General features: G+C 39.8%; 1 protein-coding gene across 1 annotated transcript; it reads left to right on the forward strand.

The window, feature by feature from the left end:
- The first annotated feature begins 9,116 nt into the window (after positions 1-9,116).
- ARFGEF3 (ARFGEF family member 3) lies at positions 9,117-101,752 on the forward strand. The gene is made up of 35 exons (XM_061990781.1): positions 9,117-9,309; positions 10,374-10,425; positions 25,166-25,247; positions 28,846-28,977; positions 44,702-44,770; positions 47,461-47,592; positions 50,042-50,164; positions 51,760-51,802; positions 52,792-52,870; positions 54,269-54,373; positions 57,077-57,401; positions 58,782-58,894; positions 59,536-60,446; positions 65,149-65,315; positions 66,579-66,744; positions 67,896-68,003; positions 68,256-68,471; positions 69,588-69,698; positions 71,076-71,226; positions 72,948-73,262; positions 74,388-74,521; positions 76,019-76,164; positions 77,721-77,900; positions 78,271-78,415; positions 79,430-79,552; positions 81,775-81,878; positions 83,426-83,570; positions 85,540-85,668; positions 86,054-86,230; positions 86,776-86,890; positions 87,500-87,602; positions 88,436-88,567; positions 90,088-90,218; positions 93,716-94,946; positions 95,686-101,752. The coding sequence occupies exons 1-35, from the start codon at positions 9,225-9,227 to the stop codon at positions 95,875-95,877; spliced, it is 6,672 nt and encodes a 2,223-aa protein (XP_061846765.1). The 5' UTR covers positions 9,117-9,224; the 3' UTR covers positions 95,878-101,752.
- Positions 101,753-104,004: the final 2,252 nt, after the last annotated feature.

Below are 104,004 nucleotides of genomic sequence, written 5' to 3' on the forward strand. Positions count from 1 at the left end.
CATAAGAGGGTTCAACTGTGCTTATGTGAAATTATATGAGCTTTATGTAAAAACTGTCCTTAAATATTTTTCTGGTGTTTGCAGCTCAGGCAGTAAGGCACAATGGGGTGTGAATTATTTAAGGACTAATATCCATGGTGGAGGAATGTGTGAGGGAATAAATGGCACTTGTAGGTAATTAAACACCACAGCAAGGCTGTGAGATATCTGAGAAGCACAGAAGGCATGCATTGAAATCATGTCCCAGTGCCATGTACAACCAGGAAAAGGTTAAACAAACACAAATGTGAAGATTGTGATTTTCAGGCCATGTGAGAATTTGGGAAGTCTATGCAGCTAGTTTGCTGGAGAACAACCATCAGAAAGCACTGAGGTGAATAGATTAATGAGGCAAATAATTAGGAAGGGGAAAAAAAGTGATGAGATTCAGCATACAGAGGTGTCAATAAAGATGCACTAACTGTGGAAAATTACATTTTGCAGTGATAAATACTTGTATCAAAGTGCAGCTTCTCATATGGTATTCTTGCTGCACTGTTAAGCACAAAGACAAAAGACAAGCCATCCAGACAACATATCATAAATCACTGTAATGCCCATTTAAAGAGTTTCCCTTAAGGAATGAAATTATAATCTAATGTGTTAGATTCATCTGTGGAATGCAAATTCCTGTAGAACTGGATTAATTCTGACCCTAATGGGGAAAGATCATTAACAAAAAGATTAACAAGCAATATATCTATTCCTTGAATTTATCTTTAAATTAATTAGGTTAATAAAATTACTTACCATCCAGATGTTGGGTTTTCTCTTTGGATTATGAAACTAGAAACATTGTGGTATAGATATATATGCTTCAGCATAAAAAATATAGGCCTACCTTTTCTGCTGGTATAACTCTGCTGGACCATCTTCTGTGACACTGAAGGACCTATATCACCTTTCAAAATAAAAAACCCTCTAGAGCAATAGCCTTTGAGAATGAAGGCAGAGAACACAGGAATTGCTGCTGCCTTCCTCAGAGGACAAAGTGTATGCACATACACTGAAAAATATGTGAGGTATGCTAACTGGTGTTATTGGGAAGGACTGTGGTAGCTACAGGACTTGCTTCCACTTCCAAAGGGAAATCCTGTAACAGTGATCGACCCTTGCTGCAGGAAGGTGTCTTCATTCAATGGCCAGTAACAATAAATTAGTTTACATCATTTTGTACAAGGTCAAATGGAAACAAATGGAACTTAAGAGCTTAATTAAAAAAAAAAAAAAGCAAATGATTTCCATTTCATATACTTTGTATTTATATATCCTCAGGCAACATGACTAAATCCTCTTATACTGACATCTACATCACTATTTGTTCATGAGTCAATGATGCTCTGTTCTTCTGCACCATAAAGATCAGCTTACCTTTGACATAAGCAACTTCTGCACTAATTTTTTCCCAATTAGGAAATTATTTAAGTTACACTCCTGTTATTTAAGAAGATAATGTTTTCATCTTCGACACAGATCAGAAAAGGCACAGTAAATTAAATGAACAATATTCTCATTACTAATGACATCTGCCTGCATGAAATAAATATTTTATCTGTAATATATATGCCATTTATAAAGTTGGCTGACATTATAGTGGGAGGGACTACCTTAAGGTTACCTGGCAACTGCCACAGTATGATCTCATTTTCACTCACATTGACAAACACTAACTGGGGCTGAAATCTTCCATCTGGATGGGAGCAGGGGTGATTGTTTTGCATTTTGATTAGATTAGTTTCACTATTGCTGCACACAAGAGAGAAGATAATGTTTTGCCAGTGTTAATACAATCTGATAACCTTTCTTTGAAAATATGTACTGTCCCTGTTGTCATGAAGAATTAAAACAAAATATATGAGAGGTGGCTTATGTATCAGGGTTATATTTTTTGCACATGGTTGAAAACTTGTCCAAATCTGTCAAAATTTCAGAAAATCAGTCTATACATGTTCAGTAAGGTCACTAATTTTTCACTAGCTTTTATCAGCTAAACTCTCTTGAAGGTGTTTTTATCATTATTCTGGGGCCCTCAGTTCAAGGACAGAGAGCTGCTGGAGAGAGATCAGCGCACGGCTACAAAGATGATAGAGTGGAGCATCTCCCTGCTGATGAAAGGCTGAGGGAGCTGGGGCTCTTTAGCTTAAAGAAGAGGAGACTGAGGGGTGACCTCATTAATGTTTACAAGTATATAAAGTGCAGGTGTCAGGAGGATGGAGCCAGGCTCTTCTCAATGAGGTCCAATAATAGGACAAGATGCAATGGGTACAAGCTGGAACATAAGAGGTTCCAAAGAAACACAAGGAAAAACTTCTTCACTGTGAGGGTGACGGAGCACTGGAACAGGCTGCCCAGATGAGTTGTGGAATCTCCTTCTCTGGGGCCATTCAAAATCCACATGGATGAGTTCCTCCTACTCTAGGAGGTCTTGCTCTGGCAGAGGAGTTGGACTAGATGATCTTTCGAGATCCCTTCCAACCCTTAAGATTCTGTGATTCTGTGATTAGATGCTACACTATAAGGGGCTAAACACAAGCTTTCCCATCTTTGTAAACCTGCACACCTCTAGGCAGTCATTAGCATGTAGCGCAGGAGCTGAGAGCAAGCAGAACCTACTTACCTTGTACCATAATGGTGTTTGTGAGACTTAGTAGTACCCAGCCTAGACATAAATTGGTTACTCATGCCCTAAACAGAGAGTACTGCAGTGACACATAGCTATATCCAAATTACTGATTTAATTTAAACTAGAACTGTCCCACCTACAGGAATATGTCACCTAACTCTAAAGACCCATGATGGGATAGCTTTCTTTTTCCTTTTATTTTATTTTTTTTTAAGAAAAAAGCCATAGATAGAAGGGCTGACTGAAGTTAGGTGTTGGCATGGGGCAAGGCAGGCTGATGCCCATACAAGGCGAACTGGCCTGGCAAGACGTTTGGGATGGAAAGCAAGAGAGAACAACAGAAAGCACCTGCAGAGAGAAAAGAGAAATGATGAAGCACGGGACCTAAGGCAGAGCGAACAAGGAGGCTGGGACTGTGAGGAGATGTGAAGCTGGAGGAGCATCTAAGCTTTGTCGTAATGCACAGGTGCACCTCAATGTTCTTTTAATAGCTGTACTTTTGTATGTACATTCTAAAGAAATATGGAAATATCTGAGACAAAATAGCAAAGATAGATTAAAAAGAAAAGAGGATAGTCATCAGCTCTTGTAAACTAGCTGTCAGGAAATCCTAGGAACACTAATTCAGAGAATCTGAACGTTCATTGGTGTTTAAATTTTACACAGAAGAACATCTCTGTACAAGATCTAATATGTTTTTATAAAATGTGCCACATACACACAATTACTCTGAGAAATGAAGCAGCTGAAAAGGCAAAAAGATCCTTTATCCTCCAATAAAAGAACAATCCTCTTCAATCCAGTGCTCTAGATTCTTGTTATTCCTATCTCCCTATTCCTTACAGGTCCAGAAGGGAAATAAATAAATAAATAAATAAATAAATACAAGGCAAACTGGTGCAGCTACTGTGCAGCAACCTGAGCTCTTACAGATCAAAGAAGAGAGACAACACATTGTAAAAGTAAAGGGCTATGGTAGAAAAGCCACTCTCTTTTCTTAGCAGTGGGACCTGAAATCACACAGTTCTGCTGGTTGCAATTATGGCAATAAAACATGAGAGAAAAGAGTTGCATAGGTCCAGTCATGTACTGCTGAAATCAGAGAGGCTTTCAGTGGTGCTGAAAGCAAGACTGCTGCTAGGGATGTTTACGATCAAGCCAATGAAACATGTTCATACTGTATCCCTATAAATAGTCATTGCTCTTTAAAGGACTATCATTTTAATAATCTCCCAGATATTTTCATCTGGTTTTCTTTCTGTTTAACCTATAGTATACTGTAGATAACAAGTTTGACTGCTAGAGACCAGATGAATCTGTAGCCTCAGTTATCAGATCCCTTTTTCCCTAAGGTTTTTCATTTATAGACTGAGTATATTTGATCTGGAAGCTACTGAAATCCAAACACAGAACTCTGCAATGCCATTCTTTGAAATCCCTCTGCAAAATACATGTTGGGAAACACTGTGTCTTTCTACTAGATTTTCCATTTAATGTAAGAGCAATTTCCAAAAGCTTTAACAATTATATATTTAAATAATGACGCTCTCCCTCAAGCTTACAAGGCTGTGTGCTTGTGTGACTGTTGCTGTAATAAGAGCTTTCGTGTGGTTCAATATCCACTTAATATCGGATTTTCAGATCATGACTTACAGGCAATTACTGACAACTGAAGCTGAATGCTATATTCCCTCTGACTATATCTCCAGAAAGTATATGCCAATAACAATCTGAGCATTGATTTCACATTGATTAATAATAGTAGTGAAATACAAAAGAGCATCACTCAATGTGCAAGTTCATCAGTCCGTTTATAGCAAACTACTCTCCTGAAGAACATTCAAACAAACTCTCCAAGCATGTGACTACAACACAGGACTACTTACAGGCCGACTTCACTGTTAATTTGCAATTTATGTGACAAATTCAGGAACTCAGTCCCGCACCCAGTCAGATGGCAGAGAGAAATGTATAACCAATTGATGGTCTTCTAATTCATGTTGGAACTACTGAACATGCTCTGCCTTTGAGATCATGAGAAGTAGTGTCTGCAGACACAAGATTATACAGGGAGTAAGAGCTCCTTATGCCCTTTGGAAGAGCTTTTGGAGTTTCAGGGCTTACCTTCCTTTAACTAAATTCCTGCTTATTGTAAAGAAAAAATATGCTAAATAGGAATCGAACTATGTTCTAGAGCTAATTTATTCTCTTAATTTGGAAGATTTTCTCTTTTAAACCTTCTAAGTTGGTCTTTAAAGTTGGCAAAATAAGCACCATTGACTAACAGAGTCAAAGCACATCTCAAGGGAGTTTGGGGGCAGCATGGAGAAGAAAGAAAGTTTCCATGTTTAGTGACTATTACATGAATGCATAAAAAGAAGGCTGTGCCTTTAATTTTGCCACTATTGGATTGTAAAACTGACAACATTCTCCCAAAACTAGGGAATTCATTTCAGATTGATCTGTCTGTGACAGAACAGAATCTGCAAATCAACACTGTCAAATAAACTTCTCTTTAACCTGCCCATTTGTGCTTCTCTTTAGTTTTCACTATATTTAAAAATTTAGGGATCTGTCAGAGAAACCATACATTAACATTTGAAATAGTGTCATGAACATCTATTTATCCATTTTAAAAAGAGCATATTAGGTTGAAAACTTAATGTTATTTTAGCTTTTCTAGGAGTATTTCTAGTACTTCAACTCATTTATTTATATGCTTAACACCAAACAGGGTATGAAAATCACAATCCATTTCCTGGACAGCAGAGATAGATTTAGTTAAGTCTTGCTAAGCTTTCTTGACTTAGCATCACAAGCATCTGACAGCTATAGATGCCACGGCCATCCTTGTTTCCTCATGACAGACATCTTTTTCTCAGTCAAAGGCCGCAATACATTTCAAAGCAGTTTCTGGACCCAAATATGTATGATGCATTTGTAACTTTGAGTGATCTACATTTCATACAGCAATCTCTGTATCTTAAGACTATGGGAATCCCCTGGACTACAGGGAGAAAAGTGGGACAGAAGGAGTCCTCTGACATTTAGCTTTCTGGCCAACTTAGAACTCTTGTGATATTAAGCTTAACTCCACAGTTACTCCTAATTTCTCTTCTCATTGAAGCCTTTTCAGTAGAATCTGATGGAAGAAAGGGAGCTTTTACAGTTCAAATCTTCGTGCTGCCTTTTCCCATGTATTCACTCTTCTTCTCAAATTCTTGTACTTGAGGGTAGAACAAAACTGGAATTGGTACATAAACAAGGCCATTGGTATGACCCAAGATTGCATAGGGATAAAGATTAAATAGAATAGGCCACTCTAGACTGGAATAAAAACAGATGAGAGAGAACACACTCAATGCATAAGGAATCCTGAATGGTGGGGAGAAAATAGAGAATGCTTATGTGGTGTTTCTCACTGTAAAAAAGATAAGCAACACAAAAAAAACATAAGCAAAAAGAAGGTAAAACTGTAGGGGAAAAAGTATTTTGTGTGCAACTCAGCTGTGGAACTTGCTGCTACAGGATAGTTGTGAAGGTCCAAAGCATGAAAAGGTTCAGAAAAAATTAGATACATTCACAGAAGAATCATAGAATGGTAGGGGTTGGAAGGGACCTTTAGAGATCCTCTAGTCCAACCTGCCTGCAGAAGCAGGTTCGCCTAGATCAGGTCACATAGGAACATGTCCAGGTGAGTCTTGAAGACCTCCAAGGAAGGAGTCTCAGCAACCCCTCTGGACAGTCTGAAACATCTGTCAGGTATTACTGAATACATAAAGATAAAACCACTATCTCAGGAAGTACCTAGTTTGCAAATTAATAGAAACTGGGAGAGTTTACCAGAGGAAGGGACACCACATGCTTTCGAGCATTTCTTTAACAATCTGCAACTAACTGGATGTCATGGTTTAGCAAGGAGCAGCTTTTGCTTGGTAACAGGGGGAGCGGGTTGCAGTGAAGACCCGGTAAAGAGTTTTTGGACTCTCCCCTGGCTCCCGGGTTCACACCCACATGCACACATACAATAACTGACTTCCAGTGGCACATGATCACTGTGTATTTATGTGTTTCCTATAGATAACAGAGACAAGGATTGATGGACTGCTCTTCATTTGCAGATGGAGGGCCTCACATGAAAAGTGTCAACAAGCTGACTTATGGTCCTCTGACATACATTTGCTTGGGAAGATTCATCATGGCTTACTAGTTTTTCCATCTGCATAATCTTATAGGCTGACCTTAAGATGCTCTAGACCTTTGTTTCACTCTGCTGATACAATCACTGGGAAAAAGCGTTTAGCAGCATGGAATCCATTTTGCTTGAAAACATGGGACAGTGAGTGAAACAAATAAATGCAAGTCTTGATTCAGTGACATCAGCAGCTATGAAAACACTGTAGCTCTGGTGAAGATTTCAGCTATAAAGCACTTCTGTAGAGATCACAGAGAAATTAACCAGTGAGTTGATGATGCATATAGCTAGGAAATAATCTAAAACTAAAAATTAATTCAGTTTCATCAGTGGCCTCCTGAAAATAAGCAATTAATTATTTACTATGAACAAATATATATTTATCTTTTAGCACTTCACAGGTCCAAATGACCTCTGGTACATTGTTTTTACATTAAAAAATACCTCAAACACCATCACAGCCCTTTTTGTTGCTTCCCCCCTCTGCAGGAAAAATAAAACAAAATAAACACTTGAAAAAGCCAGAAACCAACCTCCGTGCTCATTTCCAAGAAGTGCATCACAGAATAAAGAGGAAGCACACAGGTGGGGAACAACTCATCATCACTTCAACCTGACCCTTGACTTCTAGCATCAGGGTTCACTGGCGTTTTTTTTTCATTCCAAGGAAGGTGGTGGAACAGTCAAACATAAGAAACTTTGGGAAATGACTTCCAGTTTCTCAGGGGATGGTTTACATCTTGTAATCTGAAGCTAAATGATCTTTCTGTTAGAGCTTGAGAGGTTTTTTTAATCCTTGGTATTGTAGCTCTAAGCATTCCCTATCCATTTCCAGACCTTTCTGGTGCCATCCTAAATCCTTTTCTTCAGGCATGAGTTTACACTCTGGCCTTAAAATGCAACTATGGATTATGCATTTTTTATGCTTCCAAACAAATGCAAGATCAGCCCTTTTAAGTATTTGAATAAGAGATAGCCACTGAAAGCCCACATCCTATGGGAAATGCTGTGGCTGATTCACCAGGTGCCAATATTCTGTCTGGTAATTTGCAACTGGTACTCTTTAAATTAGCAGTAGAAGACATAACTGCTAATACTACCAGCTGCTACCTCGACTGCCTTTCTTATCTGCTGTCTTTTTTCTAGTCTGTTTGACTTCTTGTGTCTTTTGAGGGATTCTCCAACAAGAGAACAGCACTAAAACACGCAACATTAACTGATGCAGTCACACAAAAGGGCAAGTAGCATATCCTAGAGGTAAGGGAGGGAAACAAGAAAGTGAAGAAGACAGGAGATTTGCTGGACGGAAAGCATTCAGATAACGAGGAGGAAGGTCTGTTCCTGCTCCTGGGAGCTGGCTTTTTGGGGGGGACACAGGGGTGCACCTTCTCGTGGCACAAGCGAGTAGGTTGAGTCGTGATCTTCTGCACCTGCCAGCTGGGGAGAAAGGTGTTACATCCTGCAGGGCTTATTGCCATTTACTTGGTCCCCTGATTTCAGAGGATAACCAGTGCCCTGCACCCATCTTGGTGCTCAGCCCTGACTCCCGGTGTCCCTCCCCGAGTAGCTCCGCACCAGGGCAGCCCTGCGGCAGGGCTGCTGGGCGAGCAGCGCGGGCCTGCCGGGATGTGGGACAGGAATCCAGCCCTGCAGTCTCAAGTCGCGACCTACGCTGGGACGGCCGGCATGGCCCAGGAGCGGGCTCCCGCCTCATTCCTGCAAAGCCCGGAAAGCACCTGCGAAACCCCAGAGGCGGACATACCGCCCGAGCCTGGCTGGAGCCGCTGAGCCTAAATCGCAGGCAGACATCCAGCCCGCCTCTCCCGCCTATCTTGGGGCAGGCAGGGAGGGTCGCCATGGCAACCAGCCAGGCTGCATCCCGCCTGCCCGCGCTGTGTTTCTCCCTCGGGGGCGACTGCCGCCGTAGGGTCCAGGTCCGGTGGCGCCGGGCCCTGCCTCGCTCCCGTCTTCGGGCCCTCTACGGCCGGCGGCACCCCCACCACCGCCTCTCCCCACCGCGCAGGGAAGGGACTCCCCGCATATGCCGGGGCGGGAGGAGGCCGCAGGTGCCCGCGGCGAACAGGGCCAGGCCCAGCCCGGCTGCGCCAGCGGAGCCTCCCCGGGGTGGGAGAGGAGGAGGAGGGGGAGGGACTCCGCAGCGGCAACAACTGACGTGTCCCCGCCATGGAGCTCGGAGTGATTCATCAGCGGCAGCGGGGCGGCAGCGGGGTGCCGCGCACCGTCCCCGCGTAGGCACAGCCGTGGCGGGGGCAGCCTCGCACCGCTCTGCCGCCCGTACCGCCATCCTCCTCCCCGCTGCTTGCTCGTCTTTCCCCGCGGCAACGCAAGGATCCCGGGGGAGGCAAGATGGAAGAAATCCTGCGAAAGCTGCAGAAGGAGGCGTCGGGGAGCAAGCACAAGGCCATCAAGGAGAGCTGCACCTGGGCGATTGGTAAGAGGTGGGGGATGCGGAGCAGCGGGGCAGGAGCCTCCGATGGAGAGGTTTTGTAGCGGCGGGGGAGGGACACCTCAACAAACTTGTTCCGCGCTGGCCGCTGAGCCCCCAGGGGCGGACCGGAGCGCCTCGGGTGGTTCAAAACGCCCGGGAGCTCTGCGCTCCTGGAAGGGGCTGTGGCACCTGCCGGCGGTCCCGGAGCCCACCTCCCGGGTCTGCGTCCTCGGGCTGTAGGGAGAGGCAGCGTCGGGTACCAATAACAGTTACTTTCTGTGTGTATGTAGAGAGGGATGTCTTTCCACTAAAAGCTGCCCCCCCCTCCCCCCCCCGCCTCCTCCCTAAGTCATGGTAAATAAATCTCAAGTGAGTTGTCACTGCTGGCTTTTTAAAGTCGGATTTTTTTTCTTTTTTACTGGATTTTATGATCTCTTTTATCCTTGCTGTATAACGGAAATAATGATCAATAAAATGAGTTGTTCTTTGAAGAGAATATGAGCCTGGGTACATTTCAGCATCCACCCATTTTCAGAGGTTGGCTGTAACTTGAAGTGCTTTTGATACTAACTAGCAGCAACACTAGTCATCAAGACCCTTAATTTATGTCAGCACGACTGTGATACTTTTAATTGCTTTACATTTTTGTTTTCCAGCCATACATAGGTACAGCAATCTGTGGTAGTTGATACCTGTTGCTGTCTTATTACTGGGCCTTCAGCTTCATGCTCAGTGAGTTGCTTCATTAATTGAGTGTTATCCTTGCACAGCAGCCATACCAATATCGTCTATACTGTTAGTTTTAGTATACATGCTGCTGAGGTGCTGATATGTGAGAGGGAATTCACTGAAGAAAAGATGGTACTCAATGCCTTTACGTTGGACACCCAGTATTCTGACAGATTCATGCAAAGCTTTGGTGACTTGAAGCAGTAGTGATATTCTGTCAGCTGAAGTATAAGCTTTAGGATCTTTGGTTCCGAGATCGTAGCCAGATGTATTGCTGTGGTTGAACTCAAAAATTAATTTTATAAAGCCCTATTGTTTCCTTTTGTTTGGTTATACAGAAACCTTGGATTCTCCTGATGCTGCTGTCAAGGTACCTCCGTATCAGCTAAGGTAAGGTCATTTTATATTGAATTCTGCAGAGCTTGTGAGTATTTGTAAGATCAAAGTAAAAATTGTAGTTGGGCATAAGTATGTGTAATGGTAACACTTGGTTAGAAAGGAGGACCGTCTTATGGTCTAAAGAGTTTTCTTTCTAAATTACAGCCTTCAGTATAAGTGCTGATGATCAGTCTTCTCAATGTGTTTGTTTTCATTTAAGTCAGGTTGTTTTTTCTTTACTGAAAATAAATATTCTAGAAACTGAATGACTATATCATCACATGTCTAAGACATTGGGTAGGAACGAAAATAATACAGCTTCTGTGCCTACTTCTTCCTTTTGCTTGCTTGATTTTCTTGAGTAAGCCTTCTTCCTGCTTCCATTTGTACACCTGTAAAATGAAGTAGGTGGCACTGCCCTCATTTGTAGAGCTATTTAAGACCTCATTTTGGAAATTCTGGTTGCTATGGAGAACGTAAATAAGCAAGATTATTCACTATCCCTTGTGACAGGACCATCAAAAAAAACTAGCTAGAGCACTGTTCAAAGCAGGAGGGCACTGTTTCACACAGCTTATAGTTAAGATGACAGATGCTTTGGCTTGCCTTTATAGGGAATGTAATAAGTGCTAAAAGTTTACATGGATTCAACAAAGCACCTCAACAAATTAGTGGAAGAAACTGATTAAAGTCTATCAGTTGCAAATGTACCCCTTCTTGTTCAGAAGTGCTTTAGTCAGAGGTGGCTGAGTTTATAAGAATATGTAGGAGCATTGCTATAGGTTTGGCCTGCCCTATAGTCCTCCTAGATATCTGCTATTAGCTGCTGACAGAGGTGCCACTTTTTTTACCACAATAGTACTCTCCTGGGAATATTTTTATCACGTCATTATTCCTCTCTGCTGCTTTCAAGTATGCTTGATGCAGCTTTGTGCAAGGAAAATTGAGGATTGAAGAGCTAGTTATTCCACATAGGGGAGGAAAAAAAGCAGTTCTTTTGCCACTTTAAAACCCTGTCAACTGGAATCCACAAGGAGCCTCAGGTCAATGGGGGATGAATGTTGCACAGGTCTGACCTAACCGCTGCCTGGTGTATGCGTTTCCAACACAGATTGGGCAGTTCAGAACAGCTGAATGACTAATTTCCAGTAGCTCCATCAGAATTAGATTATATTTACTTAGCATTATGGTTGGAGAAAACTTGACCCTTTATCTTCCTATTTATCACACTTCATCTTTAATACAATGTATCGTCCCTCTTAAGTATTATTCTCATTCTATGTGAATTAATTACTTGTTACCACCTTTCTTCTTTTTTCCCTTGCTTACTATCTCTTTACAGATAGGCCTACCTAATCCTCTTCCTCCTCCAATGTTCTTAATGTTGTAGTTGTTTAGTTGGGTTTTTTTTTCCCCACTGTAAATCCTAATCTTCTTAAATAAAGCTAATACATTCACAGGTGTAGCTGTGATGAAGTAAGCTCTTAACATTAGAATTGTCAGTAACAATGTACTCTATTAGTGGATGTTTTACAAAATGAAAAGTGCACTAGAGAATTTGAATAAAAGCTTTGATTGTGCAGTCCTTGGTATGGTTCTGCCACACAACCTCAGATGGTGTAAGAGACGTTGCTGTCACCAGTACTCTGAGCTTACTCTTCATTCTCTGCCAACAAGCTACCGCCAGACTCCAGGTCAGCACACCAGGGGCAACATCTTGGGTTGGAGTTTGCCTGCATGATGTGCAGATTACATAAAAGTTCATCCTTGTTTGCTGTTTGTTAAAGAACAGTACTGTGATGGCTTGGTTCCTAACACTGTAAAAAAACAAATAGCCTTGAAAACAGAGCAGTGTGTAGTATCAGCTACATATTTATGTCTATGCCCACAGTACTGTTGAGGCAGATTACTTCCGTGTTCTGGCTTGGTCCCGACCTGTCCGTAGCTTTCTCTCTTGTGTTACTGAATACCAGGGCAGGCCACATTGTATTCCCTTGAAGTCTGTGCGGTTAGTTAGGACAGTTCTGCTGTGGCATTTGTGTAGGAGCTGTTTCCAGCACTTGTCTGGTAGCAGCTTAGTTAACGCGTGCATGCTGTGTTTGGGAGCACCTGAGGTACTTTTGCCCCAAAGAAGTACAGTGACTGGACATTTTGCCTGGAATGTAATTCTTTAATTAGTTTGATAGATATTCCTTCAGGGACCTAAATGACACCGTTTTGCTGTTTGGCTTACTTTGATGTTAATTGGACTTAGGAATTCAAATCCTAGTTAATGACCTTGCATGTTAATTCTAGTGAAGGGCATTATTTAAATGTCACACTTCTTAAAGAAACACAAATCTCCAACAAATCTGGAGTTTCCCACAGGGTCCTGTCAGCCCTGTCATGATTTAGGAATATGTATTTGCTTTTTCAGTACTTTAACTTTTGATCAGAGTATTGAGCAAGGTATGAAATAGTAAAGAAAATTCGAGTGGACCAGTGTGGAAATGAAGTTAGTTCAAGGCTTTGCCACAGAAATCCTGTGAATTCTTGAGAAGGGAAAGTCATGCAAGATGTTGGTAACTGGTCTGTTTCCTGCCTAGTACGATAATGTTTGTCTCTGAGCCCATGTTGTGAATACTGGATATATACTAAGTGCTGAAGGAGGCTGAATGAATGAATTATAAATACTGAATAAGATAAAAGGAATTGATGTGCTGGTGTTTCAACTGGTGAATTGATCACACGGAAAATAGCTTAAGATGCCTTAACTTTGTCTATCAGCAACCAGTTGTTTGCTACTAAGTTGGGCTGCTTTCCAATATTTTCAAGATGAGAAATTCTGCCCTGAGGCCAACAATCTGCATTGAACATGTCTTTCTTCTTGGCTAATTCCTTTCTGGTTTATTCGTTGTGATTTTAGAGGATGAAATGTGATCCTTAAAAAGTAACTGAACAGACACAAGAAAATGAACCTTGAAAAAGAGTATTTGATCAGAGCAGTTTAATACTCATGAGGATTATCTGCATATGAGAAAATAAGAGTCTAGACAACGCTTGCCAGTTACATACTACTTTGAAAAAACTTGGATTTGCCAGAGTTTCTTGGAATGCTTTATCTAATTAAGTCATGCTTTATAGGCTATGTGAAACTTAGTGGATTCTATCGGCATAGACTTGGTGCTGCAAAGAGGAGGTTAGTTGGGGCTTCTGAGACAGGCTGTGGCTTGGCTGGGTAGTTTAGCTGTTGTGTTTTGGTGTTGCTCTCCTTGCTGGAACCTGGAATCTTCTATACAGAATTTCTTACCATGTCCCTGCCATTCTTCATTAGGATATTTTTATCCATCCTAAAGAGATTTTTCTCTTAGTTTTAAGACATTTCCTGATATTTCCAAATTTTACTACTGTTCTCTCATTACTTTTCTTCTGACCAGAACAATGGCAAATATGTTTTTGCCCATTTGTCGGTGTAGCAGAAACATCACTGTGGACTTGAGATTGAACTGTTCTGTGAACCTTGTGTGGATGTTGTCTCTTTACTTCCAGAGAAATGTGGCTGAGTGCAGAAGATACAAGACTCTCTATAAGTTGATGTTCATACTAGATTAAAATTTTCCCTGTGGAATTCAAAGTAATGACCATGAGACATCTTGATGAGTGAGGCATTCTGGCATAGTAACTGATGTAATTTGCATTTGTTCCAAGAACCAGAAAGGCTTTCTAAATGCTTACTAATCCCTTTAGCATATCTGTATACTGCATGTCTCTGTACCTAAAAATTTCAGACAGTAATTGAAATCGAATGGAGGTACAATCTGATGCCTTCAGGGCACCAATTCTGGGTGCCTAATCAAAGAGGTACAGGTCCTGGCTTTCAGAGGTTCTGAGCATTTCCAAGTCCTGTTTGTGTTGGTAACAGTTCCAATGTTCATTGTTGCAAAAATTTGCATCCCTCTGTTGTTTCACACTGGCCTTTTGAAAATGGCCAATATTTCTGGAGATTACAGCTGCAAAGTCAGAAGTCGGTGGTTAGCAGGGTTCTGTGTAATAATGAGCTTATGTCCAGTTCAGTCACTCCTGTTCATGTCCCAGTCCTCTTCATCTTGATGCTAGTTTTTGAGGCCATTTTGTGAATTTTGAGAAGCCAGTGCAATGAAGAGCAGTAGGAACAGAAGTAAGCCTTAAACTTAGCTGAATTCTGAAATACCTATCCTTGTGTTTTGGTGGTTTTTTCCCCCATAGTCATGAGAATCTGGGGATGAAATTGATAGTTCTACTCTACCATTTATTTTTGCATCTCTAGCTTTGACATACTTCTTGAAGTAGACGTAGCTTACAAAGAAATAAAACATGTTCACTCAGCTTCCATGTGCACAACAAATAATAAAAGCAATAGATGTGATGTGATCATCACAAAATATACAAAGTTGTAGAGACTTCCAATCCACTTAGCTTTGCCGATAATTTATCTGCTTAAATAATCTTGAGGCTAGTGAGGTGTTTTGGCTTCTCTGTTTTGAAGAAATATTTGTGATTCCATAATTTCATTATTCTCCCATCTCTCTTTTTTTGGTTCAAAATTTCTATTTCTTTTTACTGGGAGAGAGTGGATAGGGAAGCTGATGTATTGTGTGTGTGTGTGTGTGTATATATATATATATATGTGTGTGTGTATATATATATATATATATATATATATGTATGTATAGTAGATCCCTTGACCAGAAGAATGGAGCTGGGGAGGGAGGAATTATTGTTTCTAAGGATTTTTTGGGGGGCATTTTAAGCATACATCTCTCTATTTTACTTTTCATTTTTAAAACACTTTGCTTCCTACTTTTTCTGGCACAAACACCTGGCATTAAGTATTCCTGTGCTTTCCTCCTGAACGTGACTGCTGGGTATGTGACTGGTGCTGCTCAACTGTTACACAGTTGCTATCGGGCATTCAGCAAGTGGATGATGAGTTCCCTGGTAAGCATCTGGCCAAGAAGATATTCTAGTGAATGGTGTGGATTGCTGAGCTGCATCTCCCATGTTGATAGTTTACAGGCTGGATCCAGACTTTCGTGGGCATTTATGTAGCTCATTTGGTGTTTTGAGTGGTGCAGATGCTCTAGTCTTGATTTAAAATGTTATATTCCTAGTTCTAATGTTGGGGCATGGGCAAAGGGAGGAGATTATTCTTTTGAAAAGGCAATGTGTCACTGTCTGATAGAGTATTTGGATCAACCTGCATTTCTGATCTGGGATATTTAACTGGCCCTATTTATTGTCTGGGATCCGAAGAGACAGCAGTTTTGGAGAGTAAAAGAGTGGATAGGGTCAATTTCCATCACATATGTCTGAACTCTTGCTGTCAAGACTAGATTCCAAAAGTATTGGAAGGCCTCTAGGTCTAGGAGTCTCAAAAAACCTGTCAGCTAGGGTTATGGCTCTTGGAGGTATCAAAGAAGGTTTGGTATTGTCATGGGAAAGGTTGCTGGTTTCTGAAAGATGATTTTTGTCGCTCATGTTTGTGGATTTGTGTGTGTTCGTTTTGGGTTTTGGGTTTTTGTTTGATTTCAGAAAAGGGTAGTACTTGCTGTTTCTGAAGCTAACTTTCCGTCTGTCCTGGCATTTTTTTGTAGTAGTGAACCATAGTACTCACCACTGCTTTGAGTCATTGTTCCTTTGTTTCTTGTATGGATCCTTCTGAAAGTTCGTTCTAGATTTGTGACAGAATCCCACCGTGTACTACTGGTTTTGGCTGTGCTGGAATTGGTTTCCTTCATAGGAGCTGGTAGGTTGGGAGTGTGAAGGATCTATGTGAGGCTGAGCTGCCTATTAGGGTTAACCCCCAACATTCAGTTGCTGTGAGATGTACAAAGTACATTCATTACAGTAATAGCACTAATAAAAGATGAGGCCAGACATAGTTTTAAGTGTTTGTTTAGCTTCAAACAACAAATGGAACCAAAATATTGACCTAAGGATGATAATGGGATAGCAGTGTCTGTGTTTTAAACATCCAATTGCTTTTAGCCCTTGCAAAGGAGAAGAAAAGGAAAACATTGTGAGGCTGTTGATAACTGCCTTAGAGAATGAAATAGGGTGGAGGGGTGGAAGTAGGAGATGGAAAAGAAGTGGTGCTGAAACTGAGAGGACTGTTTTCCTACCAAATGAAACTTGACTCTGCTTGTGGTCTTTATGTGATGCTATACAAACCAGGACTTTACTTTGTTTTGAAAATTAAGGGGTGAGTGGAAATAATAAACATGTTTTCTCAGTTTTTTTGTTACTTTTCACAGAATGTAAACACAAGCTGCAGGAAATACACTACCTTTGGTTTCCTTGAATGTTTGTTTGCTTAAGAAATTGAGTTTGCTAAGGTGCAGTGAGTATAAAATTACACAATGCATTGCAAATGTGGGGATATTTTTAACAATCATCCTTTAGGTCTGTCAAGATTTAGAATTGGACTGCTGTGAAAGTTGAACGGAATTGTAGATTGCAGCATTAATCATAGAATCATTTTGGTTGGAAAAGACCTTTAAGATCATCAAGCCCAACCATTAACCTAACACTGTCAAGCAGTGTTATCTTAACTTTCAAAATATAACCATTACTGACTAGAAATATACCTCATCCTCCCATTTCTTCTGTCAAACATCTGTAGTGAAGTTCAGCCATCCAGCTGTAATGGAGCAAATAAAGAAATTTGCAAAATGTTTGTCCTATAGTACCTCTGTGTATCTTTTCTGTCTCCTCGGTCCTACCTAGTCCCAGCGTTGTAAAACTTCTCCTCATGGAGGCTTAATTCTCATAAGAATTTGTTGCTTTCAGTGTACTGAAATTTTGAAACAAAAATGTTGTCATGGAAAAATCCTTTAGTTTCTCTTTCAGGTTTATGAAATATAGGACAGAGACGTTTCATGGAAGACTTTGATAATCTTTCAGAATTGTAGATTGAGCAAGTCCAATGTGTGCTCTACCTAAGGACAGGAGGTATACAGTAAGGATGAATACTCTGCTCCTGCTGCGCTGAAAGTGATAATCAGTAAAAGCACCTAAAGGATATAGATTGCTTTACAGGTTTACATGTGTCATCAAATTCCTTAAAAGCAAAGTTAGTAAGTGATAGTTGCACCTTATGCATAAAGGGCAAAGTTTTCCTGGAGTGGCTGTGCTAGGGAGAGTGATGATAACGTGTCACAGAGAGATCGCACTGCAGCTTTGGAAGCTGGAAGCGCTCTGATTATTATTTTGGCCTTGTCCACTTTAATATTGTGCAGATATTTTGTTATCTGTCTTTCTCTCCTCTCAAGCAAAGGTACATTGTGTGCTGATGTTTTGGAGTTTGCTATGGGTTGGTTTCATCTTGATAGCAGCATCAGGCTCCTATCTAGGAACTTTGTGTTGAGATCAAGATGTTATTAATGAGTATAGCGAGGAAGCAAATGATCTTAGAAGAGCTCTCCAGCTGAGTGACTGTGCTGAGCTATTTAATTATGATTGTATGTACTCTCTAGTCTTGGCTGCATTAGGCTGGATGGAAGATTAAATTGTTTACGTTTGTCTTTCCCATGAGCAGAGCTGTACTTCTGCTGTTATGGTAAATCTATTTTTCTTGGAAAGTGCATGAATAACAAATACAGTATTAAATTGCAATTTCATTCAGCCTTCCAGGTTGAAAAGTTGAAGTTTTAGCTAACAAACTTTTATTAACTTACATTTAGATGTTATTCCTCACTTCCTTTTCCCTCTGCCATTAAGTTTTCTCTGTTAAGCAACTCATAGGCTTCCCTCCAGAGACAGGTTCATTTAAGTCTTAGGTGAAGTGATTACTTTGTATCTTGATTTGAAAACCAAAAGGACTGAAGGGAAGAAGGAATACATAAAGCAAAGAGGAAGGAAAAAAAATCAAAACCTGAGCTGGAGGAGAGACCCAGACGGAACTCCAAGAGAGAGCCGATGTCAGCAGCTGGAGGGAGAAACAATTAAATACAGAAAGAAAAGAAGCGTTAAACATCAAGCCAGATGAAAAGAAGCCTTTCCATTGTAACTGGTTAAATGTGAAGAGTTTTGTACTGTGTAGGGAGAAAAAGAAGCTTGGGTTTTTTGTGAGTTTTTTTGGTTTTTTTTTTTTAAGTAAAAGCTATAGGCAATGAGGAAGAAAAAATGCTTTCAGACAAATTATGAAGTTATTAGTAAAGTGGAACCAGGTGGAACCCTCACTTGGTTATGCAAGAGACAAATCTCTTGACATGGGAAGCATGCACACAAGTGTCATTGTGCTTGTGGCTAACTAGAGTAAAATCCTGGCCTTGCTGAAGCGAGTCAGAACATTGTATCAGCATAGTGTGACAGCAGTCTCTCAATTGGTTGTTTTCAGGACCTATAAACTGCAACACTGACTGCTTGTTCAGTCTTATGGTCATCTTGTGCAGCATCATAATTTATTGCTTTCTTTTTTCTTGAAAAGGAAGGTTCTACCTGGAAGGCATCCAGTTTTGTCTTTATCCTATTGCTGTAAGAAGTTTCTAGGTACTATTAACAAACTTGTGTTTGTATAGAGATACAAATCTTAATGCTGGAGGAGCCTGTTATAGTCCTCTGTTCTGACTTCCTGAATTGCAGAGGCACGAGAACTTGCTCTGTCATTATACACAGCAAACTCCAAACTTTTGTCTGAGCTCAGCTTTGTAAGTGGGATGGTCAGATTTCTGCTACAGATAAAATAAATAACTTATTTAGAATGTGAGCAAGGACTTGAAACCTCCTTTTTTCTTGAAGAGCTTTTACTTGAAAAAGGATGTATTTATTTCATGTTCCTCCTCCAGGTTTTAAGTACTTTTGTTACAAACCGTTAAGTTGTTGGTGGAGTCTTTTACCAACCTTCTCCAAGTTAGCACAAGAAAATAAGAGTTATGGGTATTTCTACTTTTATATGTATATGTGTTCATGTATACATCAGTGGATTTTTTTACACAAATTGAATCATCCTTCTTTGCATAGGGACAGTGTTTGCTTCTGTTTGGTTTATTTAAGGGTAACAGCTGAGAGTACCTCCAGAATTTTGAGACTTCATCATTACCATTTATTTTCTCATGGTGGGCCAACATTTCTGCTTAAGTGAGGCTAATGGAGTTGTTAATTTTAAGCAGCCAAGACTGACAAGCTTTTCTCAGCTGTCAGTGTTAGCCTGAGCGAAAAATGTTAGGTTCTGTCTGTGACTGTTGTTCTGACTAACAAACAGTATATCAGAAAATGGCAACAGCTGTGAATCAAATTCTTATCTGTTCTTTGACTGAGCTGTGAATTATGCTGTAGAATAAAATTACATGCTGATAAGGCCTTGAGGTTCTGAATTTTCCTTTTCCTATGTAATTTTCAGGGGGAAGATTATTAATACAGATGTGTTATTTTTAATATTTGTTTTTAATTCTGTTTTTGCAAGTCAATGTGGTTATTGTGATTGGTATGAAAGGTGGTGACAAATACTTCATTTATAGTGTCCCCTTCCCTAAGTCAATGCAGTGGAGGTGAATGTGAGCCGTGAGACCATGTTCCAGGCACTTGCAAGGAGGAGTTAAGATTGGTCCATTTCCTATCTTCATTAAAATTTTCATCACGAGAGTGAACTAATGAGCCATTATTTTCTTCCCACTAAGGCCTTTTCCACTACGATGAGGACAGAAAGTTTTTTATGATCTCTTTACTTAACAATAGTAATCTGTCTTGTTCTGACCTTTTTGGCAGTCTGTTCTGACTGACCTGTCATAGCATCCCTTGTGACAGATCTGCAAGGAAAGAGGTAAGTTGATGAGCAACAGCAAACTCAGACAACTAGAAAGGTCGATGCAACCTGGTGTGCTGAATATAAAGGCTATTTATGTTCTCATGACTCATTCTGCAGTTTATGAAGCTGACAATAGTGGAGTAGCTCAGAAAGGACAATCTGTGCTTCTGACGCTACTGGTCTTGGGTTATGCACTTGTTTCTCTGTTTGACCTTTCTGCTTGACGTTTTGAAGGTCACTTGGGAGTCAGTCCAGATGCCATGAAGGTCTAGTGACAAAACTCCAGGTAGCCTCAGTAGGAACAGGACTTAGTCTTTGTCCTTGGTGCACTCTGCTTACAACGTTTTTGCATGTAACAAGGTCCACACTTATCATGTGCAGTTTCTGTAATGGAGTGCTCATTAGTGCAAATGTCTACTGGTTTCTAGTGACTTTAGAATATATATGTACTACATTTTTTTTTTAATTGGTCTTCTGAGGCAGGACAGGAAGGTGGTTGACACCCTTTGTTTTAAAGGGAGGGGGCTGCCATCACGTTATACTTGTTTGTTCGGTATGTATGTGTTATATGAGATTTGAATAGAAACACCATGTTTAGGAAAGCTGTTTTATGTCTCTGCAATTACCTTCTGTGCTGTAAAATAATTCTTCCAGACCCTTGTTCTTCAGTGGCTCTCACTGTATCCTTTGCACAGGTGACCTGAGACAACAGCAGCAGGTAAAAAGTGGTCACTCTCTTCTCTTCCACTTTTAGGGAAAGAACACTACAGCCAGGATCCATTATTGCTGCCTCTTTCTTCTACTTTTTTTTTTTTTCCCTTTTACTTCCCTTCATCTCCACCTTCTCTTTTGGGGAATGTGTGTGTTTAGGTTGTTTTTGAAACTGAGCCGTCTTTGCAGAGTACTGCTGTGTAGACATTTGCAAACAATGCAATTAGTATGGGTTTCAACTTAGTACACCACTTATTCTGACTACATCTTTTTTTTTTTTTCACTACACCATCTCAGCTTCCTTTTCCTCTAGCTTCTGTTTTGATTGCTTTGTTTCACCTCTCAATGCCCAGTATACCTTACTGTGAATCTTTTGGTAGCTTCCTCTCCTCCAAGTCAAAGGTGCTCTCTTCCTTTCATGTCCCTTTTGTGTTGTACCTGACTTGTTGGTATTTGTGCCTAAACCTGTATGTGTGTATATCTCCACACCTGCACATGTCAGTATAGAAACTTGGGAGTTACAGTCTGAAACTAGTTTCTGTACACTAGTGTAAATGGAATATGTTCTTAAACATGTTTTGATATATATGGATGTATACCAGCTTATTCTGAGAACTTGATATATGTAAAATGCCTTACATGTGTAGCACAGAAAACCTGAATGGTCACTTGGCAGTGTAGAGCTGCAGACAGTGGAGTAAGCAAAGAGATCCCCTGGTGCAGGACCTCACAAACCTGGATGGAATTATAAAAGGACTGTCAGGCATAAGAAGAAACCTCAATGCCTTTCTTCATTGCACTCCAGACTGAATTCTGGTCTGCATTATCTCTTGTGCAACCTTATTGAACACAGTTCTTAAATGGTAGACCTTAGTTAATTTACATCATCCTCTCCCATTCTGCCTGAGGTGTATCTGCCATGTCCTTCTGTGTTCTCATACTAGCAGATGATGCATTTCAGTGCAGGCCAAATTGAAGTGTGGAAGATGGTAAAGCTAATCCAACATTCTGAGGTATCTCTCCAGGTGTTTTATAGCTGTAGCATGGAAGTGCTAAAGATTTAATTGACTGAATGTATAACAAGAACAGGAAATGACACAAGGGCAATTCATTTTCTTGGAGAATACAGTGGGAACACAGGCAGCAGCAACCTTAATTAGATTTTCAGTTAAACATTTCTAGTATGGATAGGAAATTCAGCTAATTGAATCTATTCTAATTTCCATCCTCCTGTTTGCCAGTTTTTGCTCTTCATTTTGCGAGATATCTCAAGAAACAACTCTCATTGTTCTCTGCTCATTGCAGTGTGTTATGACAGATGGTAGGCAACATGCTGATGTGCAGGGTAGCTACATATAAGCTGTAGGAGCTCCCACCTGTCTTCATTGTAATGAAACTGAACTGAATCCACTCCCAATGGCTTGTGACTGTCTTCCCTTTCCCCTTTCCTCCCAGTCTCCATCCACTTTAATATGAGAATAAGCTTGTTTTGTATTAATGATGCCCCAAATATTTATAAGCTGTTGCAATGAACTGTAGAAAGGCTAAGAGAAATGTGATGTTCTGCCCTGAAGAGGTACAGGTCTAAATAATCATCGGTTTTTAGCATCCCTGCAGTTAGTCAGACACATTATTGTGGATTTTTTTTTTCTATTACTTTCTTCTCCTCGGTGTGTCAGGCTGATTGAGTACCAGTTAATACAGAGGTACCTTGTTTTGGCACCTGTTGATCTACTAATTTTAAATGTGAGTTCTGACCCGCTGGGTGATAGTGACAACTTTTTAAAGAGAGAGTGTGTAAAAATCACAATGTGAAAGTTGGCACCAAAAGATTCTTTATGGGCTAGAGCTATATTGCTGTGGCAAGTTGTATCACAATTTGCCTGGATACTACATATGTTCCAAGGTCCAGGCAAAACTGGCAGTAAATACATAGGTGGTAGCTAGCTTTGTCCTGGCTAAAGGATTACTGTCTGAACCCTGGAGGAGATGTTTTAGCAGTTTCTGTAGATCAGGATGATATGACACAGAGGAGATGTTTCCTAGATGTTCTGTAGCTCAAGCTGTTTTTGAAACCAAACTCACAGGTTTTAAGAATCCTTCCAGTTAAGTAGATTCCAGAAACTTTCAAGAAAGAGCTTCTGAGAAAACTGGGCTTTGTGCCTGCCTGATTCTCAGAATATCCTAAATGAAGCAAATGGTTTAGCTTTTAGTTAGAAACCTATTTTGAGATACACATGTAATGTGCTTAAAATTCTTTAGAAACTGGCATATTTAATGTTTCTTTTCGCAAGGTTCCTGTGGTATTATGTTAAATGGCCTTTTACAAAGTATCATAACCAGGGAATTAAGTACTAGTATGAAAAGACCTGGATATTCTCAAGAGGTCTTTGCCAAGCATGGAATCTTGCTAGATTGCTTAATTGAGCCATGTTCATGACTCTCAAGTCTTTAACTTCTCATTTAAGGAAGGAGTTGCATTTCAAAGAGCAAGTAGCAGATTTGTGGTTCATGGGGTAGCTTGTGGTTTGCGCTCTTTTGGGAAAGGTAGAAAGAAGTGAACACCAACTGGACACACCCAAAATAGAGTTGACTTTTCAGAGTGGACATTCAGTCACCTTTGCAGGCAGGGTCTACTGGATTTACAAGCCAGATTCCCCAAAGCCAAGATGGGCAGTGTTTGGTAATCTCCATTTAAAAGTTTTTGAAAAAAAAAAGTTCAGGTTGTAGACTGCCAACTTTGGAGGGAGGTTGGTAGATTGTGGGCAGACTGTGGCACAGCATGACTTCAGATATTTTGTCAAAGCTATCTAAAACTTCAGTAATTACTTTTGCTCTAACCTAGAGCTAGTTATGAAGGAGAGATTTTGTGAGAGGAGCAGAATATGCATGCTAGTCTACTGCATGTGTTTCATTTGTGTCAGAACTTGACCCTTAGCCAGTGCTTTTATTTTTATATACTTTTGGGCAAAAAACTTACTTATCACTGGGTCAACTGAAACTAAGTGAATTCAGGTCAAAGGCAGCTGACAGGAGCAGAAGAAGGAAAAGTCTTCATTTTTGGTATTTTTTAGAAATTAAGCACCTTTGAGTCTGCTTTGAAAAGACAGGGATTTTGGGTGTGTATTTGGATTCACTGAGACTTGACAAAGAACACTCCAAATGGAAGAAGTTAGTACTCCTTGGTTTCTAATTGGTTAAGAAGAGACTCAACTAGTTGTTTTCTGTTCCTTCTTACCTTGCACCCTATGGAGTCACATTAATTTTCTCTGCATTGAGAGAGATGTGTGCAATGCAGACAGTTGGAGAACTATGACTCTTAAGGGCTGGCACAGAATGGTTTACCATAAGCAAATATGTCTATACAAATACAAAATTGACTGTATGTACAGATAAGTGCCTTTTTATGATATGTGACCTAATGATGTGTTGCAGACCTTCAGGGAGCCTGCAGCTGGACATGGGCTGAGGATCTTTGATCAGGAATGAGTTTCCTGCCAACCTGCAGGATTTGCTTAAGGGACTTGTGGTTACTAGGTGTTCATCAGATGCTGCAAACTGTCTCTGATAAGGAGCAAGGAGTACAGTGAGAAGTCATAGCTTCAGGCACTGTTTGATTTGGTCATCAAATTAAAAAAAAAATCAATATCTGAGCATTGAATCAAAAGCATCCAAAATACTATCCTAATTAGTGCTTTATTGTCTATATTAAATAATAGTGTTATTCTGTAACCAAAGTACAGCTTAGTCATAGTTTTCGCACATGCCAATTCAGGCATAAACCAAAGTCATTAGTGTGTGTCTACATCATGTACAGTTGGAGGCAGCTAACATGACAGGGCATACTGCACTGTAGAGGAGGCCATAGACCAAAACTTGACTAATAGAAAATGGATTAGGATCTCGCTTTTCTAGCAACTTGAATGTTTAACAGAAGCTAAGTGACTGAAGTGTAATGCCTATCATACTGAGTTGAAGGACCACCAGTGATCTGTGAATCCCTTCTTCAGTCTTTGCACATTCATGTCTGTACACAGAGGGGTAACAGTTGTGAAGTATTTTGTGAAATTTCAAATAAAAGGCCATTCTTAACTGTATGAGAAGAAATATGCCAGCTTTCTTTAGAGGGTAAAAGTGCTTCACAGAGTTGTGAAATTTTGCTTAGTTGCTGTGTGTGTTATCTTACTGAAAGTGATACAGACCTTCTGGAATATTACTCCTTTGAATACCAATTTTAATTACATCATTCCCTCTCACTTTATTTTTTATTTTGCCCAGAGAGAAGTGTCTCCTTCCTCTCCAACTGGCTCTGGAATCGAAGAGTGTGAAGCTAGCCCAACAGGCTCTAGCAGGGATGCAGGTATGGCTTTAGAGTGGGCATGTGTTAGCAGGTAATGGGTGTCAAGGAAATTAGGCTTTTCTTTTGTAAAATACTGGAAAAAAAGTATCTATCCTTGAATGGACATAACAATATTGTTTATGTTTCTGTAACAATTTTCAGAAGTTAGGATGCAAGTAAAGGCTGGTGAATCTGTAGAAACTAAAAATGTTCTGCAGGTAGGTGGAATTTCTGGCTTTTGATGTTGAAATGAAGATGTACTCTTCTTTGTGTGGCACTGTACTACTCTCTGTAAGCCTTGCCACTGTTAAACGTCTTAGAAACTGAGTCAAGTCTTGTTGTTTTCTTTGATTGGAAGAAAGGATTGCAATATGTAGAAGATGGAAAGGTTAATAGAGGGTCTGGGAGCTGCATTCTCTATATAGGCACTTTCCCAGGGCTTTTTTGTACACCAAAACCAGTAGGGGTAACATCTGATTTGGAAGTTTATGAACTTGCAAACTAAAAAAGCAGTGCAGCACAAGCAACAAAAAGATTCTCTTGGATTTGACAGTAAAAAAAAATAAAGCACTTTAACTTTCTTTTAGTTGGACAAAAATTTATGTATCAGTAAATACCTGTCACTAGGGGATGCCAGTTATGGAAGAGGCTGGTACACTGCTGAGGTGTAAAAATTCATACCACCATTTTCCAAAAAGAAATTCCTTTCTAGAAGGGCAAACATTAAGTTGAGGAGTATAAGGATGTAAGTGGATCTACCATTCTGTGATTCAAATTCACTTAATTCAGCATATGTGGTCTCAGACATTTGCTTAGAGAGTGCCCCATACTTGATGCAACACATGATTGTAGGATGTTTTGGCCAAGGGAAGAAGGTACTTTCTGAAGTACCTGTTACTATTGGATCCTGCCAGACAATATATATTGCCTTCTTGCGGTGTAGTACTCTGGTCCTACTCTCCAGTGCCTTGCATTACAAATAGATGAGAGATGGACGAGGATTGCTTTTAAAGAGAAAGCAACTTGAGCATACATCTGCTTTTGGTACAGGTATGCCTGATAGAAGAATGTTGTAGTGTGATCATCAACCAAGAACAGTGGGTGAATTAGGAATGACTCGCTCTCCACTGTAGGATAACTTCCTCGGGAATATTCAATAATGATAAATTTTCTAACTTGCTGCTCATAAACTTGAGTTCTATCAGGACTGTAATTGCAAAGTTGTGGATTTGCAGCATGATACTCTAACTAAGAGTATTATCTTCTATCTAGAAGTCTAAAAGGCAACAGTACAGTCCTTCACGTGCACTTGCTTTATGTCAAGTTTTATAAAGGACAGAAAAGCAAACAACACAACTGATGTCGTTGGAGATAGGTTAGAAAACAGGATAGAAGACAAAAATGGAGTGCAATACAACTTTAATTTACCACAAGTAGATCACAGGATGGTGGAGGTTAACAGGAACCTCTGTCCCAGGACCATATCCAGATAATATTTAAATATCTTCAGGGATGAAGACTCCACGACCTTCCTGGGAAACCTATGCCAGTACTTGGTCACTGTCACAGTAAAGTGTTCCCTGATGTTCAGAGAGACTTCCTTGTGTTTCAGTTTGTGCCTGTTGCTTCTTGTCCTGTCATTTGGCACCACTGAAAAGAGCCTGGCTTTTTTTCTCTTTGCAGCTTCCATTCAGATATTTATATACCTTTATGAGATCCCCCATGAGACTTCTCTTCTCCAGGCTAAACAGTCCCAGCTCTCTCAGCCTTTCCAGATAAGAGACATGCTTCAGTCCCTTCATCATCTTAGCAGCCTTTCCCTGGACTTTCTCCAGTAGCTCCATATTCTCATACCAAACTAAACATTCTCCTTTGTATAGAAAAAGGTATTATTTTACTTGTAGATTGAGTTAAATCTCATCAGTCTGTACCATGCTAAAATACTTAATACACTGATGTGTGGGAAGTTCTTTAAAATGTTGTTGTGGGTTAATGCTGGCCAGCAGCTCAGCCTTACCCAGCCACTCACTCCCTCTCAGTGGAAAAGGGAGAGAATTGGAAGGGTAAAAGTGAGAAAACTCGTGGGTTATGACAAAGTTTAATAGGGAGAGCAAAGCTGTGTGTGCAAGCAAAAGAGTATAGAAAATTCATTCACTATTTCCCATTTATGGGCAAGTGTTGAGCCATCTCCAGGAAAGCAGGGCTCCATTCTGTCTAATGGCTTCTTTTGAAGGCAGATAACTCTTAACTCTGAATGTTCCCATCCCTCCCTTCCTACTTTCCCTGGCTTTTTTGTCACTTGGGGTCAGCTGTCCCAGCTATGTCCCCTGCCAACATCTTGTGTACCCGTAGCCTGTTTGCTGGGGGCCAGTGTGAGAAACAGAAGGCCTTGATGCTCTGCTCAGCAGTAATCAAAACAAGGGTGTGTTATCAATAGTGTTTTGGTCACAAATCCAAACCACAGCACTCTGTGAGCTCCTATGAAGAAAATTAACTATCTCAGCCAAAATCAGTACAAGCATGGAAGATAAGAATTAGGAATGAACTGGTGAATGTGCTTATGAGCAGAAGCTGTGAAGGAAAATCAGTACAAAAGTGATGCAGAATGTACAGAGTGAAGCAAACTGCTCTCAGTTTGCACTCAGACAGCAAGATTGTGTTTTTGGCAACTAAGACAAGGTAGTTTTGCTCTGTCATGGAAGCTTCGAAGAAGACTGGAGCTTTGAAAAGACATGAGTGGGTACATCTATTGCAGGATGCCTGCCATTGATAAGAGACATCCATGAAGATGGTTACAGACTAAATGGAAGAGGCATTTCTAGTAGAATTGTAAGGTAATAGTGCAACTGGCCACACTGGGAGATACTGGCTTGGATACTGGCTTTTCCCAGGCAAAGGAAATCTGATTGGTGTAAAATAGTTAATCTGAAGTTCAGTCAATCTGTACTGAACACACTTCTGTGTATGTTTGTGGTCCTCATGACAGTCACTTACTAACAGTACTTTTCCTTTTGAGGACTTGATTATGTCCACTATTAGTCAGCTTCTGAATGAAACAAAACACATCTTGTCAGTGATTAGAAGTGCCACCTCCACAGTGCTTGTGCTCTGTGGCCAGTTGGAGCGAGTAGGATGACAGCTGTCTCTGTCTCCTGCTGGATAGGCTATCTGATAGCACTGGTCTGAGGCCAGGATACTAGCCTGATTGAGGGGTAGTTGTTGTTGTTTTGGGGGATTGAGGGGGTGGGGGTCAAGGGTTCTACCCTCTCTTTTAAATTGTTGAGAGGTTTTGCTGAGGCATTACTTGGAGTGGTTTATGATCTCATGTCAATTGCTAATGCCTGCTTTCTTTTGGACACTGGAAAAGTGGGATGGGGGAAAGATGGTACTGGAATGGTAGATGATTCAAAAGGTATTAACTGTCCTCTCAGTGTGGCACAAATCTCCCAGTTTTCATGTACTTCTTTATTTTATGTTATTGAATCAATTTGAAATTTGTACATAGAAAGCCAAGCCACCATAGTATCACAGACTGATAGGTTTAGGTGTAGTAGTTTACAGCAGAATCAGGCAGACGTAGTTTTGTCTCAACATTTGCATTGCCATTTTCTCTCTGCAGAAGCTGCTGTCTGATGAGAGGTTTGTATCCGTGGAAACAGACTCAGATGAGAAACAGTTGCTTAATCAGATGCTGAATGCCGTCAAAGTGACTCCTTCCCTCAATGAGGACCTGCAGGTTGAAGTCATGAAGGTTAGTGTTTTACACACGTCAGTGCTTGCAATAGAAGCTGTATAAATGAATGCTGGGGTTAACAAACAAATCAGCTGTTGCCTTGGAAATCTTCATCTTAGGATGATATTTGATTCCCTCCTTCCTGCTGGCAGATGTCAGGTGTTTTCATTTCTGTTTCCCTGGATTGAGTAAGACCTAGTTTATATTAAGAGTCAGTGTACTGGTGGTCTCAGTTTTAGCAAACTTAAACAGAACAGTGAACTCACTCCATGGGAGTTCACAGATAAATGACTTGTAGATTTGGAAGTTTGTATCTGGTGTTGAGCTTTAGGGCTCATGAGGTGGGCTGTGCAGGTTTGTAACTTTGAATTGTGTGTGCATAGGTGTTTTCTACTTTGTTAGCTATACATTCTCTTTGTAAAATGCTGATGATCAAGCACAATTTGTTTAGGCTCCTGGACTAGTGTACAAGGGAAGTTATTGTTTTCTATACTCAGAGGAAACTTCAATTTCTGTAAATGTTTTAACATTCTCCTGTATATGTTAGGAGGCTCAGTTACCATGAAGTACTGTTTTGGAAGGGAGATGCTGTTCTTGCCCTGTCATTGAGTTGGTTGTATGACTTGCCAGTACTGCCATAAAAAAGTGACTTCCAATACCTGTATCATTTGTGTGAAGCAATACAGTGGTGGATAGTTCTCAGATGTTTGGGTGCAAACTTTGTACTAGGGGGATGGTTGTCCTCTAGCTGGTCTTTGTTCCAAAATGGTTTTGACCAAACCCAGTAGTCTTTTTTGCATGTTTACTGTATCCAGTACTGATTGATATATTTGTATCTACCATGTAACAGTCTTTTACTTCTAAATGCATGGATCAAATATTTTATTTCTTTTTTACATGTACCATTCCTGTTCTAATGGATATATGTTATCCACTCTGAAACTGCTCTGTACTAGCTGTAGTCTTTGCCACTGACAGTCATTGCCCGGGTAAAATATGCACTCGATGTCAGAACAGGCAGATGGGTGAGTCTAGCAGGAGGAAAAAGGGAGGAGTATTTGTGTGAACCTGGTTTATGGGAGCAGACATATGCCCGGGTACAGGTTTAACTGGTGACACCCAGATATACGTTCCTAACCCAGCATGCTGCTTTCCTGCCTCTTTTGTCTCTGCAGTGAGAAAGGGGAAGGGTTAAGAGATAGCACTACTGAACCAGCAAGTCTATCTTGGTATGCAGAATTTTTTTGCAAGTTGCTTTTTTAACCTTCTTAAGTGTTGCAGATTTAAAGTCTACATGCACACTGTTTCTTTGAAAGCCATGACATACCTGTGACACATTGCCTTCACACTGAGAAGAATGTGAACACTGTATTTTACTACAGTTATGAGTTAGTATCTTCTCCAGTTGTCTTGATATGTGAGAAGTAAAAAAACCCAACCAAACAATCAAGCCAAAAACCCTAAAATTCATGTATGCTTTTTAAAGAAAAACAAAACAACACATGTTCAGTTCCAGTTTAAGTGCAAAAGAGGAACATAATCTTCTTTCCACTGAGTGAAATGTTGATGTACAAATCCTTTTCTGGCTAAAAGCATAGCAAATGCATGTGTGGTAAAGATCAGACTACATCTTTACATCCTGAGAACAAAGCAAAAGTTCTATTTTGATTTTAAACATTCCAGAAGACTAGAGGGCAAAAATATTGTAATCAGAGCAGGTAAAACTCAAAAGCTTTAAGTCTGAGCCTTGCCTAAAAGTCAAATCAAGTACAGAGATTTTTGCATTGTAACCTGAAGGTGTACAGATGCCATTGCAACACTTGAAAAGGTAGCTAACCCAGGCCTGACTGAATGGCTAAAGCCTTCAAGGGGGATTTTCAAGCAGCCGGTCTCAGCAATGCATGTGGATGCTTGAATGTGCTAAAATGTGTCCTCAAGGTAGCATATGATTGTATGTTAAATTGTGTTATTCCATCTGGAGGAGATTAAATAAATTTTTATCTAGTGCAGTTATTAGACACTCCTCAGCGTGAGCAGGTTTGCGTGAAACTAGGTCAGCAGTGATACTGGCCTGGTTCTTCATGACTTGCTGCAGGGTTGCATCAGTCTTGCAGGTATTAAGAATGCAACCATCAAAGATTACACAAAAACTTTCAGTCATGCAAAACAGATGTGAAAATAGAGGTGCAGGAGTACAGACTTCATTGCAAGCTGCTGTCATGTAAGCTCATAAATCACTTAAATGTGTTTGGGTGTTTTCAAATTTTGTCCAAAATATCTCCTGTTGTTCCAACTAAGTGTACACCAGAAATCCACACTTCATATATTATCCAAACCAAATATTTGAATATTTATTTCAATGATTTTTTTTTGTCATTCACCTATATTACAGATGCAAGTGTGAAGAGATTTGATTAGCTAAGGAGTGCACGTTGTAAAGCTTTTTACATTCCGATGACTGCAAATTTGAGTTGGCAGTGAAAGGATGAACATAGGAGAGAGGCATAAGTGCAGTTAGTTGCCTTGCTTGGTACCCTTTTGGAACCTGTCACGTATTGTTGTAAAGAGGCAGCATTACACAGGAATGGAATAGAGTAACTGTAATGGTTGCTGTAAATAAACAGGAGTACTAGCTGGACCTCTTCTGACACTGAAAAAACCAAGCAGTTGGGACCACTGTTGTAAAGTGCAATGATACTTACTATTTTATGGCTAGGTAACAAATCCTCCATATTCTTAAGGATAAGTGTCATGATATCTACAGATTGCCAGACTGGAGGGTCACAAAACTAGCACATTGACAGTCAGACTTAAGGATCAGGGCTGGGAACTGTGCTGGAATGCATGCTGGGCAGTTACGGAAGACTTCTACTGGCCAAGTGTAGCTGTCAAGATGAACTCAAATCCTTTCTCTCTCTCAGTATCTCTCTCCTCTGCACTAGGTGTGGTACCTCTTATCCTCTTTATAAACTTTTATTTTAAAATGGAATTTTACTTTTTGTAAAAGTAAACTTTTTTTACTAAACCCTAGGTTAGGAATTACTGCTAGTATGTCTAGTTCTTCTCAATACCAGTTGTGGATTGGACATTTATTTTAGATGTTTCATGGAGAGTGATTATGTGGGGAATTTACCCCCTTGAATTTCTAGAATAGAAGTGATACTCTGAAGTCCTTGTTGATCTTTTTGTAGGATGCCTTATTTTTACTAAGCAATTATTAATTGTTATGTCAACAGCAGTTTTGTACCCAAAAGAAGTCAGTGAGTTCCTCTTTTCAGTGAGGAAGGGGAAAAGACTATGGTTTCTCTGTGATATGAATGGGCAGTTATAACAAACATAGGTGTACTAACTGCATTTGATTTCCCACATAGTAAAGCAAGCTGTCTGAGGTGTATAAATTTTGCATGCAGACTTGCATGTTAACTGCTGAACCTAGTATTTCTTTGAACTACCTCAATGAATGTGCTGTCTGTGTGTTCTTTGTACTTCTGATACATTTTATGACAGAGATTTATTAGTGTTTTCACACTGGGGACTAAACTGAGGTTATTTAGGTGCTTTAAATAATATTAAAAGATACTGAGAAACCAAGAAATTTGGACAGTGTGACCAGAGGGAGTGGTGTATCTGACAGTTTAGCATTTACCTTTGCTGTTGCCATCATATTTTGGTATCACACCTTTGCCTCTGATTTCTGTATCATCACATTTTTACTAAGCTCTGCTGGCCATATCAAGGGAATGGGAAATCATACAGTGCCTTGTTGATCTTCTTGTATTTACATCAGTAGCTTAATTGCAATTTCAAACAGAAAGATCTAAATATTTTTACTTGTATATTTTCTTTGCAGTATTAATGAGAGTCAGCAAGGATGAGATATATTGATCTGTAATGAAATTCAGTGTTTTACCTGTGAGACACCAAAGCGACTCACTGCTCTATTTATACAGTTACAGATTTGTAGAAAAAAATAGGAGGTGTTGTAATTCAACATTTAATCTTAAATGAACACAATCAAGCAATATGGCTGGCCCAGTTATAATTGAGTGAAATGGAAGGGTGTATTGCTGTTGATGAGTAGTGGCATTTTGTTGACCTGAAGTGCTAGACTAACAAGCAGATAGTCTGCAGCAGAAAGGGGACATGTTTTAGATTGAGGAAGAGTATCTATCATGGGTTTGGTTGTGGAGTAGGAAGGGTCATGATTTCCCCCCCCCATTTTAATGCTTTTAAATCCTATCTTCAGGTGGTTTTAAAATGGCTGGAGTACTTCTGCTCCATGCAATTAAGACCTTTGATTGCAGGAACACATTATAGTATTGACAAAAGCACTATCAGATATGGTCAGGTCAGCAGTGGAAAAGGAAACTAATCTATAGCTGAGCCTCTGGAATGACGTCACTTCCAGCGTTGATGATTCTATGGATTTGTTTTGTTTTATTTTACTTTCTCTATTTGATTTTTTTTGGTAACTTTTTATCTGTAGCCTTGACCTTAAAATCCAGTTCCTCTGGGAAAGCATTCTGAAAATCTGGAATTCAGCTTTGAATGTAACTGTGGTGTTGAGGCAGGTGAAAACAAATATGAAGGGAGTGGATAGAACGGAAGGAATCCAAAAGAAGCAAGGATTTTTAATTTTTTTTCTTCTCCTTCCTTCTCACTAATACTATAGTGACTTTCATTTTTAAGGTGACAACCTTCTTAATAATACAATACTGTTCTCTCTTTATCTGTGATAACATTATTCTCAAATAAAAGTAAAAAAAAAAAAAAGGATTTAATAGATTTACTGAATAATTGCAAAGTAGTATATGAGTCCTCACCCAGTAATAAGCTTTTCAGATCAACTGGATACACTGTAATGTAGTGGGTATTGACAGTAACCAAGTTGCTTTTAAAGAGAAAGACATGACTGATTATTTAATATTTCCCTTTCTGCTGCTGACTTATTTTCTTCAGTACAGATAAAACTGTCATGTAATCCAGTGCACATCAGTTCAAGCTGTACCCAGATGTCCCAAGAAATTTACAGCTAGCAAGACAGAAATTGTCAGGCAAGAATGAGAATAATTATCTTTTATGAAGGAAACTTCAGTTTCCCGATTTGATATATTTTAAAATATTTGGTCTTTATTCTCCTGTTCTAAATAAGTGTTATGCTATGCTGGCCATGTTACAAATACTCATTATTCTTCTGCCAGTGAAACTTCCAAGCTTTGTTTTTTATTAGTCAGAGAAGACTTCACACAGTAATTGTGACTACTTTACTTGTGGTGTGTTTTGAAGTAGATTTGAAAATTTTCTGGAACAACAAAAAAAATATTATTCTGCAGTAACTTGAGAGAGAGAAGTCTCTTATAATTTCCATTATTTACCTATTGTCCATGGGTTACAGCTATTTCATTTAAAAAGGTTAATTTATTCCCAGTGAGTCCAGCTTGCATTTATTAGTGGATTAGGTGTTCTGCTTTCTGCTGAGCAAGAAATGGTTTTCTTTAGGCTTTCAGTGAGGAGTCAGCCAGAAGTCTTTTTAATCTGTGAATGAGATTTAATGAACCCTTGCTAAATCTGCTGTGTGAAGGCAATCTCTTTGTCTCCTCACTGATCCATTAATATAGCATTTGGGAAGTCTCCAGTAATAATATTAGACAGGTCTCTGCGATTTCAGTTTTCATTTTGGATATATTCAGAACTGAAATCTGAATTAGAGTTCTGTGGTAAAACTTCACTTGTGTAAACAGAAGCAGAATAGACCAAAGAGCTCTGCCTCTGAAATGTTATCTTTAGGCTCAATATTTGTAATAATTCTTTTCAAGATTGCTACCATAATGTTTTTAAGATGCAAAGTGATTCTTCAATTAGTAAGAGTCTTTTTTTTTGGGGGGGGGGGGAGGGGATTGGTTTTTTTTTTTCTCTGTAATAACTAAGTGAATTAAAGAGGGGCTCAGTTATGATGTCAAATTAGTCACTTGAGAAGGTCACTGTTGAAGATCCAAAAGGAATAGTAGAAAGTCTGGGGACAACTTTTTGTTTGTTTTATAACAATCATAGTTGACCTGTTTTATGTTCTGCACAACCATGTTACAGGTTGGGGGAGATAATCCTGATCTAATGCAAATACTGGATTAAAGTGGATTGTGCTTGAGCAACTGAGCAAAACATTGCCTTTGTTGCTATTGAACAAGGAGCCTCGCTTCTTTCTTTTGCCAAGACATGGAGGGTTTGACAGGGACCTATTTAGTTTTTTTTTCTTTAGCCCTTCATGACATAGAACAAATTATATTGTGTATGTAAAAAGTAGTTCTAAACTGTTTGACAAAATGTTGACAGAAAGCAACTGTAAAATCCCAGCCTCTGTGGATTCTGCACCTTTTTCGTGAATACTGGTAAATGAGCTGTTCACTGTATAAAATTCTCACAAATATGTTATCTTCTCATTCTTTTATGGTTAATCTTTGTGAAATGTGTATTTCCGCATACAACTTGTTATGCTAGGGGTTTAGGGTAACTTGTTTAGGACAAGGGATAATGGACACAAAAAGTTCCACTTAAGGAAAAACTTTCTTGTGAGGGTGTGGGAGCCCTGGCACAGGCTGCCCAGGGAGGTTGTGGAGTCTCCTTCTCTGGAGGTTTTCAAAACCTGCCCGGACGCATTCCTGTGTGACGTGATCAAATGGACCTACTTGAGCAGAGGGGTTGGATTAGATGATCTTTATAGGTATCTTCCAGCCCCTACCATTCTGTGATTCTGTGCTTCATAAATTTTCATTTGCAACTGTTCTGCTTTGTCTTGAACTGTAAAATTAAATGGAAGAGGAAGCTGGACTGAAATGATTTGAAGGTATATGTAAATGATATTATTCTCTGTGCTATCTCTTTGACATGTAAAGTAGTTTTATATTGGAGTAAAAAGAATTATTTCACTGCCCATTAAAAACAAGAATTGATTGGTGCAACAGTAAAAAGTAACTGGTATATATGGAGAAGGAGAAGAGAAACTGTCATTATCAGGATAAGAATCAGCAACTCAACTGCTGAAACTGTTCATTTCCATATTTGAATTAGTATATAATTTTAGAATAGGAGATTTTCTTTTCCCCTCAGTATATGTTATACAATGCAGTACTAGAGACATTTTTTTTGCATTGCTTGCAATAGAAATTGCAGTCTGGTTTCATTCTGAGAAGAGAGGACTGTGTTTTAAATGAAGTATATAATAAAAACCATTCAACTTTATTTGTATGCTTTAATTCAGATTGGTTTAAAATTATATTATTAAGAAAAAATTAATGCAATGCTGAAAATTTGTAGAAGAAAACTTCGCCTCTGTGTGTTTGAGAGCTCTTATAACAGGTGCCTGGTATGAACTGTCATAAGCAATAACTGATTTTTTTTTTTGTCCAGTCCATAATTCAGAGATGTGTTATCAGTCTGCACTGTTAGAGAGGAGTCTGTAAAGACTTGCACAATATTGTGCAAATAAGATTCTTCTGTAAGATCAATTCTACCCAGAAATGCTAGCTGGATTCCTTAGTCCTTCCTTCCCTTAGCCTTTTTGTATATTAAATTGTTGCAATGTGGGACAGCTACAAATCCAGACTGTCTTGGGTTTACTTTTCCGGGTTTTTTTTCTGGTTACTTTTAAAAGTCATTTTATACATGTACTTAGTTATAAGTAACCAGGTTAAAACACGCAAGGTAGGTCATTCCATCCACTGGAATTAAGACAAGCTCTTACCAAGTTAATTAGATCTATAGTAAATGCCTAGTACTCATAATTAAGGTTGTGATTAAATAACTCCCCTGGCTATTGTAGCAGAAACCACAGTCTTGAATGAGATTACCTGAACTTTCTTCTTAATGGGTTGAGAGGAATGAGTGTGGTAATAGCCTGAATATGGCCAATTGGATACTGGATGGTAGCTGCGTAAACACATCAGTTGTGAATGCAATATCTCAAAAATTCAGCCTCTTTCCAGGATCTATGGTTCTCCTTGGTACCTTTCTGTATTTGATTTCATAACATTGAACAACTTCTGTGAGTCTGGACAGCCACATGACTAAAAATTCAAGTGGAGGATTGGTCCTATCTCTTAAAATGTTTGCAGGATAGAAAACCTGCCTTAGTTTCTCACCTCGAAGGACTCTTAATGCAAAAGAAAAAAAAAAAAAAGCTTTCTCAGGGCTCTCTCAGCTGTGAGGTTATGAAGGTATTTTAGGGCAGAGAATATGCTTGTTCTGTCATGTTAGAACTGTCCCTCTTGGTGTGGCATAATCAGAATCATTGGAGTCAGGCATAAAAAGCAACAGTTGGAGGAATGATCTATCCTGGGGCTAAGGCATTCGTGGGAAGGGTGAGGGAGCAAGATTCCTGTCTTCTGTCCTCTGTGGTCCTTCCTCCTGCTGTCATGGATGCATGGACAGATGACAGAAAGGTTCCTTACTGCAATTTAATGCAGCAGTGAGTTTCTTTCTGGTTTTCTTGATGAAGACTCACAAGTGAAGAGAAAAAAAATTACCTGTGATACATGATGATCAAATACTGTATTTTACAGTATATATGCTCAGAAGTAGAGTTAATAGTGCACAGATTTGCCTCGTTATATAGATGGTTTTGTTATTTTTGAGCACTTGTGATTGGCATTCATTTTTTGCAACAGCACAGATTTTTGAAGAAATGAAGAAATATAAGCACTGCTGGTGTTTTATCACCGAGCTGTGCTGTGCAGCATATGCAAGCAGTGAGTCATTGGTCATGCATGCAGGTTTCCAAGAGTCATTGTGGAAAGTAACAAGTCCCTTGCTCTGGAAAGTGTAATTTAACACCTCTCTGGTGTGGAAGTACAAGTTCTTAACAGTCTTTCATTAGTCTTATATACGTACCAAGAACCTGGAGATTACATAGCCTTTAAGTAAGTGAATTGGAGAGACATTGTATGATCGGAAGATCAAATATAGAAACAATTCAACTTTCATGTGTCGCTATTTAATATTTTCCCTGTTCCTAGATATTATTGTTTATTGGAAGTGATAGTGCCAAGTTCTGCCAGCCAAGCTGGCCATATTACAGTGACTTGGAAGGGTCACTTGCCATAGCTTTTACATGCAATTATACACATACTCCAGATGTGCCCCAAATGATTTACATTAAGCTTAGTCCTTCTCTACTTATGAGCTTCCTATGATAAGGGCTGCTGCCACCCTCAGCTGTTAACACCATTTGGTCCTGAGGACAGTTGAGGAGAGAACTTGTATCCCAATAAACTGTCCTGACACTGCCAGCCAACTCTTGGGAGTCTTTTTCCCTAGAGCTCCTCATGGGTAGTTTTTATTAGAGAGGAAAAAGATATAGAAGTTTCATGTGGCATAGTGGCTGATGTTGCAACCACAAAACCAGCTTATCTGGCTTTTTGGGATCTTTTTCCTGGATGCAGGTCAGGAGATGGTCTAGGATAGGGTGAAATGCTCTGACAGGCCAGACAGTGTGGAATGCCACTACTTAGGTTGTCTTCAGGCTTTCTCCTTGCCAATTAATCTAGTGGCTTGAAACAGTAATTTTTAAATTAGCTGTTGTAAAGTACATTGTCACACAGGTTTCCTGATGTAGTTTCAGTGGAACCTTGCATGTATTTCAGAGTAAGGGAGTTGTTTTCCCTTTCCCCTGTCCAAAAAAAGTCCCTCATGGTCAGAATTTTCTGTCCAACCTTGACAGCTCTGAGTTTATTTACACTCATGCATTGACAACCTTTCTGATCATTTTGATAGTAGATGCATGTAACTTTGTTTTTATCTTAGAATTCTTTAAACTTTTTTGTTAGTATTTTTTGTTTTACTCAGATATATATCTTTCAACTCAAAGTAATGCAGTATACCTAAACAGACTGTAATCTGTGAAGGGGGAAATGCCATCCTAGAAGTGCTAGTGCTAGTCAGCCTTATTTTTAATCTTCTCTGCCTTTCAGTGTTAAAATTCTAAAGATAAAAGCCCCTGTCAGATACATTAAGAAAACCCATTAAATAACTATTAAGTAGTCACTTTAAATCATTTCTTTCCCTTCTACAACTGTACTACATAAGCAAAAGTTTCACTTGGTTTCATGCCACCATAAATAGTGTTCCGCAGTAGTTCTGTTTTAGTCTAGTGAGCTAATGGGCATCGTCTTCTGGGAGTATTTAGCATGTCATCACTGATAATGTGTGGCGTTCTTCTGTATCAGGTATAGTCCTTTTGTTTGAAGCCCTGGTGCATTCATAATGCTGAGCACCAGTTGCTGCTGTGATAGCAAGGTGTTTTATAGGTTTACTGATTCCCTTCCTTCCATAATTAAAGTCTACTGTTTTGTACAGTGATGCATGATGAACAAAATGTGCTTGAGTTTATTAATGCATTTAATTTCCCTTGCCCTTGTTTTCCTTCAAGGCCAAATAGTGCAACAGTTATTCTGCCAAATAACAGGACACCTCCTGTCCAAACTACTTTGCTGAAATACTGGATGACTGTTTTAAATGTCAAATTACTGAGTAAGAGAAAAGATTGTCTTACGGCTGGGTGTTTCCTCCTGGAGCACGATTTGAGAATCATGTGAGCATACATTGCATTCAAGTTTACAAGCCTGCAAGTAAAGTTGGTCAGGAAAGGCTTCTTTTATGAATCCCATGAAGTGATTAGAGGTGACTGCAAATTTCAGCACTCTATGGACATCCCAACTAAGAGGAATATGAGCGTTCTGAAGGCTTTGTCAATGGGACTTCAAGTTCCGGAATAGAAAAAGAATAGCAGTAGTGTATGGTTGTTGGACTTGACACTAAAAAGAAGTGCTGAAGCATCCTCAGGTGATGACAGATGACATTTGCTTTAAAAATGTGTACTTTTCCCCTTTTTCTCCATCTTGAGAATATAACTTATTTTCTTACACACCTTGCTTTTTTGATCTGCCTCCACCATAAGCTCTTCAGTGTGAGAATTGTCTCTTACTATAGATATGTCTCTTACTATAAATTATCTTTTACTATAAATATGTGCACTTGTGAAACTTAGCTAGCAACATTTAGTACTCTTACAAGCTAAAATGTTCTGTCTTTTTTTGTCTTTTCAAGATACCTCTCTTAAAATATGGGATAGACATTGTAATACCAGTTTAATTATTTGCAGTTCAAATCTTGTACATTTTGTGTCAATTGACCTTCATTATATCATCACAAACACCTTTTTTTTGTTTATTTTGGGGATTTTTGTGGGATTTTTTTGTTTATTTGGTGGGATTTTTTTTTCTTTCTACTTATTGTAAAAATTATTCATGCATTCATGTGTATAAAGTTGGTACTCCTGTACTCCAGGGACTAGGAATTGTATTTCTTGTTCCAAATCACTCAGAGCCTCAACAGTAATTAAAATGAGTACTTTCATTATGGAGAAACCATTTATGGAAATGTGATCTCATCCAGATATTTGCAAGGTAATGCAAGCCATTTAAAACATCCTGGAGGTTGTGTGACTTTGCAACTGTCTCTGCAGTCATGCAAGTTTCTTCTTTAAAAAAAAAAAAACAAAGTGAGGTGGTGAGTGAGAAAAAAGAAGTATGTTTTAGAATCCATACCAATTAAGAACTTATCACAGTAACACACAGTTGATTTTCAATCTTGTTTTGCACTGAGGATGTTACTAGGAATTGCTTTGTAGTTTAATTTTTGCTTCCTCTACCAATGATCGGAAAACTAAAATATCGTTGCCCAAGAAAACCTATCTTTATTTTCTTCAATTTTTTAAAATACAAGCTGTTTGAATTAGGGTTGTGAATAGTTAAGCCTATGGCATGTACTGCCTGGAGATTCAGTGTTTTTAGTAGTGGATCTGAATTATTAAATTTGTGTGTGTTTGGTTTTAATCCTATTTTTCACCCACTAATCTAGAAAAGAAGCCTGCTGTCTTTCAGTTTGTTCCACATAAATGGGAAGCCACACGAGTTGAGTGTCTGGAGCATTGCCAAGACTGTAAATAAGCCATGCAGTGGCACTGATAGAAACCATAGCTGAGGATAGTCTTGTGCATTGGTCAGAGACCTTCCTTCAGATAACACAAATGATTTGTGAGGGAAGATGGTAGCGAGCAGAGTAAGCCAACAATATACTGACTAATAACTTTTTATACTTCTTTTGTTTGATCCCATCAGATCCTATGTCCTTTCTCTAGCCAGTAGGTTCCCAGATCTCATTTTATACAAAGAGTAGCAGTCAAAATTTAACAGCAGTTTTTTGCTGAAATTCCCCATTGCTTCATTGATTGTCACTTCCTTACTGCACTTGATATCTGACTTTTCTATCATTTTCCTGTTACAAGCAGGTTATAGATACATGTGACAGAAGGGATTAGGCATATATGTATTAGCTTTTCACAGTTCAGCTCTATAAAGGTAGGAAATTAAAAAAAAAAAAGAAAGTTGAGGACAAGAGATTTTTGGAGAGCAAGGGCTTATAAGAATGCCTAAACCGGTGTGTACTTCCATGTATTGTAGTATGTAGTATGTTTTCATCTGTGGAAAGAATTAGGAATTAACTAATTGTACAAAATCAAGGTGGTACAAGAGAGCAGAAAATCAAATGAAGCAAACAAGGCTTTACAAGTAGGGAAAATCAGGACATGCAAACTGCTGAATAAGATTAGTCATGGGCCTAACTGTCCATCTTGGCTCTTAGCACAAGAAGAGATTTGTCAGTAGGAGGTAACAGTTTTCTGTTTCTGGGTTCATGAACTATGCACTCACCACACCTGTGTTTTCTCACAGCGCTGTATGGAGAGTAAAACTTAAAATTTTTCGTTAAATATTGAATATGTAATTTTAACCAGCAGCTGAGATATCACAACTATTAGAAATGTCAATAAAATTTCAGTGTAGTTAACAGGTGAGGAAGTGAGACTCAACGACTGGCTGTGAGGCTGGCCAGTTTAGATATCACTTAGTGACAACAGAAATTGTTCTATTTTGAAGTTTTAAATTTTGCAGATATAGACTGAACATCAGATGGAAATAACAGCCCTTATAATTGATTGGTTAATTTGGTGCTTATTAACTAAATGAGATTATTGAGGGGGTTTCTAATTAACCATTTACTTTTCAACTATTCTGTAAGGCTTGTTTTGTGGACAGGACGAAAAGATATTATTGTTTCTTGTCACTGGCACTTGTCCATGTGCCAGAAAATACAAGGCGTTGCAGAGAAATTTGCAGAGTTCATATAAAGAAATGCAAAGTACAATATTATTGTTTTTAATTAGAATTAGATTTCTTCCCTTGGCAAGTTCAAGTGCTCTATGGATTGTATATCTCCTTGTAATACTGTGGTAGGTAGGTTATGTGACATTTTAAGATTGCAGAATCATAGAATGATAGGATTGGAAAGGACCTTTAGAGATTATCTAGTCCAACTCCCCTGCAGAAGCAGGTTCACCTAGATCAGGTCGCATAGGAACATGTCCAGGTGGGTCTTGAAGACCTCCAAGGAAGGAGACTCAGCAACCCCTCTGGGCAGCCTGTGCCACTGCGCCATCACCTGAACAAGAAAAAAAAAAGATGAGAAAATCAATTTTTTCCCGTTTCATAGAAAGGGGAAACTCTAAAGAAATGCAGTTTCTAAGATAAGTTTCTTCTTCAAAGGTAAATGCCAAAGATCTGAAAAAAAGATTATAGTCCAGAACTCTTGTACTTCAGAAGAGTAGCATGTCCATGTCTCTTCTTATTACGGCTAGTATTTAGATATTACTCAGCTTCTACTTTTGCAGAATTGAATGAGAGATAAGGCAAGGTAACATATATAGAGAAATGTAAAATTGCCATTACACTTTAGTTTTCTTGGAACACTTTTGATAGTAAAACCTTCTTCTGTAAATAATAAGATCAAGTTCCTAGTTGGTATTTCATTCGCAAAACAAAGAAGCAAACAAGGAAAAAATCCAGAACATGGAGTAAAGTGTGACATCCTGTAGTGAAATACAAATTTTCTGCTGAGAAAAGCTTTTGTAAAGGTTTTCAAAATGCAAAGAAGGTTATTTGTGTTCTTCCACAGAAAAATGGTACACTCATCCGTGGACAGGCTCTTCTGCCTGTAAGAGCAAGTAGCCAACACTCAAAGCTACTCTTGTACAGAGAATTCAAATCCTGTCTACAATTATTACATAGCTGCTTTCCAGTAATGGATTTTTTTTCCCCTTCTTGGCACAAAGTAAATGCAGAGAGGAGTAGAGAGTCAATGGTGATGATGAGTGTTCAGTGGCTCCAGCATGCTAAGTGATGCTGTATTAGTTGTCTGCTTCTCTTAACCTGCAGATAAGCGTGGTTTTTTTGGCTTTTATGAAGGCTCTGAGATGCTTATAGAGATCATCTCCACCTAGAGAGAAGATATAGTTTGCATCTGAGAGGGGATCTAGTTTCTTGCTTGAAGTTGTTACATTATAATTTTTTGCTCTTTCACCATAATGTGAAAATTTTGCAACACAATAAGGGTCATAAAAATGATGTTTTAAAGAAATCAAAATGCAGTAGTCTTTCCAAAGATATATCCCTTTTGCCCCTTTTTTTGTTTAACCTACAAGCCTTGATCAGGTGCACTGTGGCAAAGTTGATTGTTTTGCATTCTAGGCTGAGATTACTCCAGGGTGTTGTGCATTAGTAGCTGTTGCAAAGCCCGCCCATAAAATAAAAACCTAGTACCAATGAAAAGCATGTAATAAATAAGAGAAGTGCTTAACAACCACTAATGCTAACTTATCTAATGCCTTGAGTTCCCTTATCAAGCAGGGAACTGTAATTCTTTGGGTCTGAGAAGTTGTAGGGGCCAATATGTTAGCGTGATGTGTTTCATATCTGCTGACTCACTTACCAAAGAAACTCAAGCAATTCCAGACCAAGCAAAGCACAAATTCTGGCACTAGGGCAATTTGATGCTTTGAAGGAGAGAGGACAGTAGCTCTGAATCTGTCTTCTGTGGGGCAGGTGGAATTTGTAAAGAAGACAAGGATAGAAGTGGAACATTTTGAGACACTAAAACACTTCTCATCACATTTCCACCCTCACCCACTACACTACCCCCTGGCAGATCTCATCACATTCCCACCCCTCTTATGTTCAAAGTAAGATGTGGGATGGGAGTTTTAGTTCTTATTCCTCTTGCTTTGTTCAAGACAGGACAAGGCTTCTCTCATGAATTTGGGCTCATGAATTGCTTTTTAACTGCTCATTATCAAATGACTATAACACACTTACTGGAAATATCCTAGGCTGGGGAATCCTCATGTCAAGCAGTAATGATTTGTTTCACATAATACATATGTGTCTGTGTCACCCAAGCAATAATGTGTATGCACTTTTTTCTTTCCTACTTCGTTATACTGCTAGGAATGAATGGAAAGACTGATTATGAATCATGCAAAGCTTGTCATTAAAATATTCATGGATTCTGGCAATCAAGTCCAAGGCCAGAGTTAATCACTGGGTTGTCTTTCCTTCCGTGGTCAGACATAGGAGACAGCAATAAATAATTCATCAAGCTGTATCTCTAGGGCCAACAGTTGCGACTTCTCAGGAGGGAGCAACTTGATTGTGCCATCTCCTTTATTTCAGTAACACGTGATGCTAAGAAGCTTCTGATGTCTGCTCTAAAAATGGAAGGAGCTGTAGCTAAAAGCACGTGGGTGGAGAAGGGAGACAATAACCGATGAAACAACTTTTATTCCTCTCTTTGATTCAAGGTCTTGCTCTGTATAACATATACCTCCACATTTGAACTGAATGGAAGTTCAGTGTTGAAGATTGCTGAGGTAAGTGCCTCTCATACCACTGCTTGTGTCACATAACATTCCCCTACTACCTGGAGTGTGTCTTCCATGCATACCCTGAAACTGAGCTAGTCCAAATCACAATTGCCACCTTAAGGACTGGTATTACCTGATGTGTAATGTTAAGAAATAGTTAAAAGTTAGGCAGGGTTGATGGGCTTGCATGGGAAGATACTTTTGGAAACTGAAAATTGTATATTACAACGTTGTGCATTTGCTACTCCTCATATTCACTTTACTTTGCCTTTTGCAACAGAAAAAATTCCACAAGTTCTTACAGTACTGTTCTGATTCTTTATGTGGTGTGAGTCTAGAACTAATGAAGGTTCTTCAAGAGAGATGTGTAGGCCATAATGAACCATGTAAGCACAAGTACTGCAGTGTACTATGTTAGCCTTGTATATATCCTTTTTCCAATACATCCAAGTAAGACATTTGCTACACCTCTAGATATATGGGGTTGTCCTGGGGCTATAGTCACTCTTCTCCCTTTATTCTAGTAGGTTTTAGCTGAATTAAATTTTAAGGTAGCTTTGACTGCAAAGAAACATACCTGCAGGTCTATTAAGTGAGGCTTTGTAGGTAGGTGGTATTTTTAGTACAGTGCATATAGCAAACCATGGGACTGTTTGTTCAGGTTAGAGAAAATGCACAGGACCACTAAATCCTCCTGTGCAGCACACACTTTTGTGTGCAGAACATACTATAAAATGATATTGTTAATATGGTATGAGGAGGGCTAATGTCCATGGAGCAATGTAAGATTATATACATGTCCTGCGCTCCAGATATATGTAGATATATGTTCCTTCACAGGTTTTGGTATTTTCTGTGGATTTAAAATCAAAAAAAAAAAAAAAAGGAAAAATCCCATGTGAAAATAGCTCACTTTGCCTGGAAGTGACAGTATTTTCTAAGTTCAGTAAAAAAATTGATCTTGCATTGTCCTATTGGAAGCTGAGAATGGGGTTGTAAAGATAAGAGGGAACCAAAGAAAACAACTGCCGCCTTGTAACAAATGGGCTTCAAAAGGCAGGGGTACAACATAAACAGATTGTGTGTATAACAGATACAAGATTTTTAAAAAGTGATGATCATTCGAGATGCCCTAAGAGTTTCAACTTTGGCTTCTCTTGTGTTATGTGAGAGATCATAAGGTATAGCTAGTTTTGGAGATCTTTGTAAGCCCCACCTGTAGATACTGCAGCAAAGAGGCACTGTATTGGTATTTAGAGCCAGCCACAACTTCTGAAATTTTACCAAACACTCTTTATGTCAGTGTCCCAGATTGAAGAAAATAACAGATAGTATCCCCTGCTGCAATTTTTCTCAGCAGACTTTCTAACATGCAAGGCAAAAGCTGATGAATTCAGCTTAGTGCATTTCTCTGTTGTAGGTAAAGAGCTTTAGCTTAGACAAAATACTTGCTGGGAAAAGTATTTAATGGATCTAAACCCTTCAGATTTCTGTCTTAGGCACTGCCAAAGACTGCAGGAAAACAGTCCATCAGTCATGCTCTGCATGCTATAAAGCATATCGGAAACCATGTTTTCTGTTCTCTCTGTAAGTTTGGATAACAACAGGGCTGTTATTCATTTAAAGCATCCTGAAAAAATGCCAGGTTTTGTTCATAGGTTGGAGTTAAACTCTGCTGTTCTTGATAGTTGCTCTTCATTCCTAAAAGGCTAGCCTGGCTCTTAAAACTTTATTGGTGTAGCAGTACAAATTACCACAGTGACAGTTTGTCCTTTTCCTGTTAAAGTGAAGAGGAGCCCTGATGCAGTCTGATGAGATGTACCACCAAAGCAAACAAAACTTCAGTTTCCTTCAAGGAATTGGAACAAGCTGTAATATAGAGCACACATGTTTCTATTTGGTGTGTTCGGAGGTACAGCTATTTTCCCTACACTCCTTGGTAAAATATTGGCTTGATGAATGCTTCCTAGGTCTTTCTCATCAGCAAGTCTCACCAGGCACTTAAACACTTCCACAGGTTCCTCCAGGCCAGAATGTAGGTAAGACAAAAACTTTAACCGCTGGAATCAATATGCCTTTCTATTTGAATTTTGCGAAGTATGAGCAGTAGGAAACTGAAAATTATCTCTGAGTTCAGCATTTGCTTAGGCTGAGCATTTATTATTCTGACTTGCTCTAAGAGAAAGGTGACAGAGAGGAGCTTTCTGCTCCAATGCCCCTAATTGACATTTCTTTCAAGGTCAGTTCCTCAGCTTTCCTAGCCTGCCCCCTGTAGCAAAATGGAGCCACTGCAGAACTGGATAGGTGCTGCCTTTGTTACTGGTAGAACTCTTTGAGGACTCTCTCTGACAAACAAGGCTAGTCTGGACATTTTACACTGCCTAATTGTTCTCGGTTCGTATGTACAAAATAATAGGATCCCCAAATCTTTCTGAATGTTATCAGCTTCAAATTAAGGAAGCATTCGGTATGAAGAGCACTGTGTTTTGTCGCTTCAGTATTAATACTATTGAAAACAAAGTAAATTCTGCTCTATACAGCTTCCCATGCTTGCCTGGATCCCTGCAAGAAAATTTAGTTTATGCTGTTGCTTGTTTTTATGTATGTGTTTTGGTATTCTGCTCTACCTTTCAGAGGTTTATTTTGTTTACCTGTGTCGTGTTTCATTGGCTAATCCTTTTGTGTTTTGCTCTTAGCTGTGTTTTGCATGCCATAGAGCTGGAAGTCCCCGAATGCATGAAATGATCAAAATGTCCGTTGCAAAACTCCTTGGGGCCCTGAGCTCTCGCATTTTTACTGATGTTTCTTCATCAATGGCTTTTCAAAAGGTACCTTGCACAGCCATTTTAGAACACATGCCTTCCATAAAACTGGAGCTCAAGTGGACAATACTGTTGCTCATTAGCTGGTATGGGAAGGGGAGAGGAGGAGATATCAACCATGCTCTTTCCAGAAAGTCAGCCTACCTTTAAGAATGATATTTCATTGACTAGTTCAGGTATTCTAGAAAAAGATTTACAACTCAAGAGAATGATCTCAGCAGCACTGGAATGGTTTAGCCTCTGCAAAGGACATGGTTAACAGGCTTTCGGTTTTTCCCACTGGAGTTCGGGTGATAGCTGAGTGACAGGCAGAGTTGGTCCAGGCCTTTTTTTAACTTACAAGATTAACTTCGTTACTGACTGACTGATCTCAAGCTAAATAAAAATCCCGTACTTATTTTTGAGGGCATCTTGGAATGTTGAAAAAGGGTAACAAGAATGAGATGTGCTGTCAGTTTGGTCCCTTATATCCTGCGAATGCATACAACTGTATCTTGTTCTAATGTGTTGTCAAAGGAGATAGTCTCAGTTTGTCATTTGCATAATGTTTCCAGTATGAGATAACATGCAATATACATACACTTGAAAAGGTCTGGAATGGTATTTCTCAGTGTAGTTAGGAAACAAGGGAAAATAAGGCAAGAGCCGTAATGAAGTAGCATCCATGTGTGATGTCTTAGATCACTCAAGATATAGAATCATGGGATCATTACAGTTGGAAAAGACCTTTAAGATCTTTGAGTCCAATCACTAACCTAACACTGCCAAGCTCATCACTGAACTAAATTATATTCCTCAGCACCTCATCTAGGCATCTTGTGAATATCCCAAGGGATGGTGACTTCAACTTCCTGGGCAGCCCAATTAAATGCTTAATAACCCTCTCAGTTAAACTCAGTCTTTTTTTTTTTTTTTTGCACTTATGGCTCTATTTAAATGCTGAGATGTCAGGTCACACAAAGAGAGGAGGTCAAAAGGGTTTTAGGAACATGCCTATATTGTTTTCCACTCTAACAAATGTATAAGTGTGCCAGCAACATATTGATCTTTACAGCTCTGAGCCTACAGTCTGCCTTTTGTAGTCATTGGAATAGCTTGATTTCATTTCAGTGGGAGTTAGAAACAATCACGAGTCTTGTCCATGTGCCCACATCAATACTGATTACCCAAGTAATCAGATCACTTTAATTTCTCCCTCTTAAACACTCATCCTTGTTTAAAAACTTTAAAAATGGCTTTAGGTCATATATGATCCTTCTTATTCAAAAACATACACCAAGTGCATCTATGTATACTCCTCATGCATATCATTTAGACTATGTATTTGTATTTTCATTTTTTTCACAGCCAGTTTAATCTGTGTTCCTAGTTCTTCTCACTAACTATATATCCAAACAATGGCAGAATAAGAACACAATGACTGAAAAGTATGTGAACAGTCATTTACCTTTTCTTTTTTTTTTTTTTTTTTTTGACAGTCATTTTTAATGATAAAGCTCAATGTAAGCCACAGGATCAAAACTGCTTTTTCAGATCGTGGTCTGAGAAGATTGTGTTGTACAGTTCTGTCACAAACCCACTCAGCTCCCTCTAGACCACTTGTGTTATCCACTTGGTAGTTACTGTGCAGTGGTGACAATGGTTACTGTAGTTACAGCAACTCTTAGACAGATCTCCTGCAGAAAACCTGATCAAGGATAGAAACTACATTTCTCAATATGCTCTCCCCAGGATCTTAGCTGTGTTACGTTTTGACAACTATTTGTATTAACATCAGCTGAGGCAAAAGTCAAACATGGTTCTGATCACAGCACCATGTCAGAAAACTGCCAGGAGCTGGGCACTGGTTGATCCACCATTCTTCCATTACACCCTTGACTTCTGTGGGATCTCTGAGCTGAGGAGCCACTTATTAAAAGGCAGTTACTTGTGTTACTTTATGGTAAAGTGCTCTTGTATCTTCTGTATTAGGAAAGCCTTCAAAGCTTTATTTTTTAGTCCTGTTGGAGTATGTAGTAACTAATTTTAGAAAAAGTGGCCAATACTATACAACAGAAGCAACAACCTGAAAGATTTGGAGGATGTTTACATTACAGATACAGGCTTGCAGAGTAATAGTTACAAATAAGGGTCTAGAAATGAACAATCAAAGCAACATTTAGTCAGTTATCCACAGGGCAAGGTGAGTGCCAATATCACTTGGAATTGACAGAAAGAGGCTTTGGCAATTTTGCTCTACTGTTCCTGCAGCTGCGAGACTGATGAAATGCATGCTGCTTCTATATGCTACTTATTCAGTTTTGCTAAGCCCCTGAAAACTTCTGATGTGCTAATAAAACATTATGAATAAGGAAGGCTGACTGTCTGCATGGGAGAGATCTTGGTACCCTCCTAAAATGTGTTAGTGGTAAGTTATAGTTCATATCTATGTCCTACTATCTTGTTTCTTCATCAGGTTTGCATTGAGACATATGTATCTAGCTGTCACCAGCGGAGCATTAACACCGCTGTGCGGGCAACCCTCAGCCAAATGTTGAGTGACTTGACTTTACAGTTACGACAAAAGCAAGAAAACATGGTGAGCCTCCTGGCATCAACAAATGGTTCCATGTCCATGACAGCGTTACCTTTTTGTTTCACTCAATGCAGTGTACTGTAGTGGCTTGTTGTGCCTTGTGGCTTTTATTTGACACTTCCACAATTCATCTTGTGTAAAAGCTTTTTTGAACTCTTGACACTACACCTGCCTCAGAGCAGTCTATCAGAAACTCAGCTCTCACATTGTCAGCTCTACTTGGCTGACATGTTTTGTTGTGGGGTTTTTTTTTCCTCTCCTTCCATTAAACAAAAGAGGATTTGTTCTGACATCAGGCTGCCTTGGCCTTTTCCTTTTCTATTCTTTAATTTTGTTTGCTTGTTTTCCTAAGATTCATTAAAATCCTTTTTCCAAAAGTTTTTGCCTGACAAATTCATAAACAAAACATTCTCAGCTAAGGAAAATGTATTTGAGTTTTTCTTCTATTTTTTTTTTTAATACAAAGTAATTTAAGTTCAAAAAATTCTTTGCTTGGTTGTTAGAAAAAAAAAAAATACTTGTTGCATGATTAAAATCTGAGAGCTGTTTGACTGAAATCCCAGAACATTGTCAGCAAAACTGTAAATGCATATTTGAAATTACATTAGCTTCTTTTACTTGTTTGTGCTGCTTTGTATGTTGTCATATTATCAAAAAAGTATTTTTTCTAAAAGTCGGTTTCTATTTTATTAGGAAGTTTTACAGAATGTATTTGTACAAATTATTTTCCTTGTATCTGTTTTGGGCTAAGATGATCTGCTTCTGTTTTTGATTAGTAGACTAGATTACTTTTATCCTAATGAGCAACTGCAGAACATAATTAATTGGTTTACTTAAAGTCTGCTGTCAGTGCTAAATAGGTTCATTTTACTACCCAAAACATTAAAAAAAATCCTAAAACATTACAAAAAATAAAATCCCAAAACAAAACCCAAACTAACAAAATAACCCCAATTCAGTAGTTTTAATTTTTTATTTTGGGTCTGAAAGCTGAATTTTGTTAGTTTTATTCTGAGCTGAGGAGTAGGTGAAAGCATATGAGAGCTGCATTTATTTCCTGGCAGTTTGTCATTGGTGTTTTAGAGCAGCATTTGGCTTGACCCCTCTGTGAACTGATGAGCATCCTATACTGTGGCTGTAAGAGGTCGTTTCCATTTCCTGAATGCTATTAACTGTGTTGGCACTGTAACATTAAATGATGACAGTGTGGTAAACTCTGTAATACTCAGTTGATTTTGGTTTCTTAGTACTTTGTGAAATCTAGACTATATTTTCCTCTCAGTTATTTTCAATGCAACTTAAATGCTTAGTTATTACTGAGTTGTTTTAGGTGTGGGAAATCACTTAAGGACTTATATCTGATTTAGCTGAACTAAGATTTGTGAGTTCCTTAAATTTAGATTACTGTTAAAACAAATCTTAAGGAGTTTTTGAAAACATTTTGCAAAACATTCATTTAAAAATAAAGCTAATAAACAAAACCCCCAAAACAGATAAAGGACATAGGTTTGTTAAGAAAGATCTGCTGTTAAAATATTGCTTCTACAGTGTTTTCTGCCTCTTCCAGCATTTACACCACCTTTATCTTTCCTCAACAGACAATTGAAAACCATGACACCTTGCAGAAAGTCAAGAGTCAAGGTATTTGTGACACTTTTTAGTAACTCCCTCCAATCCTGCTTTTTTATTCTTGACTTTCCTTTCATCAATGGAGTGCTGTTTGATGTCATAGGAATTGCATCTTCAGGATTTCTTACCTTTTCCATAGCTTAATGCTGTCTGTGTTACCTGTGGTAAGAACTGAGATAGCCCTGATATTTTCAGTCATGTCTTCATTTGGACCATGGTAATAGCATTGAACTCAACATGACAATAAATGATTGTTCCAAAGTGGTAATTTCAGTAATTAAGGAGTTTCCGTGCTCTGTAGAAAGTTTTAGTAAGTGGCTTTTCTTCCTAAATTGAAACAAATTCATGGGGTAAGATGTGGAATCTAGACGTGTTTGTGTCAATGTATTTCAGGCCAGAGAAGCAGTTTATATAATGGTAGCTTTTGAAAATTCATCATTAGTGAAGGTCTGGTCGTGTTTACATGAGGATTTTTTTTCTACTCCCATTCTGGCTTAACTTCAAATATCTTCCCTAATAAGTAAAAATAATCCCTGCTTTTGACCTTTTCACTGGATTTCTGCAGGAGAACTTGTATGGATGGAGACTGAAATCCTTGAAGCGCACAAGCATCTACTTTTAAGATCAGAACCTCAGCAGGCATAGCAGAGATGAACTGCAGGGAAAGATAGAGATTTAATCAGCCACGTGGAAGTACTGGAGACAGTCTTTTTTTATTATTTATTTGCATACTTACTTTATTATCTGCATTGGAATTCAGCTAACCTTCTGTAAATGCTTGTAAGCAATTAATGCTCTCTCCGCATTTAGTACTGCTGTTTTTTCATTGTGTGGATATCACGTTCCAGTCTAGGACTTTTCCTACTGCATCTTCTCTATTAATTTTGGCAGCTCTGCTCGTTATTTAGAAACTCCAACCAGCTCTGAAAGTCCATGCAGAGAATTGAGGTTGTAATCCAGATGCACATATGTAATGTTTCTGATCTTTGTCCTTTTTGGAGGTGCTTCCACTGAATCTCTTTGTGATGATGTTGTATCTGTCCTCACTGTGCTCTGTGAGAAGCTGCAGGCTGTCATAAAGTGAGTTATTTCAGTTTCTAATTTGAACTTATTACCTGAATGCTGAGAATTTCACTGATACCTGTGATTGTACTGTTGTAGTTCTGTAATTGTAGAGCAAAACTATGCTTAAATGAAGTGTTTTATCAAAGGGTGTATTGTTCATGATGCAATACTCTAATCCTCATTGGAGATGAGAAGCTAATTTGCTTTCTTTTTGCACTGTTCAGCTTTTAAAGAGCTTCCAGCAAATCTAATCTAAAAGTAGCTTCCATACAGCAGCAAAATACTTGTCAAAGAAGTTTTCTTTTCTGGCTTGAAAGCAACCATTGTAGAGAGAACAATTACAAGAGACACGGAAAAATCTAACAGAAACAATATCAAGAATGAATTAATACGTCCTTCCTAGAAAGTCAGCATTTATCCAATTGAAATAATTTGCATTGCCAAAACATTCCTTAAATCTAGATTATCATACGCTCTGTTCTAATTTCTGAGTCTGAAAATTAATTCCTCTTGCTATGTTTCAAGCTTGTTAGAATTTGGTTTTGAGGGAGGCACAGCTATGAGTGATAAGGAAGGAAATTTTTTCCTGGGACCACTGGGGACTTTGGTGACCCTGGAATTTGTGGCAGCAGTGATATGAATATACCAGCAATGCAAAGGTGTGCAGGAGTGCCATATTCATTTCTTACCTGCAGGAAATCAATTCGGTAATGAGAGACATTAGAGCAATCAAGAGTGCAGATATGCCTTGTGCATGTCTTTGCAAGTGTCAGCTGCAAAATGCTGAGGGTCTGCATTAACAAAGGAAATGATACCAGGAATGTGTGCATCTTTCCAGATAGGTGTGGACTTTTGAGAGGAAAAGGCTGTCATCTCTAAAATGTATCGCCAGCAGTTCTAAACCCTTCACAGCATAGAGTTTAGAAGTCTAACTTCAGGTCTTGGGAGTCACTATTTTCTGCATAGCATATGAAACAGGTGCTGTTCTACTTGGATGAAAATTCATCTATGTGTAAAAAAAGGATTTCAGGCAGTGCCAGAAGAGCAGACATTTCTCATTCCTTCATTTCAGTTAAGATAAAACCATTCTTTTACAGTTTCCTTCACTTTACCATCATACAAAAGTAAATGGATTCCTCCAGCTCTCATCTCAGTCAGAATAATTATTTCTACTTTATTTTTCCTCTTTTTTTCACAGTTTTATGTTTTAAAGTAACAAATCATGGCATGTGATCAGTACAAAATAAATGGGATGATAAAAGTGATCACACCATTGTAAATCCAGAGGAAGAAACAGAATAAATCATGGCTATAAATTGCAGTATATTTTTCAAGTGAAATAATGTAGTTATTTTAGAAAATGAAATAATTTTTTTTTAATATGACATGAATGGTATCTTTTCTCTTTGCCAGTGACAATCGGCAACTTCAGCTTCTTTACTTGGAGTGCATCCTCTCCATGTTAAACAGCTCCTCTCCCAGCATGCACCAACACAAAGGATTCACAGATCTAATATGGTGAGTACATCTGAAGACTAATGCAAATATTCAGTTTGTAAGTATAAAAGGACCTTCTCCCTCCAGCCGTGCAAAGAAACCTTTAATACATCTCAAGATGTGAGCAGAGCTTGCTGTTAACCTACAATTAGTTTATTCTGTGTCTCATGCAAGATTGGTTAAGACCTTGTGCTCAGATAGCATTTTAAATCCTTCTGGTGAATTATTACTGCAATGAAGTCTAATGTATTTAACCAGAATAGAAAATCTCTTCATGCTTTCTGCAATAGTTCAGATTTTTGTGTGGCATTAAACATTTAAATATTCTGCTTGTTATAGAAGGCTGCTGTAGAGACTCTTAGCGGTCTGATACAATAATATGGGAAGATAAGCAAAATTGATGTCAGATGGTATGCTAGTGACCAGAAATGCTTATGACCTGTGTTTTATAAGGGCTATGGTCTTCATAAAAGATGAATAATCTTCACTGTGCTTCCACTTCATGAAGAAATCCTCCTTTTAATACACTTCATCAGAAAGGCTTGACATCTTTAGTGTTCATATCTACCTCTAAATTGTTTGGTACCACCACATACCATCAAACAATCTTTTCCTCCTTTTTTTTTTTCTTTTCAATAATGCTTTTTTTATAGCATATGGATAATTGAGTCATAGTAATAAAGCAAGACTGTAGCTAGCATGCAGTTTGTTGTAGTCCACTTCCATCCTATGACCCTGGTGGGTGATTGTGTTGAGAAAAGATATATATATGACATATATATATGGAAAATCAGTGTATTCTGCTTTTACCCTGTAATTTTTGAAATGGGAATGTTTGGCTTGGGCCCAGTTCTAAGGATGCAACATGAAGAGGCAGCCACACTGTCCCTTACTGTCCCAGAAAAAAAATAGTGGCTGCTCAACTGGGAAGTCTTCAAATTGGTGACGCTTGACATTGTTACCCACACAGAGAGACCCTATGCTGAGGCCTCTGGCAGCTCTAACATAAGAGCAGAGTTCTCTCATGGCAAACCCATTTAAGAATTTTCTACATTTGATTTCACCCAACCCGTTGTTTATGCTTATGTGACTGACTGTGGGGTCATCCTATAAGCAAAGTCACTGAAATTACCTCAGTTAAAAGAAAACACTTTCTATTTTCTTTTAAAATTACATAATTTTGATGACCCCATTTCCACTTCAAATCTACAGGTGTTTGTGTATTATGAGGACAAGCTGTATGAGTTAGGACTTCTTAACCTGCATTTCTGCCAAAGTATATTCATCCTCCGACTACATGTTTAAGTGGAAAAAAACCTGAACTACTAGGAAGACAGGAAACAGTTTAAACTGCAAACATCGTTTTGAATATATAGCCGTATAAGTACACACTGGTCCATTAGCTGTCTAGTGAATTTGTGAACCAAAATGGTAACTGGCTTTAGTCTTTAAGGAGCTGTTGCCTACATGCACACAACTTTGTCTGTGGTTGGCACTTTGTAGTCAGTTCTCAACAGTAGAGAAGGGAGCAGACAGAGAAGATGTAGCTCGGTGTTATTCTGACAGTGTTCTACATAGTTTGATACGAAAGTGGTTTGATGCGACTAAGCTATGTGTGAAATATGTTGCTGTTGCTTCGAGACAAGCATGTTTCTTAAGCAGTGAATGAATATATATTGAATTGTACTTGATTGGAGAAAGAAATGGAATAAACAGACTCTGATAAGTCATTCTGTGATATCTGATTAGAAGCTGATTTTCTTTCTGTGACTTCAGGAAGCCAAGCTGTTTCAGCAACCATTTTAAGAGAAGCAATGAAAGTTCCGGATGGCATAAAAATCTTGGGAAAATAAGATGTACTTACTTATCTTCTGATGATGTTACTTCTTATGCAGAACTATTGCATGTCATTGGGTGCTTGTTCCTAGGCACTAGCTTGAACCTCTGAGGCATGTGGGTAAAAATCAGATTCTCATGCAGAGCTTGGCTTCGTAAATTAGGGTCTTGCAGAGTGAAGTAAAATGTCAAGTGCGTGAGCGCAAAGCTAAAATAACAGCTACTGGAGCAAAGTGCTGAGTTATTTTGACTCTGGTTCTACAGAGGAGCGATCTGCTCTTGTGGAATCTTGAGTGCTCATGCAGACAGACAGCTGAAGGAAGGATGATGTTTTTTAGTGTATGGTGGTGTATCAGAAGTTACAGTGCACACTTTGCCTTACTGTAGAGACCTTGAGCTATGTTCTCAAAGGCCTGCAAAACAGAGTTGCAGCTAAGGGTGCGTAATAAAATACATGCATGTGTGCTACAGTGAGGAGACATCTAGTTATTGTAGATTGGTTTTTATTTGTTCAGGTTTTTCTTGAAGTTCCCAAGTTGGACTGAGAAATAAACACTTAACAGTAGAAACCTAGAATTTCTACCTTGGTTGCAGCCAATGAAAGAGGCGGGCATGATATCCTGTAAAGGACAGCACTGTGCAGCAATGTGAACTTGCAAAATCAGTACCATGTTTATAAAGCACCCAAAATTATTTCCATATGTACTAGTATGCTGATGCTTGGGAGATGAAAAAAGCAAGGCATAATTTGTTACTCTATCTAAGCAGTACTCTTGACTGATCATTAAAAACAAGACTGTGTATCTCATTTAACCATGGGCTATTTTGAATCTGTTCTTGTATGAATGGTTTTTTCCAGTTACCATCTGCTGCTTTTCTCTTTCTCAGGAAGCAACTGTGCCCAGCCCTAGTAGTAATCCTGGGAAATCCAATCCATGACAAAACCATCACCTCTGCCCACAGCAGCATCTGCAGTGAGGCTGATTCACCTTCATCAGGCATCTCTGACCATGGCCGGGGTTCAGGTTGTTCCTCCACAGCACCTGCCCTTAGTGGGCCCGTGGCACGGACCATATATTACATTGCAGCAGAACTAGTTCGACTGGTGGGGTCAGTGGAATCCATGAAGCCTGTGCTGCAGTCTCTTTATCACCGAATATTGCTTTACCCACCACCTCAACACCGAGTAGAAGCCATCAAAATTATGAAGGAGGTAGGATAATAACATGTGCAAATCCAGGCACGTAAAGCAAAATGTGTATTTAATAGTAAATGTTCATACTTTACAGTCCATGTCATACTTTAGCACTAGGAACGTTGAAATGGCCCTTTCTGAACAGGGCTGTTACATCAAAGCCACTCTGACAAATATTATTATTTTTACAAAGTCATAAATGTTATATTTGTCTTCATAAAGCAAGCTGCTATGGCAGCTTCGTCAGTGTTCATGCTGTGGTACTGCATGGAACAGATCATCACTGAGTCATGACTGCTCTTTTGAGTGAGATACAGTACAATGATCCACTTCTCAACTTCTTTGGCATCTTTTCCTATCTCTCTACTCTTGCTAGAAGGAGACATTCATTCTCACAATGTAGTATTCCAGGCATTAAGCCGAATATATGCTTTGATTACATGCCAGGTTTTTGAAATACAATTTCCTTGAGCTTTATTAACATAGGCACAAGGAAGTTGCCAATGTCTTGAGCAGCCATGTCAAAAGCAGTCCATTCTGTCCTCTTGCCTAGTGTCTCTGACAGCATTAGAACTGTAGCATTGTGAGACATCTTTGAGCAGCAGCTGAAATCATGGGCTCTTCCATTTCATGTATGTGGCTTTCTTCTCATGTTTTGGAACACAAGACAACTTAGGTAATTTGTAGGATCAGTGGTCTCTCTTAGAGGATTTTTGTTCTAGTTCACATATCTCTTGACTGTTCTGTGTGTGAAGATCTTTCCTGATGCCACGCAGGCACCCACTGGGTGATTATCTGAACTATCAGTCACTCCAGGATTTGTCTTCCTCTAATTTTGCACAAAAGAAAGATGACAATCGAAGTTTTAAGAAAGCTCAGTCTAATGTTTTTTCCTGCAGGACATCTCTCTTGCCTTTTTTTGCTTATTAATATGGGCTTGTTTGTAAAGCCTCCTTGTATTTCCTGGTGGGAATTAACAGGATGCCATGCAGCAGGTTGAGTCAGAAGGAGCCACTTCACCTGTCTTTGCATGACTGTTAACTGGGTTACTGAAGAGAGAGGCTCCCGTTGGTATATAGTGTAATGCAAGATTCTTGTTCTATATTTAGGCATAAAGTTTGTCTGTGTGCAGTGTCAGTTAAAACATAGAAAAAAAGTGTTAAATGCAGGAGTACATTCTATATGTGATTCTTGTTGAAAGTTCTGCTCTGTCTGCTTTTTTGCCTTTAAAAAGAGGAAAGGTAGCTTCAATAAGTAGAACATCAGTATGTTTTTTTCCTTTGCTGTAAGAAATGACAGTACCTTGGGTTCCAGATCCTGATAGAACTATGACTCATTTACTGTATTTAAATAATGCTTTGGTTAACTTCTAGTAAATTCTGTTTCCTTTTATTTCAGATACTTGGCAGTCCTCGGCAGCTTTGTGATTTGGCAGGGCCTTGCTCTTCTGAGTCGGAATCCAGGAAGAGGCCTATTTCTAAAAGGAAGTCCCACCTGGATCTTCTCAAGCTGTGCGTCTTGTTTCCTCCTTTAGCCTCTTCTCTCTTAAACCTATGCACACAGGACACTGAAATAGCTTTACCTTCAGAAGCATACCCAAGTGCAAGCTAGGGTATCTCCCTGGTTAAATAATCTGTGAAAACAGAAAAAGGGTAACAGCTCTTACTGATTTGTTGTCAGTCTGGGCCTATTTGTAAAGGCATAGATAACTACATTGTGGAGTTTGCCAGATACCCAAATATGTTGGTTTACATCTGGAAATTCTCGAGTTTGGATCCTTAACCTTGCAGTGAAACAGCCATGTGCTTATTTAGAGGTACATTTCCAAGATTAAGTCAAAGGACATAATAAAAAATTTAAACATTGTCAAATTGAGCAAAAGAGATTCTCAGTACTTAAATTGTAGGTAATTTTCAGGACATATATGGGTTTGAATTTAGCTTCAGTTGAGTGTTGAAGTTTTTTTCAATGCAAGTGCTTGTACAGTAACTGTTTCCCTGTTTGGCATTCTCTTTAGAGAATGGCCGTGTCCACAAGGGAGACGTAATAATTTGTTCTAGTTCTAATCATCATTTTTTTCTCTTTCCCGATGGTGTGGGGTGATGGTGACATGCCCACTGCATCACTGAAAAAAATTCTCTTTTAATTGTAGTATCATGGATGGGATGACAGAAGCGTGCATCAAAGGTGGTATTGAAGCATGTTATGCTTCAGTGTCCTGTGTCTTTGCCCTGCTTGGAGCATTAGATGAGCTGAGCCAAGGGAGGGGTCTTAGCGAAGAACAGATCCAGCTGTTGCTGCGGCGCTTAGAAGAATTGAAGGATGGGACTGAGACGAGCAGGGACTCTGTGGAGATCAATGATGCTGACTTTAGGTGGCAGAGGCGCATCCTGTCCTCAGAAAATCCAGCCTGGGAATCAGGAAATGAGAAGAGTCCTGATATTAGCATTAGCGTTACCACTGACACTGGTCAGACCACTTTGGAAGGGGATATGGGACAGACGACTCCAGAGGATAATCCAGAAAGTCAAAAAAACTCACTACCATCTCCAGCTGGGCATGAAAGCAAAGAGATTCACTACAGAGAACCAGAGTCAGAAACCATTGACCAACCAGATGTTGTTCAGAGGAGCCACACCATAGTCTATCCAGATATAACTAACTTCTTATCAGTTGACTGCAAGACCCGGTCCTATGGATCTAGATACAGTGAAAGTAACTTCAGTGTAGATGATCAGGACCTTTCTAGGACTGAGTTTGATTCATGCGATCAGTATTCCATGGCAGCAGAGAAGGACTCAGGCAGGTCAGATGTCTCGGACATAGGCTCTGACAATTGCTCTCTGGCTGATGAGGAGCAGACACCACGAGATTGTCCAGCTCACAAATCCTTACGTACTGCTGCTCTCTCTCTGAAGTTACTGAAAAACCAAGAAGCAGATCAGCACAGTGCACGGCTGTTTATCCAGTCACTTGAAGCTCTTCTTCCTCGGCTTATAGCTCTTCCCAGCATAGAGGAGGTGGATGGAGCACTGCAGAGCTTCTCGTCAACATTCTGCTCAGGTTTGCAAGCAAATGTGTACTGTCTAACCAACATGCACACTGTGACAGCACTGTCCACTGATTCTCTTGTAGGATATAATCTTCGAGAAAATATCCAGAATAAGGAGGTTTGTGCTTTACAAGGCACTTTTCTCCACAGCAGCACATTTCATCTAGGGTAAAGCAAATTGAACATGCAGGCACGGATTCAAAGGGACGTCAATCCACTGACTCTTAACAAGCTCTGGATTACATCCTCAGTCAATAGAGAAATCAAATTTTCTGTAGTAAGATAGCTCTTTACGGGTGTAAATCTGTTGAAGATTTGCACGTGCTGTCATTAAAGGAGACTGGGATTGCACCTTGACAGGAAAGGGGTCTGGGGAGGACCGTCACCTCTTTTAAAGACATTTAAGTAGTTTAGTACATCAGTGCATTACTATTTGTAATGCCAGCTTTGCAAAGAAGGTGATAAAAATTCCACAGCAGTAAGCTCTTGAAGGGATGAGTGATTGTTTTCTTCACTCTTTTGTTTTTCTTAATACCACTATCATGACAAGAAATGCTGAGCTCAAAGCCCAGACCGAGTGATCTTACCTTTTAAGAACAAAGCGACCGTGCAAAGGCTAGTTTGTCCAGTTGATAATATATTTAAAATGTCTATAAATATATATGTATTTTTAGAAGGGTTTCTTTTTCCAGACAGTAGCCAAAGTGGAAATGTTTGTTAAAATGTATTTCTCTGTTTCTTGAAATGAATTCACCACAATTGCTTTTCCTATTGCTCTTCTCCTAATCATTGCTTCATTCATTTGTGCTCTCTCACAAACATCAAATTCATAGAGAGTCAGAAGGGATGCCTCTCATCATCGTACAGCATTATTTACGTGTGAAGCTGGGTGAATAAGGGTGAATTCTTGACAGCCTGTTTAAATGCTGCCCAAATAAGCCCTAACTCAGGAAAGGATCCGACTTAAAAGGGATATTAATATTAATTCCATTTCTAATTGAGGTGCTCAGAAGCATCATTTCTGTCACAAGGGATTTCTTTTTCCTGAAAAAGAGTGATCTTGAGGTTATGCCAAAACATCAGGTCTAAACTCCATCTATGGAGTTTAACATCTATGCCAAAACTCCAGCTCAAACTTTTGTGCACCCATTCCCTTGTGCATGAATAGCCATACTGCTTCTTTTATCTTCTTTCTGTCAAATCCCCTTGGAACGTTTTAAGGCATTGGAAGAGGTAGACCTAGCAGACTTCTAGATTTTAAGGCTAAATGTGGCTTTTCTTGTCATTCAGTATGAATAATACAGTGAGGAAGATAGAAGAGTATCACTCAGTTTATGCTTAAGTCCATAATTTCTGATTTGTACAGCTCTTAAAACGATACTTAGTCTTGGACTTTTGACTGTTGAGAAAGACTTTTCACTTTCCAAAGAAAGTCACCCCGATGGCTGAATCTGTTCTTAAAATGTACACCATGTTTCAGGCTCATTTGGCAAAGTGTTCTTAGAGGATATTCCTCAGTAAGGAATCATGGAAAAACATAATAGCAAGTTACTGTATAAAATAGCTTGTAAGCAAAATCTAGATGTTTCCATATAGCTGTGGCTGTTAACAGTCGTCATTTTATGCTCTCACAAGATCTGTAATTTGTTTCAGTTGGACACCTGGAATTAGACTAAATCCAGCTGAAACTGTCCCTTAACTTCTACTTCAGATCTTAAGCAAAAGTCCATCAGTCCTCCCGAGGTGAGGACTTATGTTCCTGTGTAGGTGAGAGCAGCATGAGTTTGAAAACCTGTAAAGAGACTTAATAAAATTGAAACATGTTTGAGGGTAGGAACTCCCCCTGGAGAGCTCCCACGACACCAATCTGATCTGCTTCTAGAGGCAACATTTGAGTCCTTACTTCAGGACTCTCTTGTTAGCACCAACAATTCAAGGCACAAATTAGGTGATGACAGTAGAGGAATCAGTCCTATTTATTATATGTACAACATCTATTCATGTGTAATTCCTGAAGAATGCATTAAGAAATTTGAATATTGGTGAAGATTTGAGTTGAGAAAAGGGACAAGTGCAAGTTCTGAGACCAGCCAGTACAGAAGCAGTATTTTTGTGTTTCTGACAGACCTTATTTAACTGCTTTGCTTCATTTTTCTTTCTTTTTTTTTTTTTTTTTTATTTTCTGAGGGAAAAACACATTAACTACAATTTAGTAGTCCTTCCTACAAGTTAGCTCCTTAAATAGTATTGTATTATTATTATGTTTTCATAGGATCCAAAAAAAAAGGTAGGAATTTGAGGCACTGGTATGGGAGTGTAAAAAGTGAAGTCAGCTAAGCAGAGTTATAGTAAAGCTAAGGTTTGGAAGTCAATTGATTGAAAGACTTCCTAATCTACAATTTTTGTCTTCCCTCAGCAGAAAATTCCTCCTTGTTGCTAGATAAAACTAATGCCAAAAAAGTCCTTAGTGACACTGCAGTGTGATATCTGTCTTAAAAAATACAGAGTTATCTAAAAAGTCTCAACATCTTGACATGCACAAAACATTAAGCACATTTCTTTCAGGACCTTCTTTTACCTGGCCAATTCAAATGAGCTGTTGTCTCTATTAAGACAGTGAGCTAACATCATGGTTTGTTATAGCGGGCAAATTTTTCTAATTACAGTTGATTATCAGTAGTCTCTTGATTTGAACATAACTGTTCTCATGAACTGCAGTGTCGAGGCATTAATTCTAAAAATTATATGCCGTTGTGTGAATAATCATAGCAAATGTTTTTAGCACCTCATTTCAGTTTAGAATCCATAGCTTTTAGTGGTAAGGTTTTTTACATTGGTAATCATCATTGTGAGTTTATGCATCATTTAATTTTCTGCTTTTGAGATCTCAGCATCCCTCAAATGCATTTGTTTGTTTTCCTGTATTTTAGAGGAAATTAGGGACCATGGTTTTCCCAAAGACTTTTGGGTGCTCAAATACATACTCACTACATAGTAGCCACCTTTACGTGCAGTTATACACCTTCATTTTCAATTGTAGTCTTGTATAGGACGTTGCACAATTTAAAAAATATTTTAATGCAAAATAAAGTGGGCTTTTGTTTCCTTCCATGTACCTCTCTGCCTTGAGGTTTTTATTACACTGGCAAATTCTAGTCCCTGAGGTACATACTGAAGAGAGATAAGGCATCAAATCAGTATATTCTAGTTACATTAATATCATGATCTTCCATCCAGCAAAGTGTTAAGGTGCGTCTTTGTCTTCAGTGATGGAGTTGTGGAGCAATTGCAGGCTACTTTCAAGCACGTGGTTGCAGTTTTGGTGTACTAGGCAAAGATTCCCTGTTAACCTTCACTACCAGAAATTTACCTCAAGCACGTGCCAGCCAGTGTGGGTATGGTTTGTGGCCAGCCCCATCACCCCTCTTCCACAAAGGTTGCTCCCTTGAACAGCTGTCCATTTTTTAGACCCACACTGGAACAGTTACTCTCTCTCTAAATCCGCCCTCAAACAGTTACTCATCTTATCCACGCCCCCAAAGTGACGACAGTGGAAAGTCCGAGAAGGCAGCAGCACAGAGCTTTCAAACCCTCACGAGGCAAGAAAAACATTTGCTTCTTTTCTGTGTGTGGATTTAATTTTTTTTTTAATGTTAATGGTTTGTTATATTTTATCTAAGAAGAGGTATGAGCTTTTTATGGTGGGAGGAATATGTTCACAATGAACCACTGCAGCAGTTAACAAATGATACAGCATTGCTTCGTCCTGTTAACTAACCTTGGAAGCTGTTGTTTTTTTCTTTCATTTCAAATATTCCTCTAGGATAAAGCTTACTCTTTTATCTTCCCAAATTGACACCATATGAATGGATTTCACAGTTGATGTGAAAACCATGAAATATTATGGGTTGTGGCGGGAGGTCTAGTATTTCTGGTTTTTCAATGGCTCAAACTACAGATCACGGGGATCCAATTAGGTATTGATTTACGTTTTTCTACCAGTAGGTCAGGTAGCTCAGAGGAGAATGTACATGCTGTCCATCCTACCTGGGAAGAAGGGATTGCACTACTTGGCATGGTTGTAGGCTGTAATTTTGTACCAATAGTTCTTTTCAGGAGTACTGAGTGCTTACAGGTGACTTACAGGTCTGGCACAGCTGCAAGTACTCAGATATGTAGAAAGCTGAACAAGGCTTGGAGTTGTAAGGAGTTCCAGACAGCTTGGCCCCAGATATTTGTCCACTTACCTCTAAGCCATGGAGAGAATGGTGATTACAGCCTGATCCTGCATGGTGCCGAGCACTCCAGTCCCCATCCAACAACTCATTTATCCAGGACAGATTTACTAGTGGGTCAAAAGGGATGGCACCTTTTGGTGCAATGTATGCTCGGTTGAGTACACAAAGTCTTTGCCTCTGTCCTCTTCCCATCAGTCATCTGAATCAATGCTGGAGCTCCTTGTATTTTTCAGATTTAGCACATTGCTTTGCTGGCCTGTGACTGGAGTGTTCGGTTTGCCTTGCAGCACTGCATTCTAGATGGACTGCTTATTTTCCTATTCCCTCTTCTAGTATGCTTAGTAACCTCTGCTGATGATTCATTAACTATTCTAGCAATCTGTTGCTGCTGAAATGCTAGGATTAGTTTTTGATTTTCTTTTTTTTCAGGCAAAATCTATGTAAAATGTGAGAGCTCACATGGTGTTTTTGTTAGGTATGATGCACTCACCAGGATTTGAGGGAAACCTAAATTTCAGCTTCCAGACTCTGATGAATGCAGACAGTCTCTACATGGTCTCACATTACACTCTGCTGCTCAACCTAAAGTTGGCCAACTCGGATTACTACAGGAAGAAGCCTGCCCAAGCCCCTGTGTTGCTGGTGAGTTGGGGAATATGGGAAAACTGTTATGAAAAGAAAATTTGTTTTATTTCCTTTCTCAGGGAACAAGCCACATATAAAGCTTTCAGTCTGCTTGCTAAATGGAGAAATAGTAATTGTGAATGAAGCATTCACTGAGCTGCTTATGAATCTTTCATGATAAATGTCATGCATCTGAGTTATACAGCTTCTCTGTAATTTCAGGGGGAATGAATGTTACTAACTGATTATCGTTAAAGTAGCAGACATTTTGATGGATACACTGTCTTCAAAACAGATCTTCATTAGCATCATGTGATACATCGAGTATTGTTCATGTACATTTTCAAGGAACATGTCTTCCTCTTGCAACTGCTCTTGAGCATAATGACAAATTTCTTGCTTCATACTTGATTTATATTTGCACAGATAAAGATATGAGAAATGAGAGTGAAAAATAATTAGGTTTTATTAATGTGAACTAAATATTTTTGTGGCACCTTGGATTCCTCAACTTCTTAGGCTCTTAAAAATTTGTTTTGAAGGCTGCAGGAGTTCTAAAGCATGAATCTGTGTTTTTCAACTAAGTTGCCCAAGACAAATCATACCAGAGTTTTCTCAAAAGTTAAATGAAATAAATTGGTGATACATGGAACAAAAAAATGTAAACTAAAAAAATTCTTTCAAAATGTAACATTATTGCCAAGCTTCCCATATTAAGCGAGTTTACATTCTAGAAAACCTCAAAAACAAATGGAGTTTTAACATGGTCATGAGTTTTGGTGTGTTCTTCAGCATCTGCATAGGAAATCTGTGACTCACAACCTTCTCTAGGAGCAGCATTGTGCACAACAGGCCTTAGCATGACCTAAGTATTGTTGAAAAAGTTCACATATCTAATTGTAGTATCTCTGGTGACTGTTCAATGCAGAAGGGCATGACTGACACCTAATGTGTCCTGTCAGCACAATTTAATTTTACTGGAATGGAGATCCTAGCCCCTACTTGGAGGAAATCGTGAGAGATGTCCCACTTACCTTGTGCAAGAACTGTCATTATTATTTGCATCTTGCTTGAACTGCAATAAGAGAAGGGAAAGCTCCTTGGTTCATGTAATTCTCTACTATAGAGACACATTGTGATCCTCCATGAATATTTTTTTTTTAATAAATTCATTTCTACTCCTGCATTCCCTTACACTCAGGGGTAGATCAAGGGGCTGAGGCTTGTGCTGTATGTAGGGCTTACTGTTGTCCTACATCTGGCTTTTATGATTCTCTGCAGAAGGAGTTCATGAAGCAGGTCCAGTCCAGTGGAGTACTGATGGTATTTTCCCAGGCCTGGGTTGAAGAATTGTACCACCAGGTACTCGAAAGGAACATGCTGGGTGAAGCTGGGTACTGGGGAAGCACTGAAGAGCACAGCCTTCCACTTATCACCATGCTGACTGGTCAGTATGATGTTATAATGGCAAGGCTAACTTCCAAATATGTCTAAAACAAGCTACAATAACAAGCTGCTTCATTGCATTATGTACAAAACAGCATGTCATCATGCAACCTGTGGCGTTTCACAAAATTATGCTAGAGAAGGAATCAGACTTAACTATGGCAGACACTTAAATGTTTATTTTGGATCAGACAGAAAGCTTTTGACGTATGGGTTTAAAAACAAACCACCTCTGGGAGACAGGGGAGAGTAGGTTTGTTCACTGAACCAAAACATCTCTTAATTCTGTCAACTTCAGTTCTGATAGGCTTGAGACTTGTTAATAATAAGTGATAAGGCTGCTGTTTTCTTGATGTCATAGCAAAGGCATGTCAGCCTGACTGTGGTGCTGTACAAACAGAAATAGTGGCATCTGATCCTGGAAGCCTTCCACAGATTGGACTGCCCTTGGTTCAGATTTGTGCCATGCCAGGGATATGCCAAATGGTGCTAGAGAGAAGATGAAAAACTGGAGCACTTGTAGCGAATGCTTAAAAACAATCCTTAGCTTCATTTGAGGGGGAAAAAAAAATCAAACTGCATCAACTGAAAGACAACAGAATGCCTGTGATACTGTATTGATATAAAATGCACTGTCTGCTTGCATGCATATACTGTGTGATTACAAAAAGATGATTAAAACAGCGTGTGCATGGAGAACAGTAGCTTCAGCTGAGCCATTGATTGATAATCAAAGGGCACTGTTCCAGATGGTTTTTGCTGATTGTTCCGTGTTCCTGAACATCTAGATACAGGATTTAGTGAGATTTGAAGTTATATTAAGAAATGCAGAGACTTAAGGGTGTGGGAAGTCCTGAACTGTAAGAAATACCATGAAAACTTTGCTGAGAGTTCTGTTGACCATGTAACTCTGTGGGGCACTTTCAAGAGTGCCCCTCTTGAAAAATGCATCTTGGGCAAAGTGTAAGATGCCACAGCTCTTTTTTTTTATGCCAAATCTTCCAAAGGCTGACAGGAAAAAACCAAGTAAAAAGCATACCTGAAAAGTCAGAAGTTCTAGTACTTATTTGAACAAAGAGCCCAGTAGGAGGTGCTTTCCTTGTACCATCTGTGTGTCAAAAAATAATCTATTGTTTTTTAATGTTCTGGCAGATATTGATGGCTTGGGAAGCAGTGCAATTGGTGGCCAGTTGATGGCATCTGCCTCAGCTCAATCTCCTCTTTCTCAAAACCAGAAGACAGATGATTCTGTCATTGCAGGTATTAAGACTGTATTATAAGCACAAGTGTATCTACCAGCATTGAGTTGTTACACACCATAAGCATATTCAGAGAAATTATATTTTAGAACAACAGTTTAAGTGTTGGGGGAAGAATATTGGCGCATTCTACCCAGGAATGGATAGTCCAGCATGCAGAGGACAAATGTGACTTTAGTGTTTTTTACTGTTAATGATAAAGCTACTGTTGTATCATCTTCCAGTAGTAGCAGTAATGTATTTCTCACTCCAGGAGTTGCTTTTGCCCGATACATTTTAATCGGCTGTTGGAAGAACTTGATTGACACTTTGTCCACCCCACTTACTGGTCGCATGGCAGGCAGCTCTAAGGGGCTGGCCTTCATCTTGGGAGCAGAAGGAGCCAAGGAACAGAATCAGAAAGAAAAGGATTCCATCTGTGTGAGCCTGGATGGACTGAGGAGGGCAGCCCGGCTGAGCTGTGCTCTAGGTACTGCTGCATGTTGAGGTGTCAAGGCAGAGACATAAAATAACAGACTTTCCTTGAAAGAATCTGGGAGAAAAAAAAGCTACATGCTGTTCCAGTCTTAGATAGGAATCTGATCTGCTCAGTTGACTCCCTGTAGAATGCACCTATCCTACAGCACAGACATATCACAGAATCACAGAATCTTAAGGATTGGAAGGGACCTTGAAAGGTCATCTAGTTCACACCCTCTGCCACTGCAGGACCACCTAGAGTAGGTCACACAGGAACTCATCCAGATGGGTTTTGAATGCCTCCAGAGGAGACTCAACAACCCATCTGGACAGCCTGTTCCAGTGCTTCATCACCCTCACAGTGAAGAAATTCTTCCTTGCGTTTCTTTGGAACCTCTTATGTTGCAGCTTGTACCCGTTGCCCCTTGTTCTATCATTGGACATCGTTGAGAAGACTCTGGCTCCATCCTCCTGACACCCACCCTTTACATATTTGTAAACATTAATGAGGTCACCCCTCAGTCTCCTCCAAGCTAAAGAGCCCCAGCTGCTTCAGCCTTTCATCAGGGGAGATGCTCCACTCCATCATCTTTATGGCCCTGCTCTGAACTCTCTCCAGCAGCTCCCTGTCCTTCTTGAACTGAGGGGCTCAGAACTGGTCACAATATTCCAGACGTGGCCTCACGAAGGCAGAGTAGAGGAAGAGAACCTCTCTCAGCCTACTCACCACACCCCTTCTAATACACCCCAGGATGCCATTGGCCTTCTTGGCCATGAGGACACATTGCTGGCTCATGCTCATCCTGCTGTCCACCAGGACCGCCAGATCCCTTTCCCCTGTTTACTCTCTGAGGGTTTATTCTCAACCTGTACTGGTACATGGGGTTATTCTTTCCCAGATGCAAGACTCTACACTTGCCCTTGCTGAATTTCATTAGATTTCTCTCTGTCCAACTCTCCAGCCTGTCCAGGTCTCGTAGAATGGCAGCACAGCCTTCTGGTGTGTCAGCTACTCCCACCAGTTTAGCAACATCAGCAAACTTTCCCAGACACAACCTGTTGATGAGATTGCATGGGACTGGGGAGGGAATCCTGGTTAAAGAGTAATTGTGTGGTTGCTTTACAGGAGTTGCTGCTAACTGTGCATCTGCTCTTGCCCAAATGGCTGCTGCCTCCTGTGTCCAAGAAGAGAAAGAGGAAAAAGAAATCCAAGAGCCCAGTGATGCTATAGCTCAAGGTAACTGCAGTTAATTTACCTACCTTATCTCATATTACCTGCCAAGACACAACTGTAAAGTATTTTGCTACACAAAGAGGAAGGACAGAGGGGAATGCCACTACTGTGCACCTCTCACTTGTAGGCATATGGGATGTATGCCTAAAGGCTTCAGTATGTGTTTTCCCATCCTAGGTTCTTAACATTATGTCACACTAATCATACGGAACTGAAATCAGTGGATTCAGAATAAGCTAAGAGCAGTTTTGCAATGTGCACTTTTTAAGCTAGTACACCCAGAGGGCATCAGAGAAACAATGTATTTTGTGATCTGTTGAGTTATAATACAAGCTGAGTTTGCGTCCCTGTTTGTCTTGTGTATACATCCTTGGGTGTCTTTTGTCATCATCGGATGACGAAACTGTTTCTGAGTTGTGTTAAATGAAGCTGGAATTTTAAAAAAGATATATTTATAATATATAAAAAGTTGTGTGTCTCTATGCTACTACATAAAATCCAGTCGAAGTCACTAAAAATCAATTGTTGTCTCCACAAACTATTTGGAGAAGCACATTAAAAATGTCTGATGATACTTGATTTCTAATGGTACGAAGCCTACAACAAAACGGTGTTGCACAATTGACCCAGTTTGGCACTTAAATTTGGTGTCTTGATAGAGAAGACAAAACTAAATAGGCCTGAGCACAAACTAGCTTTGACCACTGCTAAACATGGCTGAAGTGAGTTGGCCAGGCCATACTGAGCAAAGAGGAGGCAGTAATGATGGCCATAAGGCAACAGATCTGTTCTACAAAAGCTTTCAAAGCTTCAAAATTTGTTTCTCTTCCAATACAGCATTCAAACTAAGCTTTTCAGAGACTCTCAAGAAAAAGAATGCTTGTAGTTCAGATCAGGATTAGTTTTGTGCTGTCAAGAGTATCTATTAACAAAAACACTTCAGTGAAACTTTTGTATTGAAATAGACATGAAATCCACAAACTCATTTTTTTTCTGTGGCTAGGAAGATTTTGATAAAAATTAATAAATAGCCAACCAGCTCCAAATAGAAACATGTGGTATCACTGGCAATAGTCATCTGTTCTGTAGGCAGCAAGATGTGAATATGGGGAGTGGGGGGTGTCAATCTGGCAGTGAATTGTTTATTTATTTATTTATCACGTATACAAGATCAATCAAAAGGGATTTTAATTTTTAAACTGCCTTACATTTATTAGGAAGAAACAGGTTTCTCTGATTTGTTTTTGTCTAAAATCCATATTCTTTCATAGCTTTCAGACTGTATACCTTTGCCATCAACCTATACACAAAGCAGTGTTTGTGTAAAAGCTGGAGAAACTAATGTGAGATTTTTTTTTTTAATTGTTTTTCATGCTTCAGTGAAACAGAAAGTGGAACAGAAACTGGAGCAGATGGGGAAAGTGCAGGGAGTCTGCCTACACACGGCTCATGTTTTGTGTATGGATGCAGTCCTTAACGTGGGCCTGGAGATGGGAAGCCACAATCAGGACTGTTGGCCTCATGTGTTCAGGTACCCACCAGCTTTCCCTAGAGAAACAGAATTTGTACCAGTTGTCTGAAAGTAACAACCTGAAAAGAAGGACTTTACGTGCTTTGGGAGTGTTCTGTATAAATGGTGTCAGAGTCAATTAACTGATAGTATCTGTAAGAGAAAACAAAAAAGACTTTTCTACTACTATTCAGAGACAAAATCAACACTTAGAAACTTCAAAGTTACCATAAGAATATGGCAGACCCAGGAACCTAAATGGGCTTTTCAGGCACCTCCACTAAACTAGTTGATATCTGGGAACATGGGACACCAAATGATGTAAGAAGAATGAAGTACTTCTATATGAAACCTGAGAGGTAGAGAACACCTGTTCATAGTTTGGGGGAAATGTACTGTGCATTGTATCTGGTTCAGATGTAGAAATCAGTGCCTAGGAAATGATCAATGTTGGCTTCTCATAGCAATGGGGCTGTGTGTTGCTTTAGCCTTCGCTGGGTGCCAAATGCCCACCAAGTTGCAATATCACTCCCCCTCCTAAACTGGACAGGAGAGAGAGAGAAATACAATGAGAGGTTTGTGAGTCGACATAAGGACAGGGAGATTGCCCAGCAATTAGCATCATGGGCAAAATAGACCCAACTTCGGGAGAAAAGGGTTTAATTTATTAATAAATTATCAGAACAGGGAGATGAGAAATAAAACTGAATCTTAAAACACTTCCCACCACTCCTCCCTCTTCCTGGGACTCTCCTTCCTCACCCCCCAGCAGCACAGGGGATGAGAGATGGGGGTTATGGTCAGTCCATTACAAATGAACTTTGCTGCTGCATCTTCTCAGGGGGAGGCCTCATCACACTTCCCACTGATGCACTGTGGGCTCCCTCCCACAGGAGACAGTTCTCCATGAACTTCTCCAACGTGGGTCCTTCCCACAGGCTACAGTTCTTCATGAACTGCTCCAGCATGGGGCCTCCCGTGGTGGCAGCTCCTCACACCCTACCCCAATGTGGGTCATCCACTGGGAAAACAGCCCTTCAGGCACAGACTGCTCCAGCCTGAGTCCCTCACAGGATCACAAGTTCTGACAGCAAACTTGCGCTGATGTGGGCTTCTCTTTCAGCATGTGCTCCCAGGTCCTGCCAAGAGCTTGCTCCAACATGGGGTTCCCACAGAGTCACAGCCTCCTTCAGGCATCCACCTGCTCTGATGTGAGGTCCTCCATGGGCTGCGAGTGGATCTCTGCTCCCTGGTGGCCTCCATGGACTCCAGGGGCACAGCAGCCTCACCATGGTCTTCACCACAGGTCACAGGGGAATCTTTCTCTCAGGGCCTAAGCATCCTCCTCTCCTCCACTGATCTTGGTGTCTACGGAGATGTTCTCATGTTCTCACTCCCTGTTGCTGCTGCAGTTTAGCAACTGTGCAGCAACTTCTTCCTCTTCTCAAATTCACAGAGGTGTTACCACAGTCACTTATGGGCCAGGCCTTGGTCAGCTGCAGGGTCCATCTTAGAATTGACTGGCATTAGTCCTGTCAGCTACAAGGGAAGCTTCTGGCAGCTCTTTGTTTAAAGAAGCCACCCCTGTAGCTCCCCCTTGCTACCAAAAACCTGGCCCAGGCAAAACCACTACAGGCTGTTACCTCTGGAGTACAGACCAAAGTATTTCTTCAGTGAACCTGGTGATGGAGCAGTTGTTTGGGGAGTTTTATTTATCTTTTGCTTCTCCTGTTTGTTCTCAGGGTATGTGAGTACATCAGCACGCTGGAGCACACTCACTTCAGTGATGGTGCTTCTCAGCCCTCCCTTACCATCACCCAGTCACAGCAAGCACCTGGAGGGCTTCATCCAGACTCTGAGCCTGGGGAGTCTCCCCAGGCAGTGACCCCTGAGCAGGAGACTACCCTGAGCAGCAATCCTGTCATTCAACCGGTTTCCATCCAGGAACTCATCAAGGAGAGCAGTAAGGGCAGAGCCTTTGACTTCCGTGGAGGCAGCCTGCTGTGTGGGACCAGTGCTGCCAAGGCTGTTCTCACGCTCTCCACACAAGCTGACAGGTAAAAGCAGTGCAGTCAGGGAACCTGAATCCTTGTTCCCAAAATGGGACCAAAATAGACCTTTTTGTGGTGCAATAGGGCCTGATCTTTGTCCATTGCAGCCACTTGATTCAGTTGTCTGCAACAGAGCTGTGTGTGCATCACAAGCAGCAGTTCCTAAAACACCTTATTTTTTGCACCTCTGCCCTGCAGGTACTGGGCAGAGTATGTCTGTGCACAACAGTGAGTATGCCAGGAAAACCAAATGTATCTTGAGAGTTGGTGGGTTTACTGCTTGCATGTAAACTAATCTGTTGTGTTCATTAAAGCAGGCAAAGGAAGGGAGCATCCTGACAGGAAGGGACTGAGTGACAGGACTCGTGTCAGTTAGAAAGGAACTGCTTCTGTTAGGACTGTGGGGACAGCTTGACAGATTGTTAGCACTCAATCCCCGGTTTCCTAGGACTATAGAAAGTTTCTCATGAAAAGCAATGTCATAATATTGGGTTTGTGTTGACTTGTGGCTGCACCATGTGAAATCTCTGTGGGACCCACCTCCTATGTTAAACATGTTTACTAGTCTAAGGGCACAGATTTTAACTCTTAAATCTTGATAGCTCAGTTGCAGCTGAAAATAACAGCTCTTGTTTATATTAAAAAAGAGCAGTACAGGTACAGCAACTTTGGGTCTGAAGTCTTGTTTTTTGTGTAAGGGGTTGTTAACTTCAGATGCAGCAAACTTAAGTAACTCTAAAGTCAGTGAAGCTGTGATCTATGTTGTGAGAACTGGGCATCTTACTGGTGATTTTGTTTGATTACTGGTTCATGAGCTGCTTATAACATCAAGATGCATTAATGGGGAAGTGTCGATTCCTTGAAAAAATGACTTATTTTCAGTACTGCACTTGAATCTTGGAAAGGTTCTGATTGGTCCTGCAGCATCCTACTTTCCATGCCCCAATTAATCAAGCTTCTAGATCAAAGTCTTCCTGTAGCACTGTATATATGAAAAAGCTCTTGGTAGTGCAATGTGTCACCAAAGGCAGCACATAGCAGCCATGTACAGATATGAGTTTTCCTCTTACATACACGTTTAAGTCTGCATCTCATGAATGTTTCAATTAGATTCTGTTATTTTGCTCACAGGCTCTTTGAAGATGCTGCTGACAAGCTAAACTTGGTAGCATTGGCAGGCTTCCTTTACCAGCTCAAGAAGGCTTCTCAAGCCCAGCTTTTCCATTCAGTCACAGATACAGTTGACTACTCCCTAGCAATGCCAGGTAAATTTCTTGAAGATCCCTTATGGAATTCTTTGTTTCATATACAACTGTACTGCTTACATGACTTGCTCACTATTCTTACAGTTTGAATTTTTCCAATTGAAATGTCAAAGCGTAAATAAAACACAGTATTTAGTCTAATGAGATCTTTGTGTGGGAGCAATTCAAAGTCTTTAGAAAAGATTGAGTGCCTTTTTTTTAAACAGGGACCAAATCCACACCTGCTGTGAAATACTTAGGAGGACATTCATTTCATTCTTGGATTTTGTGGATGTTAGTTATGCAGGGATATTTAATCACAGCTCCATTTTGGAGCCAAATCCAGTAAGAAATGTAGACCTAAGACGTTGGATTTAGGTTAGATGTCTAACAGTGGGATAACCTAAGAAGTGTTCAGAAAATGGGTGACAGCAAACAAAGCATATAACTGAAGAATGTTAAATAGAGCAGTGGGATTTGTCCTGCTTGCTCTTCCCCAGCACAGAGCATATACCTTAGAACACAAAGCCCATAAGTTGTTGTTTCCATCACTCTCAAATAGAGCAAAAGTATTACACCTAAAGAAAGGTATTTCACTTAAATTTGTACCTTGCCTTTAGAAGTTACATTAGTCACACAGGTTTTGTTCTTTCTTGAGGCAGATGTGGATTTTATCTGCTATGTGTCTCCCTGAAGCGCTACTTACCACTTTCTCAATTTGACACTTCAAGTCCTTTATTTTTTCTTCTTACTTGTCTTCAAGCCTCGCCTTTCATTACTTGTTTTTAATAAAGGGATCCTCTTATCATGTATGTAGTAGTCAATCAACAGTAGTTAGTAATAATAAAATTGAAATTAGGACAGAACAATTAATTGCATTTTTGTATATATTAAAAGTGGTGTGCCCCCTGATTATGTCTTTCATTAGAAAGAAAGCACCAGCATATTTGAAATAAGAGAGTGAAAATCTTTCCAAGTATTTCAATGCAAAATTAATCCCTTTCAATAGGAAGTAACAAGTATCACTCTCTAGTAAGCAGAAAAATATTTTCTTACATTATCTACTTCGTATCCTTTTGCTTGATAAGAAATAGAAAACGACAAACCAAAAAAAAATTAATTTGTAGTTCATATTCTTTCCTGTAGATGTCACCAAAGGTTTTTACAAATACTATTTTGGGTCTTAATATCAGTTATTTTACTTCTCTCTTAAGTTTCCTGCACTACTTCTCCAAGCCTCTGTCTTTAAAATGTTTGAAAAAAAAATGATCACTTAAATAAAAACAAAATATGTTTAATAAGTTGTTCTGAAAACTTGAGTCCATCTCCTATTCTTTTACCTACACAGACATAAACTGGGTTTTACACTGGTAATTTTCTTTTTGCTTTATTCCTTTTTGTTTCCTCCACCACCCTCTCAGCCTCTCCCTGGCTCAACAGTAGTAATTTCTAACCTGATTTAAGTTCCCATTTAGACATCTAGAGACAGAGGAGTATTTTTTTTATACTCTTTTGTAGGTGAAGTAAAATCTACCCAGGACAGGAGAAGTGCACTTCACTTGTTCCGGCTTGGTGATGCCATGCTCAGAATTGTCAGGAGTAAATCTCGTCCCTTGCTGCATCTCATGCGCTGCTGGAGCCTGGTAGCACCGCACCTTGTAGAGGTAGGAGTAAGTTAGGAACTGGGAATGTGTGCAAAAGATGTCAATGCTGGAAAAGCCGGAGAAGACTCAATAGATGGTAAAACTTGTATCAACACTCTCAACATTCTCAAATCTGGTTACACTCCTGTTGGGTGATTGTGTATACTGTGTTATATATTGTGATACTGCCATGGAGGAGGGCACTTTGAAGTACCTGAAATGAATAGATACAGGGACAACAAGGTAGGTTATTCCAATATGATACTTCTGTGTCTGTTGAAAAAACTGAAACCACCCTAAGGGGATACAAGTAACTCCTCCATCTGCCTATTTTCCCAGTCAACATCTGCATCCTTAGAAGCCTTCCCATGAAAGCATGCAGGCTTTTTTTTTCCCCATAAAGTTGGCTCAACTGGGAAGATGGTGACAGTTTTTGCTTTCCTTCCTCTTTGTGAACTCTGGTCAGTGGCATGCCAGTGGCAGCCACATGATGGATTTCAGTCATAGCAAATGACCTTTCCTCAGCTAAACTTTAAGTCCTATCTGGTGAAATGTTGGTGTCTTGACTTCTCAGAGCTTTTTGATTTGTATCATTGGTATGAATAAACGCACAGTACTTCCTTTCTTTCTTTCTGTTGGTGAGGTATGTGGTGTCACCTGCCCACATCTACTGGGAGCATGCTTCTCTGGAGTTTTAAGATGAACTGTTCAGTAAGTTGCCATAGCACTTCATTTCAGTGGCTCAAGAAAACATGTGGACTGTCTTACAGCAGAGTTTAGATATTGTGGAATCTCAGTGGAATCCCTCTAAGCAAAGTAGAAGTAGCAGAGAATGGTTTTCCTGTGTACTTTAACAGCCCTTTATATTTAAAATTAGTGTCTCCCTTGCCTTTGGATGCCAACCTGAGACCATTCTAAATACTTTTCATGTTTTGAACACTTTTAAGTCTTTTAAGATTCCAAGCCAGTTTAAACTCAAGTACTTTCCATTTTTTTGAATGCAGGGTTGGCCAGTCCTTTTGGTTGACTTCTCTGCAGATGAGGGCATTACTGGGAAGGAGCAAAATCAGAGAAAAGATAGAATTTAGAATAACTTGCGTAGTTGCCCAAAATAGTAACTTTATATCCAGATTCACTGATGGGTTTTTTTAATAGCTCTTCCAAAAGCGATGAAAACTTCCTGACTTTTCCATAAATGGCCAAATAAAAAGAGACATTTGGTCACACATAGACTATATGCAGGAACTACCTTTTTGAATGGAAAAATGGTCACACAGTACAAACAAAAGACAACACTTTACACAAGTTCTGTTCTGTGGGGTTTATTATTTAATGTATTTATTTTAGCTCTATGCTTTTTGAATTGTCAGCAAATCTTTGTGCACCTGTGGGACTCCAGGCAGCTCAGAGTCTCAGACATCTCTTTCCATGGCAGTACTTCCATTTTCATTGCAGTGGGGTTCTCCTTTGTGGTGAAGCCATTTTTAAGGTTCAGCAACATGAAGAGCAAGCTCCTTTAAAAGTGTCTCCCTGAAAGCAAATTTTTTGCTCAAATAACACCTCTCTTTCCCCTGCAGGCTGCTTGTCATAAGGAGAGACATGTGTCTCGGAAGGCTGTCTCCTTCATCCATGACATCCTCACTGAAGTGCTGACAGACTGGAACGAGCCTTCTCATTTTCACTTTAATGAGGCACTTTTCCGTCCCTTTGAGCGCATCATGCAGCTTGAGCTGTGCGATGAGGATGTCCAAGACCAGGCAAGTCAGCCTTGATCAGGGTTTCTATCTGGTCTACCACGCCCATAAGAAGTATAGTCTCCAGAGTGCACTTGGTCCTACTTGAGAATGTTTCTCAAATTCCCTTCAAATGGTGCTCCATAATCATCTTCAAGGAATCAGGAGGGCTCTGTCTACCTATGTCAGCATTGTGGTAGAGCACAGAGACAGTACGTGTGGCTTTAAAGCAATTCAAGTTTTCAATAATAATAATTAAAAAATATAGTCTGGACTGATAGAGTGAGATCTAAGACTGTGTCCAAGCCATCCTCATTTTTTTTCTAAAAGTCCATCTGTATATCAGTTCTAGGTTTTGATTTTATTCTTCTAACCTCTCCTACACTCTCTGCAGGTGGTCACTTCCATAGGAGAGTTGGTGGAAGTGTGCTCTACCCAGATCCAGTCAGGATGGAGGCCCCTGTTCAGTGCCCTGGAAACAGTGCACAGCAGCAGCAAGTCAGAAGTTAAAGAGTACCTTGTAGGAGAATACTCTATGGGTAAGGGTTCACTGCACTGATAGTTTCACGTGTGCCATTGTTTCCATGTCTTGTTCCTCGGGGACACAATAACTCAATGTATTTAAATGCTCTACCTGAACAGTGGCACTGCAATACTCCAGGACTGTGCTGAAATAACCTGGTTTATTGGTTGGGATGAGAGGAAAAGCAGAGGTATTGTTCTGACCTTTTATCCTCTAGATTCTGGCACATTAGTAGAATGAAAAGGAAATGTTTCAAACTTCCTCCAATATTTTTGAGCAAAACAGTAGTGCAGGAATACTGAGCTTGGCTGAGCCCTTGTCACTGTTGTGCTAGGGAAAGGAAAGCATACTATATACAACCAACATGTCTCACATGGACTGTCTTTCTTACAGTGTGAAACTATTGCTCTTTTACATCAGGGTAACTTAGTGTGATAATATAGGCAAGTGCTTGTCCAGGTACTTAATGACAAGGCTTCAAATTGCTAGCAGTTTGACAAATTTGGCAAAATGACAAACTATGTTTGCTACAAGAGTGATTCTGCATCACTGCCAGAGATGTGTTCTGTATGGGAACTGAGTGATATGGGAAAATCACTTTCATCTCTCCTTTTACCCTATTAGAAGACATTCTGAAATGTTACCAGTCACGTGCAAGGGATATGGTTTTCCTCCTAAATTTTGCCTTCAGATCTGTTGTGATCAATGGCAGTTATCAAGAGCTAAGCCAGAAACCTCCACCAAACAGAACTGTTGGTTACTAAGCTGAGTTCAAGAGCTCAGAGCTGTCTTTACCATTTGGGCAGGCATCTATTTTTAGTAGATGAGGCAAAGGAGGGAATCTGTATTACTTCCTATGAAGGGCTACACGAGTTGCCTCAGGAGCAAGAGAAGGTTTTATTTCTAAGATTATTTCTATCTCTGCCCAGGATAGAAGAGATTCTACAGATTCATTTAAATTGTTGAAAAACACATGGAAAATTGCCTCTATGGGGGATGGGGAAGAATGCTTATCTTGTTATTTCTGCAGGGAAACGCCAGGCTCCAGTGTTTGATGTCTTTGAAGCGTTTCTAAACACAGACAGCATCCAGGTCTTTGCCAACGCCGCCACCAGTTATATTATGTGCCTTATGAAGTTTGTCAAAGGACTAGGTAAATATTTTTATTTTCCTTTTATCTTATGAAGTCATGCGATGTCTAACTTGATCCTGCAGAAGAGTTACCTATTATACAGTATGGTAGGGAAGAGAGAGGCAGTGAAGAAATTAAGTCCAGAATGCTTAAAAAAAAAAAAAAATTCGAGAGCAAGGAGTTATTTCAGAAATGTTTTTAATGCTATAAATTCTTCAAGTTCTTATAGTAGCAAAGGTGGATCTCACTATTAAATGTTTGCGTTGCTTTATATTAGTTTGCATCAGGGCTTGCTTGTACTCTAAATTTAAAAAACACCAAACCCCAGATTATTGCAGAAGTGGCTGGCACTCTGCAGTGACAGCACTGATTGATTGTCTACAACAGAAAAGGATGTGTATTACATTCAGCAGTCAAAGCCCCATGGCTCAGTTATACCCTTGCCTGCCTCAGCAGCAGTTTGGTATATGCAGCAAAGAAAACCTGCTAAACCTTCCGTGAGATCATTGCAACTAACACCTCTCTGGCCCCATAATTAGTTTTTCTGTTGTGTTACTGAGGGCAGTGGAGACCAGGTGTGTCAGGTCAAGGTGACTCTGCAGAGTAGTTGTGGTGCTTCACCAGACTTCAGAACAAAGAGTCATTCTGCTCCCTTGATCATGTTCTCTGACTTGCCTTGGTCATTAGAACTTGACACTTTTCATTGAACTGTGGCAGTATGGGTATTTTTTTCTTGACATAAATTGCAAAACTTCTAATGATGAAATGGGGCACTTCAAAAAATATATATGTTAATTCACAGAGGTATCTAGGTCTCTAATGAAGCTAAATGAAGCATTTAACTACAGCAGATCTTGTCTTTAATATTACTCTCATCTTATGAAGCTATTTCACTATCGATTTCAATGAGGGCAGAATTCACTTGTGATGAAAGTCCAGAGTTGAAGTTGTTACTTCTAGAGAGAAAGAACTTACATGTCCAGTACCAGTAGAGGGAACTCGTGTTCCTCTGGAGTACTTAAAAGCCTGTCTTATTTTTCTTTGTTTCTTGCTTTCATGATATAAGTTTGTCTCCCTTATGGTTATATGTCATAAAGTATTAAAGGTAGTTTGGTTTTCTTTTTGTATTAAAGGTAGTGGGACTGTAGGGTACTGAGCAATGTAAATATACTACCATTTATGTATATTTTCACCTAAAACTAAAGGAATCAAACTTCACTGACAAGTAGACAAGACTTTAGGAACTATTCCTATTATTAGGAATAGTCAAGGGCAGAGAAAAAGCAAATAAACGTAACGAAATGAGACTAAAGTGGGGTTTAATAGAATGATTTATCTTGTGGTTTTTATGAGAGGAATAGCTTTTAAGGCATTAAAATGTTAATGTATATAGGCATTTAGTAAAGCTTCATATCTGGCACTGAATGGGAAGTATTTGGCTAAACTGGAACAATGGTCGTGAGCCAAGTATTCTAGGGTGGTCAGGACATGGGCTGAGGGAGGAGGAAAACACACTGTAACGATTTCACTGGAGTGAGTGGGGGTTATCCAGGGAGGAGTTCTGTAACAGGGCACCATGGAACTGACCTGCTTATTGAATATACTACACTTAGTGAAGCTGACCTAAAAGCAGGAATCTGCTGATGCCACAGAGTTAGTAATACCTATGATACTGAGACACTAGAGCCTGAGCATATTATATAGTTGAAGCTGTGAGACCTTGACACCTGAATTAAACAGCAAAAGAAAATATTATAGCACAAAATATAAAATATCTTTAAGGGATAAATAAACTAAAAAGAACTTGTGGTAAAGGAATTTTCCAAGGCACTGGGAGTGCAAATGAATAGAAATAAATTAGTCTATTGTTAAGCAAAGGGTGAGTGTGAGCATACACCCATGGAAAGAAGTAGAGTGGGGTCAGTGCAACAGATGACTATAAAGTATGATTATAAGAACTCCCTCAAGCTCTACTAAAGAGTTATTAAATAGGCATATATTTACTAAAGCATTTATTCACATAAAAGTCCATGTATAAACTGTGATCAATGTTACTGTTATATTTGTATGAGAATCATCTGGTTGTCACCTAATAAGATCAAACAAGGGATGTTTTCGGGATTCTATTCAGGCATTAGGGCACAACTGAAAAAAAAAAAAAGAAAAACTAATGCTATGTTTGTTTCTCTTCTTCTATTTTTCCCAATATTTCTCTTCTATTTTCCTGCCTTTTCTATCTCCAGGGGAAGTAGATTGTAAGGAGATGGGTGACTGTGTGCCAGGATCAGGATCTGCATCTACAGACTTGTGCCTTCCCGCGCTTGATTACCTCAGGAGATGTTCTCAGGTATGATGAACAGTCTCATACAGGTACTAACCTGGTGCAGGAAACAGTTCTATCCTCTAGGCTTTGCATCAGTGGTTAGATGGTTTGCATGAACACAACAGAATCTGTGGTAAGGCTGATGGTAATAACCTGCACTGCGTTGAAGAGTGAGATGAGATCTGAAGGAATCTCATTCCTTCTAGGCCAGCTAACAGTGGGAAAACTGAGGGGATAAAAGCATTCAGATCCACAGAGCATGTGGGAAAATGTGAATGTTCAAAACCTAGTAGTAACATATTCAAAGCTACTTTCATTCTTATTTAAACAATTACTGTAAACAGTGTTGGGAATGAAGGAGGAAAAAAAAAACCAAAAGAGCCCTGAGAATTCTCACATCTTCAGAAAAGCAACAAGTTACACCCTCTGAAATGCAGCAGCAGCTTATCTGTAATATGAAAATGTATCTGAAGCTTGAGGCAAATCTAACAATTAGGATTCTGGCATGTTTCCTGTAATCTCCTTGCACACAGCACAGATTCTTTTCCAGGGTTATTAGGACTTTTTTTTGTGTGATTTTTTTTTTGTAGTGATGTTTGCATTTCTGTACTACCCTCAGGTCTCCTTGTTGGATCTAGGCCATGTTTTTTTCTGAGTACAATACAAATGCATAACAGAGGATGTTACGATAGCTGAAAGGACTTAATATCTAAATTCAAAGATAACAGGTAGATTCAGACTTGAGAGAATAAGAATAAATCAACTCAGAATAATAAACAGCAGACACACCAAACTGCACTTGCTATCTTGTTCATTTAAAAAATTCAGTGAATATCTCTGTGTATATCTAGTGCAGATTCTAGCTATACTCTATGTGCAGCACATCACAATTACTTATCCTTACAAAGCCCAATTCACAACGAGGCAGAAATATTTTCTCCTCTTTAAAAAAGGCAGCCATTTTTATCTTGATACACCTTTTAACTTGCCAGGAATGACTAAAAAGAAATCTTGTCTGGGTATTGCAAATACATGGTTTACTTTAGAAAGCCCTGGCAACATACTGGCAACATCCTAACTACAGCACAATTCTGCAGAGTTTGTATTTTCTGTGTAATGGATAACTCAGGCAATGGAGCTCTGAAGTAAACTTGTACAGGTCTTTCTGTCAGCATTTACTTAGTCTTTCAGAGCTCCAAAATGTTCTGTGTGCAGTTAATGGAGCTTCTTAGGTCATAGGTGCAATCAGTAAGTAATAACATTTGTCTTTCACAAATGAGGAGGGAGCACACTCCCTTCCCAAGAATGTATCATTTAAATTGCTTTTCTCCCTCTCTTTCTACCCAACTCCTTACTTGTCAATGAACAGAACATTTCTGGCCTCCAGTTGTGCTTTTCATTTACACTAATGCTGGATAAACAGAGAACAGATGCTGACATTATGCTGCTTTCAGAGCTTTTATTGTATTTTACATGCTTGTGTTTTAAGTGATTGATTTTATGAACTTTCCCATATATATATTTATCTTTTTTTCCTCTTTTTTACTCTCTGCCTCTCCTACCCTACCAAGTTGTTAGCCAAAATCTATAAAATGCCCTTGAAGCCCATCTTCCTCAGTGGCCGGCTGGTTAACTTGCCCCGACGAGTGCAGGAACAGTCAGCCAGCAGTGAGGATGGTATTGAGTGCATCCTTTCTGACTTTGATGACGACACGGGTAAGCACATTGAAAAAAATACATGTGGGATTAATCAATTGCGTCTTCTATATGTCACTGTAAATTTTGCCAACTGTTGAAGGCAAAAATGGGGGGAAAAACTTCATAGCTTATTGGCTCACTGTTGTCTACATGTACGTGTGTGTGCACACATATTGAGGTGGCCTGAACTACCACCTTTATGTTAAAGGCTACAGCTCACATATGAGAAAAATACAACCCCTCTCTTTAGACAGGATATTACTTTAATTACCCTGATATTCATAATGCAGCCAGGCTTTATTTCTGAGAGTTAAAACAAAAATATGTTCTAGACCACAGCTGAAATAAGAGTTAAAAGCTTTTAAGGTTGGTGGTGGTAGGCCTGCTTCTAACAGAACTTTAGTGTTTAGTGAGAGTTTAGAAACATAAAGAATACTTGTTTAAATGTTTCCAAACTCATGTCTTGTGGTCTGTTGAACTAGATGGTGTCAACATGTCCTACAAGGAGATCAGATTAGCCAAATATGACCTACCCTTCATAAACCCACACTGTCAGGGGCCTGATCAGCTGCTTGTCCCATACATGCTGTGTGTTGGCATTTAAGATGATCTATTCCATAACCTTCTCTGGAACCGAGGTCAGGCTGACAAGCCTATAGTTCCCAAGATCCTCCTTCCAGCCCTTTTTGCAGCAGATGGGTGTCACATTTGCTACCTTTAAGTCCACTGGGACCTCCCTGGTGAGCCAGGACTAGTGGTAGGTGATGGAAAGTGGCTTGGTGAAAACTTCCACCAGCTCCCTCAGCACCCTTGGGTAGATTTCATTCAGCCCCATAGACCTGTGTGTGTCTAAGTGGTGTAGCAGGTCACTAACTACTTTTCTTTGGATTGCGGTAGAGGGGATGAACACACATGGAATGTCGAGATACATACTGCCCCGTGGAAGCAGTGTGAACAAATAAATGATTGATCTCATTACTAAGTGGTGACTTCATTGACATTTCATTGATTTCTTGGAACACTCTTTCCATCAGCAAACTCAGGGCATCTTGAACAAAGTTCCCTTGCAGCCTTTTTTATTGCTTTTGGAACATAATTAGCCAGCAAGCATCATGCAGCCACAGTCTAGATCAGCATGGCTACCAGTGGCAGAGAAGATAGGCTTATTAATGAACCAAAGTAAAAGCCATCATTGTAACAAACTGACTGCCTTTAAGGAGACTTGGCTCAAGAATAACACTATACATTGCAGGAGCATTCTGAGTAACATGCAAGATCCTTCTAGCCATTCATAATATCATGGGGAACTATTGAGTCCTTAAATGATCTGTGAAAAATTAAAGGGCAGCAATTCCTCACTGTCTTCAAAATTATATTGAAAGTTAGTGCATCCCATAATCTTTTAGGGATACGTTTGCTAATGTAGATATGATTTCATAGTGCTATCTCTTAACTGCTATACTGGTAATTCTCCAGCTCTGCCAGATCCACATTTAATGCTCTTCTATCTGCGACCTCTTAACATCTAAAGATGACACAGGAGGCAGCTTGATGAGGCATTATTACTGTTCCATTTTGGGTGTCAAAGAGACAATTATCTTTAGAATCCTTACCTAAAAGCATCACCTAAATGAGTAAAATCTATTCTGGGCAGCATTTGCAGTGGTAGTTACATGTGTAAAATGTCCCAATTTTAAAAAACTTTTTTAAACCCCAAAGTTAAAGAGAGTGGACTAGCAGGAGTAGCAAACTAAGCAAGAAGATCAGAAAAAGATGTATGTAGAGGAGGAAGGAAAAGGAGATGAGCATTTCAAAAGTTGCTACTGCCCACAGCCATTACATAGCTACAGTGAACATGCAAGAACCCATGAGCTTCAAGTTAGTTGTTTTCTTAGTGTCTGTCATTGTGGGCATGTTGCCCCTGTGGTCAATGCAGTATCTCACTCATGGCTTTTACTCTTGGGTTTGTTTTTTTCCTTACTTGTAGGCCTTATCAATGTCTGGATTATTCTGCTGGAAGAATTAACAACTGCAATATCCAATTGTCCCCGCCAGCACCAGCCTCCTACTTTGGACCTGCTTTTTGAATTGCTGAGGGATGTTGCCAAGACACCTGGTAATTAAAGGGCTTGATAAAATGTGAGCTAGTGGAGCCCTGACCTAAACTTGTTAGAATCCCAAACCACTTCTGTAAAATGTGGTACTCATGCTAGAGCTGCACAGAGACGTTCCCAAGTAGAAAGCCATTTTTTAGGGTTTAATCTGTTGTTCTATTAGTACAGGGTTCTGTGTTGACAAGAGGCACCTTGTAAGTGTTCATTGAACATAGTCTTACACATTGCAGAAATAGAGAGGTGCAGTACTCTATTGATGTCCTAGTCATCAGAACCTGCTTTCTTTAGCATCACCCTTGGCCTCAAGCTTGGAACAACTTAGCAAATGTTCTGTGCTTGTAGGCTTTGTAAGCAAAAATATAAAACTGTCATTGTGTTTATTTTCAGGACCGGGATTTGGTATTTATGCGGTTGTGCATCTTCTTCTTCCCACGATGTCTCTTTGGCTCCATCGCAGCCATGGTGATCATTCTTATTGGGATGTGGCATCTGCTAATTTCAAGCATGCTATTGGCCTTTCCTGTGAACTTGTAGTGGAGCACATTCAAAATTTCATACACTCAGGTATGTCATTGTATTGTCACACCTACTGCCAGTCAGCGGTGGAATGTTACTGAATGGCTGCTTGGGGAGATGTTTCATTGCACTTGAGCAACCAAAAAGTAAACTAAGAGGAGGAGGGTTGAAGGTTTCTATTTGCTTGGAATCTTCTTCTTTATATGCTTTAGAATTCTGGAAAAGATTAACTTCTAAGGGACCTATGGAAGTTATTTAGTCCAGCCTCCTTCTCGGAGCAGGGCTGTTGTCAAAATTAAATCATCCCAGTCCACATTACACTTTTCAAAAGAAGATACTAAGACTTTGATCATAACTAGAATATTGGAAACAGAATCTAAGAGAATTTCTCCAGTGCCACTTAAGTCCAGACATTTTATATTGATAACATGAAAAGTATTGTTCTTATTCCAGTTTGATGTGATGCATGTTTCAAAATTGACCTCCAATGATAGCTGAATTTGGTTTTGAATAGCAATAAGTATAGCAAAACTGCCTTTTCATCCTAAGTACAGATAATGATGTTAAAACCAATCTGTGTCTTTTCATTACAGATATTGGCTATGAAAATATGATCAATACTATGTTGAAAGATCTTTTCAAGTTGCTGGTGGCCTGTGTAGCAGAACCAACAGAAATTATTTCCAGAGTTGGCTGCTCTTGTATCAGGTAACACAGTCTGCTCCTTCTGTTAGCATATTAAAACCAAAACTCTTTATATCTTTGAAGAACTTGTAGACTGATTAAGTTAGCTAACATCTCAAAAGAAATCTAGAATATCTCTATTTCTTGTTATTTGAGTAATGAATTTTTAGACTTACTAGCCTTTTCTTGCTGTTTTCATTCCGCTTCAGAACCTGTAATTTTAGGCATTACTGTCTATGATTCCAATAAAAACTTATATACAGTTAATCAATAATTAATCCTTAGGAAAAATAACCAAGGGTCTTTCTGTTAGAATTACCTCTAAAGACCTGTGAATTAATACCTTTCACAGTGAGTTATTATAGTAATCCTCAAGATGAGCACTGCATTAAATAGTTACACAACATATGGTTCTTGTGTTGGCAAGATGGCTACTTAGAGAAAAGCAGAGAAAAAACAAGTCAAAGCTCCAGTATAATTACAAAAATAGGTCAGGGTAACAACTGAAGAGATTGGATATTGTTTGCTAGCTAGTGCATAGGTCTTTTTGTTCTGTTTTCAATCTTTTGCCACTGCAAGTAAGAATTGTCTAGTTTTTCTTGAACACGGTAACATCTTCCTGTGTCCTTGCAGGTATGTGTTAGTGACAGCAGGGCCTGTTTTTACTGAAGAGATGTGGAGGCTTGCATGTTGTGCCTTGCAGGATGCATTCTCTGCCACTCTGGAGCCAGTAAAGGTATACTGCCTTTTTGCTGACAGTCAAAACAATCACACTAGTTACAGACTCACTAGCTTTTGATAGGTTGTTGGGTTCTTTTTTCAGATAAGTTTTTGGGTACAGAATTGGGAAAAGCAGCATAAGGATCATGTGCTAGCTTTTGTTATTTTGTCAATTCGTAAGGAAATGTGTTGGATCAACAATGGAGATGGAAATCGTTTTTTCTAAACATGCAGAATAGAATCAAATGAAATCATGTTGGCTGGAAGAGACCTTTAAGATCGTCGAGTCCAGCCTTTGTCCCAGCCCTATCAACCACTAGACCATATCCCTAAGTGCAACATCCAACCGTCTCTTAAACACCTCCAGGAATAGTGACTCCACCACCTCCCTGGGCAGCCTGTTCCAATGCCTGACAACCCCAATGTACAGACAACACTAGTTGCTAACAGTTCAGGCTTATTTTAAATTCCCTTGCCAGTAGGAAATCAGAAATGTTAAGTGGGTGAAAACTTACCTTTTGATCCATTTCTTTCTCTGGCTTGGCTAAAACTAGACAGAACGCAAAGCTGCTTACTGGATCCTGTAGCTGCATGCTCCGTATAGATTATTTCTCATCTCACTGGTCTTTCTTGTAACAAAAAATCCTGTGAAGTCATGACAGGCCAGAGTACTTAAGAAGTTGTAATGCCTTTGGATCAAGTACATCAAATGCTAAATAGCAGGTGACTGACTGATGGTAATGGGATAGATCACTCAATCTCACATTGCACTTGAACAGGCTGGACAACACTGCAGCCACTGACTTCATCTAACGCACAGTGAAAGTCTGATGTTGTGTCTCTCTATAGAACCTGTTGGGCTATTTCCACAGTGGTTCTGAAAGCTTTAGTGGAGATGCCTGTGAAGTGAAGGTGGCAGCCCCCTCCCTCTCGCCAAGTGCTGAAGCTGAATACTGGAGAATCAGAGCCATGGCACAACAGGTACTGACGGACATTTCAGGGCAAGACAGAGAACCTTTTAAACTTGGGGCTTTTCTTTATGAAGGTAGCTTTCACCACCAACTTCCTCACAAACTGTGGGCAAAAGTGTTGATATTGAGAAAAAGTAATAAAAACTAGAACAAAAAAGCCCAACAACTTAAAACTGTTCCCCTATAAGTAGGAATTAGGGATGCCTAGGGTGAGGGAAGATACATAGGTACCTGAGGAGGACTGATGATGAGCCTATTGTGTAATGCAGCTTTAAAAATGGCAACCTTAGCATTTATCACTGGAAATGTCTCCAAGAGAGAAAAGCAGTTAGGAGTGTCCCAATGAATACTCATTGTATAAACTTCTGATTACTTTGTTAAATAATGATAAATTCAAAGGACAAAAAAAATGCACAAGAACAGAAAATATGACATTTAACTAGAAAAACAAGATTTGTTCAACTTTATCAAAGCAGAGTTTGAAGAGGAATGCAGATTTTTTTTTTCTTCCCTCTATAAGTACCTGGCTATAGATTGCAGAGAAGAAAAACAGTTACTGAGAACTAGAAGATAATATTGATATTTAACAAATTGTTTAAAACTCACCACTGACTCTTAATCAGCAGAGCAAGTTTGGAGACAACCTTGACAGGGTCCTTTTGACTACAATAGAGGTTGTTCATTTTATAGAAGTGGTTATATGAAATAAGTTCCTTGAAATATAGCAGTCTGAACTTAATGACCTGCAGGGTACCACAAAACTGTAAATACTGTGTGACAGTTTCAGCATGGGAAAGCAGCTGGATTAAAACAGCCAACAGATGGTTGGTGTCAATTTCTGACTTGATTAATCATACCCTGATGCTGCTTGAAAATCTCAGATGCACAGACCAGGATTTGTGATCACAAATAACGTGGCAGTGGCAAACTTCTGCTTGAATGAAAAAGATGTTTTAAATTAAGTTTAAAGACACAAAATTCAATAAAGCAGGGAACGTGGCATTTATACTTTTCTTGTAGACACTCAATGGTATACTGCGAGTCCCTCTCAGCAGGGATTTGACACAACTACTAAGCTACAAAACTACAGCAACTGAGAGTTGTTTCCCCATTTCTTCCCCAAAGAATTGCAAGTTATGTGTGTGTCATATCTTTGTGGCTGAAAATTATGTTTCAAACAACCAACCTTTCTAGGAACAGCAGGCAGACTATGCAAACAGGTCTTGTCTCCACTACACGTGCTATTTTCCGATAGCAGTATTTGGCACTTGATATATAGCTTATACAAGTTTAAAGAAAAAGATGTCTGTTCTTTGTCTTATGCTCTGCTGGGTAATCTGGAGGTAGCCTCTGGCTCTGAGGCTGTTTTACCAAAGCAGTGTGCCCTGCAGAAGGTCTGTCTGGGGGAATACCTTGCATGCTCTCCAAAACTGTGAGTCATCATAACAGATCTTTCACATTGTAGACAATACTATTTGAAGGCCTCCATGCTAGTGCTAAACTGATTGTTTTATGTAACTTGTTTTCTAGGTGTTCATGCTGGAGACTCAGTGCTCTCCAAAGACCCCTAGCAACAAAGAAGGGTTTGAACATGCCCAGTCGTGCGTGCTCATCATTGACTTGCCATCAGATAAGAAACCAAACGGGCATACTCAGAGGAGGTAAAATATGTTCTTGGGAAAATACCATGTCATCAAAAGCAATATAGAAACCTTGTCATGCTGGCAGAGTTGTGAACCAAGCCTGGCAAACTATGCCTTGCCTCTCCATAGGTCTCATCAAAAAAATTAAATACACCAATCAAGTAGAAATTAGGTTGTGACACAGGAGACAGTAGGGTACTACTGTCTGCTCTCCAATTGTTCCCATGGTGCTACACGGGTGAGCAGGCACATGCAAGAGCTGTTACAGTTATAGACAACCCTAGGCCAGGGTCTGTAATGTGGCCCTTAAAAGTGGTTTCCTTTCTTAGCTTTCTAAGGGGTAAAATTGGTAGCTCACAAATACCTGAAGGTTACATAAGGTCACACAAAGCCTTCAAGTAGAGGAAGCGCAGATTAAGTTAAGAAAAGAATTCTCAGAGGAGATACTAGGAAATTTTTTTCCAATATTGAGATTCTTTTCTTGAAGAAGTAGAGTTAAAAATACTACTTTGAAGAAAGCTTTGGAAGTACTGTTACATTTGTAGCAAAATAACAAGCGCTTCACTAATGGTCTTTTAAACTCATTTTTACTGGACTAATAAGGTAGAAAAAGGTAACACTTAAGCAGGAGCGGTATAAAATGAAAAGATCGCACCCAAAGCTGTGAAACTGTCAACATATTGATCTAGGGAACGTTGGTTTTGTTTGACACTGTTTTTGTGGAAGTCCTATATATTACCACCTCAAACTCATGCATTTGCATGACAATCTGATACTGTCAAAGAATATTTCTTTTTGCTTGCACTCAGTTTCTTAGACAACTGCTGTAACATCAATAGGGCCAAGAATTAGAATTCTGCATTCAGGATTTGTGTTTGTATTGCAAGGTATGTAATACAGGGCATGAAACTGCCTTATACTAGATACCAAACCTGCTTTGTACCACTTCAGGCATTCTCATTCAAAACAAAACTATTCCTTGCAACAATGGCCTGCTTTGAATGGACAGGAAGAAAGACCATGCAAGTCAACTCTATTCTTACACAGCTGTACAGAAGTTTCCCCTCAAGAGCAGGTGCTCTGTTGCCTTCAGAGAACAGGGCCCTGCAGCTAGAGGAAGAAAGGTTGACATCACAGTCTCAACCCTTCCTTTGTGATGGGAAAATACCTGCTTTATCTAAAGGTTTGCAGATCATTCTTCTTGTTACAATGAATGCAAAGCCTGGAGTACTCCCCTCTCACAGCACACAAGGCCATGCAATCTAACAGGCTGAGAGGCTGGGTTCATCAAGGTAGCACAGGATCTTGCTTGTCTTTAAACAAGTACATACATAAAGCTTGCAATACAAACTCTGAATGCTCTCACACTATGCTTTGTCTAAACAACTGCAAAAAGTGTATCTGCCCCTAGGCAAACCTTACACCAGCAAACCGGGGCTCAAAATCTGACTGTGCCACTTTTTTGTATTACAGCAGTGCAGTAATATGCCAGTCTTGCATGCTAATAACTGTGGCCTTTCACAAGTTTTGCTTTAACTTTAGTGGGGGTTCACTTCTCCCTTTTTGTTTTTGTTTCCTTAACGCTGCATCGTTGCACAGGAAGCTGGGGTAAGGGAGTTTTTCTTTTTCATAAAAAGTAATAATATATTTGAGTTTGAAACTTTGGGCAGAATAAGAAAATACTATCCTTAACCAGCTTTGGCATTTTGTGTTTTCACCTATAGTTCTGTATTGGTGTCTTTTGGAATCGAGCAGAACTTCAAATTGTCCTTGTAAATTACTTTCTTGGCAATTACAAGGAAAGCAGATCTCCTGCATTCTGATCCTGCTTTTGGAACAGAATTAGTCTCTTGAAATCAACATGAGCACTCATTTAACTTTGTACATGCTCTTAAGTGCTTTTCTGAGTCACAGCCTCTAATGATTTTTACAGCAGAAAACTACTTCCTCACAAAGAGCTCCAATGGATGTATTAATCACCAAGATCTTAGCACTGTCAAATAATGACAGCTAAGTTTTACTGATGTATCAGCACTGACAGCTATGTTATGGTAAGCAAACCAACATAGGTTAAATTAATCCAAGAAGCACAGTTTTGTCTGACTTCTTTTTCTAATGTTGCATTCTCAAAACTGAGTTTTTATATGATTTCTCAAAGAAATCCCTCAGACTTTTAGTTTCGATATTTTGAAAACACTTTTGAAAGTTGTTTACTGAGAACAAAGTAATTTTTGGAACTAAAATTTAAGAGCCTGCAACTGAACATCTCATGTGACATGAAGATTTGCTTTGGCTTAGACCTAGAACTTCAGTATTGCAAGCAAACTGAAAAATCTCTTCCTCACTTGATAGCAGTGCTAATTAAACTGTAACCCATAATAGTTCCCTAAATCAAAACAAGTCTTGTACTATGTGAACCAGAGCATCAGCTCCATTTAAAACATCATTGTTGTAATCTCTACGCAAAGCCTTTTTTTTAAAATGCCTTAAGATAGGTTTCACAGTTTATCATTTGAAATCCACGAGCTACCAAACAACAATCCTGTCCACACTTTCCTCCTAGCCTTCCTTGTCCATAAAGCTTCTCTGTTGGTTTCAGGTCATAGACCAGTAAATTTTAGTTGGAGGAATTTGCCATTCCTGGCTTCTCTGAGCAAATAAAAAAAAAAAAATCAGTGAGATCCAAAATAACTGAGAGCATCTCTCTAACAAGAGGGAGCACAGCTGAGAAGCACTCAGTGTTATATGTGAGAAACAGGATTAGGAGTATATATTTCCATGCTAGGGTCTCAGTGTTCCAGTTGAAGTCTTAAGAGCAAACAATGAAATGTACCTTCAGCAAGACTTAAGCCTCTTTGCACGCTCCATTTCACTGCTGACGTTTCTATAGCAGCTTGGGGGTCCTGGCATTAGTAGAAATGGCAACCCAGTAGTAAACTAGGTTTGGCCTCCATTTGTCACAGCAAAGTTAAGGTTGGCTGAAATGCAGGTGAAAATTTTAAAGATATTTCAACTTAGCCAAAGTTCAGCAACAAAGGTAGAAAATACATTCAGAACCAACAACACAAGAGCTGCATTAACTTGTGTGTTAACAAATTCCTAAGTTATAGCAGGCTGAAACAGAGAGAGTGCATAGTGCTGCCATGAAACTGAAACAGAGTTTTTAACTCCTCCATATTAGACATCTCTGGAGAAAAGGATGAAAAAAAATAGCAGAGCTTTAGTTTAGTATCATCTCTGCACAAGGGCCATTTATTGTGCTTGCTATGGACAGTTATTTTTCTTAACCAATGTTAGTGTATTTTCTTCTATGAAAGTATTTGAAAGAGTAGCTGAAAGACCATTCTAGCCAACTTTCTCTTCCTCTACTTTTTTTCTAGCAAGGCTGTGAAAACTTGAGCTTTCATTTTCATCTTCCATGTTAGATTCTAAAATAAGAAGTATTCCTGTACTCCTAGTGAAAGCACAATGCACCATTTTGATATTTTTTTCCTTCCCATGCTTGGTTTACCAAGTATTCCTTTCAGGACGATAGTGGTGAGCTTGCTGTCCCACCAAGTACTGCTCCAGAACTTGTATGACATCTTACTGGAAGAATTTGTAAAAGGCCCATCTAACCTGGAGGAGAAAATGACAATACAAGTACCAGAAAACAAATTGGCTGGTTTTCTCAGGTACATCTCCATGCAAAACCTGGCTGTCATCTTTGACTTACTACTGGACTCTTATAGAACAGCCAGAGAGTTTGACACGAGACCTGGGTTGAAGTGTTTGCTGAAAAAAGTGTCTGGCATTAGTGGAGCTGCCAACTTGTACCGCCAGTCAGCAATGAGCTTCAACATCTACTTCCATGCTTTGGTTTGTGCAATCCTGACAAACCAGGAGAACATCACAGCAGAGCAAGTGAAAAAGATCCTCTTTGAAGATGATGAGAGAAGCACAGACTCATCACAGCAGTGTTCTTCAGAAGATGAAGACATTTTTGAAGAAACTGCCCAGGTCAGTCCCCCTCGAGGGAAGGAGAAGAGACAGTGGCGGGCTCGAATACCATCTCTGAGCGTACAGCCTGTCAGCAATGCAGACTGGGGATGGCTAATCAAGCGGCTTCATAAGCTCTGTATGGAACTCTGCAACAACTACATCCAGATGCATCTGGACCTGGAGAACACGATAGAGGAGCCTCCAATGTTCAAAGGCGACCCTTTCTTCATTTTGCCATCCTTTCATTCTGAAACCTCCACGCCCTCGACCGGAGGGCAATCTGGGAAGGACACACCCTCGGAAGATGACCGGAGTCAAATCAGGGACCAGCTGGGAGAAAGCCTGACACCCCGAAGTGGGAGTGGAGAAATGTTGCTGCTACCCCCACCCCTAAGTCCTAAAGCAGAGAAGAAAGAGCAAACCAGGAAAAAAGAGTGGTGGGAGAGTGCTGGCAACAAGATCTACACCATAGCCACTGACAAAACCATCTCCAAGCTCATGACAGAATACAAGAAAAGAAAGCAGCAACAGGCCATGACGTCCTTCACCAAAGAGGTCAAAGTGGACAAGAAAGGGGAACTCCTGGGTTCTAGAGGGCCGGAGTCACCCATACTCCAGCGGCCACAACATCTCATAGATCAAGGTCAAATGAGGCATTCATTCAGTGCTGGTCCAGAGATCCTGAGACAAGAGAAGAGACCACGCTCAGGATCCACAGTCAGCTCTCTGAATATATCTGTTAGGGATGCCGAGGCTCAGATACAGGTAGGACAGATTTGTAGGATGCTAATAATAATAATAGCAATGATTTAAAAGATACCTATACATAATTTTTCTGTTGCTTTTATTATAATGATTGTTGTCTCTTCATTAAATACCCTTGTTACATAAAGAAGTTATCATGATGAGGACTGAATATTTCATCAGCTGGCACATAAAAACCTGAATGTCTCCTATAAATTCAGTCTTCAGGGAAGTATTATCAGGCATATAATAGTACAACTTTCAAGAGTGCTTCTGTAACTGGGGCCAAAACAGCACTTAGTCCTGGGAACTAGCAACCTACAGTGAACATGTTACTCACTGTTAAGGGCTTTAGCCCACTTAAGGCTTTTGAAAATGCTATGCTGCTTGTCACAGTGCTTTTGTACTTAAAGTTCTCTTGTGAATTCCAGAGCAGAAATCACAGGCTCTGTTGCTAAACAGAGAAGTGCTGCTTGCATGTCCAAGTGAACAATGCAGCAAAAGCATCAAATGTCAAAGTCTTTGTTCACTGTGGGATGAAATAACAGGCGATGAAGGATAAGCATGATACCTGCAATACATAGTCAAACGATGACTTACAGTACAGAATGTGAATTAGGAAGAGGTGGTGAACATTAGATGAGCATGCTGGTGTTACTCAGCCCTCTCCCTGAAGCCGCAGCCACCCACTTAACCTATTTTCTGCCCTGACCAGTGGACTCATCTATTTAATAAAGCTCTTCTAAATCTTGCTTTGTAGGCATGGACCAATATGGTGCTGACCGTTCTCAACCAGATTCAGGCCCTGCCTGACCAGACGTTCACAGCCCTGCAGCCCGCGGTGTTCCCCTGCATCAGCCAGCTGACGTGCCACGTGACGGACATTCGCGTCCGCCAGGCAGTGCGTGAGTGGCTGGGAAGGGTGGGACGAGTCTACGACATCATCCTTTAAACCTAGAACTCTGCCCCACTGCAGAGGGGAGAAGGCATCCAAGGTATACAGCAAGGAAGCATTTGGGGTTCATTCATTGCCTGTTTGTTGGTGATAAATTAAGAAACAGCGAGCTTGTCAATGTCTATCCTCTGTCCACTTGAGACTGTGTCCCTCCCTCACACTAGCAAAGGAGGCCAAACGTGAATGTGTCCAGGGGATCTGGAATGGCCCCAGAACCCCAGAAACTGCCAGTAGCTCAGTCTGGTGCCTAATGGGGTGATACATTTCCGTAGCTTTCATTTTAATTCAGATTTGCAACAACAAGAGACACAAACTTCAGCAGAACTTCCACACTTGCAATTAACTGTGAATGCAATTGTCACTTGTATGTGAAACCAGGCCAGTAAGCCGATGTAACTCTTCAAAAAAAAAATGAAGGAAAAAAGTGGGGCAATAGGACAAATGGTGACATTTAGGGTAAATATTATCCTTTCTGAAATTAGCATGAAGAGGGGAAAGCCAAATAGAGATTATTATAGTAACTATATGCCTCTCACTAGAGAAAGTGGAAACTGATTTTGCTCTGAGAAGAGCCTTTGAAGTCTGGTCACATTTGAGGTAGCTACTTAAGTATCACACATCCAGAACTGGTGAAGCAAGCACAGACTATTTATCCCTTCACTGCTCTCGTGGAGTGTTGCTTGAAGAGAAATGGCACTGTCAAGCTGCTCTCTGTACAACAGTACCCTGTCTGCCTCTTCAGCCAAGCCTACAGCTGATCATTTTTCCCCATGTCTTAATTCTCACTATGGGCAACAGGGAAGTTTGTTTTGCAGTTTCCTGTGAAGCTGGGGGGAAGACACACCACAGAGCAAATACCAGCATGTGCCAATAGCCAGCATTCAGCTACACCCAGTAGAGATAACGTGTTCCAGTTTAAGCAACACTGCAGCTAAGTTAGCTTATGCTTCTACTGGAAGTTTGTATGTTTGCCAGGAACACCTTTATCACCTTTGTTAAACTTAGCCTATCACTCCACATTGAGCTGAATGAAGACAAAAAATAGTCTGAAAGGAAGACATCTTTCCCATTTCTTTACCATCTCTTGTCTGCTGCTATAACTAGAGGACAGACCCTCATGGAGGTACATCCTTCTGTGTGCAGCACTCCTACAGGGACTACTACAATTTACTGATGTTATTAAGGGGGAGGAGAAGGGAAAGGACTGACTGTTGTGTTGCCAAATACCTATGTGATACTCTTCAGACTAGATACAGCAAAAGTTACCTTACTGCACAGTCCCTGGGACATTCCATTTCATACTCCTGTACTACTACATAATCTGTTGGTTAGAAGTTGAAATAATTTGTTGAAAATAAGTTGATTTTAATCTTGGGTGCCCCCTTAGTGATGTTCTCCCAAGGCTTCTAAAATGTGGACACCAACTAAATATACAGCTTCAATCCTTACTCCAAAGCATCCTCAAAATCACATCTCTTTGTATTAGGCCTGGATTTTGCACAACAAGCTTTTAGCATCTTCAACGTTGAAAAACAGAGGGAGTCAAGAGGCTCCACTGAACAGCCATCACCCAAACTGATGTGTTTACAAAGAGCCTGTCACTGTCCTCCTGCCTCTTTTGTCCATTGCTCACTTTCTATTTGTCACCTGCTGGATTTGTGCAGGGAATATTTATCCTGTAACTTCCTGTGGTGCTAATCCCACTGTTTCACTTCCTTTCAAAACTTTCCTTTGCTAGTTTGCTTTAAAGACATAAAAATTCCATAAAAACAACTCTCTCCTACCACCTACAGTGACTTTATAAAAGGAATAATTTAACAATAAATTGTCAGTTTTTCCCAAACAGTTTTAATATTTGTGGAAATGGGAGAGAGAAACTTTGGTTTGTGGGAGAGTAGTGGAATGGTTTGATTTCTGTTGCCATGTCTTTCTTACACTCTTTCTTTAGTTAGAGTAAGAGAGTGGTTGTATTTTTTGTTAAAGGATTTACCGGTTATCTATAAAGACCAGCTTTTAAAGCAGTACAGTTATTAGGCAACAGCATAAAGCAGAATAGTGAACTGTATGCAGACCACCTAACTCTGCTGTTTTTCATTACACATGCATTGAATGGATGTGGATCCTTGCTGCACTAGTCTAAGGCAAAACCTTTAGGCCTCACAAAGCAAGTTTTAAGCTCAAAGGAGTCAGCACAACAGTCCCAGGACAAAGGGTAGTGGCACCAGCCTGTCCTAAGCTTTAGAAGGGGACTCACAGCTCTAAATACCCCAGTCATGTCCAGCTCTACCATGCTATAGCAGCTTCTCTGCTTTCTGCTTGGGAGTGAGGAAGTATCTTTAGTCAGTGGCACAAAGTGGCACAACCAGAGGCTGTGTAGCAAAGCCTGAGCTTGCTCTTTCTCTTTGCTCTGGTTAATCATAGACTCATTAGCGTTGGAAAAGATCTTTAAGATCATCAAGACCAACCACTACCCTCACACTGCCAGGCCCATCACTAAGCTAAACCACGTCCCTCAGCACCTCATCTATCCTTCTGATAGCAGAGCTGAACCTCTGCTCCCTTTGCCTAGTTCACATCACCCTCCTCAGGGCCACCACAGCAATTAAAAGCAACAACATTGTATTTTAAAGTCTTGTAAGCCACCACCAAGAGAGGAGGTTGGTGTAGACCATCATCGACTACCAGCACGCCCATGGAATAGCTCATCACAGTGCTCAAAGCTGAAAAACAAAGCAGCATTCTCTTCAGGAAAGTGCTGCTTTCCATGTCTAATGGGACCAGGGTCTGACCCAAATTGATGTGGGCTCAGTCCACTGCATACATTTACACTTTATTGTGTAGTGTGAATACATGCAGATACATGAGATGTGTTTTGTGCATAGATTCTTGTAAGTCCAGCCACTGCCCTCCTCTGAGCACTCTGCATGTTTAAAGAGCAATACCTACAGTAGTAACGTGTTAATCATGCTCTCGGAATACTTGTGTCACAACAGTAAATGCAGTTTTCTGGTAACTTCCCCAAGTAATCTTTCCTGAGCATTCAACAGCAATAGGATTACCACCACTGTCTCTTGATTAACATGCTTTAAGATCTCTAAGATACAGATTTAATACTCTTATAGTGATAAACACTTATGTGAGAGTAACCAACTTAATTTAGCATCTAGAAAGAATCATTAGGGAAAGATTTACATAGACCTGGGCAAATCTTTCCTTGTAAAGCTCCAAGCACAGGCAACACAGCATTTGCCTCATCACAGATAAAAAGTTCATGTCCTCTGGCCTATAGCTGGCTCATATCAAGGCCAAGCAGAGTTTACACCTGAGACTTGTAAGGTAGTTTGCCATTCACTCAGAGCTTCAACTTCTGTTTAAAACCTTACTGTAAAATTTGTTGACAAATCTTTACTTGCTAAAGACGTATCCCCCACCTCTACATAGCTTGTGTTTCCATATGTAATATCCATCGGCATTTGAGAGAGTAGCATTTCAGTGTTGAGATCTCCACTGCAGAGCTCAGCATAGCATGAAAGCAAGTGGCAAATGAGTTAGCAAGTAGAGAGGTGCAGCTCCTTGTGCTGCCTGCACTTTATACATTTCTTCACAGCTGAGGCCCCTGCTCAAAGTGTCTAAGCTGGGGAAGTCAAGAGGAGTTACCTCCCTGAATGTCATTAATACTCAGGACTCAGTCATTGAATTCTTCAGTCCCTATATGCAGGTTCACAAGTTCTCAGGAATGTCCTGTACAGTTCCTGATGTCACCGTCTCTGCTGCTATCCTCTGTACACCTCCTGTTTGAAAAACCCACAAGAATCAACACATGCTCTTGTGCATCCCAGTGCCCCAGAACTACAACCTTCACTTTTTCACAGATACAGTTTTAACATATAGGAGATTGACCACTGCAAAGTCCTACCTATCTCATCTGTGTAGAAGCTTATTCAGAAGTTTGTCATGTGCTTTGGCTATTGCCACCTTTTGCAGTCCCTTCTAGAAATGCCATTATTTAGTGATAAATTGTTTTTAACATATAAAAAAAATGCAATGCTTTCTTTCCTCTCCCTTGCTTTTGAGGTGTGTGCTAAGATTATGCTTAAACAAGCTATTGCTCTGGCTGTAGCCATTTCTAGGAAGATGTACATACAATGCTAATCATAGCACATGGCATGAAACATAGGGTTTACTTTCAAATTCCTGATTGTCTCGCTGTTGTTTGAAGAAATAATGCAATCTCATCAATTAAAAAGCAAAGTTTCTCTTTTCTCTCAGTATAAAAGGACCAAGTTAGCAGTGCATAGAAGCACAAATACTGGATTTTATGCAATGTAGATAACAGCATCAAGCAGCTAGAGATCCCTCTTCACTGAACCTCCCTACTGGGAGTAGAGCTTCTATAGGAATACAACCTCAGGGTCTCTCAGCAGCCCTCACCAGCAACACGCTTGAGACTCCAGGAAGTTGTAGCTCCTCTTTCTGTTGTTTCCACTAATTTCCCTCAGAACAAATACTCTGTCTGTGACACTACTTGTATATCATGTCAAACAAACAGCTTTAGCCAAACATGGAGTGCTGGCTATTTAAAAAAGGAGAAAATAAAAAAGCACATGGCATTAAGGATGTCTTTTGACTTAGTGCTCAGAGGTGTCCAAGCTAAAAACAAACAGCAGAGGGAAGAAGAAATGCCCTAATTCTGTGCATATCAGCAGAGCTGTGTGATCCTGGATTAATGCAATAATGAGCTCACCTAGGGGACTAGATGCCTCAAGGATGCCTCCTTATTTTTGACCAATTTGCAAGTTGAGGTTTGCATAGCCTCCACTGCCACGCTGAATTAGGGAAGTGAGTTTCTGGAAGACTTTTATTTTGTTAAGAAACATGGCAACAGGATCTATTCCAATCCTTTTACCCAAACTTCCCACTTTTCAAAAGGTATTTTTATACTTTCATACATTTAATCCAAATCCCATGGAGCACCAGGGCCCTATTTCTTATCCATGCCTTTGGTTTGTCTGGGCTACAGTGGAGGGCTGTGCTTCCAGTGGAAGCAAGCTGAGCCAAGAGGGAGGCACAGGTACACAGGCTCCAGCAAGGGACAAATATCACCTCCACAAGCAGGCCGTGGCCCCCAAGCCCCCAGCTCTACATAAGGAAGCAGGATTCAGTACCAAAGGTAGAACAGCCAGAAAGGGCAGAGCACAGTGGTGCCAGAGCCTTGTGCTGCACACTCTTGGCTAGAGCAGAGGGAAGCAAGAAGTTTAAAAGTATACGATGACAGCAGCAAGCATCTTGTTTCAATTCCTCCCAACTTTCTCTTCTTCCCCACTTCTCCCACCTTTTGTCATTGTTTGTGAGACTGCAAACATAGTTCAGTGGGCCCTTCAACCAGAACTGAAAACTGAAAGCAAGCCAAAGGGAGCAGATGCTCCATTTTGCCAAAGATCTAACCCTTTCCTGTTCAAAACTTTAAAATAAATAGATAAATCAGATTTTATTTCCATGATGATGGCTGCCATAGGAAGCATTTTACCACAACACATGATTCCCAGGACTTCATCTCTCTAGCTGTATATTCAGGAGGAGCCACTGATATTTTCTAAGAGAGACTGTAAACATCCTTGTCAAGCAAGTGCTTACACTGGGTTTACCTTCTACTGAGTTCATGCCTAGCTGCAATTCCCTGGGTCTCATCCACATTTCCTCCCTCTACCTTTCTGCTCTTCTTTAGAAAAAGACCTGCCCGTGTCCTGTTGTGCTGCTAGCTTTGTTTGGTCCTTGGGTGTCCAGTGGTCAGGCAGTCACTGTCAGCTGGCTTGCAAATTGTATTTTGTGTACATTTTATTCTGACCGAATTCTGAAATGGAAATATTTTAAAACAAAAGTTATAAACTATTTATGTTGCTTGTGTTGTAGAATAAAGAAGCAAATGCAAAATAAATTATGTTTTGGTTTTGTCTAAAGAAAGTTGCTTTACATTTACTGGTGAAGCAAAGGAACGGGGCTGAGGAAGGGCCTGTCATACTGGTACATACTGGCAGGGACTCTAGTTTTCACAGATGACCTGGGGAATTTAGCCACTTCGATCTGCAGAGCTGTTGCTTGGTTTTTTGTTTTACAGTGGGAAGTGAAATGGAAACACTTTAACAAATGAGCCCTACACCACTGCTAGACAGAGTTTGGGCTTGCAGGGATGGAGAAGGATGAAACCACTGAGATAGCTAAAAGTGCAAGTAGACACTGTGCAGCATTTTGAAGTATTTAACAGGTGAAGCATTTTTCTCATCATTAAAGTGAGGAAAGTATTTCTAGCTTTTTAAAAAGTTACATCTCTTAAAGTAAAACAAAACACCACACAATCATGGCAGAAAAGGCACCTACTTTCACTCACATCAATAACTTTGAAAACTCTCCCAAAAGATAACCTTAGGGATTGATCTGCACAAATTCTGTCACACATCAAGGTAACCACTATACTGCCTCAGAAATCCAGGCAGTGCCTATCCCACCAACTCCCCAGCATGAAACCCACTGCTCAAACACCTCTAGGGACAAACAGCCATCACAGGACAGGGCTCCTCAGAGCGCTAGTTTATAGCCAAACTTTCATTGGGTTTTTAAGCTAGTCATTCCCCAGCCACATGCAGTTTAGCAAAAAATGTTCAAATATTTCATACAATCACAACCTTTTAGGTCAGAGAAGATTCTTGAGGTCGAGTCCAACCATTAGTCTAGCAAGTCCATCACTAAACCATGTTCCCACGTCTCTAAAAACCTCAAAAGTTGGATCAATGATCACTCCTGCTGGAGAAAAACCCATAAGAGAATTGTCACGGGCCTCCCTGAAGGCAAGGGTGTTTCAGCAACAACAGGAACCTTTAGGGAACATCCCTGCATGCTCAGGGCTGATATCCACTGGCCAAAGACAAGCTTTTCCCATAATCTCAAGAGTGAAAATGCAGCCAGCATTCCCACACAGCCTCACCAGGATCTCTGGCCATGTGTGAAGCAACACAAGGTCTGGCCTTTGATGTCTGTTATGCAACAGCCTCAGCAGCATGAAGGTTAAGAGCAGATCACAAAACAACTAAATCAGGATGTGATGCTCAAATAATCTTATGGCACTTCTGGCAAAATGAGTGTGTTAAATCCTAACAGTCACATCCAATTCCATTCCAGGAAGCCATCTTCTACTGCTCCACGTGTCTCATTTACATCCCACAAAAGAGATTTTCATCTCCTCCTAAGCAACATTCATGGACGTAAAACAGAAACTGGGTAAATAAAGAAAGTACAGCTCCTCCATTTCACTCACTCCTTACAGGTTCAAGTTCCCAGCTGCCTTCTCACTAACAGTGGGGTCAGACTAGCACAGCTTCTGCCACACTAGTGGGAGAGGAAGAGGTCCATGCATGGTGGAAGTAGCAAACTTTGTTCCTCAACAAAGGAAGAAGCCCAAGTATCTTGTATGTAACTAGAAAGTGTTAAGAACACCTGACAAATAAAACAGCTGTCAACATGGTTTTTAAAGAGAGACTTTTTAAAGAAGGAATGAAGAGCCACCTTAGTAAATCTCAAGCACTGTCTCATCTTCAGCAGAGTCACTGAATTCACATGCCGCATTCCAGAACATGGTGCAGGAAAGGCAGCAGCCATTTAATGCGTTGCTTTGTAGACAAGATTTGATAGATTGCATTTGATTTTGAGCAGTGATGAAAGTTTCCCATAGGAGTTGTTAGCAAAACATATTTATCAGAAGAAAGTGGTTCAATTTTGAAAGGCTGCCTTTTAGGTCCAGGAAGGGCAGCTCTCAACTCCATCTAGAGCCTACCACAAGTCAGACCTGCAGGAGGCTCAGAACACCCACCAAAGCACATGAAACCACCCATCCTATCAGCAGCTTTGGTAAAGGTCTTCCTTCCTCTACCCTTACAAGTGCCCAAGACTGGCACATGGAAATCAAGTCACCTTTGTCTCCCTCCATGATGTACATTTATTTACAATAAATAGCATTTCAAAACGGATGTTTTTCACAATGTAGGTTTATCACTGTATTCATCTGTGGACAACTAAAAGTTAAAAACTCCCCTGATACTAAGCTGAACATCTTTCTTCATTGTTATTTTTTGA

The sequence above is a fragment of the Colius striatus genome, chromosome 2 (genome assembly GCF_028858725.1).
Source record: "Colius striatus isolate bColStr4 chromosome 2, bColStr4.1.hap1, whole genome shotgun sequence".
NCBI classification, from domain to species: Eukaryota; Metazoa; Chordata; class Aves; order Coliiformes; family Coliidae; genus Colius; species Colius striatus.

Bases quoted from the DNA above. Each gene is read 5' to 3' on its own strand.
- ARFGEF3 (XM_061990781.1), top strand. From the start codon at position 9,225: ATGGAAGAAATCCTGCGAAAGCTGCAGAAGGAGGCGTCGGGGAGCAAG. The intron at 50,165-51,759 runs GTGAGCCTCCTG...TTTCCTCAACAG, and splicing joins GACAAAAGCAAGAAAACATG to ACAATTGAAAACCATGACAC. The intron at 68,004-68,255 runs GTATTAAGACTG...TTCTCACTCCAG, and splicing joins AGATGATTCTGTCATTGCAG to GAGTTGCTTTTGCCCGATAC.